Source organism: Leptonotus elevatus, chromosome 3, assembly GCF_054856555.1.
Source record: "Leptonotus elevatus isolate MCC_2025b chromosome 3, RoL_Lele_1.0, whole genome shotgun sequence".
NCBI classification, from domain to species: Eukaryota; Metazoa; Chordata; class Actinopteri; order Syngnathiformes; family Syngnathidae; genus Leptonotus; species Leptonotus elevatus.
Window position 1 is genome coordinate 16,066,201 of NC_141241.1, and position 144,179 is coordinate 16,210,379.

The window sequence follows — 144,179 nt, forward strand, 5'->3', positions numbered from 1 at the left end:
CGAAAGATAAAGTAACCACCGGTATGCAATGTTTACGTTTTTATATATAAAAAAAAAAACGTAATCATCGGTTTGGTGATTTGCTGGTGGGGGGCTCATTATGCACGGGTGCGTTTCATTTGATTTACAGTAAGCGTTTTCAGGCCCAAGTGCCTTGCTGTCGTTTGAGACACTTCTCGTAAAATGTATTGCAAGTAAAGTTTAATAAAAAAACTGTACCTAAGTCAAAGTTGAAAAACGAACTTTTCTTGAATTGTACTAAAAAGTTAAATACAACCAAACTGTACTTGGGCAGTGATTCTTTTTCTCCTCCTCATTCCAATCCAGCAGTTTTAAAAGAAGTTCCAGTACAATTGAGTTTTGTTGGTTTTGAGATTTTTCTCGTTTTCCTTCTAATTTTCGGAATGTTTTGCCTTGTCACTTGCAGTAAAAAAAGAAAGAAAGAAAACGTTGACGGGTACACACCATCCTACTTTCGGTTCCAGGCGGCCTGTAGTTCCCGTTCCACGTGAGCCTGTTCTGGATAAGTGGTCTAGAAACAAGATGGATTTATTTCCTTTCAAAATGAGAGCGACAACTCAATTTGTGCAACTTACATCACACTTCCACCCCCTGTGACTCACTTGATGGACAGATGGAAACTATTTCAACATAATTACAGCAAGCATTACAATCATTTAAATGACATCATCTTTGGGAGAAGGCTTTGGTGATTATTTTTGCTAACGCTCCAGAAACGGACAATCCTCTGAACTTTACGAAATTGTCAAGCATATCGCGTGTGATGGCGTGTTTCAAGTTGCGTCGTTCCGGGTAGCAGTTGCGGCCTCCGTGCGGGGTCGCTTTGATGGCCGTCTTGGCAGCAGACGTGTCAAGATCCCATTTTATGACGACATTCATAGCTGCAATGTCACCATCTCATTGACGTCCCCGAGGTACGCAGCAGTCATTCCACGAATGAATTTGGCACGCCGCGGAGCGCCGATGGATCACGGCGCTTAAGTCTTTTCCTCCCAAAGTTGCATCTGAAGCCAAATCGAACCTATTGAGCCGATTGGGGGGGGTTAGCACAAAATGGCTAGCATAGATCATTTTTCTGACCATAGGCTAATGGCTGCTGAATGATACTTATCAAGCTCTGTAAGTGCTCCTTCCAATAAATACATATTGTGGGTCATTTTTACCGGGATTCAAGCACTTAACCTTGGAATCAATCCAAGATACGGCTTCAATCATTCAATAGATTGTCTATCCCATAATGGCGCGACCAGTCTTTAAGGATAGCACTTCTTAATGCAAACGATGCTTTATGTGACGGCTTCAATTTGAGGTGTTAGTGACCTATCTATCACGTGGGCGCACTCATGGCAAGACATCGCTGTCCTTTTCATGCCCAAAGGTTCTGCTTTTATGTATAGCGACACTCTTATTACTTCCTTATATCGAGGGCAGCTCAGACGAGCGAAAAGTAAAATGTCCAAAACCGGGCTTGTTTCTGTTTCTCCAAGCTTCAGCGCCAACTAACAAAGGACTCGAGACGTTGACGTATGGAAGTTGATTATGATCATGTGGTTCTTAGTACGAGAGCGGCTCTTATTTCCCCACCAACACTTGACCCTGACCCTGCCTGACACAATTATGTTTGAAGGTTTTCATAACAAAACACTGTACAACATGTTGGCGGAATCATGTGCGGTGCCAGGAACAAAGCTCGTTTTGATTTGACCGGCAATGCCAACGTCGAGTAATGGCAACTGTTGACGCAAGTCAGCACGGACTGTTGAATCTTTCAGGACAGACGATGAAGGCGTTATTAGACAACAAAATAGCTCAAATCAAACTTTTGGTGTGTGTAATTTTTCATACTTCACTTTTCATATCATACTTTTTAGACCTTTCTCCCTTTCTGTAAAATTGTTGAAATTTTGGGCAATGTATGGACATATGGTAATTTTTTTGCTTCTCTTCCATTTTTGGACATTTTATGGCAATTTTTTTTTACATTTGTTCGGCCTTTTTTTGTTCTCAAATTGTTGGCCAGTTTTGTAGACATTTTATGGTAATTTTGGGGATTTCTTCTTTCGCTTATGAACATTTTATGTTTACTCTTTGAATGTTTTCTACTATGCCCTTTTTATTCAATTCTCTGGCAATTTCAAGAAAGTTTTAATCAAATTTTCAGCTTTTTCCTCTTCCTTTTTGGACATTTTTTTTTAAAGTTTTTTTTTTAAAACCTTTCACCGACTTTTCGCCTCTCTTTTTCTGACAACCTAAACATTTGGACTCTGACATTTTTTGAATATTTAATTATTCACTTTTTAAATAATATTTCATCTAAAATAAATAAATAAATACATATTTGAAAAATAGATATATTTATTTCTCCTATTTTTTTTTTTAGAGATCTACAAGGGAGCGAGAGGAGAGGGACTAAAGAGCCAAATATGGTTCCAGAGCCACAGGTTGCAGACCCCTGGTCTCGAGGTTCTTGGTTTGAACGTCAGGGAAAATCTCCCTTCTATGCGGCGTTTACACATTCATGGGTTTTCTCCCACGTGCCTAAAGCATGAAAAATCCTGTTTCATGAAGAGAGAATATTGGAAATGGAAGCAAGGTACTCGGTGCTTTTTGTTTTTTGATGGTTTTGGAGGCTTTGCTCCCTTTTTTTGTGAGCCTGTCGCGACATATTACGCAAAGCGGTTTTGATGTGTGAGAAAGCCGTAAGTGGGATGGCTGATATTGTCTCTTAAATGTAGCTTCCTTTTCTCGGAAAGTCTAGGCACTTCTTCTGTCTCATAATTTCCACCTTTCTGAAGAAGCTCTTTGATTCAATTTTGCTAGCTTATGAGTATACTTAATTTTTTTTATTTATTATTATTATTATTTTTTTACTACTCACTGCATCACATGAGCTAGACAAGCAGTTTGACAAGTACAGAGGTACATCCGGATGCACCTGAGTTTCAAAATCAAACTTTTTTTTTGACTGTCTGAAAACGTTTTGTTCAGTCTCTCTGTGAGGCCAAGTACCAAACCCTCAAACCGGCACTGAGTCCCGGCCAGGTGGTCGGCACTGAGCTAAAGGACGTGGTCCTGGTGTCGCAAAAGTAGTCACGGATTGAAAATAAAAGCATACAATATGCAAATTAGCACGAGCTTCATGCTGCAATCCAATTCAGTGTGTGGCGCCTGTCATACAGATACGAAGAATAGACAACTTCTACTACTACTCAGCAAGTGGTTGTAATATTACTCATTGTTCATTAGAGTCTTGTTATATATCTACACGTGTTGTTCCATTTTTGTTCAAATATCTATTGTTTGTAGTGTTCTAAAACCACAACTAACGATGCTAACCTTTAGCATGCCAATGTTAATTTTCATTATGCATTACCATTCAGTTAGTGGGGGACGCTCTTAATTAAGGCAACATAGTTTGGTTGTTTTAAATATACATATAATTATCTTTGTTTTATGTTTAGTTTGATAGCACAAAAGCCATTTTTATTCCTGGACATTTCAAAAGAAGCATGAGCCTCGAGCCTTTATTTTAGTGTCTTATAATTGGTTTTGACTTTGTTAGTGCTTTATTGTGTTTAAACTATGTCAGTTGCCACTCTTTCAGCTGCGGTTGTTTCAAAGTGTTCTATAAATAAAATGGAGTAGTTGAGAATTGGGTATTACAGTGATTCGTTTTGAATCAGCAACAGCATGAATTAGCATTTTCAGCTTCTAGGGAAGTAACTAAATATAAATACAAATAGAAATAAGCAACAAACATTCAAGGTTGATTTGATACATGATGTTGCCTCTTTTATCTCAAATAATTGAATATACTAGAATTGGAGCAGCCAATGTATCATTTAGAATTCAAGCCCAAGTAATGACGCACAGACCAACAATTCATTTTTTTTATTTTTTTTTTACTGAAAACAAAAATATGGTCATTTTATAATTTTATAGCATATGGTTGTATAAACATAACATCGATGGACATCAATGACGATCAGTTACATAACATTTCAAATACATCTAGCCCTCTTTTAGCAGGTGAGAGTAAAAGGTTTTAAAGAGGTTCAAATCAAAGTCAAAGGCGGTCATACAGTGTTAAGTCAAATTAAAACAAAGACAATTAGAAATCAATTCGGAATTAACATTTCCTCCATTCATAACCGAGGCTGATGACATCATCAGAGGTCTTGAAACCAGGGCATTGCATATGCTTGCATATGTTCGAGTGAAAAGCGACGACGCGTGAGGTTTGATGGCACTGCCTCCAACACAACACAAGCGTTATTGAAATGTTTGATTGCAAGTGTGGCGACGGAGTCTGGCAGCAGCTTCAATACACTCAAGTGGGAGGTGTAGGTGGGGATAAGGATGTGGCGCTTGGAGGTTATTGGCTTTTGCCCCATTGTCTTTTGTGAGTGCTTTAGTGGAGTTAGTGGAGGAGGTAAAAGGGGTGCTTCAGTGGTTGTCCGGTGCACACACTCAGGTCAGCTGGAAGTCACCACTGGCCGACGGTCCGAGGGGTGCGAGGGGGTGAGGGCAGTCAGGGGGGGGGGGGGGGGGGGAGCGGTCACAGCCTGTAGTCACCATGGAGATCTTGAGGGTTTGTCACCCATCGGTACTGAGGAAGATGCTACCTCCTCTTCCAAAAAACGAGAGAATGCTTTAAGAGTTCTTGGCGACCATCTTTATGGTGATGGTCTTCACCTCTGAGTACTCCCTTAAGCCACTCTCTCCCCTGAAATGCACAACAGCAAACATTAGCACTGAGATGCTAATCATGTCTTCCATTCTCAGGAGCTTTTTGATGGCTTTTTAATCAAATAACACTATTACAATCTGAAAAGTACAGTAGATACTTCTAATACACATCCCTACGTGTTGGAGTCGCAAAGGTCGCCACGGGGCTTTCCAGTTTTCCACTTGTGATAAGAGGCGCTATGCTAGCCACCGACTAGCATGCGAGCTAGCTATTGTATATGAATGGAGATTTTATGATTGTATTATTGTTATTGTTTTGTCATTGTTGTCATTTTTCAGCCCTTGAGAATGAAATCTTGATCCTCTGTATGTTTCAAACATTGCGGATTACAAATAAAATACCACACTCTACCATAAAACCCAGTTTGGGTTTAGGCGACTTTAACAGTTGCGGCAGACCATCACGGAGGGATTTATGATTAATGCTAAGTGTGTTGCTGTACACTGATTTAGCTACGCCCCAAAAATAAGGAAAACTAAAGAGTAGAAAACAGTTTAAACGCTATGTCTCCTAATATGCACATTTTCAGTAATAATCATCAACCATTTATATGGACTGAATTGACATCACATCAGCAGGTGGCAGTACAGAGCAAAATGGCCGCCCACTGAGATGGATAACAACTGGTGGATTTTTCTGCTTAATTCATATTCCACTAACGTAATATTAATCAAAATAGTGTGTTTGGATTAGTTGGAGCACATACTGCAAAGAAAATGTTTGGCCTGACTTCCACCTAAATCTCATTTTGGTGTTATCATCACAGCAAAAAGATAATCTAAGCAAAACGTTTTTAGTTGTAGTGTGATATCAAGACTTTTTTTTAAATGTAAGATTATGTGATAATTTGTAGCACTCAACTAAAACATTTTAAACAAAAAATTGTGTAAGATCTCATAATATGCACTCATGTACAAATCATGTACATAAAAAAACATTGAAAATATAGTGTGTTATCAACATAAATAATAAAAAATAAATAAATAAAAATGCTGTGCTAGCTTACAACTTTTTTGATATTGGCCATATCTAATCATACTACAATGGTATCTTCATTTATGAGTTTAATTTAAGATGTTGGGCGGGTTGTTTTGTTTTTTGTTGTCGATGGCTCGTAATTTTGAAAACTTGTAATTCTGTGCACTTGTGTGATAAGGTGTCACTGTATTCGAATTCACCAGGCCAAATTTTGCACACCCCGACATATGACACTCGGATCTTACGAATGGCTTGCGATCAACTCATTTGCTCAGCGACTCAAGAATACGTCATTGGCCTTCATTTGATCGCTTTATATTTATGGCCTCAAATATTTACTGTTATTATGACTCGACTACTGCGTTAGCATAGAATGGTGATAGGGTTTGTTCTGACATCCAAATCCGGTTCTCATTTATTTCGTAGTGTTTTGTAGATTTTTGTCCAATTCGATTTGAGCCTCTACGTGTTGACATCACAATGTAAACTGCCCAAGATTTTCAAAATCGGTATTGCTGGTCCATGGAATTAAAAACGGTTTAATTTGTTCATGTTTTTGTCATGTTACTAGATTAATATTGCTTTGGAACTGCTCCAGATCACATTTCATACTGTTTTATTATTATTATTATTTTTAAATATTAATGGCTTCAGTAATTAATATTAAAGTATTAAAAGGTAGAATTAATTAGTCTACACTGTAGGCCCAAGATCCAGATTCACCGCCCGCCACCATTATATGTTGATGTTATGGCAGTGCATGATATGATTTTTTTTTTCACATTTTGCTCGGTGACTAACTGCAAAAGACTCTTGGCATAGGAATATCGTCATATCCTCTCTAAACAAATCCCTAAAGTCAATATTAGTGATGTTGTGGTTCATTGTGTACACTCAGTGGACAAGTTATACTCACAATTCACGTCCATTGCCAGACATTTTATATCCTCCAAATGGACACTGTGTGCTGAGAGCGTTGAAGCAGTTTATCCTGAAGAGTACACAAAATATTCATTATTACTCTTGTGCGTGGAATTTTTGGCCGAAGCAGAATATCAGAGCAGCGTTCATGAAGATGGATGTAGGAACATATCATCACCAGCGCCATTGCTATTTTAGCCACCCTCTGGATTTGATAACATAATCCCATTAGTTTTTAGCAAACACAGCTGAAAGCAGTCAGTTGCATAATTGGGAGTTGCTTAACTTCAGCCATCTGGGGTCGACAACGTGGAATTATTCAATGCAGGAGAAATTCAAAAGCGGAATAAAGACTTCATTTGGAGGAGATGTCACAAATTGGTGCTAGTTTATTGCGGACATTTTAATTCAATGCGAGACGAAGCTGAACCCATTGCAACCCATTGTGGGCAGTCATGGTTAAAATCTGACAATTTGTTAGTAACAGTAAAAAATATATTACATCCTGTCCAGATTAGTTTCATGCATCCCATCTTTACCATCCGCACAGCCTCGCCGGGCATCCACGGCAATCACGCCTTACCACGCCCAATCCTGTTCGGTGGTCAGAACGCGGCTGCCGTGGCCGACGGGAACATATTGTAAATGTAGCTTAAGCTATGGTAGGATTGCAGTGAAAATATCTGGCTCATGTTGAATGTTAGTTAGAAAACTCCGTGAGCCAGAGCCAAAACTCAACAATTTGGGGTGAAATCAAGAAGTAACATTTTATAGCCATTTCATTACAAATAATGACATTAAAGTGTCAATTTATATACTGTAAACAATTTTGTTGTAGTTGCGTGTCGTACTCCCCTGGCGCGTTTTACATCTACAACATCTACGCTGCGGGGTAGAAAATGAAAACAAAACAGGAAAGGAAATGATAGTGAAATGGCAAATGGCCAGCGTACAGTTAGCGAGGGCCACGTGTGCAGGAGAGGAGCGAAGGAGTGGAAGAGGAAATGAAACTCACCAGACAGTGCCAGCCTGCATGGCCGTGGAAATGGTCATGGCTTTGTTGATGTCGCTCGTGAATACCGCCGCGGCCAAACCGTAGTCCGTGTTGTTGGCTCGCTCGATCGCTTCCTCCATCGTTTTGAACTTCATGATCTGCTGAACTGGTCCAAAAATCTGCAAAGCATTTCAAAAACATACACATGGCTCACTCAGAGGTTTTAATGGTGATTGACTGAATTGTTACCTCCGCCAAGGCGGTTATGTTTTCATCACAGATTGGTTGTCTGGTAGTGAGAATGAACAACTACTTTTCCATGAAACTCATTGGAGATTGGGGCATGGGCCAATGAAGAACTCGTTCACCTTTTTTTTATTACTCTCATTAAAACATTTGGAACATACTCCTTTTTAAAAAAAAAAAAAACAACAACATTTGACTTTGCCTTTATTTGTTTGACTGTTTTGCGTTTATTATTATTTGTATTATTATTTTATCATAATATTCTTTTGTTATAAGAAATAGATATGCAATGTTGAATGGGACCAAAATGCATTCCACCGCGCATTCCAATTTTTTTTTCTTTCTTTTTGTTTCTTTTCTTTTTTTCTTTTTTTTTATTACAAAAATCAGGGTCTGGTGATAAGAACAGCTGAAATAATATTTGTTTTAACTAATTTTGTCAAAATTGAAGACATTATTGGCTCGTGTTGAAATATGAACCAAACTGTGAACTAAGAACTATGTATTGCGGTTACTTTGCATTTTCTTCATCATCTTCATTTGTGTCTGTGTTATTGTTGTTGCATATTATTATTTTTATTTTATTATTTTTATATTTTTTAAAAGAAAGAAGTAGATCACATTTTATCCCACTTCCTGTCCCTTCAACTACAGTGCTGAGCTGTGTCTGGAATTTTAGCTCGCTGGTCAGGCTCTGCGTTCCCAAACATAGTTGTGGCGCGGGTTCGACCCCCCCCCCCCCCCCTCCCCGGCGATATTTTTTTTTGATATATATATATATATATATATATATATATTATTTTTATTTTTTTTAATAGTTGCTGAAGGGGTCGGTAAAGTCTCTAAACATAGTAAAACCATCGCTAAGTTGCCAACATTGCAATAAAATAAAATAAAATAATATAATATATAAAATAAAAAAAGTCGTAGCTCTTGCTTGCTACCTCACTTATACTAGCGTTCCCCCTTGTACACTTTTATTTAAGCACAGCACATTTTACGTTTTACTGTGAGGCCCGGCCAGAGACTGTGGGTGGGCCGCATTTGGACCCCAGGCTGTACTTAGCCCAGATCTGTTGACTAAACCGTGTAATATGTGGAAATTAATGAGTACAATTTTCAATGTAAAAAAAGACTTACTCAAATGTATCCAACCTAACTATTTTCACTCATTATTTATTTTTATAAAAAAACCATCCAGAATTTCAATCTTAAGGTGACATCATGCAGCACGGCTCCCGCAGAGTAAGGGAAGAAGTGTAGTTTTACAACACTTCACTCATAGAGAAAGACAATTGTACCGATTTGTCCCCCTTTCCCCAAAAATGAAATTGACCATCATTAGACATTTAAGGTTTCTGTTAGTACCTCTTCTCTGGCAATGCGCATGTCGTCCCTCACGTTGGAGAACACCGTGGGCTCAATGAAGAAGCCCTTCCCGCCCAGAGCTTTGCCTCCACACTCCAGTTTTGCGCCTTCACTGATTCCACTCTCAACGAACTCCAGCACGCGATTCTGATGCTCCCGACTGATCTGTTAACAGAGGACACACGCAATCAAAGAGGCGTGAGTGTGATTTTCAAAAAAGATACAAGCCCCAATCCCCCCCCCAAAAAAAAAAAGAGTTTGCACTCTCACCTGTGGACCCTGCTCCGCGGTGGGATCAAACGGGCAGCCTACCGTCCTCCTCTTGGCTCGCTCCACGCTCCTGCGGACAAACTCCTCATAGATGGGCTCCTCTACGAAGATGCGCGAGCCTGCGGTGCAACACTGGCCCGCGTTGAAGAACGCGCCCTGGTGGGCTTGTTCAACAGCCAGATCCACTGAGGAAGGAGCGGGTCATCAATTTAAAGGTCATTCAAAGCTTGATTAACACACTCTAAAAACAGTTGGGTCAAAAATAACCCAATTATGGGTCAAAAATGGATTGATTCGCTGTTTTAACGCCTCGCCTCGCACAGTTTGTTTGGTGATTTTGTACAAAACGTCAAGAAATGGGTATTAGTGTAAAACAACTAAATATTGGTCAGATCCTTTACCTGGGTAAAAAAAAATTGGATCATTTTGTATAAAACAACCCAGAAAGTTGGGTCCATTTTTTGATCCATATTTGGGTTATGTTTGACCCAACTGTTTTTGGAGGCCCACCAAGATGGAAAAACGAATGTAAGAGAAATCGTCACGTCTGCAAGACCTTCAAAATTCTTGTCTGCGTATGACAACTGAGAGACAAGACCCTGCTGTTCCGCACAAAGGGTTAACAGACCTCCGTGATTTATGGGTCTCGGCCAAAGCACCCGACTGAGCCTAGGTCTACTTTCTTGATTTACAGACCTCGGGGAGTCCCTCTCGCGGCTGTTGAAAGCATTTTAACGCCTCGCCTCGCACAGTTTGTTGAGCCACTTCAAATCTATCTGAAAATCATACATCCAACATCATCCGATGTTTGGGTTCGCACACCTTGCGCACATTTCTATGGATTAAGGGTCCAGAGAATACAACGCATGGGTGTTAAGAAAGGTAAGGAATGGAGCAAAAATATTTGGGGTTGTTATTTTCTAGAAGGACGTAAGATTTGATGTTGATTTGGACTCAAAGGGCAACGAGAGAAAATGTCTCTGAATTGTATCTAAAAAATTCATTGTTGTTGCCACTGTCACTTCACACTCGCCCTACAATGCACAAGTGAGGAAAACGTCACTCGTAAACTTACAGTCGGCATCTGCAAATATGATGTTTGGATTCTTGCCTCCCAGCTCCAGCGTCACCCTCTTCAGGTTAGTCTTCCCAGCTGCTTCCTGGATCAGTTTTCCAACCTAAAGGGAAACACAATATATAAGTTTACTCATAGTGACGCAGGCCCAATGCCTCCTCACTAAATCAAGTGGAGTCCTTACATTCCTTCAGTAGTGCAGTCTTCCAGCAGCACTATGAGTTGTGGAGGTAGTAACGAAAAGATTTGTGAGGAGGGAGGAAGCGTGAAAGTATTGTGTGGGTGGCTGGTTGTCAACTCGCCAAAAGAGAGAAGTGAGCTAGTGCTCATGTATCAGTCGGGAAGTTTACTTTGTAAGTATTTAGGTATACTACTTTTGAATGCATAATACTGTCATCTATTTCATCAGCAATGGAACTTGAAAGCACTTTAGGAAGAGCAAGTCAATCACGTTGGGGTGGTCTCTTAATCTGGAGAAACAGTCCCTGGCCACTTCATTAGGTATACTTGTTGGTTCTATACCACTGTTGGTTCTAATTCAGCTGTTATTTGAAAAAACAACCTGACAAAAAAAAAAAGAGAAAAAGATTCATTTCTAAATAATTCATATGTTTGAAGGTAATTGCCGAAAACATGCCTAGGCTAAAGACTTGAGAACAAAGTAGTACTGAATTGTTGAGATTGCGTTAAACTCTTTAAAATTTCAGTTGTCCGGATTCTGTGGGTGTGACTGAAATGAATCCCAGCAATCCTGCACAATTGCGAATTACTAAGTAATAACTTTACTTGACCCTTTCCTATGGCTACAGTATACAGTTAGCTAACAAGCTATTCCTCCAACCAACAAAAAAACATATTTTCTGAAATGTTATGTGTTTTGTGTTATTCGTCAACAGTGTTTCTGTTGTGTGGACTTATGCATGGCGCACGGAGCGTGGTAGTGGCGAATTGGATGGCCCCGTCGCCGGTCTACCAGCCGGCTCGAGCTTGCTAGCAGCTAGCTAGCCTCCAACACTGAAAAATAAATCTTCCCTGAAATGTAATGAGTTCTTTGTTATTAAGTTACTATGTCTATGTTGTGTGGCCCCACACCCACTAGCTAGCCTGCTAGCTAGCCCGCGCACTGTCAGCTGGACCCTCCCATTTCACCACCATTTTGTTACGTGTGCCACGAATGGGTCCACACAACAAAGGCACTTTAGGAAAAGTTAACAAGCTAAGCTAGCAGTCTAGTGAACTAGCGAGCGGACAACGGGCTCAACCATTACGTCACTTCCTCACTTGAGTCTACATAACAGAGACACTTGACGGAAAGAGCATTGTTGTCTTTGTGAAGGCAGATTTATTGTCCTTAGAACGCGACAGTGTGTATTTCCTCTGGCAAGTGAAGTAAAAGCAAACTGTTATTTTATCCAAGAAAGACATTCTCTCAGTATGGTTCCTCAACAGTCAGGTGTGCGTTGTTGGCGCTGCACCACAAGTTTAATCAGACAGCACAACATTTGCCTTGGATTCATTTGTCTTTGATCAGCGTAGTGGCTGACTAAGGGGAAGCGAGCGTGTCCGCAACGAGAGGTAAACACAGCATGCTGAGCTGCCAGATTCCCCCACAAGGAGTCACAGCGTCACGTGAGTCGCCGCAGGGGAGTCCAACCCAAATCCACCTGCAGCCACACGTAACCCAGCACCAAACTGCACTCGGCGAGGAGATGCTCCTCTACCTGCGATATCCCGCTACTACATTTGCGGTGACTCACTGTCTGGGCATGGGCAGCTTCTGACAGCACTGGCTCTTTTCCACACTAATTGACTCCAGATCACACAAAACATCAGGGAAACTTGGAGGGGGAAAAAACACGCTGGCCACTCACAAGGGAAATGTTCAATCAAGATGAGATGATTAACAACAAAAAATATGTTTGTCTTATTACGTGTAGGTGCCTTGATGCAAGATTGCGTGAGAGGGAAAACAGTTTGTACAACATCTTTTCATTAACGTCTATTTCTGTAGAACTTGTTGGACATGGATTTGGCCCTTAGTTTTCCCATCCATCCTGGCGGGCTTTGGGCAAGAGGTGGGGTACAAACAAGATTCACGTGCACATTCACAACTGTCGACAGCTGCCTGACAAAACACCGCAGACGAAGGCTGGAGCCCAGAGTCCAACCCCGAGGGCTTGTATATGAATGTGGGTTCCATCGATACACCCGAGTACCTTGGGAAAAACCACCTGGCTTGAAGAACTCACCTTTATTTGATCAAAGTCATGAGATAAAATCGTTTCGCCTTCTCACCAAGGCATCCGTCACTTCCCTAACGATCCTCGATACGCTGCTCTTATCTACCTACAGTATCTCCAACAAGCTTTACATTCGTGTCCTCTGTCGGTTGTTGCAGTTGACCTTCCAGTGGATCGCACAGGAAAACAATCGATGCCTTCCCGAAATGGTAGCGGATACGAAACTCTTCATCAGAATAATCATCAATGTCAAAGTCAAGCCCATGATAGACTTTCTCTTTCCTGCGCTGAGCTAGCATGAACGCAGCATTAGCCACAAAACTCCATCTTGAGAGTTAACCACACTTTAACTTCAAGTTAGCAGCCTTTTGAAGTTAACCAAGTTTTGAACAACAAGCTAACGTGCCGTTGAAGTTAATAGTCGGTTAAAAAATAACTGAGTTTTGAACAACCAAGCAGGTCATATTGAAGATTTAAGGTAGGCTATCCCTCTGCTTTTGTAACCGCTGCTTTTAGCTCCTTGTGATCTTGACGTGGGGGCTTATTATAGGGCAGCTAACTACACATACCTGTGCGTACCCCTGGAGTCAAAACAGACCGTATAGACTGTATATTCCAAACAGGTCACAGCTCATTTGACAAAAAGGAGCTTGTGAAATACAGGCTGGCAACATTCAACCATTCACTCTGCTTTTGGTTTACGGTAAAAGCTTTTATCGTCGAGGTTAGCACACAGTTGGCGCTATCAGATATGTATTAATGGTCTGCAGGAGAGGAATCTGCTGAGTTGCCAAAGAATGCAGTTGGATCCATCCGCTAACATGGCATGCACTGTACTTGATCATTTCACTTGTGAACAGTTTCCCTGTCATGTAAATACAATAGTGTGTGGATGTCATGTGGAGGGTTAACAGAGGAGGACCCGTGTCTTAGACAGATGTATTTGTATACTCTTGACAGAGCAAATATGTGCACATGTGCAAGATAAAATCAGAGATGTCTGCCAAAAGGAATAATGACCATTTATATAAGACTCCATTTGTTTGTCATTTAGGCTCAAAAGCCGGCACAATGTCTTCTAATTAGCCAGCACGCTTCTCTGTGTTGCACATGTTGGTCACTGTGTCACCATCAGCTGGATTTCCACATCCAAACGTACCTCTGTCGAGCCTGTGAACGCCACTTTGTCGATGCCCATGTGCGAAGCGATCGCCGCTCCCGCCGTTGGCCCGAATCCCGGCAAAATATTGACGACTCCCGGTGGAAAGCCGGCCTGTCAAAACAATATGAGAGGAAACAAGCCTTAGCGGAGATGACAGCAGAGCCAAGTAAAACCACAGGCAGTGCGGGAGAATCCGGACCCAACCCAACCTCCCTACCAGCACAAAACGTCAAACGAGAGGAAGGACACAGACAGATAGTCTCCAGATTTGCAGGATGAGATAAACCAGGATAATATTGTTCTAATCTCATCAGCATACTTGTGATCTGTATTCAAGTGAACACGCTAATCCTGTGTGGATGACATTTACTTGTTTCTTTTCCCATTTTTGCTTGATTCTATTTCCGAGCTTTGCTGCCTTGTCACTACCTAAGTTGGATCGCCACGCAAATTTGTTCATGCCAAAAGTTGAAAATCAAATTGATAAGAATTGCCGTTCTGGTTTTGTGGCGGATACTGCTTCTCGATTCGATTCATTATCAATTACCAGTGGGTGAGAGAATGAAATAAAACCAATGATAAATGATATGATTGATGTCATTATCATTATGTTTGTCATTGTATGATATGATAATGCAGATGTTTCTGCATAGTGCTGTACGATATAGACTCTATATATCAATATATACCGGTAGGCAATTTTATGTCAAGATAATGATATATACAGTATTACAATATAGTATGTTTCTTTAAAATTACATGAAATTAATAAAACAAAATTGTGATAATTTCATTTATTTTGAAAAATTGTACAATACACTATAATGCAAAATAAAATATTATCAAATTAATTGATAGAAGAATCAATTCTAAAAATATTTCATACAGACCTACATTCTAAAAACTGTTGGGTCAAAAAGGGACCGACCAAACCTGGGTCAAAATGAAAAACCCTCAAATACAATCCCCCAAATTGGCTTGTTTTGTGGGTTATTTATTACACTTAGGTCAAAATGTATAATCCACAAACCAACCCGATTTTTGTTGTTGGGTTGTTTTGTGGGTTATTTATTAATTTACTTGTATACCTACACTCTAAAACCAGTTGGGTGAATAAATAAAAATAAGAATTGGATCAAAAACGGCCCAGAACAACTTTTTGGGTTAGTCCTTTAAGCCAAAAAGTTGGGTCAAAATGAAAAACCCAACAATCCTATCCCAATTTTGGGGGGTTATTTCACGCAAAACAACCCAATTTTGTGGGTTTGTAACAACCCAATGTTGGGCAGTTGTTTTGTAACAACCCAATTTAGTTTTTTGTGTGTCTGTGCAAAATAACCCAGAAAAGTTGGGCCAAATTGATCCAAGTAGTCCATCGGTCCATTTTTTACACAAATTGGGTAATTTTTTGACCCAACTGTTTTGAGAGCGTCGATTTTTAATTCCGTCATGGTCCAAATTGACCTGAATCAGGTGTGTTACCTCCTTGACGAGAGCCGCCATGTAGAGGCAAGTGAGCGGCGTCTGCTCGGCAGGTTTGAGGACGACCGTGTTTCCACATGCCAGCGCCGGCCCCAGCTTCCACGCCGTCATCAACAGAGGGAAGTTCCACTATGCGTGACACACACACACAGGAAAAAGATCTCATGCATTCGAATGAGGCACAGGGTGGTCACAGGTCAAGCACATAAGTCATCGCTCTCTAGTCATTTACTCTCACTTTCAGTCTGTCTAAACATAAGTCAAGTAAGAAAATGGCGCATTGTGATGAACACGTGAAGACACCTGACTCGAATTTAAAAAACACAAATATTTGGCAATGGTGTCACTGGAACTTTTGTTAAACATTAGTATTCGTCTGGTTGTTTATTATAATGAGAGAAGTAACAGGTTCAACCGCTGCTCATTTAGCCTCAAGACAGTATATTAACACTTTGTTTTTAATATTTAATATCCTTGTTAAATTATTTTTTATGTTTAAAAAGCAACAATATCAGCGGCTGTTAATCCAACCTCAAGTCATGTTATAGTTGTGTTGTTGACTTTATTCAAATAAAGTCTGAATGCATTTGTCATTAATTGTTGTTTATTGTTTGTTCATTTTTGATCCATTATTAATTTGACCCATTATTAATTTGACCTGATGCCCTTTGGAAATTTCACCTGCAGTGACGAGTAAACAGGTACAGTGGTACCTCGGAGTTTTGAACATAATTCGTTCCTGCGTTCAAAGTCCGAATTGTTCAACCTCCAAAACATTTTTTTCCCATAGAAAATAATGTAAACGCAATGAATCCGTTCCCAAGCTCCAAAAACAGAAAATTCCTATTTTAATTTCTATTTTTTTGCATTGTTTAGTAGCATTAAGCTAAGTGGACTTCACAGCAAACATCACCAGGGCGTGGCAATAAAAAGCCTGAAGCCACTTTTTGGGTAATCTGTTCAAAATTTGCTGCTTCTTGTGAAGAGTTGAATGATGTCAAGTTTGCACTTGCAAATCAAGGCAAATGAGCCACCGAATGTCTGCTCCTATCTCGAAAAACTCCCACACTCAAGTCACCACTCTCACTTGTTTAAAATTAAAAGTCCATTTGCATGATGATGGCTGTCACTTGCGCACGTTATACTCACAGGGATAATTTGTCCACAAACTCCAATGGGCTCATATCTGGTAAACGTCAGATATTCTCCATCTGGGAAGGAACACGTGCACACACACACACAGACACACACACACACACACACAAGGAGAAAACACGTTTATTCAACTCTGGTTTTGGTTTCAATGAGTGCAACATGTGAAAACGGTCATCCCGCGCTGCCCCTTCACGCTCGTTCGTAAGCGAATCCACCCACAACACTCCCGCTTCCTCTTACCCCTGTGAGAGATTACGTTGCGAACAGCACAAGGCATGTGTGTAACTGTTTTAAGGTCATGGACATGGTGTCATGCTGGAAAGGCTTTCTCATTCCTCTTGCATGACTTGAGGGTGTGCCACTCTCGGAAAAAAACAATTGATTTGGGAAAGTGTGTGTCCAAATGTTGTAATACAGCCCTCAGCTGACACCTTGCCTCAATATACATTTGGACGGGAATGATCAATGGCGAGCATGGTTGAAATCATGGGAAAATAGCAGGAGACAACCCAAAACATGCTGTTGTTGTTTGGAGAATAAGCAATTGGACGCGTGCTGGTTGCTTGACTTCATTTTGGGAGATTAGAGCGTAATATGTACCGACAAATGTGCTGAGTTTAAGGGCGACGCCCATTGGTTTCGCACTGTCCGCGTTGATCAACGTAACGTTGGCAGAAGCCTCAATACTCCTTGTTGATGGTTGCGTCTGGCTCCTCGTGCCGACAGATGTCCAAATACGAGCACTTGGATCATTCAGGCAGCGGGAATAGCCTCGTCTGTTTTCTCTGGAAGTCTACGAGAGGAATAACGATTCAACCCAAGGCCTGGGAAAGCGTTCACTCTGGTTGGTTTGGCAGCCGAGTACAAGAGAAGCTTTGAGAGGGACAATACGGCGGTATCGGCAGGTTTCCCATGTCCTTTCTTATTCTTTTTTTTTTTTTTTTTTTTGCCGCCTGTTGATACAGACGGCCAACTTTCCCCTTTTACACCCCCGCACTCATCCCATTCACCGGCATGAGAGGGGCAACACTTGCGGCAGTCTCCTCAGGACAATAAATGTTTGCCTTCGCATTGATTCCTACTTTGATAGCTCACTTAAGGGCTGAATGATTTTGGAAAATGATCTCATTCATTCCAATACATCCGCAGCAAAAATGTGAGTTAAAATTTCAGTGTTACATTTTGGGGAGTTGAAAGCGGCCATTTTGCCACTTACTGTGCTCAGGTCTCAGGTAACAACCAATCACAGCTCAGCATCAGAAAACAGGTGAGTTGTGATTGGTCGTTGCCTGAGCCCTGAACAACTGTGACGTCATGTTCAGTCGACAGCAAGTGGCAAAATGGCCGCCCCAGAAGATTGATTAAAAACGGCTGGATTTTGCTTCATAATTCACATTCCACAAATGTAATATTAATCAGAATGTCATGTTCAGACTAGGTCACATACTATATTATTGTCAAGAAATGTTTAACGTTGACTTCCTCTTTAAATTGTGTGTAAAGCTGGTGTTATTTAAGAGTCGTAGACTAAGACTGGAGAGATGTAATTTAGCTCCGCCTTCTCCTGTTTGAGAGAGATGAGTCTGCGCCATTTTCTTTCTCCTCGCTTGTCACAGGAAACATAACTGACATTCGAACAAAAGGAATTTGGGCACAAAGTCACTCACAGAAGCGACTTCCCAGAAAAACTGGACTGTTACATTTGTGTCTTAAAATTTTTTGGGCTTCCTGGGTTATAGCACTGAATCATAGATGCTAACTAGCATTAGCACTAAGCTAGTAGACTATGTGGTTGTTTTAAATGCATAATGTGTAATGTTTTTGTTTTATATTTAGTTTGACAGTAAACCTGAAATAGGAGTGGCATTAAACAGCCAAGTTCACAAGTCAAAAAAAAATTGACGTACGATGTCTCATGTCTCAAAACAATCGTAAATTGAGTCACTCGTATCTCAAGGCACTAATTAAGGCTACAGGTGGATACACCGGTTTGTCCCTACTGCAATTTGGTAGAAGAGCATTTAATTGATCTGCCTGTCATAGCTAACTGAACAAATATATATGGGTTGTTATTGAATAATAATTTTCCTGAGAAATTATGTGAAATTGAATAATATCCCGCTGCATTTCTTTTCAATTCAATTACAGTTTATCGCTTAAAAAGTTCCATGACTGGTGTCACAAAAGATAAATTTGAAAGACCAAAGTACAGTGAATGGAAATAAAATGTAGCTTGTATTTGAAATATATCTTATGGGACACAAGTCCTGGAACTTTTCTGACACCCCATGTATGTCATCGGTTCATCAATAAACAGAGTGAGGTACAATTTTCGGCACTTGTTGACAATGCGAATGTTGTATAAACACAAAACGTGATCCCAAGTTCCAAATTAAACCGTGAACTGTCAAATGCGTGTAATAAATCAAGTTGTCCCAGTGGGATCAAATCAACTGTAATTTATTTTTCCCCTTCTACTTTTATTATTGTTAAATGCCAAAGGACACTTCGATGACACTTATATCTTGTTCTCATAATAATTGGACACATTCTGGGGACTCCGGATATGATAACTGACTCGTCTAATGGTCGTATCATCGTTTATTGTGCATTGTCATAGGTCCACTTTGTATTTACCCATCGGAATGGAAGTGCCGTGGATCTTGTCTGCGTATCCAGCAAAGTATCTCAAGGTCTTAATGGTCCCTTGAAGGTCCACAAACAGAGTGGGCAGAAAAGGCTTCCCACTGTTGAGTGACTCAATAGTCTGTGGAGAGATGGAGGGAGGATGGGGCACTTTGAGAAATATGTTGCATAACCGTGTGCTCCTCACATATAAGTCCATACCGCTCGGCTTTTTTTGCACTCACCCCTGGTTGAAATGTGAAGCTAAGATAATACGACATTTCAAATACAGCCTCTAAGTTACAGTTATATGTTTCCCTACCGGGCAAAGACGTTTGATTTGTTTTTGCTTGACACAGAAGTGAGTCAAAAATGCTTTTTTAACAGGCATGAAAAAGCGTTTAATAACAAGGAAAACATCATAAAGAGAAACAGACAGTGGGCCGAGAATAACGGATCAACTCTAGTTTCATTGCAGTATGAACATTGAAGACCACATTTTTTTTTTTCATGAAACGAATAAATAAAAAGTTCCCTTACAGTCAGATAAATGCTGTCTCTCTCCACCAGATCAGCCAGTTTGGCAAGCAGTCGTCCCCGCTCGGACGCGTCCATCCTTCGCCACACAGACCCCAACGAAAAGGCCAGACGAGCTGCCTGCACTGCTTTATCAACATCGGCCTGAGATTGGGATGGAGGAAACAAATTGATGATTTCAACAATAGAAACTCTTCACTCTTCAATAACCCCCAAAAATATATTGATATTTATAATGAATAACCTCATCTGCTTCTTGGACGTCGCAGATCTGCTCCCCAGTCGCTGGGTTGAATGCTGGAAAGACCTTCCCACTGACAGAGTCCTGCCACTCATTGTTGATAAAAATCTGGAAGGGAAAAAAAAAAAAGATTTTAGAAGGGAAAAAAAAAAGATTTTAGAATGTGTGTCAAAGGTTAGTTGTTATAGTTGTCCCATCCTGAAAACTCTTCTTATTTGAGTTTGCGATTTTAAGAAACAACTGCAGAATAATATAGTCGTCTCACAATTACCATCTAATCTAATCCAATCAAATGGATTTGTAAAGCACATTTTAAAATAACAGGATTGGCCAAAGTGATGTACAATTCATATAAAACACACCGGCTATAAAATTGGTTAATATTATATAATATATTATGACCAGAGAGATTTATTTCCAGACCTCAGTGGACAGAGCAAAATATTATTGAGGGAGGTAGGATGTAGCAAGACCATTCAGAGCTTTACAGATGAAAGGTACAATTTTATAATGTATTGTTAAAATTGTATTGTGGCCGCCGCCGCCATGTCGTAAAAATGCAGTATGTACAGTAAGTAATGTTAATTTTATCCGCCCTTTTAAAATTTGGTCTCAGTTTTAGTCAGTTTCAATCACGCTTTGTTAGTTTTTATCATAGTTAGTCAACCTCATCCCGTTTTTATTTAGTCCTTTTTTAGTCGACTATAAATCGAGCATTTGTGTCTTTGTTTTAGTCCAAGAAAACATAGTCTAGTTTTAGTCAACAAGAACTGTCAATGTTTTTGTCTAGCTTTCGTCAGGACAATTATTTTGCTTCTTTTTTTTGGGGTGGGGGGGGGGTGTGGAGGTCAGCAGATAATGTTAAACATTTCGGATTGCTTAAACTATTTGACATAAAATTTCCTCTCATCTTTTCAATGAAAAACAACTTGACAGGAATTACAGTGTATCAACAAGTTGCTACTAATGGCTCCATGCTACGAGTCAGTAAGCTAGCTAGCATTAATTAGCGGTCAGATGAACATTATTGTTGGAAAGTTATAGCGGCCCGTTGGACTAATGTTACGTCGACTCATAACTATAGGCCTAATTGACTTTATTTTTTATTTATTTTTACCTTTCACCGTGAATTCTCCTTCTGTCTGTCCCATGTGTTTGCGCATGTTGCACTTGCTAGCTGCAGATTTGAAAGGGGGTGTGTCACTACAGATTAGCAGAGACCTTTTTTTTCCCGTCTCGTACATGTGAACTAAAATGTCCATACATTTTTGTACAGTTTTTACGAAGTGAAGTACATTTTCGTCTCATCTTCATTAGTTGACGAAAATGCTTACTGAATTAGTCCCAGTTATTAATTATTAATGAGTTAGTCTAGTCTAGTTTTAGTCCGCTGAAAAATGTGTTAACAAAAATATTTTTGTTCAGTTTTTGTTAACGAAATTAACACTAATGTACACTATAGCACACATTACAAAAATACTTAACCATATTCACGATTTCATATGTACCAATAGACAAAATAGCGAAACTTTTGGTAAAAATTTCCCGAGTGTCATGCACCCCACCGGGTCAATTCAAGTGAATGAGAACAAGCCCCATCTTCCAAAATATACACTTTCCTCTTTAGAGGTGCCGCACACTGCATGATGTCAATTAAGGAGCACGCAGGTTGCCATAGAAACAGAATGTGGTCTACAATAAGGACAAAAATGCGAATATATTGAAAGATGGGACTCATGGGCTTTCATTCCACGGACGTGCGCGCCGCTTGTGCACATTTTTACCACGTGCAAAAGTAACTTCATCCACAGATACATATGAAATCGTAAATATGGTGAAGTTAAAAAAAATATAGGCCCCAGAATGGAACCTTGGGGCACTCCATGTAGAGAAGCAGATGACTGAAATTCACCAAGAGAAATATAAAAACTTCTTTCGGACATGTAAAACCGGAACCACTAGTCGTAGTTGTCATCATAATGTGTGAGTGTTACACATTACAAGTAAAGTTTTTATGGCAGCATGTTGGCTGCAGGATGTAGCATGATTTTGCACATCCAGACTCTTGCGTAAAGGATGTGGGAGAATCTCTGGAAATGTTGCCTGAGAATTCCTGCGTGTCCACCATGACTCTCATGGGAGTACTCCACCATCCAGACAAAAGGGGTGGGTGTGTGGAGAATGGGGCACAAATAAATCCCTATCACACACCAGACGCCCATCCATCCACCCCCCCCTCCCCCTCCACCAGCACACGTTTCACAACATCACTGCTCGTTTACGAGATCATAAAACACGTGCCGCACTTGGTCTCTGTGATGCGTTAAAGCAAGCCTTGCGTTAAACAACCGCCTGGGATTCCGTACATGGCATATGATATGCTGCCTTTATAGGCATCACCTAAAACGCATCCCAGGAATCAAATCCCTGCTCAACGCTAAAGACCTACATCAAATGAAGGCATGAAGGCTGTGATGTGAAATACCCCCCCCCCCCCCCTCCAAAAAAAGTTAATAAATAAAAAACTCTTGTTATGTTTAGATCCATTAGGAAGAGTGTTTTTAATGGTTGTCAGTCTCTGATAGATGGAGTGCAAGGAGAACATCTGCTGGCTCCGGTCGTGTATACACTCTCTTCCTGCCCTTCTCCTTGTTTTCCTACAAGATCGCGTTGATCTGAAGGTGCTTGGAGGAAAGGTTATTTGAATACTAAAAATGCTTAGGAACGTCTTGATGGAACCTTCAGCATAGTTTACTCTTGGACAACAGGTAGAAAAAGGAAAGATGTTACCCATAACAAACTAATTAACAGAATGTGAAGATCAGTGTTGCTACAGTTACTACAGCTGGGTTAAAAATAAATAAAAATCGAATAATCGATATCGAATCGGTTTTCCTTTTGGAGCCCGATATTGACTCATAAAACCATGAATCAATTATTTTAATTTCTCCTTTTTGCATACATTTTTAAGAAAATTAATATTTTTTTTGTATCTTACTGTTTTCTTGAAATGTATTGTTCATATGAATTTAAAATAATTTTCTTACATTTATGCAAGTCCTGACTTACTGATTTTTAAAAATTTATATTTACAATTATTGAATTTGAATTACGAAAATATTTTAATCTTACCCTTGCTGATGTCAATGTCTGTGTAACGTATAACACGTTACTTTTATTAACAAACTAAATAATTTAACCAGTTACTGCCTCTGCAAAATTGAGAGAAACTTTGTTTAATTTGTCACTTTTTTACTCGCGACTGCCACATCTGGCCCAAAGCGTAACTGCAGCATATGTGTCAGGCTTGTTCATGGCACATTGTTTGTGCACATGACTTCAAATGCCCCTCCCCAAAGAAACTGTAGAGTGTGCAGGGTCCGCACGCTATACTATAAAGGGAAGATAAAAGCTGATAGGTGCAGTCAGAGTAAAACAGTCAGGGCTCTTTGTACTTTTTGGGGCATTCGTGGACCATGCATGATGTAGAAAAAGCTTTAATATTACCTTTTTTAAACAGCACAATGCACCTTTAATTTGGAATTGAGTATTTGTGGAGTTTTTATCATGTCCTTGACATTTAAGAAGAATAGATGTTCCATAATAAATCGAAATCGGATTGAAGTGAATCGGATCGAATCGAATCAGGAAAAATTTAAATTGAATCGAATTGAACACTTGTGAATTGAAATCAAATCGATTGAGGAAATTAGAATTGATACCCAGCCCTAACAGTTACCTCGAAAAAGTAATTTAGTTACTTTTCTGATTACTTGCTATAAAAGTAACTTAGTTACTTCACTGATTACTTGCTTAGACTACGAGTTACTTTTATAGTTACATTTAGCAGATACCGACAAACCCTGCTTAACATAAAAATGACACTTTGTTTTGCCACTTAATTAGAAGTGTGTTTTTAAACAGTGATATTTAACAACACAATTTGTTTTCATCAAAAAATTTAATAAAGAGAGCAACCTTTTTGCCCTCCAATTATTTTAATTAAAAAGTCTTCCTAGATTTCACATAACAAAAATACTTTTTTTTTTTATAATTTCTAAAATAAACGCAGCCTTACTTGACATATTTAACTATGAATGTTGTAATGATGAAACCTAACATTTATTATGTACATTGTTTATGAATATAACATTGTTTACATAATACATAATAGATATAATGCATGCGATCCTTTTTTTTCTTTGTGGCTTAATGTTATTGAATATAACACTGATGACTGAACAGAGTGTGCAGCAAACCTTAATATTTTAGTTTTAGCAAAAAACTCTCCTTCCTTTCACACACAAGTCTCAATGCGCTGAAACTGATGATGTCACTCCGTCGGAGTGAATGTTAATTTGAATACCCCCGCAATGCATTTCATTTAGAGTAACGCGTTACAGAATCGACAGCAATCAGCAATACTTGCCATCGTGTGATGACATCGATTAGGAAAACGTGGAGTATAATTATTATTATTATTATTTTTATATCATCTTGCCTCGGCCCGATGACGAGATGAGAAGTTGAGAAAAGGTGATATCAAGGGTAGGAGATGTGACTTTCTGAAGAGAAGATAATGTTGTTGTCCTATAGCAGCAACGTAACCCAAATGTGTACATAAAGCCGGGAAACTAATGTGGAATAATAACAGTGAATATTGGTATGAGGAAAAAAACGCTATGCCATAAATGAATTGAAAAAAGAGTAAGTAGGTGGATTTTCTGGAATGTATCCCCCACGCCCCGCGATAAACGGGAGTTCACTGTAACATGCTAAAGATTCTTTCAAGTCAGAAGTAATGCCTTCCTCTCATTCGTCTCGTGTCATTCAGACCATGAAGGTGTTCGGTAACAGCGCGTACCACCTCACAGAATCATACGTTACCGAACCCTTGCTCTCGGGCGCCTTTGTTCCGTTGACCCTGGCACACAGGCCAGTGAGGCTTGTCTCAACCAGTCAAGTATTCTCAGGCGCCTTCCATCAGAGGCCACCTTTTAATCTGCCGCTCATTAAGAGCACTTCATAAAATTGTCAGGAACGATAAGTAGCAGCGGGGCCAGCTACAAAAACACAAAGTCCCGTAGAGCACTGAATTAGTTTTTGAATTTATAGGCTCCACTGAAGTGGGGAGTCCTAAATCAGCCGAGCCCCCCTGACAGCCTGAACAGTCCCGGCAAGAATGCAGACGGTGGGTAGCTTTGTGCGTGGCGTAACCCCTCTCACAAGGCGCTGCTAAAAGGAGAAGCGCGAGAGGAGCGGAGCGGGCCGCCATCTAAATCACGCTAAGAAAAGGACACGTTTGGCTCGGCCCTTCTTCGGCCTCGGACTGGCGTTAAGACTTTTGTCTGGTTCCATTGAAGGGCTTGATTGAGATGACAGCGCCGCCGAGTAAATCAACTCTCGAGGTTTACGAAAATTGCTTTTAGGATCATTTGGAAGAAGGGCAAAGAGCGCAAGAGTGAGAAAACAAGAGCAAGGGCGCACATTTTCAAATGACAAATTGTGTTTTCTTTCCCATCCCCTGCCGGGTCGCCGCCGTGCATTCACATGATGCCTCCACGTTGGGGAAAAACAATTCTCACACTCGCTTTACCTTCATATAAAACCTCTGGAAATCTCACATACTACCAGTAGTGGTGTTGCTTCAATCCAGATGTTAAGTATAACGGATCTTGTGATTACATGAGTGATCCTAAAATATTTTTGCTGACATTTATTTTTAAGCCACAACATTCCCCCCCCCCCCCCAAGAAATTCAAATGTCGTTTGCAAACGTATTCAAGCTGTTTCATCTTCTATTTTTCTTCTTACTTGTGGTTATGTAAGAATACTCACACGGCACTCGAGCTCCGTACAGTAAGCAAGTGATTTTAGAACTGTTTTTGTAGCCTCCTAACGCTACTGTTTACTGTAATAACTGTGACTTTACTGCTGTGTTAGCATAAGTTAGCGATAAAGGTCAAAGGTGGCTTCCAGCCTAGGTACAAAACTGAGCTACAAAATTTCTTAAGAATAAAACTTTAATAAGTTGATCAAACAATTTGTAGAGAAGTATTCATTTGGTATACTAAACATGAGGAAAATGTTAGCTTCTATGCTAGCAACTAACGATAAGCTAGTGAGCAGTGCTCAGAAAGCCAAGATTCGCTAGTCAAAGCATACAAAAACACAATATATAGTAAGCTATTGAAATTGTTTTATTTGTGCGGTCAAACAAATAAAAATGCACCGTTCTGAGACTTAATAATTGATACTGGCAGGCCATGTCTCATAGATATAGAATATTATTTTGTACATGCAGTGCATATCGCCTTCTTTTAATACACTGGCGTTCAGATTTTATATTTATTTTTTTGTCAGAGGACTACATGCTACAGAGGATAATCTATTACCGGTAAAGATTATCTAAAATAATCTAAACAATGCACTACCTAGTGCGAGTCGACGGCATGTTGGTGACCCCTGCATGTTTATGATGTTGGACCTTGGCACGAAGCACGCAGTGAAACAAATGATTTTTGCTTCGGAAACGCTGAATTGCTTTGATGTAATGAATAGAAATGTTGCACTTTTAGTTTGAATATTTGTTCGTATGGAGAAAAGCTCTATTAAAACCAATTATTTGTAGTCAACTAGTTCATCGTAGAAGTTCAAGTGGTCATGGGTGGGATCACGTGGCTGTCACAACTGTCACACTTTTTGGGCACCTGCGCACACACACACACTCACACATAATTGCCCAAGTCATTAAAACAATAAATAAATAAAAATTGGGGTAGAAACAGCCCACAACAGATTCAACAAACAAGAAGAGTCCAGTTACCTCCATTCAACCTTTGCGGAGTATCATGACTGACTGCTAATTTAGGCAAACATAAATAAATAAAAAACACAACTTTTAGTTTAGTTAAGTTGCTAAAAAAAGCAGGTCTTGAATGACCCCCAGACCGTAGTTTGGACACCACTGTTCTAATGATTAGAAAGCAATGCTGAAGATTACAGATGATTTATTATGACAGCCATTACTTAAAGTAAGATTTTACTCCTAAAATGTGAATTACTGCATGGAAAGGAGCAGCTTACAGAGGCCACAAGCCAACTACAAACAATAAAAAAATAAAAAATAAAAACTCCCTCACATCTCTCCAAAGGCTTTCAATCACCATTCGGACCGTGGGAGTCATAAAAGATCATTTAAAAAAAATGTACACAATCATGTTTAAAAGTATTTTTGGCACGTTGTGTGATTCAAATACTAATTCATTCACTTAAATGCCGTACGCTTGTTTAGTTTGGCACATCGCGCGGCGGCAAATAACGTCATTCAATTCTGAAACGCCACCTCTGAGCGTGTTCGTGTATTTAATATTAACAACTTGCGTCGTGTGTGCGTTGGTGGGGTAATTTGTTTTTACGAGTGGGTGGGAAGAATTAAGAAAAAGTGAAAATAAGCTGAAGCAGCCAGCGAAACATCTGTTGGGCTGCGAACTCTCAGCAGCTCACAGAAGAAGAAGAAAAATGCAGCGGTACACGCTTTTTGTCAGTTTTTTTTTTTTTTTTTAAATGAGCACGCTAGAATGGAGGTAAAGTGAGTCAAGACGCCAAGACTCCACAGTCTTATACTAACTAGAGCACCTGCGAGACTGGTCTGTGCAGGAAGTTTCATATCCTCCTCGGTCACGTGACCTCCATTTCCTCTCTGCTTAGTGGATCGTTTGCTCATAATTACTGCCGTTACACGAGAGCGTGTTCTGCCAGCGCAGACGATGCCATCCGGCGCTGGCAGCTTTGGCAAAGAACGAGCCCGCTGTCACAGACTGGGCGTCTTTGTCCGGACTCTGTGTGTCTGTCTGTGGAGTTCCAGCTTGGTAGGAGAAAACACGTTTGACAGTTGACACAAGTAAAGTCTTCCATGTGAAAAGATTGTACCTGTAGATTTTTTTTTTTCTCATCCAGGTTATGATAATCCGGAAAGGTTGATTTGAGGCAACAAGATCAAGTCCAATTAAAAGGAAATGCCATGAAGCCATGTGACTTGGCCACCGGGGGGCAGTATAATAGATTCACACGGACACAAAAGAAGAGTTTCACAACTATTATAAGTGACTCAGTAAGCTACAGTAATATTCGTCATTCTTCATGGAGGATAAAAAGTATATGCCTGTGGGTATTTTTAGGATGTCTGTGTGCATGAGTTGTTTCGTCGTTTGTGCCCTTGCTTGAATTGTTACAACACAGCCACGTAGATGCTATTCGTTAGCCATTCTTTAGCCATTTCCATTTATTTGTAAGAAATAAATACAATAAAGCAATAAATACATCACATGTAATTCTCTTTAGTCTGTTTAGTTTGAAAGTATAACAGCATAATGCTAGGTTTGTTAGCCAGTCTATGGTGTTTTCCTTTGTATGTTAGCATTAAGCTAGTGGTATTGTGTAAGACAAAGTTCATTTGCTTGGATTAAATACACATATGTTTAATTGTTTTTGTTTTATGTTTAGTTTAAGTAAACTTTAACTAGGAGGGGCAATAAACTGCTCAAAGTCTCTTTTTTCTTTCTTTCCAGAGTTTAACGGCCAAACTGTTGCTTGTTGTGAAGTGAGTTAGCACCATACAACTTTCATATCTCAAATTTTGCTCTCAACTCAATACAAAAAAATATATTATAATAATAAATGATGCAAAGGTTGCTTCAAGGCAAGGGCTGAACAAATTTTTGAAATTGCGTTTTTTTCCTCCCCCAATATTGCGATTTACAGTACATACAGTAGTGAATTAGATTACAACAATAACGCAAACAAATCTGTAATTACTGCATCACTTTAACTTTTCATGCTTCATGAAACAATGTGTAAACGTATTATTCACTATATAATAACCTAGACACTATATAAATAAATAAAAATACACATCTATTTAAATAATGCCTACCGACCGACCGAAATTGCGGCCTTTGTGATTTGAAAATTGCATTCTACTACATTGCCATGTCGATTCGAATTTGATTAATTGGATTCAATCAATTGCTCATTCCTACTTCCGGCTGATATTAGTTTTTTTGCATGTGAGATTCGATAGCTCTATCGACATCATTCCTGAAGAAAGAAATATTTAAATATGTTGTTCTACACATGGGATCAGCGGGTGGGGTGGTGGGGGAGGGAAAGCAATCATTTCACGTTGAAGACATGTGATGCTTTCCAACAGACAAATAAACATCTTGAAAAGCGCTTGTGTCTCGTGCTCGCCGGGGGGAAGGAACCGATTCCAGCAGATTTATGAAGCCCAGTGTTTTTCCTAAGCACACCTAGAGGATTTACACATTCGCTGTCAGGAGGCCTGCAGAAGCGGCGGCCTTATAGGAAGTGAACGGAGCAGCCTCCCTGTCACTCGCCTTCCCCTCCGACGTGATTAAGAGACCGGGGACGTCATGTTGACATGTGTACGCTACCACCAAAATTTACACTGGCTCACACAAGTGGGCATTTCACACCAATGGACATCTAAATGACGCTGAGCACTTAAACCGTCACAATCGAGGAGACATGCTTTAGACTTGAGATGTGGCCGTGTGTGCGTGTGCGTGAACATGGAGATTGTGTAAGGCAAGCGGGAGGGAGGGAAGACGGGGGGGGGGGGGGGGGGGGGGGGGGATATTCTCGCTGTGCTGCTTGTGATAAATCATTGAGTTGCACAGTATCCCCTAACTTGCTCTGTGTTTGATCTTGATGGCAGTAAGATGGTGGTTTTGAAGTGGAAAAAGTCCAGAACTGCAGGTCAGGCTCTGGCGAAGCAGGGCCACGCACCCACACGGTGAAGCGGCCTCATAATTTACACCCCGGCGGACAGCGCCGAGCATCATGGAGCCCCTCCCGAACCCCCAGTCTGTACTATCTCAATCAGTGACAGATTGATGGAGGCCCTTCTTCATCCCAAGTGAGTGCGTGTGCGTGTGTGTGTGTGTGTGTGTGTGTGTGTGTGTGTGGGTGTGTGTGTGTGTGTGTGTGTGTGTGTGTGTGTGTGTGTGTGTGTACAAACACACACCCTGCATGGGCAGCTAGGTCGCGCAGCGCAGGTTCCTATGGTGAACGCGCTCTCGCTATTTATCACTGTTGAACAGATGAACAGATCTGGAACATAATGGAACTCGATTCTCTATCCTACATTAAATTCGCTTTGAAAAGAAAGTAGGCATTAAATTGCCTATTTGTCAACAGTGGGCAGTTTAATTGCTCTTCACATGCTCATTACGATATAAATCCTAATTTGGATCACTACAGAAACTCATACATATTCTTTGATTTCTCCTTATCATGATGCACGCTTTTGGGAAATGAAGGAAAATGTCAACATCAATCATCATGGCCCATCAACCTCTCCACAAAGTTTCTGTTCATTTTATTTATTTTTTTGTATGTGAGTAAGTACGAGTCACTAATAAAGTCATTGATAATAACGGTAATTCTTAGTATTTACACAATAATCCGTAAATGATGATTATGTACAGACTAATTGATGACAACATTCAAATGCGGTTATGGGCTAAAAATGAGGCTAATGTTTTATTCCTAAAAAGCATCTATTATTGTAAGCTCTTGTAACTTTATGCAAAGTTGGAACATTAACCTATGCTTAAATATAGAAAAAGAAAAAAAATGTGTATTTAAAGTGGTACTCAACGTTTTTGCTGATAAACTATATTTACAGGCGTACTGTCTACAATGCGGTCTACATTTTCTGGTTATTATTTTGATATTTCCGCGCATGCTTGTTGAAAGCTTGAACGTGGGGCAAAACCCGTCTGTGTGGCGCCACCACCAGGTATGAACTGGGATAAACACAATTTGGCTGTTTGCCCTCTCATTGGACGAGCACGGACGACCAACGTCACTTCCGTGAAACGGATGTCGTCGCGCTGCAACCCAATGGCTCAGTCTCGCACACGCGAGTTGGAGTTGAAATAGAAGCGTTTTGTCAACATCTTTATTTCGATTTTTAGGTTAGTGATTTATTAGCATAGCATTTGCTTAGTTTAACGTTCAAATACTGTATGAGTGAGGGGTGGAGCAAGACTTTTGCTGGGGGGGTGAGTTATACTTTAAATAATCATTCAAATCAGCATAATTGCCTCAGTAAATGATTCTCATAGTGTGGTGTGAGTGCTCCCTCTAGGGGTACACGAAAGGATCACTGAATCTGATTTATAAAAAAAAAATGAAACTTTAAAACATGAAATCAAATGAAACACTAAAATACAATGCAGAACTCTTTTTTTTTTTAGCTTCTCAAGCACAGTACATTTTTAAAGCACTGTTCACTTTTTAGTACAATAAATGTGCATTTAATTATTAAGTGTTTTAATTTTTCTTTGAATAACAAAATATTTTTCTTCTATTATGTACACTAAAAATTATATATAGTTTTAATAATTGAAGATATTTATTTATTTATCTATTTTTTTATTTTCCATTCATTTGCTACATTTAAGTGCAGTGTTAATATTCAGACCTTGCATAATGTTACTGTGTCTTACAATGATGAATATAATTTTTAGGAACCAAACTTATTTGTTAACCACCTAAGAGTATTATTATCGTATTTAATGTTCGTCATTATGGTAATATATAGCTAAATCGCCTACTTGGTGTAAAACGTTTGACAAACACTAGGCTAAGTCACTTTTAACTTATTGTCACAATAATGTCAATGTGCTTGCTAAAATATTGATTTTTTTATTATTATTTTTTTTATGTCTGCGTAGATTCTCAGTCATCCAGGTCATTAGAATTGAGGTAAATTAACTCTCTTGTTTGCCATTTCTTATTTATTTATTTATTTATTTATTTATTTATGTATTTAAGCAATTATTATATTCGGCTAACCATGTATTACATGCATCCATCCATCCATTTTCGTGACCGTTTATTCCTCACAAGGGTCGCGGGGGTGCTGGAGCCTATCCCAGCTGCCCTCCGGCAGTAGGCGGGGTAATGTATTACATAAAGAAGGAAAAAAAATACTTACAGTACATGTTTTAAAATAGAGTACTTAAAGATTAGATATCAACTTAATGTACTTAAAAGTGAAATACAACTGAACTGTGCAGAAGGAAAACATTCTTGAAAAATTACACAAATGTACAGTACTGAATGTTTAATCAGTTTTAAAGATTTGTATGTATTACTAACCTGAATGTTACAATTTGTTTTGAATGTTTTCACTAGAGAATACCAACGGACAACTTGCACCATACATTGACAAACACTGATATTGACTAAAAACAGAAGCACTGTGTTTCTATTTGTTTCTATTTCTAATTGTATCTCATTGACAACTTCACCCCCCCCCCCCCCAAAAAAAAAACAAGATCGCCCAAAGACAACAACATCCCCCCGGCATTCTTTAATTATTCCTACAACGAGGGTCTCCTCCTTTCTTTTGCCAGAAAAAGCATCAGTATCATCTATCACGGCCGACTTTATTTATGGCTTCCGTCGTGGTCCCGACAACCTTTAAAGTGTTTGTGTCTTGTAAGCCAGCTGTTGGAACCTTCATGCTATGGAAATGTGGGGGGGCGGGAGAGGGGGAGACGCGATGACCAAAAAGTACGCCGCCATTGATTTATTGATTTATTTTTTTTGCTGGTCAGTCAAAAAGACGATCGTTGGATGTTTTTTCTTCATAAAGACTGCAATCAGGCGTTACGAGCGCGTTTCTGAGAGCACAGTTCGCGACTGGGTGAAAAGGACAAGGAATAAAACGTCAATGGCCGTAAGCCGCCTATCATCGCTAACGATACTGTATCAGCTCGATGTGAGATGTTTCCAGGGTCACTCAGATGTCATTGTTGCATTGCACTGCATTGTTTGTGCAACGGCTGGGCGAGGCAATGACTGTGACACTGAACGTATCATTGCGGATTTCGAGGACATTTTGTGACATTTCAAATCATCCGCGCATAAAATGCCGAAACATGCACATGTTTAAAATCGTAGTTGTCCTGAGAGAAAAAGTAACGAGCTGTATTAAAAGGGATTCTTGAATATAATTTTAATTGCAAAATAATTCTAGAGCACCCAGTAAAAAAAAAAAAATCCTATTGTCTTTCCCTCTTAATGACCTACTTCCATGTAAAATATAACATACAATAATTTTGTGGATAGGACTTACTCCTGTTTTTTTTCTCTAGTATATTAATTTTAGATAGTTGTAACTATGCTCTGAAGTTGTGTCTTGAAACCCTTTTATGAAAACCTTTTTAGCCATTAAAGGGAAGCCAAAAAAAAGTGAACTGCATGACTCAGCATACATTACATCATCAAGCTAATTGCACTGACCTTGTGTCGACCGACGATAAGTAGGTCCTTGCTTCTATTCTTCATATTTTGTCATTGTTGTGAACCATAAACCAAGTCAACATTGTTAGCCATATTATCAGAAAAATACATTAACATAAAACGTTGTCGTTTAATTATTTAGCTACATTTTGTTCTGATCAGTTAGCATAGTAGCTTACAGCTAGCATGTACTAGCAACACTGTTAATGTCATTGGAGCACTCAAATTAAATTTAACTTTATTTAATTCTAAACTATTTATTTAGCAATATTTTATAGCTACTGTTGTGCCAAACACAACAAAATGATATGACAAAAAATATCTTATGAAAAAGTGTACTGGTACTGCTGAGCAAGGCAAATCAATTTATATGATCATTTATCACTCGTTTTTCTTAAAATATGACCAAAAATGCTCAAATAAATGCTCCATGCTTCAAAAATGTTGGTGCCTAAATTTGTCCTCCAATCCTGAAAGACGTCGGGTTGTATAAATAAATATAAATCTTTGGGAGGCATATACGCGTCTGCATCGCGGGCCGGTGAGCCACAACGCTCCCTCCCAGTCAGCGGGGTGGACAACAGGAGAGCCCACGCCAGGGGTGCCCATAAATCAGGACCCTTGTGCCCCCCGTGTCCACCAAACCATCCGGGACTGAATGATCTAAATTCCTTGGGGTTAATTCACCAAGTCGTTCCCAAACATTTCCTCCTGTACGAGGGAATGGAAGAACAGCCCAGGGCCGACACACACACACACACACACACACACACACACACACACACACACACACACACACACACACACACACACACACACACACACACACACACACACACACACACACACACACACACACACACACACACGCGCACACAACATCCTCTCTGCAGTGCGGCGGCGGCGTGACCTTTGCACTTGTGGCACCGAGGTATGTGTTAAGACAGCAATTATGGAACTGAATGGACTTACGCCACACTATCATCCAACGCTGCCCTTTAATCTTGCTATCATAAAAAATAAAAATAAACACTTGTTACCAACTGTGGTGGGAAGTAATAACTAAGTACAAAGTAGAAATACCTCATTATTGTACTTAGTAGATTTTTCAGGGGGTCTGCACTTTACTTGGATACTTCAACTCCATAGAATTTTTACTCCATACTTTGGCGAAATAAGCTACAAGTAGTTACTTTTTTCAACCTTAACAGATAAAAGAAGATACGCCATAAAAATAATATACATATAGTTAATTGCCTATGTCACTTATTGTAATATCAATAAAAATTGCAATGAACTTGCTAAAAGGTAGAAACGAGACTTTCTTGTTTTCCAAATTTTTTTAAAAATGCCTTTGGCAACTATGTTCTTAGGCTAATGATAGAACATCTAAAAGTTTACGAGTAACACACTTTTTGAAGCAAATTACAAACTGAATTTGTATTTTTCACAGGTGAGCAATAATAATTCAATTTGTTCTTTTTTGTTTTTTTGTTTTACCAGAAAACGGCTATTATGCTAGTAAAATAATGAAATACAAATATGGTATGTTTTGGTATTTTTTCCAGTTATTGTAATTAGCTAATTTAGCATTTTTGTTACTCATTTCACTATGTCAGCAAAACTATGACGACACGTCGTTTTGATCACACAAAAGTCGAATCACCGCTAGCTAGCGCTTAACAACGTGACATGTAGCACTTTTTTTTTTAAATCAGATCATTATTTTCATGATGTCAAGATTTCAAAAATAGTTTTGTATATAATTGACAGTAAAGTTTCATTTCTGCTCTTCTAATGGAGTAGGCTACATTTCAGTCTGTTCTTTTCTTAACTTGAGGAAAGTATGTTGAATCAGTACTTTTTTCTTACGCAAATATCTGTACTTCTACTTAAGTAGAGTGCGAGTACTTTTGCCACCTCTGGTTCCCGAAACAAACAGTTCGGTAGTCTCTTCTTGGTTGCAAGCTTAAACGGCAAACACAAACTCATTTACTAAAGTGTGTTGGAGATAATGATGATATTTGAAGAATATCGTTAGCTAAATAGCATAATCACAATATTAGCTAAAATACCATTGTGGTTTACGCAATTATGCTATTAAGCTAACAATATATTGCTTTATTGACAACTATGCTATTGTGTTTTTTTGTTTTCCAAAAACTTTCAAAAATGACTTTGGCAATTATACTGTATATGTACTTGAAGGTGGGAATGACTTCTTTAGCTGCTAGCCACGGCGTTGACAAAATATCGAATCACTCAGCGCAAATATGCAATAGAGTTTAAGCGAACATTCTTTTGGCGGTGGTGCAGCCCAAGTTGCTTCACAACTCAAATCAACAACTTGGCGTGACTCCTTTCTCCAGCTGTTTCTGCATCTCTGTCCTCCTCCCACATCCAGAAACATTTGCGATATCGCCCCGCGCTCCAGTGAAATCTTTTGTCGCTCTATCATTAGCATTTGGCTGTCAGCTTTCTTGTGAGCGGGAAGACCACACATGCAAAGGCTTCACTTTCACCTTTCCCCACTGATGCTTCAAATGATTGACAGCAATCTTAGTTACCTGAAATGAACATGTTACGAGCCAGTGATCAGCGTAAACACACGCGCTGCTTCTACTGCTGAGAAACTCTACCATCATTGTGGACTTTTGTTGCTAGTAATTCAAAATCTGACATTTTAATGGGGGTTTTGGATTATTACCTCACCAAGGCTTTCAAAAGCTTTTGTTTTCAGCTCAACTGTTCTTTATGAGCATGTAATGCGGAAAAAGGGAATACACTGAAGGTGCACGCTCTAAATACAAGATGTCACAATTTTACTTTTGTAAAGATAATAATGGGCGGGCTTGTCAGAGAGGTTTTAATTCTACTGTTATAAGTTTTTCAAAGTTTTTGAGTTAGTGCATTTTGCACGGTATAATTACATGAAATTTATTTTCTCAATTTTAAGATGTGCATCTTGTTTAACCCTCACTTTAAAATAAACAATTGCAATAAATAATAACTGCAGCAACATACTAAGAACTGTTTGTAACAAAATTAGTTCACCAAAATATTAGAGGCAGCTCTCAGTTCTACACAACAGCGTACTAAAACACAATAAAATATTGTGATCAATTAATAGGTCCAAACTTAGCTGGCTGTTAAATGTTTAATACTTTGAATCTCTAAAACTTTTTATTGATGTTGTGGAGTGCAAAAATATGGCAACTTTTATTGATATGCAAACACATTTTAGCGCTTAGTGCATTAAAATATTTGAAAAAGCTAAATATGTTCATTTTTAACACAATTTTAGTTTTCCACATCGAGTGTATTGCTTTTTTTGGGTTGGTTTTAATTGATGTGCAGCTTTTATGTGTTTGTTTTTATACAATAATAAACTTTTTACTCATCCAATGTGCACTTAACATCAAAACCAAGCTTTTACTCGGCAAAATGTGAACTAATTCAAACTTCCACCCTCTCTTTTTTTTTTTTTTTGAAGTGCGCTAGCCAAATTGCAGCGCACTGGTGTCGCGCGTGAGCGACGCAAGGTGGACCGACTGACCTTGGTGTACTTGATCTCCGGGTTGGGCACCGGCGTGGGCATGAGATGCAAGGATGCCATGAGAGCTGCCGGGTCGCTCTTCACCTCCCCGGGCATGTGGATCTCACTAGAAGTCATCGCGGCGTCGCTTCTCGCGTGTCTTTTTTCGTCCCCCCACGGCCGAGCGAGCGAGTAAGTAAGTAAGTAAGTGAACGCTGCTGTGGACTTTGGGCTTTTCCTTTCGTGGGTTTATAGCCAGGTGTCAGCCGAGGCTCGCTTTCATTGGGCCGACAACAGAAGGGCTGGCCTTTCTTTTTCCTCCACTTTTTTTTTTTGCAAGCTAACTCTCCACTCCACACTAGTCCATGCATTTACATAAAGTTAAGGAGGAGGAAGACGCACCACACCCACTCGTCGGTGATTCACTTCTCATCACTTCACTTTCCATACCGTTTGCGCTAAAATTCCACGGAATTAGCGTTTTCTTCTTCTTTCTTTCGCTTCCCCCCCCGTGCGTGCATTTTTAATCTCCCACTTCCACGCGCACTTTCGACACCTTCATTGTGTGCTACTATTTCCTTAGTGACACGGGGGTGCCAAACGACCACCGACCTCCCTAAAATGTCATGTAAATGACCACTACACTACACTACTACTATAGTATTTACTCCTGCAGGTGATAATCTCCCACACGTAGCGCCTCCATCCAGCCTCGCAATAAACATACACAAATAGCGCCTCTCACCCAAAAAAAAAAAAAAGACTCTACTTCTACTAATACCACATTACTTTTACCACCTTTTATATTACTCTGTGGGTGGAGTAGCCAGTAAACCAGTAAGAATACTGCTACTTTAAAAGACTCAAGTAAAAGTTAACAAGAAAAAAAAAAGGCTTCCAAATAATGACTTGAGTACAGTAACTAAGAATTTGGTGAAAAACTACTTAAATACCATTAAGTTTCAGTTGTTGTTGTTTTTTTAAATCTCAAATAGACAAAATGTCAAATATAGGAATAATGTGTAACTTATATTTTACTTGCATTTTAACCACAACAATAAAAGCTAATAAAGGCAAATTCAGCCACAAGAAATGCACTTACATTTAATTTTCTTTGTTTACACTTGTGAAACTCACAATAGACTCACCAAGTACATGTTACTTAAAGAGACACTGTAGATTTTTTTTAATTTTTCAATGTTCCTTCGTTTTAAACCCCCACTATTAATTTTAATAATTTGGCCAAAAAAAATCACTTTTTAAAAATATAATCATCGGACTACTAATCGCTATTTATATTACACTGGTTGAGCCTCACCTTACGGAAGGCTGAGATGTTTTTCCACCATCTTTCTGCTACGGATATCTTAGCGAACGTGGCAACTGGTAAAAGCCTTGTGAAGTGTTGTCTCTCTGAGGCACCGTAGTGCGCATGCATGCAGGTAGTTGCAATGTATTAGTTCACCCCTAGATGGCGAAATATTCTACACACTGTCCCTTTAATGTAGCAATCTTAGCAATGGGTTGTCTCAAATTCAAAGTGGACTTCTTGTAGGATGAATTGTCAACAGCCAATAAAGTTATTTCAAGATAAAAATACAAGTAGTCAGAAAGTAGCATATAAGTATGTAAGTATGTTGCATTAAAACTACTGTTGAGAAAATTTTTAAAAATAACGGACTAAGCACGAAGGAAATTTGGTTTTCGTCCATTAGTGTAATCATTACTAACCGGGTCAAGCACTGATGGACCTCTCTGTCCGTCACTGACGGTCGTCCATTTTGTTGATGAATGAAGAACTGACAGAATGCCCACATTTGTGGTGACGAAGTAATGACTGAAGCGTGATTAAAACAGAATGACGCACTGATAACCACATATACAATTCCAGACACGACTCAACACTAATTCGGCCAATTGACAATCAACTCGTTTCTGCCATTACTGGTGACGCCATTCTTGTTTTCAGCTCCTCTGACAAAAATGCACTTTTCTTCTTCCACATTTAGATATAACATACAGGGGAATTTGATTTGAAGATTTCCATGCAGTATTTCTGTCTTTATTGCAGGCACGGCGGGATAACTCATCTTAGCTTGCTTCTTTATATCAACATACATCACCTCATTTTGAGGTATTTGAGGACACGCTGACAAAGTTACATCCAATTTGTACGATACTGACGAGAATACGAGATGACCACATTTTTTTATCATACCATATTTATTGTTGATAATAGCCTGCTTTGTTCTCCAAGACGGCGTTTTCGTTTTGCCCATACCTTTCCTGCTGTTTGCCTGACTTTTTTCTCGCAGTACCCAGAGGAGATGTCGCTCGAGGGTCGTAGTTGCCGTCCTGGGCGCCTGTCGTCTGTTGCTCGTGAAAGTGTGGGCGTCTGCTAGCCGAATAGCTTGTGAAGTTGGTGCCTCTTCTTTAAAATTCGGTCAACATTTAAGGAAGACGTGACTCTTTAAGGTCTCGGCTTCATTGTTTTTGGTTAAAATAGTGATCACGGGGCATTGTATTGTTTTGAGTGTGAAACAATGGGTCATTTTTGCCCACTTAGTGACGTTTTTAAAATATCATAACTTCCTTAATTCTTTTCATATTTACTTTCTTTTTTTTTTACACCATTTTGTTCAGTCTTTCAGTGTGACATTGTTTTTGCTGGTAATAATAATAATAATAATAATAATAATAATACAATTTAAATAATAATATTTTAGCCTACTTAAACTACAACTATAGGCTAGCCTTACTACTACCATTACTTGAGTGCCACTGAGAGAAGACACGTGCATGTGTAAACTTTCATAAGTTCTCGCAGATGACGAACGTCTGAGGATGAAGATGATGATAATGAAGATGAAATGCCCCAAAGGAGGCTTGTTGTCCATCAGCACATGAGAACCTTTTTTCTTCTTCATCACACCAAGCAAGAGTGTGTATACGCGCGTGTGCGCGTGCGCGCGGCAAACTTCAAAGAAAAAGCATGCATCCACTCAGTGGCAACGATGAATGCATTGCAAACGCAAGCGTCCTCAACCCTGTCGCCTGAGCGCTTCACAAAGCCAAGCGATCGGAAAGCGGCAGTAGGCGGACGGGGGTGACAAAAACGCAGCCGGCACTGCTAAACGTATTCATGGAGCTCCCTCTGTTGGATGGACGCGGCCTTCGACGAGGAAACCTTTTTTCCCCCACCGTCTCACCAAGGAAACGACATCGTCACTAACGCGATACGTTAAAATGGAGCAAAAACAATTCTGACAATGCATACAATGAAAATAAAATACAATTAGGTATGCATGTATTTTTTGGGTTTAAAAAAATTGACAAAATAAAGATTTGAATTTGGAGATTCATCGTCATAAGAGATGCAATGAAACACTACTATTAGTTTCACACAGAGCAAAGAAATAGTGGAAGAAAATACAAATAAAACATGGCTACATTCCTTTCCATAAATAGTTCCCACGATGAATGAGTTGAAGATTTTGAAGTTGGAATTGTTTGAATCAGTTAAAAAAAAATGTGGAAAGATGAGGTAAATATCGCTGGCATCAGGACGAAGCCTCGTAAGTCATCTTTTTTTTTTTTTAAATCTATACCTTTGGTCAGTCCACATGTGGGTGTCATTTTTACCAATTATTGACCAGTCAAAAGTGTTGAAAATAGCTTGCTGCCTTTGAAGATGCAATGTTGCCATTGTTGGCCTGATTCCAGCAATATGTAAAATAACAATTGATTTGGGAATTTTACCATAAAAAAAATGGGAATTGATGGCATGTGATAGTTCCCAAGATGTCCCGAATGAGCTAAAAAGATTGAAGTTGGAACCAGTTAAGAAATGTGGACAAAGGCACTAAATAATCCTATGTAAAATGTCTCCTAAATTTGTGAATGTGGGTAAAAATGTGGAATGTTGGAAATACGGCAATTATTGTAATGTGGAAAATAGTTCTCAAGATGTTCTAAATGAGCTAAACAGTTTTAATTTGGAATGATAACGTTGAGGAATTTCCTCGCACTTTCTCAAAATTTGGAGACAAAATGGACCATTTTAGGGGCAGTCAAATCTCTATTCTCATTTGTTGACACCCATGTCACTCACCACACCAGGCCCTACTTTTTGAAGCCATTCACACTCAAAGTGACAGATACTATAGAACGGCGAGAATAATGTTGTGTTTACAGTAATAATGTCAAATTAATTTTGCCCGATTAATTGATGGGATTATAAGTAGCATAATCAATTCTAAAATCATTAGGTATAGCTTTCTAAAATAAAAATAAAAATCAATTGCTGCACCCTAAGCAGGCTTTTAGTTCAGTTGTAGTGAACTATTAGGTTAAATGCATGTGCATTTAATCTTTGTTAATTTTTAAATATTTATTGAGGGATAATTTCTAACTTCAACTTTTATGTGCATGTACTTTGTAACATTTACTGTAAGTATTATTATTTTTGTATTCCCATATTTAAGCACAGTGCCACTGCTAATGTTTAAACAAGGCATAATTGGCTTGCATTAATATTAAATACACTTTAAGGAGAAAATAACAATGTAGGGGGGTTTTCACCCACTTTGGCTGCCGTTGTTGGTCCTGATGGTGGTGTTTGGTATGGTGTCAAAAGGAGCCCCACTAGCGGTGGCAAAGGGAGGTGCATCCCGCCGGGCCTCTGGCATGGAGTGGGAGGCGGCAACCTGCAGCGAGCATCGTCGCTTCTCGTCTCGCCTTCTCGTTATGTGTTTATTGTGTGGAAGGAGCACATAACGGGACGAGGGGAAAATGGAGAGTGAGTGCCGGAGGAAGTGGAAGGCGAGATTTGCCCTGAGGCGAGACATCTTGAAGGAGTTCCTGGCGGAGTTTCTGGGGATATTTGTCCTGATAGTGAGTAGCTGTCCCGTCTGCCTGCGTGCACCTGTCATTCAACTTAAACCGCCGCTTTAAGGCTACTAATTAGGTGTCTCTCTTCCTCTCCTGGGACTCTGTTGTCTGTCACATACATGTCTCTATTAAGACACATTGCGCACTTTGATGTGGAACAAGTTCTGCAGCATCACACTTTTTTTAAATTACATTTCGTATGTTTGTGAGACACCCCCCCCCCCCCCCACACACATATTTTCACCTCCACCTGTCAGCACCTAAGTTCAATGACTGTGACCCATTAGTGCAGCCTTTTTATGTGTGGATGACTGCTCTCCCTTTGTTTTGTCCAAACTAAGTGGGGGGATTCTTTATTTTGCTCGGACAAATTGTGGCTGGCAGTTGGCGGCTGTTGTTAGACAAGGGGCTAGTGTTAAGGCTGCCTATAATTGGAACGGTGGAGGGAAAAAACAATGAGCAGCTTCTCGTACCCTGTGTGTCTCGCAGCTCTTTGGATGCGGTTCAGTGGCCCAGGCTGTCCTGAGCAAGGGGGCTCTGGGGGAGCCCCTGTCCATCCACCTTGGCTTCACTCTGGGACTTATGATGGCCGCCTACATTGCAGGCGGGGTTTCAGGTAAAAGCACCTGGACATGAAGTTTGCATTCACATCCTGAATAGGTGATGGAGGAAGCAAATGGCTGCTGCTAACGGCCATAAAAACCTACTAATGTTAAAGTGACATAGCGTGCCCCCTCCATAAAAAGAAGACAATTTAAAATATATATATAACTGGGGAACTACATGTCCTGATCGATCTCATCGGCTGTCTGAGACATCATTGACATGCAGGTTTTTCAAATGTGACGCAGTTATTCTGAGCCTTTTTCCAACCACTGTGCTGCATGCGGCACACAGTGAAATGATCCCATTTCACTTAATTTGTCTAAAAAATATTATTTATTTAATATAAATATTGTATCTTTGTTCACCTCTCTATGCCAGTGACGTACGGTAACAAGCAATAAATGCTCTTCTATCTGATGGCAAAAGGTACAATTAAACTGTGGAGGGTTTCCCAAAAGTCACTTTTCTATTTTGTTTAGAAAAACTCTCAAGTCTAAACTGTCAAATGAGGATGGCTTCAGGTCTGTCCGAACGATACATATAATTATTTTTATTTTTTTTAAACAGGGGGAAAAAGCAATCGTATCGAGACTTTTGGGATACCCGGACATTTTTGGTAGTGTGCGGTGAGATATATTTATATTGTAATTATAACATTTTATTTATTTATTTATTTATTTTCACTCTTTAAAAAAACATTATTTATTAAAATGTACTTTGTTCTTGAACTTTTGAAAATAATAATAATAAATAAATACAAATATTTACAACATACGCTGTATTCTCTGATGAGCATTGTACCCCCCCCCCCCCCCACACACACACACACACCCAAAAAATCGGATCCATTCCACAACTGGATTATATCAGAATGTATGTACAATTACAGATTTCTTATCCTGATATTTAAAATATAAAAAAACAAAGTAGCCCTCCTTCAAAATGATATCAAAATATTATGAAATCTAAGATCTTAGAGCTCCCTGTGGGTTTGCAGAACATCAATAATGAGTGTCATTAAATTTTAAACTGTAGTTAGACTGAATGTGAAAGGTTTTATTGTGATGGCTTGATCAATGCTCGTCATTTCCTTCACTCAGAATCAATAAAGCTTCAATTGAAGCAAGGAGAAGACGTTATGGCTTGCAATACATGTTTGGATTGCTACTTTCAAAAGTTAATCACACATCAAAAATTTCATAATCATTTGTTCCTCCCCATAGCTAAAAATGCCTAACAAAATATTTGAAATGAATCATGAATACCGCAGTGACAGTTGATAGATACAAGGCACAGGTAAAGCGTAATAATCACAGAATGGCAAATAATGTTAAACATTTGCCTTATTAGAGTTGTAGGTGACAATTTGGACCCTTCACCACTCAATCACATGGTATTTGTAGGCCATGTAGTGACAGACAACCATTCACACTCACATTTACATCATCACTGAGTGGAAGTAAAGCGAGTGAACCACTAAACCCGTGCTGACGTACAGTTTTTATAACAATGAATAATGCTAATTAGCACGTGACAACATTTTGGATATAACTCTTGTATTGGCTTTGATAGCTTGCTAGCTAGCTAGCTAGCTATGGATGGATGGATTAGAAACATCCTACAGCATCCATGTACAGTTAATTCATTATTTCATAGTATCACTTTGCCATTTTGCACATCTCTTTCTTGCTATTATTACTCTATTCATCTTTGTAGCTATTTCAGCATTTGTTGTTGATCGCCATTACCTTACTATTAAACACTTCATATATCTAATAACTCTCTAAACGTTGTACATTTGTGTTCATGTCCAAAATGTATAGTGTATTTTTTTTTTTTGTATTACTACAAAAGTGACTCCAACTGTGAGTGACAAATTTCTTGTGTTGGCCCGAAAGCATTCTGATTGGGATTCTGATGTAGCGGATGTAGAAGCCGGTGTAAGTGGTCCACACCCAACACCTTTAGTTGACTGAAAAATGTTTCGCTGTCTCGTTGCTCACTCCGTGGTTAATGAGAGTAGTAGTGGTAAGGCTTGAGAGGACAAGGAGGTTAATATATGGAGAGATTCTGCTGCATGACTGGGCCATTGGGCCCCGGGGTCCACAGCACAGTGGGATGCATCTGTGGGACGACATGTCTGAAGATGATCATAGTATTGGACTAATGAGCTTTACTGGGGCATGGGTCTCCAGAGAGGAAGGTAGGAGGGTGGGGGGTGGGGGGGGGGGGGGGTCAGGTGTGACGAGGCTGCCTTTCAAGGCTTCCCTGGCGGGGAGGCCCCCGTCGCCGAAGAAAACACAATTGTCTCCTCTTTGTAGTCCCCCATTTTGGACGACGGCGGAGCGCAAGTGTGACACATCCTGGCCACTCTAATGACCCGCGCTCTACGTGTGCCTTAAGCCGCTTCAGCCAGATTATGTCACATGCAATTGGGCCCGCCGCTTCTGGCTGCTTTGTCGCGCCCAGTGTTTGTGAACAGGATGGGGAGACGAACAATGGCCGCATGGTTGATACCCCCCAGCGGTGTCACCACAGAGAGGTCAAAACGAAGATCCCAGAGTGTTAAATAAATGAGCCCACACTGTCAGCGCAGGCCCACAACATTTGGATGGAATGTTGCTCACTCGGCCCCTCAGCAAGCTGTTTGGCCATACTGTTCTCTTCCGTCCTTCGGCCTTTTGCATGCTTGTATCATTCGACTTCCCTCGACTGTTGGGCGTGTTAGCAAAATGTTTCCACATCTCACTCTGCATTTTTTCTTAATAAGCTGCGGACACGCAAAGGTAGATGCACAGACTGCTGCATGAAACCGATCCACTTCTTGGACCTTTTTTTTTGGGGGGGGGGGGGGTGAATAACCCAACATGTGTGCTGTTTTGTACAAAACTACCCAGAAAATTAACCAAGTAATGGGTCAGTCCTTTTTCTTACTAAATTGGGTTATTTATTTATTTATTACTAAATTGGGTTATTTTTGACCCAGCAGTTTTAAAGGGGAAGTCACCCCATACACCCCCCCCCCCAACATATTTTTTTTGACAATAACATGCTCTATGCAGCCCCATTTGGTTAAATGTGGTATTCTGGTTAACATTGCGTTAGGGGAATATAAATTAAGCAATAAAATCCAGCTTTAGAAAACAGGTGAACTGTGATTGGTTGTTGCCTGAGCCCTGAGCAATTTGCATGTCATCTTCCGTCGACAGCAAGTGGCAAAATGGCCGCCCCCTTAGATGGATTAAAAACGGCTGGATTTTGCTTCAAAACTCATATTCCACAAATGTAATCAGAATGACATGTTTAGACTAATGAGGTCACATTTGACATATTATTAACAATAAATGTTTGAGGTTGACTTCCACTTTAACACAAACACAAATCAACACTTAATTGAGCTTCTCCTAACAAATGTTATAATGTACTGAAATTGACTATTTATGCTACAAAATGGTAGCAAATGACTACTTTGTCTAAATGAAGCTGCTCAACTCACTTCAACAGTTCATGGCACTAAGATCCCGCCAGATGGCGCCAGCCGCCAACAAGTACTGATTTTTCTTTGGCCTCAGCACGAAAACAGTGACAAACAGAGGATCAATTAAAGGGAGAGTGTGTAAAAATTAATTGCCGTCTAGTGGTGAACTAATAGAATGCAACAACTTAAGTTTGAAGCGCGTGCATTTGAAAGCACACGCACTATGATGCCTTAGAGAGACAATACTTTGCAAGCCTGCCACCAATTACTATGTTTGCTGATTTAGTTTCCTTCCGGTATCTGTAGCAGAAAGATGGCGGCGACACATGTCAGCCTCCTGTAACGTCAGGCGCAACCAGTGTAATAAGATTTGTGATTATGAAACCTACAATTATATATATTTTTTAAAATGTACGTTGATGTGATATAATTTAAATTAATATATATATTTTTTTTATGAATAAACTGTGAAAAATCCAACATTTCTACACACTGTCCTCTTTAAAGAATAAATCCGCAAATGACAGACAGGGAATATGTGAGGGTTCACTTTGTAACCCCTTTCTGGACAGAGCAATGATTGTGTGCTTTGCGGTTGTGTTGCTGCAGGAGCCCACGTGAACCCGGCCGTCACGCTGGCCATGGTGATGCTGGGAAAGACATCCTGGAAGAAGTTTCCCGTCTACGTGGCCGCACAGTTTTTGGGGGCCTTTGCCGGGGCCTGCTGCGTCTATTTGTTGAATTATGGTGAGTGAAAGGGTCCCAACACCCACGCAAGGTACAGTGGAACTTCTTCAGAACCACATCTGGTGTGTTCATATTTGGAAACAATTCTTACCGGAAAAAAAAAATTATTATTTTAAAATAATTATATAATTAAAAAATAAATAAAAAAACAACTGTGCTTGCTTAAAAATTGTGTGTTGGACTATTTTTGAGTGAAAACATTTACTTGGGCAATTATGCTAATAAAATATTGATATCCTTCTGGAATTATTGTTCCAGTTCCTATGAGTGATTCTCTCCCTGAAATTTGCATTTTGCTGCTGTTTCAAGCAGCTCTTTTACTTTATGTGCTACTCTCATAGATGCTTTAATGGAATACAGCAACGGAGAATTTATTATTATCGGAGAGAACGCCACAGCTGGAATATTTGCATCTTATCCTGCAAAACATCTCTCGACGCTCAATGGATTCCTTGACCAGGTAATAAATTCAAAACATGCTATGTAGAATATATATATATATATATATATATATTTATTTATTTATTAAATTTTTGCTCTTTGCTCTTGCTTTCCAGTTGGAATTATTGATGATGACAAGTGCAAACATCGTTACGCAATACTGTATGTGGAAGCTACTAGAGCATGCAAAGATGCTTGAGCGCATACATACTGTGCGCTCATGGGTATAAATGTTAACGCTGATGTGACTTGTTTGCTGATGAGTGAACAATTGCGCACAAAGCTGAAAATAGACATTGCGTGTCTTGGTAGTACAGTATACAGTATGTGTAGGTTGCAACATTAAAGACCATAAAGGAGGATTTTTTTTTTTACCATATTGTCATTCTGTTTTCTGGGTTTTAATGTAAACAAACATCTGTTTGTCTAGTTTAAAGCTGCTGCATAAAGCCATAAAGCAGGGTAAAGGGGAAGCCATGTTGTAAACTTAAACCAAACAACAAAGGGTGATCACAATTTAAAAGCATCCTCTTAAAAGTGTCAGTTGTGTGTTGTTGTGACGGGTCGGCCTCCTGTGTGCTTTGTCAGGTGGCGGGAAGTGCTGCGTTGATCCTGTGCATCCTGGCCATAACGGACTCGCGGAACATCGGCGCCCCCAAAGGCATGGAGCCTCTGTGCATCGGCCTGATCATCCTGGCCATCGCCGTGTCCATGGGCTTGAACTGCGGCTATCCCATCAACCCTGCACGAGACCTCAGCCCGCGACTCTTCACCGCCGTGGCCGGATGGGGATGGGACGTCTTCAGGTCATTTGATTTCACCCACACATAAAAGAAAAGGGATTTTTTTTTTTATGTATTTGTTGTGTGTTTAGAAATTTGGGCTCATAAATAATCAGATGCAATTAGCACAGGTGCGATGCAGTGTTGTGGCCCTGGCTCGCTGCTTGATGACACTCCCACAATCAGGCTTGGGGAGTGACTGAATACATGAGCCGCCGTAACGTAATCAGATTGCAAATTTTTTTTTAACTGTATTCCATTACAGTTACAGGAAAAAACATGTAATTAGATTGCAGGTAAAAAATTTTTTTAATAGGGATTACTTCGAGGGATTAAAATTTTTATGATGAGAGAGAGTGAGAAAGAGGGTGAGAGAGACAGAGAGACAGAGCGCGCATGCACGCCCGCGCGAGTGGGACCGGACGAACTGACTAGTCGTGTCCTCCACACGTGGGCGGTTTGAAAAAGGTTCACGGACGGGAGGAGGAAATGGCGACCGGTATTCACTGGAACTTACTCGGAGCGAAAGTTTGAGCTGAGAGTCCAGCGGCATGCTACGCGCTGTAGCTTCTTGCTAGCTAGCCCGCTAGCCTACAACCATAATGTGAGTTACACCTTCCAAACAAATCTTCTATCTATCTATCTATCTATCTATCTATCTATCTATCTATCTATCTATCTATCTATCTATCTATCTATCTATCTATCTATCTATCTATCTATCTATCTATCTATCTATCTATCTATCTATCTATCTATCTATCTATCTATCTATCTATCCATCCATCCATCCATCCATCCATCCATCCATCCATCCATCCATCCATCCATCTATCTATCTATCTGTGAGGTGTGGTTTCTTTCAGTGGCAGTTCGAAAACAGCATATGGCCTTCAATCAATCAATCAATCAATCAATAGCCTACATGCTTTTTAATTACACAAGGATTTTTGCTATTTGTAGGCTGCCCGGGTCCCTATCACCCGCAAATATCAGGGGCACATTGTATATAATATATATTGTGGTGATATTTATTTTTATTTTGTCTTCATGAGCATACTCAATATTGGAGTAATCCAAAAGTAATCCAGTTACGTTACTTGTAACTGTAATGGATTCCATTTTAAAAGTAACACTCCCAACCCTGCCCACAATGCATTATTGCACATCACCTCATGAATAGCAAAATTCACAGCCGCCGCATCGCTTCCACTCAGACTCTCTTTGTTATTAATATTTCAAAAAGCACGTGTGTATTTTGTGCACTTTCAAACCTTACTGTGGTTGTCAGGAGAACAGAGAGCATTTGGCTTCCAGTGATATGAAATATTCAGTGATTTGTATCTCTGAAATGATGCCAAAGAGTCTTGACCCGGCATTTAGACATAACTTCAAACTCCTGTTCTCCGCTAAACGGTTTTGAGAAAATGCTCCCTGCACCGTTATACTAAATACTAAAAGCCAACATTTCGTAATACCCTAAAATATTTTCTCTTTCTGATCATATTGATCAGATAGCGAAGCCTCCTGGCCACACAGTTAGCGGTAAGCTTGAATTCCAGCTCAGACCATGTCCGTGGAAAGTTGGAGCGCGTTCATCTGGACTCGTTTAATGGACGACATGTTGGTGTGTCAGTCGCACCAGACTTTCTGAAACCCTGCTGGCAACTTGCCACAGAGGTGCTTTGAACGGCCAATGATAACGTAGCGTAAACGCTCTCCGGGTCATGTTGCGTCGTCATCTAAAATGAAGTCTGTATTGTTTTGATTTGACAAATGAGAAATATTGACACCCAATTTTTATTCAACATTTATGAGGATAAACACTTGAACAGCTGGATGGATAATGTGAAGGCCATGATGCAAGGCTGACTTCCATGTTAATCACCATATGGCTTCAAAAATATGTGCGCACACATGCACATATAAGCTCTTACTTCTACCTCCTGTTGAACATCTGCACATTTAATCTTAATCCATCCATTTTCTGCCATTTCGCCGGGGTTGGGTCACAAGGGCAGAAGCTTACGCAAGCCAGAGCTGCTCCCACATGCCCGAGCCACCTCGTTTGGCTCTCCTCCAATGCAGAGGAGCAGCGGCTGTACTCGGTGCTCTTTCCCGGATGACTCGTGAAAATATTCTCCAATTATTGCAAAAAGAGGAGAAGATATGGACGTTTTTTAATTTGTCCACTCCTCCCATGGTCTGCAACCCTAATAACACGGTCTCCCTACATTTCTGTCACGGGCGTGACAGTGGCAAGATTATCATAGGAAACGGAAACTAAGGAAATAACAAACTGAAATTGCAAAATAAATAAATAAATGTATTCAGTAAAATCCAATAAAACTGATTTAAAAAAATAATAATAATTTCAAAGCTAACTACTTGAGACTAGATTTTACATTTTAAAAAATTACTAAAATTCCCAATAATTACAGGTAAAGTGTCAATTAATTTTATACATGTGTTTATTTTAAGTACGGGAATCATTTCGGTATTACTGTACCATCGTATAGAAGAAGGAAGTTCCAACAGTTGTTTGGGAATTGTAATTTACTTGACTTTATTACACAATATTTATTGTGACTCTTTTTTTAAATGTTGCAATTCCACACATACATACATACATTTTCTTAACCGCTTATTCCTCACAAGGGGTGCTGGAGCCCATCCCAGCTGCCTTTGGGCAGTAGGCGGTAGGTACACCCTCAACTGGTTGTCAGCCAATCCATCTATTACAAAAAAATTAAACTAATCCTAAAGATTCCAAAACTAAACTAAAACAAAGCATTTTAGAAAAGTAAAAAATAACAAACCCACTATAAAAAGTAAGTAAAACGAAATACATTTAAAATGCAATTATTACAAATAAAATCTAACTGTGATAAAAAAAATCCAATACAATTACGACCCTGCACAGTGGATGTCTTCCACACTTGATCGTGTAGTTTTGCTCAGTCTGTGATTTTGTTTTGATAAACCACAATACAAATTGTGCCTTTTCTTGAGGAGTCGACATTTTTTAAAAGTTTATTGTCATCTCTCACCGTTTACTTTTTGTTGTCTCACTGTATTGTGGATATTTTTTTTGTATTATACAAATCGAATTTTATATCAGAGATTTTTTTTTTGCTATACCAAATATAAATAAACAAACAAGAAAGCAAAAACAACAGACCCCTTTGGGGATTGACCACTGGTGTAGATTTGTGTGAAAAAAAAAAAAAAAACGAAATTTGGACATCAGAGGTTTACGTCCAACAGTGACAATTCTTTCTTTTTTTTCAAATTGTAAAAACCCAAACAACAACAACATATAGACACAAAAACAGTATTATAAAAGGTGCTTTACATCAGCAAAAGGAATGTGACGTTCCTGCTGAATAGATCAGAAGTTACTCTTTATTGAATACTTCCCCCCTACTAAATATATACTTCCTCTTACTCAAGTAATTATTCATAGCACTACTTTTTACTTTTACTTGACTCATGTTGCTATGGACACCCTAAATATTTCATTCAGAAATATTTTCCCATCACATACTTGTGTGTAAATTGTGTGCTGACTGTGACAAAGTCACCTTAAATGAGGCGGCACATAAGTGGATAATCCAGTGGCATGCCGCCTGCCTACAGCGTTGGACTTCCTGGAAGTCTCCAGGAGGGGACGAGACAGCCGCTTGTTCACTTCTCTTTTTCTTTTTTTTTCTTAAATAAACCTTTCACTTCGCTGTGCTACAATGCTCAAGACTAATCGCTCACTTAAAAAGTCAGCCAGAGTGACAATGAGGACACATGCAGCAGCAGACACAGAGCTGCTTATTAGAAGACTTTACGTTAATCAGGGATAAAGACGGGACGCTTACCTGAGCCAGTCCATCCTGACATCAACATCAACGCGGCGCAAGAGTGGAATGGTTTCGTCAGCGATCACATGAATTGCGTATTGTTATCAAATGTATAGCGGGTCCATAAAGTCGCTTTACAATTGAACACATTTATTACAAATTGAATTAATAGTCAAAGCTGTGAAGTTTTTATTTTTTTATTTTATTTTTTTAAATTAATCTTGGCACCAAGATGCTATAAAATGGTGGCATTGTTTTTATATTGGTCACTATTTTTGTCTGATAAAAACAAGTTACAGTGGATAGCTTCCCCCAAAAATATGAATACATGCATAAGATGAATTTTGGCGTATCGAAACGTAATTGTGTTTTCTTTCTGTCAGGGCCGGAGGTTGCTGGTGGTGGATCCCTGTGTTCGGACCCATGGTCGGCGGCGCAGTGGGAGCCGCTATTTACTTCCTTTTCATCGAGCTGCATCATGCCGAGCCTAAACCGCAGGAAGAAAACAACGGCCAGCAAAAGTATGAAATCGTAACTTTGTCGTAGAACCACATGAAATAAACGCCTCCTTATCAAGTCGAAGAAGTGTATGAGTTCTCACGGCCAATCAATGAAGAAAGGCCAATTAGGGATGAAGAAAACAGCATTATTTTATAAAATAATTTGCTATACTGTACTCTTGTATCATTATTATTTTTTTTTATTATTATTTAAAAAGTTGAAAAGTCCCTTCAACTCCTATGTTGTGGTTGAATTGTTAAATGACAATTGACAGCATTTCAAGGCATTTACTACAAAGGAAAATGTTTATTTAAAACAACATAAAATGTATTAAATATTTGTTTTTGTTTTTATCACTGTAGTTATCAGTAAATCTTAGATAACTTAGTTATTTGTTTTAGCAAAACTGAGCATAGATCAGGCTATTATTTTAATATTGTCCTTGCACGTGATCCATGTATGTATTTATAAAGGGTGCATTTGATCGATGTATTCTTCGGAGTATTTACACAATGAGATCAATTCATTTTCTTTTAAACAGCATGATCATTAAATATACTCTACTTACTGTAGCTATTGCAAACCTAAATATGTAGATTTGGTCATGCGAGGTGCAGTCAGTGGAACTTCCACACAATCCATTCCCATGTTGGCCCACAAGTTGTGCAAATTTTAATACTGGAGGAAATAATGCAGTCACATTATTTTGTCCAGTTATAAAAAAAAAAGTGTACAGGCGAAGTTTTCAAGTACAATTGTTGCCTACTAATTTTAAATATACACACACGTAGATGCAAACACGGTGGAGCTAACCTTCTATTTTCTTCTATATTATGTTGTTTTTTTTTCAAGTTTCTTCCATGGTTTATTATAGGCATGGAGCCCGCCCAGAATCGTACGCACAACCTCTGAACTGTGAGGCATGACATTTTAACCAGTAGCCCACAGTGAAGCTAATCACTGTAAAATAAAAAATAAAATAAAGTAAAAGTATGAACCCAGTGGCATTTTATAGTCATTGCTGGATCTGATTAAGACAAGTTGTGATAATTAATTGTTGTTGATTTTTATTTTTATTTTTATTAATGTGGGATAAACCCCTTGAGATGCAACATCTCGTTTGCAAGGGGGTCCCACACAAAAAAAATACAACAAAGCAATCTATAATGACACACCACACAAAAAGATAAAACCATATAAAAGAAAAGAAAAAAGAAAAGAAAAAAAACTAATAAACAAATAGAATACAATAACACTTAATTAATTAATTGTATTGATCATGTTCTACTGAGAATTCAGAGACTGTGATATGGAGGTTCCACTGTATTGCATTATGGTAATTAAGGTTTCAACAGTATTCACTCCCCCTTTTTTTTATGTTCAAAGCTGTGTCAGTAGTTGGAGTTGTTTTTCTTTCATTATTATTATTATTATTGTTGTTATCATTATTATTATTATTAGAAACTCCCGCCTTAAACGATTCTATGCATGTCCCTTCTTTTTGTACTCAAGCACCCTCAAGCTACGAAGTCAAGCCGACACCTAAATGTTGTGTGATATATTGTTTACCGTGTCAATAAAAAGCCTGTAATTCCGTAATCGTTTACGTGTATGTAAGAAGTATTTAACACATGTATATTGTATGTATTGACTTAACAGTATATGGTCATGAATTCCCACATGAAGGTGTTTTTATTTGTTGAGGAGAGTTGACATGTACGTATAAAGTTATTGTATGCGTATACGAGTACAGTGATCGCCAACAAAACGGAAGCAAACAAAAATAGACTGACTTGCCATTAAAGCTCTTTTGCTGATCCCTGCTGACAATAATAATGTGATAGTCCTAATGGAGATCGAAACAATTCTCATTGATGTGGAGCAATGATGGAAGAGCAGCATTATTTATTAACTTGTGCACTTAATGGATATTTAAATAAAGGATCAAGTTTTAAAGTTCATATTTAATGACTATCTCACAGTAATGGTGTTGTAGTGATTTTCCACAGGAGGTTAAAAGCTTGCCTTTTCCTTTTGGCACACCAAAAATGTTGATGCATTTTGATGCTATGTATCGACTGAAACTGACATCAAAGTGCCCTCGGGCTCGCATTGCGATATTCATGTGACCAAACCCAGAAAATAGGTGACCCATGACCTTGCAACACAATCCTAAATTCACTTTGATATCAATTTCAGTCAATATGTAACATCAAAATACACCTTTGACCACGTAATATTAAAAGTTGTTTTTTGTTCTTAATGTTGAAACAACACTTTATTCTTGTAATTGTTTTGTGTTTTATTCTTGTAAAATTGTTCTCCAAACAAACAAATGTGTTCCCCTTATTAATTCTTTATCCTCACAACATTTTCTGAATTTTTTTGCCATAAGAATACAAATATTGTTTTCATCATGAGTTTCTCACTAATAAAAATGAAAATACAACTTTATTATTACGATAATAAACTCATAATCTTATAACGTACAGCAAAAGAAAAGAAAAAACAATATGTTAAAACCATTTTGGGCACTTTCCCTTGTGCCAGTGATTCCTTTGTACCGTATGTACTGTATGAAAAAGGGCCTCCGCACCGTTCCATCGATGTATTGATGAATGCATTAAACAGCAGTGGTCTTAAGACAGAACCTTGAGGAACTCCTTTAAGAAAAGCAACAAAGTAGGTAGTACAACTGCATCCATTTCAGGACATTAACAGATACTTTAAAATGTGTCAATCAAAAATGCCTTGACAGCCTTTGGCACTATTAGTCGAACCAGGAAGTTAAGATGTTTCCTGATGCACAGTTCATTTGTATATAGTGCTATTATATAAAGCTTATATAAGATGGATGAAGAGTGCGTCCCAAGAGTGCATCCTCAGCTCATCTAATAGTAACGACCTGACACTATAACAGCTATTACAGTATGTATGAGCTGACCTTCACTATCCTTTCTTGATATTTGCTGAACATCATTTCAAGTCAACGCAAGCAGTTGTGTTGACGTGACGTCACTGAATAGACCGCATCAACATCGGAAATGACCTTTTCCTTGACCTTTTGACATTTGGATCCATGTCCACTTGATTTTGGCACCCTGGTGTGCAAAAAGGGGGACGAGTCAATAACTGCGAAAAGGACAACCTCATACCTCAGTTGTTTCACCTGTTTGATCCACATTTCCTGTCCAGCCAATCAGCACAGGCCCAGTGCCCCTGATCCAAATGCATGAGAAGTATATATATATATATATATATATATATATATATATATATATATATATATATATATATATATATATGTATTTATATACTTCTCATACTTTTCGTCCACATGATCATGACTTCTTTTTTTTTATCACTTTGAAAATCAAAGGAAATGAATTTCTTTTGTTATGCATTTGAACATGAACCAAGCCACTAATCGAATACGCATTGCCATTCTTGCCTGTGCTGAAAATATGATGAAGAGTTCTGATCAGCTCAAAGCGATAATAAGTCATCAGAATCGTTTTGTTTTGATTTCACCACTGTGTTCCTATTTCAGTAATACAGCTCGTCTGTTATGTCTGATCCTTTTAGTGCTAAATCACTTGAAACGAGCATTAGCGCAAATATAGCAATATAGCATTAGCACAAATGCTAGCGCTATAGCGACATGAGGTATTTTTTTTTCTTAGTTTCAATATGTTGTACGTGACCTTGAGTGTCTTGAAAGGCGCCTATAAATTAAATGAAGTATTATTATTGCAATACAGTCTATAGTATTATACTTTTAGTGCCATTTTGTTTGGTTGTGCCTTGGCTCAAAATCAGTTGGTATACGATTTGCATAACATATCTAATCGATTTTAGCATGTTAAACAGGAGGTGAAGAGTGTAAAAACAAATTTTCTCTGATTTAGTGGCACCTCTTGTGATTCTTGAAGGGAAAACTAGAGGCGTCTAATTGAGGTTTTATGTTCTTGTTGTTCAAGTCGATGAGACAGCAAGTATTTTTTTTCTACATCTTTTATAGCGGAGGCCATTATTTGGGGATTTGTGGGATAAAAGTGAGATCACATTGCAGTGGCTGACTTTTGGCATCTTTGTCATTAAAAAACATTCAACTCATTAAAGAGGCAAGCATGAATTGACCACAAACTATTAAGCAATAAAATGAAACATTTTGCTGGATGTGGATCAGTTATGCTTGTGGTTAAAAAAAATAAATTAAAAAAAGATACACAAAATAGGGGAAGGAAAAGTCTGGCCAAGTTCCACTGAATGGGACTTGTTGACAAGTACGAAAGAGGTCTTCACAACCTGGGAAGCCGTTCAAGCATTTATTAGGCCGCACTAGTACAATTACTAGCATATTATTTATTCCACTACTAATGTCACGTTTGGCCTATTAGTATGCAATTAAGCCTTACTGAGCTAAGAGTAGGGTCTAGTAGGCTACTAGTACCTTAAAAAAAAAAGCCTACTAGTTGGGCCTAGTAGTGTTAGTGTATATCACTTAAGTTTACTAGTAAAGTTTAATTGTGTACTAGTAGGACAAAAGTGGCGCAAGTTGTAGAAAAATGTGACCAGTAAGACAGTTGTTCTACTAGTGCACTGAATTGTCTTGTTTGTGACAAAGACAGCTTTTTGAAAAGTTTGTGTACAGTACTAGTGCATAAATGCTCAAGCAGCTTTCCAGCTTCATACGATATCCTTGATATGCAGCTTAACTCATTAACTGCCATTGACGCCTATAGACGTCAAAAATTCATTTGAACAATTTCTATCAGTTTAACATTTGTTTCCACTTTTGTTAACAAAGGTATGAAAACATAGAAGAAAATGAATTGCATATTTAGAACAGATGTAAAAAAAATTATTGATCATGAGTTAACTAGTGAAGTCATGCGATTAATTACAATTTAAAAAAATTAATCACCTGACGCTCCTAATTTTTAATAATCTTTTCTTTTCTTTTTTAAATTGTGAGTTAACTAGTAAAGTCATGTGATTAATTACAATTTTAAAAAATTAATAGTCTCCCGACGCCCCTAATTTTTAAATAATATTTTCTTTAAAAAAAAAAAGATTTAAAAAAGAAAAAAAAATATTAAAAATTAGGGGCGTCAGGCGATAAAAATTTGTTGCATGACTTCACTAGTTAACTCACGATTTTATATCAGTTCTGAATATACAATTAAAACAATTCTAGGTTTTCATACTCTTGTTAACAAAAGTGGAAAAATTGTTAAACTAATAGAAATAGTTCAAATGAATTTTTGACGTCTATAGCCGTCAATGGCAGTGAATGAGTTAAGGTCCAAGTAGGGGAGACCGGGGCTAGTTGTATCACGGGTAAGTTGTCACATTGCAATTTTCTCGTCCACCAGAGGACGCAACGAAAAAGTGTAATACTAGTTTTCTTCTTCAGGGTTTGTGTACTGTCTGAGATGAGAATAGCAAATTGTGAGCTGAGATGAGTGTCAGTGATCTGTTTTGCACAACCCAAAGTAAAAAAAAATCATACTTCATATATTTTGAAACAGGCGTCGTACACAGACAAATTCTAGCAGCAAATCATGTGGACTCGTTAGAGGAGAGATTCAGGCATATTGTCATCCCTCTGTCACTGCTCTGTTTTAAGATTTAATCTAGAGCAAGAATTAGCCAACATGGGGCCATATTTTGGAGCAACTTGTCTCAGTTATTTTGGGGTTTGTTGTCACATATGCAAAGAATGGGCCAATGAAAAATGCACCTCTGGCAACTCGGTTTACATATGCCAGCATTGCCCTTCACATGATGAGTCTGATGAGTGAGGAAATTAGTTTGCTAGGTTTTGTTTCATTGTTTAAAAATTGATTTTTCAGTTGTTGAATAGGAACTACAAAATGCCCACTTGTCAGGACTGGTTTAAGTTTCATGATGAACCATCCATCAATCCATTGACCGAAATGCTTTATTTTTTTTTAATTCAATGTAATCTCAAATTTCCAGGGAAGCAAAACAGGCATTTGAAGGCTGAGAGCTGTGACCTACATGCCAGCAGTTCCTACGACTTTAATCTAGTTCATAATATTTTATGTTTAACTCAATGACTATAGTACATTTTCAAGATCAATGACAATTTCTTTAACTGTTAAAAAAAACAAGCAGAAGATGGATAATTTTGTCCTTGTTTTATTTTATTAGTAGCAAAATCCAGTGTGACATCTTACCCCATATAGCGTGACAACATGTCACATGTTCACTCCCTCTATTCGATGGCTTATATCTCTGCACTGACACAAAGTACGAAAATGATACAAATACAAACAATATACCTAAGACTTTGGTCTTTCATCTGGTATACATTTTGTTTATATATGATGTATTGATTCCGAGAACTAGATAAAAGTATAAAAAGTGATACAACTAGCCATGGTCTCCCCTACTAGTAATTGTCAAAGTCCAAGTACTGGTAATTGTCCTTACTAGTAGGACAACTACGTGTTACTTGTGTGGCGTCGTTAAAATTTGCGTGCGACTAGTGAAAAAATTATTGTAGATAGCATCCAAGTGTCAACCAGCGCACAGTTTTGCCTCACAAGTGACACGTCTTACTAGTGTGCATAAATGTCATACACACAAAAACACACAAAAAAACAAATTGTCTAAGAATCACTGAATTAAATGTTCAAACTGTGCATAATGTTACAGGACAGTGGCTTATTTTATTTATTTTAATCCAGTTTAATAGATTGGTTTAGTACAGTCAGCAGGGGTTTTTTTTTTTTACTTTGCTGTACGCTAGCATTTGTGAGAACAAAAGGCGCACTCATGCTTCAAACAGCTTTCCATATGCAATTGGGCTGCTTTCACATAATTCCATCAATATTACTATAGCATACTGTTTGGGATATTACTTGTAACTATTCACCTGAGAGCAGCCTTGCTGTGTTACTCACAGCAAAGCGAGTGTATGTATTTTCTCCCCGAGATGTGCGATGTGTGGCCCCGTGAAGACGACAGAGCCCCCCACGTCAGCACCTCGATCTTCCGGCTGTTGGTGGCGGGGGAGGACACCTGCACGCTGGAGCCGGCGGCCTCTCGTCCTCCATCATCATCACTCACGGGTGGTCGGTAAGGTCACGCTGCCGGGCCGGCTCGCTGTGAAGCGTGACGGGGAACGACTCACTGCCGCTACACCTGCGAAGTTTAATGAGGCTCGTTCAAAAAGATCGCAATGCTGACTTTGGATCGGATTATTCATTTAACCGCTGTAGCTTTATTATCGTGCTTGTAGTTCTGAGAGTCTGTAATAATTTGTGGCTCTCATTTAATGCCTAAATTTGGAGGGTAAGCAGTTCTGAAAGTAAATAGATGGATGGATTGTTATGATAACCGCACTATTGGAAACAAGATGAAGTTCAGTTCTGCACGACTGTAAACTGCAATCAAAGCAATAAACAGGCCCATAGAGCACACATATTTGGGGGAAAGTGCTCAAGCAAGCAAGCAAAAAAATAAAAAATAAAAGAGGGCACAAATAAAAAAAATTTAAGTACATTATTTAAACAATTTTATATTATAGGATTACTATTATTATTATTAAAGTATTAATTTATAAAATTGTATATTATTATTATTATTATTATATTCATCACTCTTTTTTCTTTTCAAGTTATATTCCAAGTATTTTGCATGACTTTCACAGTAAAAGAGTACAGCACTATACTGTCAAATGCACTCGCATCAATTGACTATAATTTCACGTCTGTGATATTACAATGCATTGTAAAAGCACAACTGTATACTGTGACTTCACAGCTGCTACAGGCCTCGTGATATAACAGGATTTTTTTGATTGCAGAATGTTACTGTAAAATCACAGTTAAGTGCTGCAAAATGCAAGGATGCTGTAGTTTATACAGGTATTCATTGGGATCTTACAGGGGAACTTAATTTCCAAGAAATTACTGTAAAATAATACTGCTTAATTATTGTGAAATGCTGGTATTTTTTTTACAGTGTAGGCAGTGGTTATGCTTATTAGGAATGGGCAAATGAAGCTTCATGAAAAACTTGTGCTCTTAGTTTATAGATGTAGTAGAAATGCAATCACTTTCCATTGCACTACCTTTATCTTGAAACCAAGAGCACCATCTACAGAAGTAAAATATAATAAGCGCTTCATGAAGCACTTGTAATATTTTTTTACTCCTCTAGATGGCGCTCTTGGTTTAAAAAAAACCACGAAATAATTACTGGTACGTTTCATAGAGAAAACATGAAGTTTGTGCAGCACGATTCTGGGTGACCTTTGACTTTTACACGGGTCTGGACCGGAATCCATCGGGCAGCTGAAGGCACGTCGGCCATCGACAATGCCAGGTTGGCGGACGCCATTCACAGCGATGCCTCAGCGTGGGCATCAAGCAAGCTGTGGCTCATTATGACCTCCATCCCAAAGGGGGCGACTTCCAACCGGGATGCCACCTACATCTACCAGCACGCCTAGCAGAACGGACTCGATAAGACTGAACACCGGACCCATCAAAACGTTGACTACACCAGATGACATCTACACTAATCTCTCACTCACTCAACTACACGCTCACACTCACACAGTGGCACAAAAAAGTCAGGCTTCTGATAGAAAGAAAAACAATGTCCTGAAAAGCCTACTAGAACATTTATTTGGGGCAGAGATTAAAATGTGTGCTGTCTCCCGTTTAACATAAATTTGAATATGATTGATTCATTCTGGACACAACCTCATCCAAGTTATAAGAGGGTGTGCACACTTGTGCAGGCGCACTATTTACTGTTTTACATAACCTCTTAATTTAAAAAATATATATATTATAATAATGATGGGGGGAAGGGTCTTCTTTTTTTTATATCACAAAATCTGTCATTTCAACCTGGGTGTGTAGACTTTTTCTAGCCGCTACACTGTATATAATAAAGAATGAGTTTTTAGGCTTCTTACGAGAACAATACGGCAAGCTTGTTGTACTCTTTTTTTATTTCCCAAATGAAATATCTTCATGTGCTGGTGTCTATGTGCAAAGGCAAACGTCAGTGAGAGAGGAAGCGCCGTGTCGCATCCTCCTCTGTTGCTCTGTCATAACATTGTTTTTTCTTAATTGGTGCCGCCACCTCAAAAAGAGATTTGAGGAGCCTGGATGCGCTGAGCCCGTTCATCTTTGCTGCTGTTGACAGATTCTCCTTATGTGCGTTGGAGCAGATGAATTTAATTCTCTCCAGCTGAGCGCGAGTGGCTCGCCGATTCATGCTGTTTTGGTGCCTCTCGATACAAAAAAAAAAAAAGAAGGAAAAAAAAAAGCATCCACATGAAATGACGGCGAGCGTCACATTAAAGTATCTGTCAAGTTCAGCACTTAATTAGCAACATGTCCCTTTCCTTCCTGCGCTCGCACCGGCCGTCAGAGGCGAGCTGCCTCCAGGCAACGCAGTCACGTGACGACTTGAAAGAGGATGTGACAACGTGAACGTGTGACAGGTGTCAACAATTATGTCCAACGACGTGCATCTTGACGTTGTTATGAAAGCCATTCATATAGCTTATCAGCGCCCAAGCCAGCTGCGATCACTACTTTCAGCTGTGCTGCCTTGAGATATGAATTTACAGTAATACGTTCCATCACTCATGCACAATTCAAAACAAGTCAACTCTTTTTTTTCCCCCCAGTTAAAATGAATGACTAATGTCATTTATCCCTTCAAACCTACACCACTTAAGAACAGAAAAGAAAAAAAAGGCAGGCTGTTTTATTTTAAAGAGACACAGATTATCACTGTCTACATTTTGTTTCTGTATTTGTGTTGAAGTATCCATTGTTTATTATTATTGTATTTATTTATGTTGCATAGCTGCTACATGCTACTCGTAGGCCCTTACAGCATACTCTTGAGTTAGCATGAAGCTAGCAAATTGTATGTGGTTGTTATATTTAGTTTGAGAATGAGTTTACGTTGATGGTTGTGGTGGCCGTGGTAATAAACGGCTTGACGTTTCTTTTTCAAAGTTTTGTTCACTATCTGTCAAACTGCTGCTTGTTGAAGTGAGTTGAGTTACAGCCACTACCAATATTTGATTGTAGTAAAAACGACGACGACAACAACAAAAGGCCTGGCGTTGGCTTATATCTTTGGGTCTCTTGGTAAAAATAAATAAATAAAAACAGGATCTAAAACGCACTATAACCTTTACAGGGGAACTTAAAATGATCTCTAAAATTCTAAATTCATGTCTAACGGTTTTAAGGTATTTTATTGAAGGTCCAGACTCCAGAGGGAACTAATATGCAACAATAATGCATTATTGTGGAATTTCTACGCCACCTAGTGGATGATCTTTCTCTTGGTTTAAATATTTACACTATTACATGCCTGTGTGCCTTTTCCCTCTCCCAGGACGTCTTTTTGTGCCATGACAAATGACGGACAGCATGTGGAAATCACAAGTTAACGTGTTTGTGCACTGTCAAGAGCCAGCAGCACAATGAGGCACCTCAATCTGCTCGACGGACTGGCGTTCTCATTGGGCTAGCTCCATATCAGGATGAGGACCTCAATTCAAAGATCGGGAAGGTCTCTTCTTTGCATGTGGCAGAGAAACAGGAATGTTATAGTTGCTAAGCATCACAACTTAATTTCCTGACTATATGGTCATATGGAGTCCTAAATTAGGCCGTCTTTGTAAAATTTCTGGCATTTGGGAGAGAAACTGTTGAAAATTTGCCATATCAGCAGGTGCAACTCAAAGATTAGCGACATTTTGTTCACAACTCCAGGGATCTAAATGCATGAAAAAAAATGTCAAAGGCCAACAATAAAGTGAATCAAACTTTCAGTATTTGAATTAAAAAAAAAATTGGGGGGGGGGGGGGGGAACTAAAACAATGTTCACTTGTACACCTGCATTTGTTTGCATCAGTAGCTAGCTATGCTGGGGGGGGGGGGGGGGGGTCAGACTTGACAGCCTTTTTATTTTACTTTTAGAAATAGCCTTGTTTGACAATTACTACTCTACAAAATGTTCACATTGTTCACAAAGTTTGTGTGTGGTTTTTTTTAGTTTATTTTAAAGAAGTTTATAGGTTTCAACTCCACCCTCAGAGGGTTAATGCATTTCAAGTAGTTCAGAGAATACAAAGAAAACAGCAAAACATGTAAGAGCATTAAGCTAACAGTACAAAAACCAAAAGGGACAATAAAATTAGGCAGGTAGTGCTGCAATTGTCACCACTTTTGTTTTTCGCTCAGACAAACTCCAGTGTAGAAACACACATTTACAAAAAGCTTGAAACATGTTCACATACAAATGGCTTAAGCATAGTACCTATAAAAATCCAGCAACATAAAATTGCAATTTTCCCCACATACGCGTCTGTATGAGTCTGTATCCATTTAATGGAAAACATAAAAAGGCACTTTTGAGTGAAGAGGCTTCTGCGTAGTCAAAGTGCTCAGTCACAATCCACACACAACAACCAACTGCAGTGCACTGACACAATTTAACTGGCACTTGCACTTCCTCCATCCAGCATGATACATTAAACAAACTCAAAATGTCTGTGGTCTCTCATAGGCACATTTTTGCTGAATGCGGTAAACAAAGCAAAGATCACGCATTGATAAATGGAAGCAATCACATTCTTAAGGCTTCACAAAGTTTGTAGTATTTGCATGTGGAAAAGTGGAAAGGTTTTGATTTGGAATTGCATGCCACTATTGTGGCACAAAGTGTTTTGCAGAATGTTTAGGTCAGGCATGACAAATAAAGGTCATCTAACCTTGATGCAGACAGACACAAAGACGTTTTATCCACCTCTATAGCGCTCATCTAACATTCGAAACGCACAACCTGTCTGGCTATGAGTGGAAGACTTAAGACTCGCCTCGTGCAATTTTCATTTTTGTATTTTAAAAATACCAGACAACTCAGATTTTATTTCTGGGTTTAAGTTACATAACGCAACAGTAATTCTAAGTGTGGCACTACTAGTGGTACTTGTACAATACATTTGAATTGCACCTATAAAAACTGATTTTTATTGAACTTGTGTGTAATACATTTTAATTGAATTATTTTGGTAGTTCTTGTTAGTGGCTTACAATATTTATTTATTTTAGCTGAGGAATTGGGCAGTCCTTGTGTAATTACACATACACCACAGTAGGTGGCAGTGGCGCGCTCCTTTATTTCAGGCAAACTGATGCACTTCTATTTTTTTCTGACACTTTTTTTTTGCTCTAAGTTGATCTAGATTTGTTTTTTGGTTTTCTTTCATGTTAATCATAATGCACAGGTGTACTTACAATTTTATAGACGATAATAATATTTATAGTTACCACGGAAAGTTGGGGCATGAAATGTGTTCTTCCCAGGAGGGGCGCAACAGAAAATTGAACTGTACTTCTGTGAATCTTTTTGTGACCGTCTTGTGAAAAGCTAGGGGAAGTAGAAAACTTTTCTGTGCAAGTTAATTTTATTATATTATTAGTGTACGTTATAGCCTGCGCACCCCACCAGTCTCACGCCCAAATTTCAAAGTTCCTTGTTTGATCTACAAAGCAACAATCTAAAACATCATTATAGCAAAACATTTCGTTGCTTTCATCTTTGGCAATGATGGGGTTATTTTTCATCTGTCCTGACCATTAAAAGGCAAAAAAGCTGCACAATCTGTTTTGGTGCTAACGAAGTGTGCGAGGAGCGCGATGCATTATGGGTAACTTTTTTGGCTACCAAACTGTATTCAAAATGAGTGGAAAGCAATAAAGAACGCTATGAAAAACTAATAATAAAAATTCCAAAACGATTAACCCTGGTCAGATGTAAATATCGCAATTTCAGTGTCAAACCAAAATATATCAGCCGACACCAAAAATAATGGTTGGCCTCTCTGTTCCAATACTTCTGGAGGGGCGTATAGAAAAACGTGTACAATCACATGGAAATATAAAAATGATATGTTTGAAAAGTGTGATTGGCAGCAACAAGACATCTCAGGGTTGATTGGCAGTAAAATGCTGCGTTTCACTTGCAGTCCTACTGCGGACTCGTTAAGAAAAAAGTTTTTTTTTTTTTTTAAAAACAAAACAAAAAAAAACAATCACATTAAGAACACATTAAAGATCTTTTCCATAGGAAGGCTAAGGTAAGCTTGGTTATCACAGCACACAGGCCTCCAGTGAGCTTGTTTGGCCTTGCATTCGCGCCATACGCTTGTATTTGGTTGCGCCTCTTACAGGAACTCCTTGGGAGTGAAGAACTTCCTGTGTAAGCACTAGAAAAAATCTCAGGGCCTCAGCTGACCCATTTGGTAGTCCTGTGCTCTGCCATGGCGATGCTGCCGCGGCGCGTACCTCTGCTCGCGGGCCCGCTGCTGCTGCCTTCTCCCTAAGGTACCTAGAAGGGGCAACAATGGCTCAGTTCAGTTGCAGTGGCTAAATGGTTTCCATCAAATTTACCACATAAAGCGTAATCAAGCTTCTTTTTACACACTTTAAATTGATTACTATACGTTAAAAGTCCTTGCTGATTGGTCACAGGGAAGGTTAAGATGGCATTATGAATATACGCTTTCTTTCAAAAGCTCTTTTCAGCACCTAACAACATACCCAATCTTGATTGCCACATTAGAAAAATGTCATGTCACACCAATATCTCACTATTCACTGGGAATTGGGACCGGATGTGACTGCAAATAGCAAAAATCCACAAATAATTGACACTTTTTTATAATTGCTATCAAAGAAAAACAAAAATCTGAAAGAAATACAATTAAGTAGAGGATCAGGTAAAAAAAAAAAAACACGAATAAGCCACAAATAAAAGGACAGGGTCCAAAAAAGAATCTGTGATTATCTGTGAACATGAGTCCACTTGTCATGACAATTAGTAAAGATTCGTGCTTTGTGTGCGCATCTTGGCCACCAGGAGGCAGTAAAATACATATAATGCACATAGAGCACAAGTAGGCTACTTTATAATTGTATTTGTTGGTTACGCATTTTTGTAATGTATAAATAGGTACCTAGGCGCAATTATTTTTTTCCCCCCAACGGATCTAATATTTACTCTCCTAAATAAAAGCTACGTACATTGTCTGTACAGGTATTTCTCCATCGCAAGATCTCTATTAGGCATGGGTTGATATTAGCTTCTGACGGTATGATAAACATGAGGAAAAAAGCGCGGCATCACAGCATTAAAATTACTCATGTAAAATGACCCTTTTTCAAATATTTGGGTAAAAAGAAAAAATAAATTCCATTGACCACAATCTATTTAATATAGAATATTTGGTGCAGAAGAAACATGTATCATGTAAACTAAATATATAAAATGTAACCATCGTGTGCTTTAATTCTTAGTAAATCACTGGTGAGCTAATTTTAGAACAAACCCTTGTGCTGTCCTTGAGGTTAACTAGCACCCGGTGGCACTTTTACTTTTTTAAACTTTTTTTTTTAGGATAATGCACATTAACCAGAGCAAAAAGGAATATGTCTGTAGTGTGTTACGTCTGGCTCCCTCCCTCTTTGTCCATGAAACTCGTCTCTGCTCAATGAAAAGGAGAAAAACAAGTTAATTGGAGACAATTAACTTCAAAGAGGCAGCTGCTTACTCAGTGACCAGCAGTATTAGCGGTTATTGAAAACTTGACTTGAAAAACAAACAAAATGGTAATCAGCCAATTCACCAGAGATCTTGCATTGGAGAGATACAGACTCGGTATGCTCGTCTCGCTGTCAATTCTGGCAAATTAAACATACCGTGTGCTTGTTGTTGGAAGTTCCTGGTGAGCGTATCAGATGTTCGCACATTCAATAAACAAATGAAATCGATTAAATCGTACAAAAAATAGCATCGAAAAAGATAGCTTACATGGTCGTGCTGGCTAGCATTAGCGCTACTTGGCAACCATTAGCGCTACTGTTTACCGTTTAAACAATTTTCAAAAGCCGTTGTCGGTACCAGATGTGATCAGGCTGCCAGATTGTATCGGGGTGTCGCCTACCGAGGACGTCACGCTACAGGATTGGCTGGGAAATATCCGGTTGACGTAAAAACAAGCAGGATACTTTAAGATTGAAGAAATAATCAAATAAATTGAAGCGCTTTCACGCTTGCCGATGACATCAATCAGCACAACGAAAAGCGCAAGTTAGATGTGATCACTTTGGTTTGGTTTCTTTAGCTGTTCCCAAATCACAATACATCACAAAAACTGTTTTAATGATAACAATCTAAACTGACATGTAACATCTCAGTAAATTAATGTATGTATTTATTATTTATTAGAACTATTTTATTATTCAATATATTTTGCGTTAATATTCTTAGGTTTGTTTACGTTTTTACAATTTCAGTCCATACATTTTGTCATTTCAATTACATCTTTAAAGCTACTGAACTTAGAATGTTCAATTTCGAATCGTTACTGCCACCTGCTGATGAAAAATGCAGGTGGTGGGGTGGGGGGGGGGGGGGTCAATTCTGTCAATTTTAATCATCCAACTAGAAAAATTCCCGCGGAAATTTTGAATGGGCCTGCTAACTCTTTTCAATGAGCTGAACAGTTTAAACTTTCAACCATTGAAATCGCTCAAGAAATGTGGAAGTTAACCAAAATCAACAGTATGTTACTGCCCCTTTAAGAAACATGCACATTCACGCACACACATTTGATTTTAAGTAACATTTCAATGAGCTGAACAGTTTAAAATTTCAACCATTGAAATCGCTCAAGAAATGTAAAAGTTAACCATAATCAAGATCAAATAAAGTATCTTACTGTCCCTTTAAGAAATATGCACATTCACGCACACACATTTGATTTTAACCAACATTTCAATGAGCTGAACAGTTTAAAATTCAAACCATTGAAATCGGTCAAGAAATGTGGAATCTACCATAATTAACAGTATCTCACTGCCCCTTTACAAAACATGCACATTCACGCACACACATTTGATTTTAAGTTGTGAGGAGACGTCACGCACCAACACTCCATTGATTTGTATAGGATTACGCTCACCTCAAACAAAAGCCTCTCGCGACTTAACGGTTGAAGATGCAGATTCCAGAAATGGCTCGTTAGAACGGCAAGGGTTTGGGGAACGCGAGCATGTTCTCAGTTTTTTAATCGGATGAAAAATGACCAAATGAGAGCAGGTTGAAAACTTATGATTGATCGAAAATGAAGAGGCAAAAACGGCGAAAATTACATGGAGGAGATAGGCGCCAAAGTCCGACTTCTCCTCGCTTAAAGTGAAAATAAAGGTACTAAATGACACCGTAGCCAAATAAAACTTAGTTCTTCAGAAAGCAGAGGCTTGTGGCTACAAAATGTGCGAATTTGATGTCTAGTGAGCAAAGATTGTGGCCATGGTGACGAGTTGAAGTGAAACTTTTGGAAATAGATTTTTTGGTTCCCGTCACTGAAGCCTTAATTAGTCACACTCTAAATAGGCGACTTTTCCCCTTTGCTCACTGTCTTTGAACCCGCACAGGGGGGAGAGCTTTCATTCCTTAAATTTTTTTTTGACACTGAGCTAAAGATGACAAAAATTCCAACAAAATGAGCTAATTTTCATATCGGTCGGTTAACGTATGCGCGCGCAGCGTGTCTTTGAAAAAGGTGCTTGATTGGAGTTGATCTCTTTCGGATTCCCATTCATTCCTATGGGACTTTATTTGGGAGTTTTTTGGGAATAGCGTCGCCATGGTAACTGGGAATTCTTATAAAAATAATAGCGCAGCGAGTCAGATCGAGCCGCATCGTTTGATACCTCTTTTGTCCCGGTGCGATCTACGGTTCGGGCCCTATTTTTGCGGAAAAGTCGCTGGAAGATAATATAAAAATAATATTAAACACTTTTCTAGGGTGGATAGTAATATGTGCCTGCTTGCTCCGCAAGCAGCAGCTTCGCTGCTGCTTGCTCCGCTTAGCAGGCCCATAACAAGGCTGCAGTTACCTGGCAGTGGCTTTGGAGGCGGTAGTTTGGGGTTGCTGCTGGGGGTGTGGACGCTGCAGACCTTGATGAAAGCAGCCATTAACAAAATAAGAGCGATCCCCATCAAAAGCACGGCCCACCAGTGATCCTGCAAGACAGCCACATATGGAAGGAACAAAATCAAACACACAGTATGATACATTTAGAGATATCCATATCAGACACTCGCCACTATCCACTCCGCAATGGTCTCATAGATTTCTGCATTGAATATGGCCTTCTTGAGCCTCGACAGAGGCCCGTCAGCATCCACCAGACGACACTTCCTGAAAACGTCGCAGTAGCCCTTGAAGTCGTTGCACGGCGAGCCGGGCTGCAGATTGATGATCTTTCCGTTGAAGAACGTGGCCCATTTCTCCGAGGCCGAGCTTCGGCATGTGCTCGGGTTCACTGAGGGCAGAAAGAGGATTTGTTTTCTGAATATCCACATCCTTAAAGCTTTCAAATCTAAAGACCGTCTTTCTGGCTATTGACTCACTTTTTTCCATGCAGCACACATGACACAGTTCACTCGCCTCATCCTTTTCGTCCTCTATAACACATGTGCATTCTTCGAGGTCGTGCTTCTCACAAATGGAACCCGAACACACCTGCTCCAAATAAGTGGATAGAAGATGCCTAACTTAAATCAATGTAGTCCAACTATAAAGTGAAATTGAAGGTCACATACCCCGTTGATGCACACTTGTGTGTCCTCGTGGCAAGCAGTGTAGTTGTCCCTTGGTTGGGAAGTGGGACACTGGGCAGAGGTTCCGCCGCACGCGCCCTCAAGAGCACACTCGGACTCCGTCCTGCACCTTGTAAGTGTGTTCTTAAAAGAGCATTCCTCAGTGCAGCATGGGCCTTGGCTCGGACTGCAGGAAAATATTTTTATACAGACATGGCTTTGCATTTGCTCTCAAAGTACAAATTAGGAATTAGTACAAATTAGGAATTCAAACCCTGATCCACTACCAGCTGTGTAGACTTCCCGGTCATATTTTGGATTTTGCATTATAGTTTTTACTTCCTGTTGATTTTTTTTTTTTTTAATTCAGTTGTGCTTTAGTTTTAAGAACAAGTTCGTGATTTTTGTATTATTGTTTTTTTCTTTCAAAAATGCTTCATTTTAGTTTAGTTTTTGTTGGATCTCTATGGAGTCTTTGTTAAGTGGAATTATTTTTTATTTTTTTACTAATTGTGCAATTTTTGTGTATGGAAACTAAAATTCTCAAACAATTGACTTTTTCTATACGGATGTACAGAAACACTGAAATATATTTAAAGTGTACTCTGAAAGCTCATTTGTGATATTAATTAAGATAAAAACAAAGGACATTTTTGCTATAATTCTAGTTAGTTTTATTTCGTTTTCAATGTCACATAATTTTGTTCAGCTTTTGAAAAGTATATTCATTTTTATTTTATTTCAGTACAAAAATGTTTACAATGTTAAAGTTTTAGTTATTTCCTTAGTTTAAGTTAATAAGTTTAACCCAGTCCATCACTACTCACGGGAAAAAGGACCGAGCCTTGCAGGCAAGCAAAAATCTACAAATAACTTCCTATAGATTCCACAGGATGACAAAGCACTACTTTTTATTAGGAATATACAGAGGTTCACTATAGTTTGATAATAGTTTCACCTGTAATGATTACCAAAGTAGAAGAACACAAATGACATTTTTCTCTGAATCAAAATGGACGTCAGTGTGCATGCTAGTTATTTTGTAACTTTTTCACAATTTGTAGCATCTTATACATACTATATTTAGGGATGGGTGAGTACCAATACCAGGTAGCCTCATGGCTGTTTTATCATCAGGAACAGAAAAAAAAGGAAAAAAAACTGCCATTAATTTCATGCAATTTTAAGGGAAAATGCTATATTGGGATATGAAGTAAAGTTATTTCAAATGATCTGTTTATTGGTGGGAAAATATATGTATCAAAAGTACTAATGATATCGGTACTTGGTATGAGTGTTCGAGGGGTATCGAACATCACGAACTATATTTAAGCGCTTGGTGGAAACCGTGCGTGATCACAACTGACCTGCAGATCTTTCCAGGTTGAAGTTTACACTTTTTGTCCTCATCTTCATTGGCGTTAAAACAGCATGGGTCTGTACATTGATCACTGTAGCCGCAGTCACACTCTTCTCCCTTTTCCACAATTCCGTTGCCACAGATAGGTTCTCCTGACACTGCACAGACACAACACAATGAAAAGCAAATCCCAACAAGAGATTGACAAAAATAACGGCATGCATGTGAAATATGGTTTTTCGATGGGTAGGTGTGGAAGAGTTCGGGTTTGTAAGCCTCTGACCGCTTTTGAGTAGAAAGATAAAGATTAGAGGGTGACCTGCTTTTTCCATCGACTACGAAAAATGCAAACATGTTGTTGTCGTATTTACATGTATTGTATAAACAGTACATGTCGGCGTATGAATGAGTGACAAACACCATGTAAAAAAGCCAGATGTTCACTTGGGCCCTGCGGTGAGTCAACTTTGCTCTCGGCGCATTTCAAAAGCCATTCTGCAGTCTACAGTTGTTTTATGAGGTGTCGCAAAGTCAGTTTTGCTTGACTGTTGCTTTACCCACAAAAATTGTTTTTCCACTTGTATGTCAATGACAAGTGTTGGTGAAACCAGCCTACAGTGCGTTGCAAAAGTACATTACAACATCCCAAAAAAAAAAAAAAAAAGGACTGAATTTTATTAGACCAAGTTGGATTTAACAACCTTGTCCCTCACTTGTTTGAAGAGTTTCTTGGTCTTCGTGGTAGTTTTGGGCTAGGGTGTCTTTTGCTTAGGTGTTGCAGTCTGGGGTCTTTCAGGTGCACATTGTATTTACGGATAACTCGTGACTTATTGCATACAGGTGGACTACATTTTAATAATAATTCAGTTTCAAACAATCTAACTTCTGAAAGTAATTGCTTGGACGGTTGCACCAGTGCCTTTTACAGGCTTCATAACAATGGTGGTAAATACATATACACAAGTAAAAAAAAATTGTTTATTTCAACAAAAAGGAGAAGAGATAACCATTTCACATTTTCTGCCCCCTTTTTACAGGAGATATTTACATTTCACATTTAAATTTCCCTTTTAGTGTCTATTTAAATAAATTTACCAGGAGCAGAGTGACTAAATCTTACATTTTCTACCCTTTTATAGAAAATATTTACATTTCACATTTAAATGTAGTTTTTTAGCAACTCTATTTGAATACACTTCAGAAGTTAATCCACCAAATAAACTCAGATTTAAATTGGAGTTTGTGATGTAACAAAAACTCAGGGGGTGTGAATACTTTTGCAATGCACTTTCTTTGGGTAATTTGGGCCCAATATTCTGTAGGTCTTGGAAGATGAGTCAAAATGTTCTAAAGCGTTATGTTCGGAAGACGACGGGTAGTGAATGAGTTACGTGGTCAGAGAGTGGCAAGGAAGGGCATAATTATGTCTACAATGCAATTGATAAGCAGTAAAAGTAGGGAATTTACCAACAAAACAGTCATCCTTTTTCGCTGCCAGAACGGCACTCATATTGCCAATGCTGCACGATGAAAACTTGTTATTGTTGATCTTGTCTCCTGAGGTGGCTCGTGCATACATAATATAATTGCCCATCTCCTTCAGGGCTTGATTGGAAGACGCTCCGGGGGTGCAATGGAGCCCAGAGTCATGCTGCCAATATACACGTATCGTGTTGCTGGTTACAATGCCAAACGATAATGTCACAAGTGCCAGCGGCTTGAGTGTTTGGTGTGTTTGCGCTTACGGGAGAGCCAAAGCTGTGTCCGACCTCATGGGCGAAGGTGACGTGCGACACCTTGGGCGGTACGTGCGAGGCGTAGTTCTGCACGGTGACAATGCCAGTGTTCAGGGACTTCCTCTTCCCATCAGCGTACAGTCTGTTTTTCTCACAGATGCCTCCTGAGCTTCCTGTGTTCAGAGCAACAAGGACAGATTATGCTACTGCACACAGAGGTCAATTTCCAGTCATGGTTAGCATTAGCAAATCAAGCTCTGCAGCAGTAGGTCGAAAAAAACATTCAGGAACCATTTTTGTTCAAACTCACCGATACATGAAAATTTGCTCAGTAACTAGATGTGAGATAACTTCCTAATTCTAAAGATTAACACAGGACATTCCTATCATCCACATTGCCTGTATGTGACCAACCTGAGGGCGCGGCGACCCAAGCCAAGCCGAGGACGCCTTCGTCAAAGTCCCTGTCAGTGAAGACGTAGGCCAGGCAGTAGTCATCGTGGTTCTGTTCAGAGTTGATCTCCAAGAACTTCTCCACTCCGATGTTAGCAAAACGAAAAGGATTGTCGCTCTGATCATTTGTGGTGTTTATCTGAGAGGTGAGGTCATTAATGAGGACAGAAATGATTCTTATACAATCATCACACTTGTGTTGCACAGGAGCATAAGCATGTCAAGTATGTTAGTCAACACATAAGTGCTATTAATCCCTAGAGCCTCAACGCATTGTCCAACTCACCCTGATCCTTTTAACCATGAAGCCGATATTTCGGATGCCATTGAAGTCTGTGATTTGGTAAATGGAGTTTATTGCCTGAACGTGGCTGGAGATCTGTGATCAAAAGTTAAGGTTTAAGATTAACGGTCAAGCAAATAGGGCATTATAAAGACAACATATTTCCCTGTTGTCTATGTGATAATAATACCTGTGCAATGACAGCTTCTCGAGAGCCATAGTAGTTGTAGAAAAGGTGGTCGGCCTGAATAAAGAGCTGGCAGGTGTTTCTAACGTCCGCTGCTGCTCTCTTTTGTCTTAAAATGACAGGGCCGTAGTCTCTCTCGTCTACCACATCACTATTCGCACTCTTATCAAATGAACATTGGAGACAATTTATTATTATTTTTTTTTTTAGAAAACACGCACAAAATATATATTTGCAGAGGTATAAAATACATGAGTGGTCGTGTGAGGCTGCTTGGAGAGGATTTTTAGTTAATCACGTATGACATGAGGCGACACATAAGCACTGTTGGCCCTTACTTTGACAGGCGGTTCGACCGCAGATGCCTGGTGCTTCCTCATCCTTTCAAACACGGAGTGATCAGCACAGCCTCCTTCAGAGCCATATTTATGAGGATACGCTGGTAAATAGCCAGAAAACATGGTCATGAATGGTGCGCTGGGAGAAGTCCATCAGTGCAAATCTGAAATCAAAAGCTTTTAACCACTAATATATATTATACATATAAATCTGTCACTCCGGATGTGATACTGTGCCTCTGTACAAATACAGTACAGTACCTGTAAAATGGTCTGATACTGTGTGCACCAATAGATCAACATTTCCCGCGTAGGAGTCATGTTTGCCGCCAATGTGTTTTTTAACACTATTTCATAAAAATAAAAAAAAGGGAAGATATAATTGCAATTATCGAATATCATTACTCCTTATCAGCAAGTACTGAAATAACAGTACTTGGTCTGGAAAATAAATATACATTTATTTTTTAATTGCTTGTATACAAAGTGCCCAAAATAGAATAAAGCTATGGCTAGCTGGCGACTTTCAAAAATATGTCTGCAAGCAAGCCTCAGTTCAGAATTTGCCCGATTCCAAAAATGTGGCTAATTTACATCATACAAACTTAAAACCCAGTTCCATTAAGCTAAGTCACGAGACATTTCTACAAATCCAAAATAGTTATTTGGCCTGACTGCAATTTGAAAGTCCAATGGTGCCTTGTACAAGTTTAATTTGTACCGTGACCACGCCAAATCATCTTTCCCCATTGAAATGAATGAAAATGCCATTAATCCATTTGAGCACTCCATAAAACTGCACTAAAAATGTGTTTGCTTTCTAAAACAAAACAAACAGTACTAACATAACTAAACAGGAAAGACAGTTTTTCATCATGACTTCATGTTTTCACTTTAGTATATGCATACGTATACTGTGTACAAAAAGGCAACTGCTCAGTAAGCTGCTGTAGTATTAGTCGTTTCTCCCACAGGATAAAAAAGACATGCCCATGATTGTTATATTATCCGTTTTACATGTGTTGCTGCACCATCCAAGCTCATTTTGTGAGCCTATCTATGATGTCTTGCATTTTGTGTTAGCGTTAAGCTAAGTTCAGACAAAGTTATGTAGCGTTTGGTTAACTACGTAACGTGAAATGCTTTTTATGTTTTGTTTGGTTTGCACAGGCAGGGCAAGCTAAAATGTTTTGCTTAGCACAAGGCAAAAAAAAGGGGGGTGGGGGTGGGGGGGTGTCTCACATCTTTAAAGTCGTAAGTCAGGAGACTCGTAGCTCAAGGTACCACTGTACATTCACAGTCTGCGTACATTCCTGCGTTTATGCCTGTGCACAGCAGATTATTCATCGGTTAGCTATCAGGCTGCCCTGAGGCAGGGCGGGGCCCGTCACTCATTGCTTGTCTGCTCGCTGCAATCCATTGGGTTGATTTTAATTTGAGTGAGTATTTTTGTCATATCCACTTATTTGTTGTTTGACCTCTACTTTGTTTTTCTTTGTGTAGCTTGTAACATGTTGTTTATGTATATAGTGGAATTAAATCCTTAAAACATCTCCCAGGGTAGCTTTTAGCATCAACACAACACAATCAATTCAGTCAAAACGGGCATATAAAGTACTTACTGATGTCATCCTCATGATAAATGATGGAGTGAAATGTTGCATTCTTTCCCCTCAAGTATCGTTCTGAGGGTTCAACATAATATATTCCCTGCTGGGTTTTAATAAAGCCTTCGAATCGCCCGTTGATCACAGATCCATGGCTCAGTGTTCCATCTTCACCTGAAATACGAGGGATAAAAAAAAAATGAAGCAGAGTTACGATAACGTGAGCTCAATGTTGCCATTTTCACAAATATTCTCTTATTTGCTCCGCGGTTTATTATTTTGCAAATCTTAGATTACATGACGATAAATATTGTAAGGGAAGACCCTGAACAAGGAGAGAATGTATTTGTCTCGATCTGTTCCGTCCTGTCTCAGACACACACACAAAAACCTGAGAAACAGGATATTGTGTTCATTTGAACTCTGCAGACACACAGCAGGGGCCCCAAAACGGGAAGCCATCGAAAACAGACAGCGTATGTGCTTGCATGTTGTGTTGTGAAAAAAAAGAGACCTACCCAACAGTTTACCACTATAGATATGCGACATGTCAATTGGTCCCTCCTCTCCTGACACATCCACGACAACATCCGTGGAAAACATTGAGGTGTCCCTCTTCATGTGCAGATTGAAATGCCTAAAAATGGAATACAAGTATTATGTGTAGTTAGAAGAAATAACATTATCATACACGGTACACATCCGCCATTTTCAATAGAGACCAAGCGGCTACCGCTGCCATGAGTTGCCAAAATCCACCAACTACTTACGCCCCTCTAAAATGGGTTTAAAAATGTAGAATGGCACAAGATGGCAGCAAAGCACTTCTAAGTGGAGAGGATCATAAAACACCTACGCCATTTATCTAGCAGGTACGCAATAACATGAACTGTTACATAAACGACTGTATTTAGTAGTGAAATTATCCAACACAAACAAACCACCTTCAAATGACCTTCATCGATAGTATTGACAATTCCAAGCTTACCTCACAAATCAAAATGGCGGTCAACTCGGTGAAAGGAAGCTCTCCGTCCATTGAAAAGCATAGAACTTGGAACGCTATAATTTGATTTTGTGAGGAATATTTTAATTTCAAAATGTGATGAAATGTTGTTTGACTATTATAACAATCTGCCTGGTTTGTATTTTAGTCACAGGCAAAAGCAATACAATACGCTGTTTGTTTACACTGTATAAAGGAACATACAGTAAAACTGAGAATTACATGTGTATTTAAAACAAATCTAGCGTTACCTTAGTAAAGCCTGCTTAGCTTAATGCTAACAAACAATGCAAAAACGCCATTGACAGGCTCATGGTTAGGATCGATAGTTGCGGGGTTTTTTTAACCCAAATATAACAACAGCGACAAGCACATATTCTTTACCCTCTACAAAAAAAAGGATTAATAATACAACATCTAATGGAGTCAGTAAAGGAAGAACTACTACTTTGACGTTTGTGTCTGCATGACTGCTTAATGAGTGCGTGGCGTGGCGTATCTTGTGAGAATAACCACATGCACATAGTCAAGAGTTCAGCTTTCATAATCCTCTCTTTCAAATCACATCCCACCACATCACATGAAGTTGCACATGAGCTATGGACTTGCTCAAACCTGAGGCACTGCAATGAATAGTGCTCACATTCCTTACTAAACACTATGGTAGCGGATTAACAACATTGATATCAATACAATGATTTAATTTAGTATGTCTGTGTCTATACAGCGGCTTTTGAGGTTTGTGCCACTAGAAAGAGAAGTGAGAAATCAGTAGAAACACAAAACAAAACTAAGTACAGAATGACTAACAAGGCACTCCTTCTGAAATTCATTTTCTATAATGGGTATTAGCGTGAGGGATTTCTCGTCCTGTTCCAAAATTAAATATTGATGGCATGCTGCCCAATCCTGGAAGGTTCCCATACTTAAGAACTGAACAAGAGAATTTGAACAAAGACATGTTAACAATTCAGAAGCTGCATTCACCTTGGACAAACAGATTTAGTGGTCTCTTCCCGCCTTATCAGTCACCTCAAAAGTCCAAAGATATTTAACAGCTTTTTAACAAGGGGAAGATCTACTTCATTGAAAAGCTTCACATTCTGATCAAGTCCTGATTGACCTACCTATAGATTATTTTAATACTAAGAGAGAAAAGTGTGTATGAATTTATATTGCAGAAAATGTGCATGCGCACAAGCAGCTAACTGCAAAATTATTCAGACATGGGACTCTGAAACCACATCATGTGACAGTCAAACAGCCCAGAAAGCAGAGCAATTCAGAAAGCCTCCTCCGTACATGTCTCCACAAACTAAATGAGAATGTTTGACATGCCCTCCTCTCTGAAAGTATTGATTCAATAAGCACTTAATAGAACACAACAAGCAGTCAAACATACAAACATAAAGCACTCTCAGGGAGCATGAAGAAGACACAAACGCTCAACTAACCACATGGGCCAACTAGAGCTGGACTCAAGAGCCTCTGATGTCACCAGGCCACTAATGACAGATAACATTACAATTTAAGAAAAATAATGTGGTACAGCTTTGTGATAAAGTGCTTTTTTCCCCGCCTTTAAAAGTTAAGTCAGTGGTCACAAGTGTTTTTGTTTTGTTTTTTTTACAAACAACCCTCTGTGATGGCATACATCCTTGAGAGCTTTAAGTAATTAGAAAGAAAATGACACTTTTTGACTATTACAGTACAGGCTTGTATGACCATACTACTTCTGTTTCTGTCTACTTCAAAAATGACATCATCGGAAAAGTTGCGCAGAACGATGCTGTGATTGTCTCCTACCCAAAAAAGCGGCACTCGCTAGCTGTGTGCACCAACATTTGTGTGCACCAACTGTGACAGGAAGGAGCACAATTGAACAGGAAATTCATCTGTTTTGGAGAAGTAGATAACCTTCTATGGACCGGGTGAAAAGTAAAGTAAAGGGTATTTGCTCAATGCTGCAAAGGGTTAACTATCCAGACAATTACATTTATATAATATACCTCACTAAGCATGAAAAGTGGTCATAAAAAGTCTACACACCCCTGTTCAAATGCCAGGTTTTGTTGATATAATATCACAACTTCTTCCACAACTGTTATGGCAACCTGTGAAGTTCAGGTACATCAGCGCAGACCTCTACCATGGCATATGGATAATGATTCTGCCATTCCATAAAAAAAATAGGCATGAATTATTATACTACCGTGATTGATTAATAGATCATTAATGTTCCCCACAGTCGATCCAGGACATTTTGTGGAATAGCCATCCGTAGTGAAAAAATACAAGTGAAAAAATAAACAAGACAACCCAGTTCAACCACATTTTTGTGTTATCTTGAGGCAAGGTAATTAACCAGTGACAAATAACTTAACTGGCATATTTATTATATAACTACCTGGTCAGCAATTGAACAATGTCATGTTTGGGTTCTGTTTTTCCTTGTGTGTCTCCCTTGGTCTTGTTAAGTGTAATCCTGCCCTTCCTCGTGTCAACCAATCAGTGCCCTCAGCCACTTGTGTCTTGCCCCAGGTGTGTCTTGTTGTGTCATTAGTGTGTGTGCGTGTATTTAGTCTCAAAAAAAATTCAACAACATAAAAAAATAATTGAGCAGATATAAACATAATTCCAAAAGCATTTCAGGCCTTACGCCTGTGGCATTCAGACAAACACAAGTTTGTTATTTTAAACCTTCAATATAAAAACAAACAAAAGTCGCATCTGCGTGTATATAACTATATATGTATATTTATTTACCTTCAACACTGAAGCGCATATAATAACCTCGGGGAATCGAGTGATGATTATTCGTTGTCCATTCCGTTACAAAGCCGTCCAAATTTTCAACATCCTCATTGTCTACAAACATATTTAACAATATGTCACTGTCGACTGGTTACACTAATTCCTCCTGCGCCGTCGTCAAACGCGTCATTTAATTCATAACTCCCGCGAATCTGCGTAAGCCATAAATGCTCAAATACAATTCCAGGACATGCTTCGAGGCCCACGTCACCCGCTCGTGTATATTCAGATGCATTTCATCGGCTAAAACACCAAGAATCGGTCAAAAACAAAACAAAATGACTTATCCGCTCTCCCGGGTTCAAAGAGAGAAGAGCGCAGGAGCGCTCCCGGCCTTAATGGGTTAATTTAACTAAGTAGATGGTTTAAATACAGTCACACTATTCAGAAAGACACACAATGTCTGTGGGCCTAAGAGAAAATACGATGGCTGTGTGCGTGTTCTTCAACTGACCTGCCGTGGGAATGGAAGTTCAGGTGCAGGGTTTCGTCTTGAGGTATGAGTGCCCTCTTGGCTCTCTGGTGCCTCTTGTGTAGGGCGTCGGTATCGTAGGACAAACCCTCATAATGGGCAATGTATTTGTTCAAAGGTCTTCGCAACAGAGCTGCAACAAAATACAAAGGATGTAAAAACGGACACACTAAAGGAACATATACATAAATTAAAAAAATCAATTATCTGCTCCCTTACAGGAGCGTAGTCCGTGGCTTCCGGATGTTTTTCTTTTTCATCTGAGAAATCGGGCCTATGCTTGTGGCAAACTGCCAGACTTCAGCTTGTGTCTCCCCCCTTGTAAGTGTAATTTTGTTGCTCTGTACTGGTAACGCATATAACAATAAATTGGATAGGATTCAGTTTCATTACATTTTTCACTGATATTGTGTTGGGTAGTTTGACTGCCATTTTACGATTGCCATTTTATGCTTATCAGCCAATGGCATGAAACATTCAGCATTTTACAGAAATACGTGATAGCCAGGGGGAGTTAACAAGTACACAGCTGTTCTAATTGTAAAGAGACTCGGGTTCTTAGGAACTACGTTCTGAGGAAGACTGCATACGTTACAGCTTTGCCTTAAGAATGCCGCTGCTGCTACCTTAACACTAATGCTAATGGATTTAAACACAACCATCTCCAGGAGTGATCAAATGGGTGTTAAAAATTCAAGAAACAATCCAGCGAACAGCGGTTCCGGACTAAAATACAGACAATACATCAAAAGTGAAATGACCTGTGACTTTACTGTCACTGGACAAAAGTTAAAAGAAAACACTCAAACGAAGACACTAGTTGTCTGAGCACCTTTGGCGTATCCACTTGACAAAATCATCACCGCCAGTATACCACATTTTGCTAACATTTGATAACTTGCTAACATCTATGATTAAAAGACAGTGGCCAAAAACATCCATAGTCCAAAAAGAAGCCACTGTGCTATTTCTGTTGGAGGATAACGCAGTATGTTGCTAGGTGTAGTACAATCAGTCAGTGGTCGTGCATGCTTAACAGGCTTGTTGAGTTTACACACATAATAATAATCCTATCGGCATTCATATTGACCAGGTCATTGTTCTTTGTTCTGTCTTCTAGAACAACAAAGTGGTCCATTTAAACCTCAAAGATCACGCTATGCAGCACATCAGGTGATTTGAGGATTTTGGTTCCGATAGTCAAGCGATTGCAGCGATTGGATATTTTTTGATTCCGATCTTTCTACCATTATCCAATCAACATTTTGCATATTAGACAACAAAATGTGCAAGTGATGCGCAGGTATTAATATTGCCCATTTGGGTTAACCATCTTCACATTTCACAGTCTATAATAATATGGATGCACCTTGTTGTTTCTCTTGAGAAATGAAACGGAAGAGTAACCATATCAACATGAATCGTAAAGGCCAAGAAACTCCACCTTGCCGTGTTGCTTAGTTTGTTGCTTCACTGAAAGGCTTACATGTAGCCAGGCCCTGACAGGCAGAGGCTGCTACAGGCTCGTAGCAACTTGTCACAAAAAAAAAAAAGGCATTCACACAATCGGATTCCTCTGCCTTTCCTGAAGCAATAAGAAGCTAAGTGAGAAGTTACAACAAAACACTGAGAACGCTATAAGCGGTGCTTTTAATTAATGAGGATATTTTTGGTCAGATTTAAAACAAAACTGCCAGCAAGGTTCTCCGAGACTAATAAGGAATGAGAGTTTTCTAACCGTGTCTCCGACGTGAAGCTCGTGTGCGTTTACAACATCCTAGCACAGCTACAACAACATTTCTTTTTAAATAGTTGCCCTGAAAGAGGAACACTTTTTTTTATAAACATGATTTATTTTGCTTATATTGTTTTGAAATTACAACCCCAAACTGACAGGGGATATCAACCGAGCCCTGTTGTGATTATTATTATTATTTTTAAATCGGACAAGGCTGTGGCCTGACTGAAAGATGCTGCGCTAATGATGTTGTTGAGAGCAGGCCATCATTAACAGTGTTACGATGATGCGACTATCACTGTTGTTGTGCCAATAGGCATCCGGACGTTGACATCTACCGTCCCAAAATGGGCGTTAGCGCAGCCATTTTGGCAGCATAGAAAACGCGTCTGCCACTTTGAGTAAACGACAAATGCCACACATTTAATAATGATTGACAACTGTTGTGGACCAGCTGCCACAATAAGCAGATCTCTATTCTCTAACCAATTGAATGGAGAAACCGCACGAATACTATTTTTAGACCGCAAGGCCACGTGACTTCAGCAGCTTGAACCGGAAGGAGGTCAACAAGAAGCCGGTTTGTTGACAAGCCATGTTAGTAGTGCTCGTTTTGTTCTTGTTTATCTCCGGGGGAAAAAACATGCAGAGTAAACACAGCTGTTAGGGAACTTGCAGAAACAACTCCAGACACTACGACCGTCCGCATATGTAGGATGTATTCTTTATTCGTTTCCCGAAACCAAAAATTCAGAGGGATAAATGTGAATGGGGATCAACATGTGCGGACGTCCAAAAGAGCAGTTTAACGCCTAGCGAAGTGAAGCCTTTCACCTTCATATGTAGTAAACATTTTGTTGGGAGCCATGCATGCACGCTCCTACGATGATAATCATGCCCGTCCCGAAGAGGTAAGCGATTGTCTTTATTTATTTTTTTGCGTTTGGTTACAATTAAAAATTTTAATCGTCTGACTCCTTTCTTTTCTTCTTTTTTTTTATTAGAGGAATCAGGCGATTAAATGTTTTAATTGTAATTAATCACATGACTTCACTAGTTAACTCACGATTAATCACAAATTTTATATCTGTATTAAATATACAGTAAAAAAAATTCTAGGTTTTCATACTCTTAACAAAAGTGGGGAAAAAAGTGAAACTAATAAATAGTTCAAATGAAATTTTGACGTCTATAGCCGTCAATGGAAGTGAATGAGTTAATTAAGTGTGGTGACGTGTATCGTGCGCTACCCGATTAGCTCCTCCCCTTTCTTCCTTGACTCCAAATGCTATGGTATTTTTGCGCTGTGCATGGCTTTGCTCTGAGCACTGTAGGTGGTTTACTGTACATAACTACATATCGCTGATATTGTGGAGTTAATAAAATGGGATTTCAAACAAAGCTGTTGAACTCCACTCAACACTGTACTGATCTTTCACAATGAGTCATCTTGCTTGCTCATTTTACTGAGAAAGCAGCACTTCAAGTTCTGCATTTAAAAGGGTTAGGGTTAGGTCACAGGGAATAAACATTCAATTATGTTATGGTCGTAGTTCCAGAGAACAAAACATTCAGGTTGAAAAAGCACAACGGTGGAGGTTTGATGTTAAAGGTGCTTTGTGGAGTTTGTAATTTTTTTTTTTTTACTCGCGACTGCCACCCTCTGGCTTAAAGTGTAACTACAACCACTGTGTCAAGATCATGCATGGTGCGCGTGCAAGTATTTGTGCTCGAATAAACATTTATTCAGTTTTCCTAAAGTTTGGCCTGTGCGCGAAGGTGGCCTCTTGTTTTTTTATGTTTTTTCAGTTTCCATCCCAATTGTGTCGGACGCTACCACTGCAGGAGCGAGCATGATGTTACCCCTTCCCACCCCCAAGTAACTGTGGAGCCCACTGAAGAGAAGATACAAGCTCATAGGCGCAGTCACAGTTAAAAAGTCAGGGCTCTTTGTACTCATCTGGGCATTGGTGGAGTATGCATGATGAGAAGCTTTGATTTGATAATTTTAATCTCCGCAATGCGACTTTAAATGACTTATTTTACAACACATTTTTTGACAAGTCAAAAATATATCATTAACACCTATACATACTTTTTAAGGTGGAAAAACCTTGTAATACTGTCTTAACGAAACGGGAAAAATTTGCATTGTTATGTAAAAGTATTTAATATTTGTTTTAGCTTTTGTATAAACTCCTTGTATACAGTTATACCTAATGAATGAAGTACAGTACCTATTTAGAGGACTATGCTGACATTAGGCCTCATTTACAGTAAACTCATGTCAAAGTATTTCTAGACGTGATGACTGCCAACATTTTGTTTCCTTTTTTGTCTCGAGTGATTTATTTGCATGAGAAACAGTAGCTATTTAGAAAGCTTCTCACCACCAATTATATCATCTGAGCATACACAGTAACAGCTACATACATTCGTATTAGCCTCCTAGTATGAAAACCAAATGAATCCATATCCTCGATATCAAACTTAAGGTCCATGTACTAGTACGCTGTTGGTCTTCATTAGTGAGACAATTCAACACACTAATAGATTGATTAGGGGGTATTACAACTTTATTTGCTAGTCATTTGAAATTAAAAGTAATTTGAGCATTTATTCGTTATCCTTCATCCATTTTCTGAACCGCTTAGTCTCACTAGGGTCACAAGTGTGCTGGTCTGCTGGAGCCTATCCCAGCGTTCAATGGGAAAGAGGTGGGGTACACCCTGAACTGGTCGCAAGCCAATAGGGGGGGAAATGCTCAAACGACAAACAGCTAACAATTAATCTGTTGGAGCTTTGATATTAATGCCCGTGTACTAGTACAGTCCTTGTCCTCACTAGTATGACACTAATTGACATATGTGCTCTACTAGAACTACTAATCTTGATACTGTAACTAAGACACAGTTATATTAATACACTGAATTGTCTTATCAGGACAAACCACGTACTAGTACAGGTACATGTGCTAAGATAGATAACTATTATTTAATAAATATTTGTTTGTGTGTGTGGGGACAAGGGGGGCTGTAGGATATCAATAAAGAGTAGATACAAACAAATGCTCATATTATTCATACAGTTCTGAACAACCCGAGAGTTTGTTGCAAAACTTACCTGCGCTGTGGTGAATGAAGCAAAAAGTGAGAAGCAATTTCATCAATATCATATTGAACTACCCTTTAGGTAAAACCAAAAAAGGAAGAACAATTTTAAAAACTTTTTAGGCGAGGTTGAAAGGAGTTTGGCTGAATTTTTAGTTGTGTCGAAATAGTGGCGCTTCCTAGTTCTGCGGCTCCTCCTCAGCCTGGGTGACACCTCTGCGTTCCACTGGCAGTCGACGTCACGCGTACAACGGCCCCGTCTCCCTCGATAGTCAAATTAAAGCCCGACGTACGTGGAAAAAAGACGCCGAAAATGTCACGTTAACGCCGAAAACGTTTTTTGTTTGAGGCGTGAAATAACAAACACGCACCGAAGCTGTGTACGCATATCGTTTTGTGTACATGTATATGTACTTCCGCAAATCCTGACTTCCGGGTTTGACAAGTTTGGAAGGTGGATAGCAGGGACCTCCCAATGTGAATAAATTCAAATTGCAATTATTGATTTATTGGTTGTATTTACTACTACTTCTATTATGATGTTCATTTAAAGTAATAATTACACAGTGGCCTTCAAGAAAGTGTTGGGGTAGGAGTAAGTTTTTTTTGTTTGTTTTTTTGCTCGATTTTGCTTCGGTAAAATGCACAAAACAACTCAAACGTGTAATTTTCCAACATTTTTTTCTGATAAAAACAACAAAACAACTTTGATCTAATAACATCTGAACAGTGAGAGAACAGTAGTGACCAATGTAAAGTAAAGTACACTCAGATCAGTGCATAATAATAATGCAGGAAATGCTGACTCCCAGCGTCTCTAAGTATTTACTGCATCTAATCAGGGCGTTGATTTAAAATGAATTGTTCATATTTTGAAACCCGTTTGAGCTTTTTTCGCTGTACTACTTGTGTGCCAAATTGTAGTACAGACACCACAAAGAATAAAGATTTCAAAGTAACTCGATCCTTTACATGGAACGTGGCAGAAATCTTACTCCAGCTCATCCTTGACCTGAGTGAGAATTCGCTTTATGGAAAATGGAGAGATGGACTATAAAAAAAAGAACAGCTACTGTATGTCAAACCCTGTCATTGTGTTGTTGTCATTGTGCACATTTCAGCCTACAAGAACTCCCAACACATCAAACTTAAGAAAACACATTGAGTTTTCTATGTGTTTGCCTGGTGAGTGTGAGCCTATTGTGTACAAATGTAAACAAACTTTTAAGTTAATTTAGGACAATTTCTTGTAACGGCATTTGTCTTAATTTTCCATTTCATAAAGATTTACGTTATTGTTTTAGTGAAAGGGATATTGTTATTATAGATTGATATTATTGGCAATATCTTAAATTGCACAATCAATCTTATGTAATTTTGTATTTAATGTTTATTGCTCTGATTAAAAAATAATAATAAATCATCAGTTACACAGCAAGTAGATTTTTCCCTGATTACTCAAGCAATACTGAGGACACGGTTTTGCTTACTTGAGTCAACTTGTTCTTTAAGGTGCTCAATGTAGAAAATGTAGGTTTGAATTGCTACTGCCACGCGTGTGTTGAATCAAACATTCACATTGTTAGAACACAAATTGCAACAAGGAAAATGAAGAACACATTAAAAAAATAGCGTCAAGGAAAGTAACAACATAAGGCACAATCAATTTTCAATTCAAGTCAGCTAAAGATTGTCAATGTACAAACCCAATTCCCCAAAAGTTGGGACACTATACAAATTGTGAATAAAAACTGAATGCAATTATGTGGAAGTGCCACATTTTTATATTTTATTCAGAATAGAACATAGAGAACAGGTCAAAAGTTTAAACTGAGAAAATGTACCATTTTAAGGGAAAACTATGTTGATTTTAAATTCCATGGTGTCAACAAATCTCTAAAAAGTTGGGACAAGGCCATTTTCACCACTGGGAGGCATCCCCTCTTCTTCTTACAGCAGTCTGAAAACGTCTGGGGATGAGGAGACAAGTTTCTCAAGTTTACAAATAGGAATGCTGTCCCATTCTTGTCTAACACGCGTCTCTCTAACTGTTCAACTGTCTTAGGCTATCTTTGTTCCGCCTTCCCCTTTATGATGCGCCAAATGTGCTCTAGAAGTGAAAAAAGCGGACTGCAGGCTGGCCATTTCAATACCCAGACGGATCCTTTTCCTACGCAGCCATGATGTTGTGATCGGTGCTGCCTGCGGTCTGGCATTATCGTGTTGAGAAATGCAAGATCTTCTGTGAAAGTGATGATGCCTGGATGGGAGCAGATGTCGTTCTCCAATCGGAATATACCTTTTTGCATTGACTACGCCTTTCCAGATGTGGAAGCTGCCCATGTCACACGCACGCATGCAACCCTATACCATCACAGATGCAGGCTTATAAACTGAGTGCTGATAACAACTTGGGTTGTCCTTGTCCTCTTTAGTCAGTATGATATAGTGCCCCAGTTTTCCACAAAGAACTTGGAATTGTGATTGGTCTGACCACAAAACAGGTTTCCACTTTGTCACACTCCATTTTAAAGAACCCTTGGCCCAGAGAAACGTATTGCCGAGCCCTTTCTGTGATTTCCCTTACAGTAAGCATTCCTGTTTGCGGTGCAGTGCCGTTTAAGGGCATCCAGTAGGATTTTTCGGCCTTGACCCTTACACACAGAGATTGTTCCAGATTCTCTGAAACTTTGGATGATGTTATGCACTGTAGATGATGATTACTTCAACCTTTTTGCCATTTTTCACTGGTAAACACCTTTCTGATATTTCTCCACTATTTTTCTGCGCAACATTGGAGGAATTGGTAATTGTCTACCCATCTTCGCTTCTGAGAGACACTGCCACTCCGAGAAGCTCTTTTTATACTCCAATCAAGTTGCCAATGGACCTCATTAGTGGTAACTGGTCTTCGAGATGTTTTTTTTTATAACTGCAATTGACTTTTTCAGCCTCTAACCTGTCCCAATTTTTTTTTAGATTTGTTGGCACCATGAAATTTACAATCAACATATTTTTCCCTTAAAATGATAAATTTTCTCAGTTTAAACTTTTGACCTGTCATCTATGTTCTATTCTGAACACAATATTGAAATTTGGCACTTCCACATAATTGCATTCACATTTTATTCACAATTTGTAGTGTCCCAACTTTTTTTTTATTGGGTTTTTGTTTTTGTTTAGTTTTTTTTGGGTCAAATACAAGGTATTAGTAAGAAAATGGATGGACGGATGGATGAATGGATAGTGTAAAATTGGAAGGTATTTGGAAATTTTTATTTTATGAAAATTTGCCAAATAATAGCATAAGACTGATGCCAAAGGATAAAACCTTGTCACCATGCTATACAAAATTTGTAATTTTATCTTTTAGATCAATTGCAATATGTCCAGACACACATATTTTTCCAAAATCCCTCCAAATTTTTGATGACAATTTTTTTTTAGAATTGTTTCTGATTCATTCCCACAAAAGGTGCATTTATCATCTATGTTAGTAAACCCTGGAAAGTGAATTATTGCAAGGGTAAATGTAGTATTTTAGAAATTGTACACTCCTTTCTCACGTAGACAATGCGCACATGAAGTCACATCCGCACACAGGGTATGAAATTCGAACCCAAATCCAGTCTGAAAACTATTGAGGTTGCAGGATTGTGAACAGGTGTTAATCTGCTAATTAAGGGTGTAAAAAAACGACAACAAAAAACAAAAGCTTGGTTCCTGCTCCATTCTCTACTTTCTCCCTAAATAAGACGGCCACATCTTCCTTCTCCCTGAAGACTGCCACCGCCATGACTTGGGTCACGCAGTCTCTCTACCCCTCTGATAGTGATCTTCATCACATATTGCTGCTAATAATAATAATAATCATCATCATCATACACAAAGGCAAAAATGCCAGGTGTAAATGTTATAGGCACACCCACCCCTCTTGAAGGATTTCTTCTCATTATTTTACATATGCGTATAGCATATAATTATAAATTATTATTATAATAATAAATAATAATAACTAGCTATCACAAAGTCAGGTTGCAGAGACTTTGATCATTTTCTGATGGTGAGCAACAAGAATCAATCATGCAATAGATAAGGATTAAAGTACTTCACAATTGTATCATTAATAGAAAAGTGTTAACAAATTGCATAAAGAAATGCATGACCTGCTAGGTCTAAAATTTCAGCATTTTTCCACTGTACAACCAGTCGTGCTGCTAGATTCTGCCTCGGCAGCATCTTAGATATCTCAAATGTGTTGTGGATAGGAAAATGCAAAAGTGAATTAGACATCATGAGGAACACAAATCAGAAATTTTAATTCAGACGGCTTCTCGCACAAATATCCGAGGGTCTTCAAACGCAGCACCACCTGACACTGCTGCGTCTCGAGCGCCCCCTAGTCAGCTTGAAAAATTATCATTCTGATGACGTCACCGGTAGAGTTGTCATGGCGTCTTTTGGACCGAATCTGCTGCTGCAATTTAGCTAGAATCTGTCGACAGTCGAAATGGAGAAAAATGCAGACGTGCATCGAGACGTCGTCGGGAGCGACACCATCAGGGCGGACACCGGCGACGGTCCTGCCGCGGGAGGCGGGAAAGGAGCGGTGGAGAAATGCACAAATAGTGAGGCTCGTCTTGGTACTTTGCTGGATAAGGATAGCTGTAATAACAGCACCGCTGAGGAGCCTAGCACCCTTCACGCCAGCCCCGGTGCGGGCAGGTGTGATTTAGCGGAGGTCCTGGAAGTCCTGGTCGGACAGGAGGTGAGGAAGAACGCCGAGTCGAGCGGCTCGCGGTCGGAGGAGCAGCAGATCAGTAACGGGATGGAGTCGGATCCAGATAAGGAGGGTGGTGCCTCAAAGTTAGTAAACAACCAAACCGACGGGCCGTCCTCAGGTGTGGACGAGAAGGAAAGGAGCGAGCCCACCAATCTTGCCAAACCCACCCATCTGTGCCCCGGCAGGACGATCCCAGAGGACCTGAGCGCCCCGCACGCCTTATCCGAGGGGCTGGCGAGCGGCAGCGACCCGGACCCGGACGCCAGCCTCGGCGGGTGCGAGTCCCGCAGCCTGGACTCATTAGACGAGTCCTTCTCCAAGCTCAACTCGTGCCCCAGTTCGGACTTGAACAGTGAGGGTCTGGAGGAGCTAGGGTTGGCCCTGGCCTTGCAGGGCGAGTTCGGCCTGGATGGCACCAAGGCGACGTGCGCCAAGGACCGAGCGGCCGGCCAGTCCATCTACCACATCAAGTGGATCAAGTGGAGGGAGGAGAACACGCCGATCATCACCCAGAACGAGAATGGCCCCTGTCCGCTGCTGGCCATAATGAACGTGCTTCTGCTTGCCTGGAAGGTAAAACAAGCACCTAGAGGTCTTAATTCCTAAGAAGAATATTCCGTTTTAAAAGCTATTTTGACGTAGGCTAGACGTTCGTTCAGGGTCAAGTTGAGTTGGAGAAAGGCAGACTACTCCCTGCATTGGTCAAATGTCAACCACAGGGCAAACATTCATGCACATTCCCAACGTCACTGTCACTGAACCCATATGGCCTGGCCTGAACAGAAGTCAGGCAAATGTAGCATTACGACACCATCAGTGACTGTGTTGTATAAGATCTAGTTTATTATTGTCAACCACTGTACACTGCACTTAAATAGAGGAAAACGCTGCACATAAAAGTTAAATACAAAATGCACTGCAATACAAACACTTCTAAACACAAAGATGTTGTGTTTACATGTTAAATACAACTGCACTTACAGTATAGGAAAGTAACACACTTCTAAAATGTTGATTCAATTAAAATGTACGCCACATTAAAGTTAAATAAAATAAAAATAAAATAAACCTAGCAAACATTTCTAAATGTGAATGTATTGTATTTAAAATGTCAACATAACTTAACTGTTCTTAACAAATATATTATAAGGATGGATGAATGGATTTGCAAAAAAATAAAAAATTGAAACCACTGTAGTAACATTATGCACAGTTTGAGCTGGCACCCATTGTTTAAAAACATATTGAAATAGTCTATTTTGCATTACATTCTTGCAGCACATCACCAAACAAAAATGCTACCCAAAAAAAAAAAAATTGGTAAAAGGAAAAATTACTGTCCCATCTAGTGGAAGAGCATTTCATGGTTCTGCCTGTCACAAACATAGATATATGAACAAAGATGCATTATTTGTAAATGAATAATTGTCATAGCTCACCCGCAAGTGCGTAATGAAGACAAAAATGAATGGATGAATATGTTAAACCTTATCTCTGCTGTACCCTACATAGTCGTGCTTTATGAATCTCTCTGTCACAGGTTAAGATGCCTCCGATGATGGAGATTATTACAGCCGAGCAACTGATGGAGTATCTTGGTGAGTGTTACTGTTTCAGCATTTAATTGGCATTATTATTTAAAATATTATTTATTATTTATTTATTAATCGGGCATTGTCGTTTATGTCGAACATGGCCTGGATTTTTGTGGTGTTTGACTTCTGGTAGAACACATCAGAATCACAATCATCTTTATTGGCTAAGTAGTTGGCGCCACTCTAGTAACATTTATTAAAAAAAAATAAAATAAAATTTAAACCACAATAACAAAATGTACGGTTCCGTATATTGATGGATTGACTTTACTGTGTCCTAGCATATGATAGTGAAAGACCAAGGCCTCTTTTGATGTCAGGCTTTGCATGTTCTCTGCTCTAAATTCAGGCTATTGGCTGATTGAAGAGTTTGGATTGCCAGTAGGTGTGAATGAGAAGTCACACTTACATTCACACTAATGGCAAATCCAGTGCTGTTTGTTTATTTGCGCACTAACACTGACTGGCGACCAGTTTTCTCATGCAGTAACAGTCATGCTTCAAATTTTGTCTAAAATAAACATATGTAGCATGAAATGTAGCATTTCTTTGATGGTCAATTTACAATTACTGTGACATTGATGCTAATTTTCATTAGTCTGTCTATCCCATTTCACATTGTTAGCATTAATTTAAGTTAGCACTAGCAGGCTTTTGCTAGATAAAATGATACGGTTTGGTTGAACATTTTGGTGTAGTAGCCTACCACATTTTGCCGCATTAAGCTAGCAGGCTACCATTAGAATGATATGATCAATGCTAATTTTCAAGTTTCGCGTTATATGTTAGCATTAAGATAGCAGGTTATTGTTAGAATTATTTGGTTTGGTCAAACATTTTGGTGTTCTAATATACAATACTCTTGTAATTCTCAAAATGCTTTTGTTTTATGTTTCAAGCAAGCCCGGTTTGCCTCTTACTTGAAGTGAGCAGAGCGCTAAAAGTATTACAAGTTTCATGTTTTTTTAAATTGGTCTCTCCATATCATGGCTTTTCACCCATCACAGGTGGGTCTGAAGCTGGTTCACTGTATACTACATTGCTAATTTAATGTTAATATTTTGTGAGACTGGAGATGTTCTGCCACATTGTTTGTATGACAATACGGTGAGTTTTCTAATCTCAGCACAATCTGTCGTCCTAGGGCGACAGATGATTCAGAGGGTGGTGGGCGTCACTTAGCAGCTTGTGGTGCATTGAGCTGTCAGTTGGGAGACCAAAGCTCACTTTTGCCTCATGTTGAGTTGAAAATAAGTCGATTTTGACGGATATGTCTGTGTGAGTCAGTTCACAATAATCCGTAAAGGTTAAATCGAGGTGACTGGATTTTTCTTGTTTGTTGAGAATGTTTTGACCTTTATTTTTCAAGTTGCCTCAATTCAACCTTTGTGGGTTACTTTTAGATGAGTGTCTTTCTCCTGGTACGGCGCAGTTGATGACTCACTTCTCAATAATCATCTTTTCTTCTTTTTTTTGACAAATCAAAACATAACAAATAAGAAACCAATAAAAAACAACTACTGTAATTCTGTCAGAATGTCTGCCTGACAAAAAGTGTTTTTAACTCATAAAAAAATACAAATACAAATAAATAAAAAAGGAAGCTCTCTGCACAAAAGGAAGTGCATTCCACAATTTAGGTGCAATGGATAACAAGGCTCTATCAGCTTTAGTTTTTAATTTCGTGTGAGGGACATTATGTGAAAGGCACACAGCAAAAACAAACAATCAAAACTAAACTAAAGAAAAAACACAACACAGACTTTTCAGTATGACAGCCATGATGGTGGGCTTCAGTTAAGAACCAAATTGATCTTAATTGCTTTTCTCTCCTTAGTCTCTCCCTTGATCTTTAAACATTTCAGAACCAACGTGCGTCTCGGCGAAGAAAAATAATGTCTCTCTCGTCCCAAATGAGCCACATTTTATGTTGGAATCCGATGAGAAATGGTGACGCTTTCCCATTCTGTTCAAACATTCCCAAGAGTGTGAGCGCTTGACAACTAGCTGACAACAATAGCACATTCATGGCCATGGTGCGAATATTTTACTTTCCATCAGATTTACAAATCATCAAGTGGAAATACAGTAGCTGAATCTTTTTGCGGGGGAAGAAGCCAAGCTACACAGTTAGGTCAAAAGAACTCTCAAAGAGCAACAGCATGGACGGTGGGGACTCGATGATGGCCGTGCTTATACTTTGGAAACGACTGACAGGGGCTCATTTGCTATCACATTGCTTGGGAACTCTTTAGAGCTTGGTTTTCAAAATCAGGCTTGTGAGCCTTAACTTGGGGGTCTGCAAAATATTCAATATGTTATCATGTCGTATCATTTTTGAAAAGACTGGCATGGCAATAAAACATACTAAACCAATTAGTCCTCCCTACCTTAGCTCTAAGCCAATTAAAAGTTCTCATATGATCCCTATTTTTTCTCACGAAAATCAAATGTTATTGATCCTACGGCCCAACACCTTACACATAAAAAAATGACAATGAAATTACCTGACAGGTGTTAGCTCTGTGTTATTTCCCCTTTTGGGATTTACCCTTCAAAATGCGAGAAACGTCACATTGATAGCACAGAGTCTGTTCTCTTCTTCGTTGCCGCTACCCTCAAGTTCCTGTCGGCCGATTTGATTGCGACCAACATTGGCGAAAGCTTCCTCATAGAATTCATGGACCTGATCGCTAATGCCAATCTCACTGACAAATTTCATACAATAAGCAACCATATATTAAGGAGAAATCATGGGAGCTGATGTTTTGAGAACGTATGTGACAACGTACATACCTAAGTACATTAATTCCTGGTCTATAAGGCGCACCCGACTATAAGCCGCACTAGCTAAATTTGGGGAATACTCAAGTTTGTTACACATATAAGCCGCACCCGACTGTAGGTATTTTAATGTTATGGCATCGGGTTCCCGCTACCTTCTTTTTTATGAGGCCGCAAATTGTCTCGCTCCCGTTCTGTCTCTCCTACTGTATTTGGGCTCACTTGGTTTGCTTTGCTTTGCCTGACTCTTTTTGCGCTTCCCTTATAGTGCGCCCCCTTGTGATCTGCTGTATAAGCCGCACCTTTGTATTAGCTGCAGGGTTGAATGCAAGTGAAAAAAGTAGCGGCTTATAGTCCAGAAATTACTATAAAATGCGTATGGCAGGCAGTTAGCAGTCTCTGAAATAGAACCTTCAGATGAGCTTTATGTACAAGTCGTTTGGTTTTGCAGGGTTAGGAAATTCAACATGGAACGATGCAGTCTGCGAGTAGGCGCTATGATTGTCTTGGCAATACTGAGCAGTCTTTATGTGCCCCTGCAGGAGACTACATCCTGGAAACCAAACCTAAAGAGATTTCTGAGGCCCAGCGGCTAAATTATGAACAGGTAAGTCCTAACTACAATATCTACCAGATCAATGCACCGCATTACAAATGATTGTGCCATTATTAATAACGTACGCTCACTGGCAATCCTTGGCACGTCAGCTTCACAGTACTGACTACTGAGGTTCTGGGTTTGAGTCTCCCACATTCCAATACATGTGTTTGGGTCATTGAAGACAGGTGTAAGTGTGCTCTGCGATTGGCTGGCGACCAATCCAGGGTGTATCCTGCCTTGAATTTAGCAACAGCTTCATCAATATGGTTGTAGTTTGCAATGGCTGAGCGCTCCATCATGCTGACAGCTCGCTACAAAAGCAAAACGTTTTACTGTAATGTCATCCAAAAAATGTAAGAGGAAGTTTTTTTACTGCAAACATTTACGCAAAGTTGATTGCAAACCTCATAAAAGTGAAGCTTAGTACTCTTTCTCCACCGCTCCGTGTTACATAAGATGCGTCTTGTGAACAACGGAGGTCAGGATTGTGTGATGTCGTTCAATGGCGGCGAATGCTTAGAAACGCACGACCGGGTTCAGCCTCAGGCTATTACTGCGGTTCGCTTTGTGTGTTTTTGCGTGTGCGGTTGACCATGCGAGGCACTCGGATCGGAGATGGAGCTGCACTTCCTCTGCTTCCTCCCATCTCCTGTGGCCTGCCTACGTTGCGGCCTGTCCTTGCTCCAGCAGCACATCTGTGGATGATTTGAAGCCACGTTTGAAAGGAGAGGAGACATTTTTGGCAGCGCGCTCGCTGATGCTCAGTTGCTCAGTGGCACCGGCTTTCTAAATTTAAGCGGGGCTGAAACGCAACTTCTTAAATAAATCAGCGGCGTCTTCAGGGAGGGGCGCGGGTTTTGCGTTGCACGGTAATTATGGCAGTCTAATCCGAGACTGAGACTCTGGCCTGGGAGCTCTAATGCATGTGGGTGTCCGTCCGTGCGCCACTTGTTTTGTTGCAGACAACAGTGGGCGGTACTGGAAGCTCAGGTCGAGAGTGTGAAGAATCGTTTGTTCTTTCCATTTTTATTTGGGAGTCAAAAATGAAATAAGAGACCGGGCCGGCCCGTGAATAGCGGAAATCTGTGAATTTCTGTTAGTGGTGTTTCCCATTATATGTTAGCTTTAAGCTAGTGGATTTTGTGATTATATGATTTAGTTGAACATTTTCGTGTTTTGTTGTGTGTCAGTTTTATAGTAAACTTCAGCTGGGAGTATAACTTAATAGCAAGGAATACAAATTTTTGTTAGCCCATTTATGGTGTTTCCCATTACAGTATATATTAGAATTAAGCTAGTGGATGTTGTGATTATATGGTTTTGTTGAACATTTTTGTGTATCATATTTACAGTAATAGCAAGGAATACTAATTCCTGTTAGCCCATGTATGGTGTTTCCCGTTATATATTAGCATTAAGCTAGTGGAAGTATTGTGATTATGTGGTTTAGTTGAACATTTTCGTGTTTTGTTTTGTTTGTCAGTTTTATAGGAAACTTCAGCAGGGAGTATAGTAGCAAGGAATACTAATTTATGTTAGCCCATGTATGGTGTTTCCCCTTAAATGTTAGCATTAAACTAGTGGATTTTGTGATTATATGGTTTAGTTGAACATGTTTGTGTTTTGTTTTGTGTGTCAGTTTTATAGTAAACTTCAGCAGGGAGTGTAACTTAATAGCAAGGAATACTAATTTATGTTAGCCCATTTATGGTGTTTCCCGCTATATGTTAGCATTAAGCTAGTGTATGTTGTGATTATATGGTTTAGTTGAACAGTTTCGTGTTTTGTTTTGTGTGTCACTTTTATAGAAAACTTCAGCAAGGAGTGTAACTTAATAGCAAGGAATACTAATTTCTGTTAGTCCATTAATGGTGTTTCCCATTATATGATAGCATTAAGCTAGTGGATGTTGTGATTATATGGTTTAGTTGAACATTTTTGTGTTTTGTTTTGTGTATCAGTTTTACAGTAATAGCTAGGAATACTAATTCCTGTTAGCCCATTTATGGTGTTTCCCGCTATATGTTAGCATTAAGCTAGTGGATGTTGTGATTATATGGTTTAGTTGAACATTTTTGTGTTTTGTTTTGTGTCACTTTTATAGAAAACTTCAGCAAGGAATGTAACTTAATAGCAAGGAATACTAATTTCTGTTAGTCCATTAAGGGTGTTTCCCATTATATGTTAGCATTAAGCGCTGACTCCCATCGCTCAATTCACTTCTATATTTATAAAGCTCTTTCAAACAACCACCGCTGTTTTCTTAAGATGGACCCCAGGGGCAACAGATACAATGAAAACAGCAAAAGCCCCAAAATTGAACCCTGTGGAACACCATACATGCAAATTCATATTGTGCATATTTGTCCGACCACTTGGCGTTTTTTGCTTGACATAGTTAGCATGAAGGAATTGCAATAATAAAGAATTGATCACAAGACATACCATCGTAATAGCCACAAGTCGACCACTGAGCGCACCAAATTCCCTGTAGCACAGATGTAATGTAGTGTGTTCCCCTGTTGCCAATGATGCTACAGGTCACCTGACCAATTAAGCATTAAAATCAAATTCAGTCGAGTGGCCCATTTTTTCATTTTGTGTTTTTGGTCTAAGCCTAAAATTGAATCTGACGACTACGGTAAATGAATTGTGAACGTGTGCCCTGCACACTGCATTCAGAAAGGATTTTTGTTTTCATTGCCTGTTGGATTGAACCGTTTACACCAGGAGTTCACAACAGTTCTATTTTTACATTCACGTTCATACGTCATTTGTCACACGAGTGTATGAGGATTAAAATAGCAGTCGCTGCTCTTTAGCGGTTGTTAAATATTTACTCAGAGGAGCTATGTAAGTGAAGAGTCCGGTGTTGCTATGTGTATTTGTCTCAGTGGAGCTGAGTGAGTTGCGCCGTTGCAAGGCAAATGTCTCATCGTAAACCTAATTTTAACGACGTCTCCTTTGTTTTAATACCTTACCCAGAAGTACTTGTTCGAACCACAGCACACTAGAAATTCATGAACATGAAGGGCCGCAATTTATCCCAAAGGGCTTCTTCCAGTTGTGCCATTAAAGTTGTTCAAGCAAACAACTAGTTTCCAGTAGTAGGATCAGCTCAGACACAGTCGTTCTATTCAATTAACGTGCCCTACTAGTGCGCTAAACTGTCTTACTAGGACAAAGAATAGGGGCAAACTATTTAGAATTTTTTTTTTATTGCATATTTTTCCCTTAAGATTGCGATTTTATATGCAAATATTTGTAGTATTTTTTTTAACAAACAATAAATTCATCTGGATTACAATAAACAACATTAAAGTTTTGGTCTGCGGTTAAGCCTTCGCTAAAATAAAAGGCAAACGAGCCATCAATGAATATATAAGATAGTTTATTCATTTCAATTAGAGTTGTGACTTCACTAAACACTTTGACTTTAAGCGTTCACAACAACTTCACAAAATTCTACCAAACAATTGTGGTGTAAACAAAAGTCAATTAGTCGTTAATCAGATTACAGCAATAATGCAAATAATTCAAGAATGGTGCATTTTCATGCAAAACTATTCGAATCGGTTCGATTCAGTGGGATTCCGATTTGATTCGATGTAGCTTTTGTCCTGCCAAATAATTCAAGCGAATTCAATTCAATTTGATTGATTTTAGGTCAATCAAAACCGGTTTTCATTTAACACCTAAAATAAAGCCTACCATCTGGCCGAAATGAGCCAGTTTAGTTTTTTTCAAAACTGAAGCCTTTGCAATTTCAAAATTGCATTCTACAATTTTAATTTGATTAAATGTTCAACCCTAATATAGACCTTACGCTGAATATGAATCCATACATGTTGTGCAGCCACATTGTACTGTACAGTAATACTATTTACATGCCAGCCCCTCATGCTTTTGACCAATTCCGTGTGAAACATTAGCCCAACCCTTTCAGTTCAAGCCCGTTGTGTTGCTAATGACCTCCTGTAGCTGGGACCCATCGCCAGCCCAGATGAGTGCGAGTGATGCGGCGCTAATCGCATCATCTGATGGCGCTACTGCTCAATGCTTATCTGCTGGATGGACCAGATGTGGTCCATTACAAAGCTTCGGCTAATCCCGACGTCTGTGAAGATTGCCAGTGTCCTAATCTGCACACTCTCAAATGTGTCGAACCGGGGATTTACCCCTCAACACTGCGCATCAAGCATCAAAAGCGTGAAGACGCTCTCGGGCAGTGGTGCTCATCGACACTGTAAACAATGTTGCGCTAGAGCTGGGCGATACGGCGTTAAAATAAAATCTGATTTGATTTCCAAAGGTAATCGACTTTTCCTCTTTGCGTAAAGTCAATAATATTACTAAAACAGGTTTTGATGTATTTTTCCAAAGTTTTTTCCCCCATATTAAGATTTTTTTTATTTTTTATTCTGTCATATTCACGTTAACTTATTTAGCGACGAGAAGAGCAAAACAGGAAACACCGCTCACTTTCCTTTTTTTTCTTTGGTCCTTCCTCGGGTCTCCTGACGGCGGTGTTCGGTTTAGGTGAACGGTATGGGATTTTTTAATAGGTTTTTGGTGAACTAATGAATACACACACACTCACACGCACGCACACATGCACATACACATACTCACCCACATACAAAATAAATTAAAAAAAAATAAAAAAAAAAATATATATATATATATTAAAAAAAAGGAGCAATGATGATGACATCATCACAAAATTACGAATGAACAATACTGAACTCTTAAAAAATTTTTTTTAAACAAAATAAAAACAAATTTAAAAAAAGGAAACACCACTGTATGATACAGTACAGTTCTAAAACACTTCATGGGACAGTCAGTAATCTCTAGCGCCATCTAGTGATGAACTGATAATTCATTCTTTAAAAAAAATAAAAACTTTTTATGTCAAGACTCAATAGTATGCAAAAAATATGTTGTATCACATAAACTTTTTTTTTTATCTATAATCGTCGGTCTTGTAATCACTATTACATGGGTGTAGTCTCACTTTACTCGTGCTGCCATGTTTCGCCGACATCTTCCTGCTATGGAACTTCGATAATGTAATTAGCCTGGGTGGTGCTTGCATCGCCGCGCTTACCTTCCACAACTGAGACCTTGCCAGTGGGTTGTCACTGACTCTCGGGATTCGGGCCGTCGCTTGTACGGCAACTTCTGCTTTGCTCTCGTAAAGCTTTTACTACCTGTAGCTTTTCTTTTCTTCTTACTAGCTCCTCCCGCTAGCCATTCTTGTTAGCCGCTCCGACTAACTCCCGCTTGCCGCTCCTGTTAGCTACTCCGGCTAATTCCGGCATGCTCGGTCTTTCGGCGTCGCTCGCAGGGTTTCACGACAGCTGCCAAGTCGCTGTCGCTGTCGCTGTCGCTGTCGCTGTCGCTGTCGCTCACGCAAAATAAGAATTGGTGGTATGCTAGCGAAATGTGCTTCTAAATGCTACTCTTTGACCGCTACACGGCGCTAAGGACTACACACTACACTTAAACATTTTGTTACCTCTCTTATACTAAGCATGATTATCTTTTTAAGGGAAGAATGTTTGGTTTCACTCTTGTATCTGATTCAGTGGAGTGTATCTGCTTACCTTGTTTCCTTCCAGTAGCGTAATGAAAATATTGAAGCGCTCAGATGTCATTGTCATAAACGGGCTCAGCTGCAGGGCTTATCTTGAGTCCAGACTTTAATGGCAGCGTGGCTTGCAGCCAGCTGGGAGACGCTTTGGGGCTGAACGCAAGAATGGGTCCGACTCGGATTCATCGGGTTCTCAGGTGTGTGGGCGCCCCGGCGCTCGTTCCACATAACTCCTACATAGCGAGGCGTTTGCGTGAGTAACAAGGCAATGAAACGTCGACGGTTAGGGCTCACCTTTTCGAAATCATGGATGCTTTTTAAATAGGTAGAAATGTGTTCATTCAATGCGTTTTTACTCCTAACGAGTACAAAAACTTTCGATTTTCACAAAACATTGCGTGCTTTCTCTTTTTGAATCTTTCAAGCAGTTCAATGTCAGCCATTTTGTTGTGCAGTGAGTTTCTACAAGACTTTTTAGTACGCACGTTCTTAGCATCATAAAGTGCTTTGTTTTTCTATGATTTCCTATTTTACACAGATGGAACATGCCGGCATTACACTAAGATAAGCCAGTAATCAAATCATTTGATTGATGTCTTATTAGCATGTCTCTTTCCTTCTTTTGGCTTCAATTTTCTCCACTGATCATCCTGTTGATTGCATGGCTCAATGGCCCAGCAGCCTTCATTAGGCAGCTGCTGGACTGCATTATCATGTCAGATGTATGTCATTAAAGGGCGCTTACGCATGCATGGTCAAAGCGGACAGACCCGAAGAAGGGAGGCGGTGCTATGGTTAGAAGCAGTAACAGTCAAGCAGCTAATGGTTTCTTGTAAAGGTAGAAAAATCAATGGGCTGCTATGCTGACAGTGTGCAGGCTAGAAGCAGTACACCAGTCGCACTGGATGCTATTTATGGCTGTGTCAAAACACATGTTTGTTTTCATCACTTTATGTTTATTAACAGGATTACAGTAATCCCCTAGGCTATTTATGAATTAAATTGACATGATTTTAATCTGTTTTAGGATAATGTATGTTTACTGTGTAAACTTTTTTTTTTTTTTTTTTTTTTTTTTTTCTTTTAAGAGCTCAGTATTGTTCATTCGGAAATGTCATCATCATTGCTCTTTTTTTTTTATTTTTATTATTTTTTTTTTTTTTTAAATATTTATATATATATATATATACACATATATACATACATATATACATATATACATACATACATACATTTTTTTTTTTTTTTTTTTGTGTGTGTGGGTGAGTATGTGTGTGTGCGTGCGTGCGTGCGTGTGTTTGTTAGCTCACCAGAAAACCTATTAGAAAAAAAAATCTTATACCGTTCACCTAAATCGAACACCAGGAGACCCGAGGGGACCGAAGAAAACCAAGGAAGGTGAAATCCAGCACCGACCAGACACCCCCCACCAGAACTCCTCCCCAGCCCAAGAAACATCCAGACCCCAACAAATCCAAAAAACATAAAGTCAGGGAGGCCTCAAGAGACCAACGGAGAGACCGAGAAAAGGAAGGAAGGACAGACGAAGCCGCGTGAGATCCGAGACACCAGCCTCCACCGATTCAATAACCTGAGGAGGAAACAGATTGTGTCTGAGTTTCGGTAGTTTACTGTGTAAACTATTAACCCCTTATCATTCTTGTCATTTTTTGCCGAGAACGGCTAAAAAAAAATGTCAAAAATGTTTCGCAATTTTTCACTATTTGCTGTATGACTGTATCCCTTTTTCTGTACGCAACAATATTGCACAGACACCCACATGTGTGCCCAACTTTGTGTCAGCAAACTCTACACGGTCATTTGCTGACACCCACGTCACTCACCAGGCCAGGCTCTGGCTTTGAAAGCCAGATACTACAACAGAACGCCTCACCTGCAGTTTTGTGTGGGGCTCGACTGATGTGGATTTTTTAAGGCCGATGTCGAGTCTGATATTTGGCCTAATAAAATTCTGATTACCAATTAAGCAGCTGAATTATTTACGAAATATATGATTAATAAAATAACTTCTAAAAAGTTACCTTTTTTTTATGGGGGGTGGGAGGCGTGTTTGAATGTCATTATATTTGTCTTATGTTGTAATGTATATATATTTTTAAATCGGAAAACATTTAAAAGAGTTCTCCTGAATCGGCTGGAAAATTAATTGATTATTCCCTGGTATTGTATTTAATAATGCAAATAAATAATATTACAATCAATTATTATTAGAGCTGTCAAACAATACATTTTTAAAATCAGATTAATCCCATTTTAGAATTTTTATTTATCACGATTAATCGTTAAGGCTTTTTTTTTATCAACATTTTTTGCCCGCCAAATTGAAAGTGCTCCTGCGTTATTTTTTTCGACATTTAATGTTTGAGGACGTCTTGAAAACCTTTTTATCCACTGCACGCACTCATCCTCGTCTTTTTTTAATCAGTTAATTCCCGGTTGGAAGAGGGGAAAGAGCCCCTGGGCGCCCGGCGTGCCCCCGGTTGGAAGAGGGGAAAGAGGACCGCGGACAGCGGACCCGCGGACACAGGAGCCCCACGGAGCCCCCGCGGAGCCCCCGCGGACCGCCTACTTGCATAATTTAAAATGGGAAAAAATGACCCCAATAGTTTGACATGAACAAACATTCTGAATGTCATACGCAAACATTTATTAAATGTTTTACTTTAATGCATGTCATTATGTTTATTGGTCAAACACAACCTAAGCTACATTTAACGTAACCATCCGCTCGCTGTCAGCTGAAGAATCATCTGGGGTCAAAATTAATAGTATGATTAATCTGCGTTTTTAATTTTAAAAAAAATAATTAGTTAAGGCTTTATATAAAATAACATATTACTTAATCAGTCGATGAGATTATCAGTAGAACACTCAATTCTGCGAATATTCCATGAATGGATAGTTGAACATCCCCCTATCTGTTCTCTTTTTTTCTCCTCCTAGAACATGAGCGACGCCATGGCAGTGTTACACAAGCTACAGACGGGCCTGGATGTGAATGTGAAGTTCACAGGCGTGCGAGTTTTCGAGTACACCCCAGAATGTATTGTGTTCGATCTGCTGGACATCCCCCTCTACCACGGCTGGCTGGTGGACCCCCAGGTATGGCTTGGCCTTTCACAGCACTGAAAAATGAGCTAGATTTGACAATAGACAATTGCGGTACTTTATCCTAGGCAGGTAGGGTGCATGTTTCAACGCTGCATTTTTTTCTCATGACTAACGGTAGCTTTGTGAGTTGGTGCCGCCTGCATCATTTCTTGGCGAGTGTTCTTTCCCCACTGTGCCTATCTTTATTTGCAGATGTGCGACATTGTCAAGGCAGTGGGCAACTGCAGCTACAACCAGCTGGTGGAGAAGATAATATCCTGTAAACAGTCAGACAACAGCGAGCTGGCAGGCGAAGGTCAGTACGTCTCTCCCTGGGCTCTCTCCTTGTGCTCCTCCCCCGCTTGTCTTACACTCAAACACATTACAAGTTATTTGCCCCAATTGGTTGCAGTCCACAAACTGGCTGAAATGAAAAAATCATAATATGAAGATGTCGCAGTGTTGTAACCTTTTAAGCAAAAGGCTATTTCGACTCAAACAGTGAAGCAAAATATGAAGCAATGAGGGGTGTCAAAATGAGTGCGTTCATTTTGAGTTAAGTTAAAGTTCCTTTAACGCCACTCTTCTTCTTCTTTTTACATGCGATTAATGCCCGCCCCTTACTTGGAAAGCCTGTGCTGGAATTCCAGTTGCATGTCAAAACTGAGCAGTAATACATTTAATAATAATGCATATATTTGTGGAGACTAGGCTCAAGTTGTAATTTACAATTTTAAAAATGTGCAGAATTACTTCATGTTAGACAGTTCTTAATATGAAAAGAAAAATGCACTGAGCTGTCGCCAACGTCTTACAAATGCAATTATGCCATCTAGTGGCAGAAAAATGACCTCAACACAAATCAATACCACACTCGTTTTTTTACAGTACAATACATCTTTTTAATTTTAACTAAATTTTATGAATTATTATGAAATTACTGTATAAATGACAAAAAGATGCAGCCATGTTTCTATTAAACTCATTCACTGCCATTAATTCATTTAAACTATTTTTATTAGTTTAACATTTTTCTCCACTTTTGTTAACAAGAGCATGAAAAACTAGATTTTTTTGGGGGGACATTTAGAATAGTTAACTTGTGAAATCATGCAATTAATTACAATTAAACATTTTAATCCCCTGACGTCCTGAAGTTTTGATAATGTTTTCTTTTTTTAATCTTTTTTTTATTATTAATTAGTGAAACCATGCGATTAATTACAATTAAAAAAATTAATCGCCTGACGCCCCTCATTTTTAATAATCTTTTCTTTTTTTTATCTTTTCTTTAAAAAACAAATTAACTAGTGAAGTCATGCGATTAAATACAATTAAAAATTGTAATTGCCTGACGTCCCTAATTTAAAATAAATATTATTTTTTTAAAGAAAACTAATTTTTTTTAAAGAAAGGAAAAGATTGTTAAAAATGTTATTACAATTAAAAAAATTAATCGCCTGACGCCCCTCATTTTTAATAATCTTTTCTTTTTTTAATCTTTTCTTTAAAAAACAAATTAACTAGTGAAGTCATGCGATTAAATACAATAAAAAATTGTAATTGCCTGACGTCCCTAATTAAAAAAAAAATCTTTTTTTTAAAGAAAACAATTTTTTTTAAAGAAAGGAAAAGATTGTTAAAATTTTTATTACAGTTAAAAAAAATAATCGCCTGACGCCCCTCATTTTTAATAATCTTTTCTTTTTTTTATCTTTTCTTTAAAAAACAAATTAACTAGTGAAGTCATGCGATTAAATACAATTAAAAATTGTAATTGTCTGACGTCCCTAATTTAAAAAAATATATTTTTTTTTAAAGAAAACAAATTTTTTTTAAAGAAAGGAAAAGATAGATATACCGGTTCTAAATGTACAATAAAAAAATAGTAGGTTTTCATACTCTTGTTAACAAAAGTGGAAAAAAATGTTTAAACTTATAGAAATAGTTCAAATGAATTTTTGACATCGATAGCCATCAATGGCAGTGAATGAGTTAAAAAAAATTCCACTTTTATGTTAACAAGAGTATTAAAAATATTTTATTGTACATTTAGAACAGATATAAAAATTGCGATTAATCGTGAGTTAATTGAGGTCATGCGATTAATTACGTCAACATTTTTAATTGCCTGACACCTCTAGTAGCAATATAACAATACAACCGTATATTCTTTCAAATAATGCTTTACCACCATCTTGTGGTATGTAATTGGGTAACACTATATTTCACTTATTGCTTCACAAATACAAAACAACGCTGAAGCAGACCTAATGCATTACATCAGTCCACTGAAAGGCACGTTACACTACAGTGCATATTGCTAATGGGCTCACCACTGCAAACCCACTCGACACGAACCGCCAGCCAAGTGCAGATCAAAGCGAGACGCGCATGTGGCGAGTCGGCGACACACCGGTGACCCACTTAACACAAGTCATGCTTCCCTCGACGGCACGCTTCAACTTGGACACGCAATATTTGGCCACTCAACACCGGCCTTCGAGAGCAGCTGTCTCACCTTTCTCATTGGCTACTCCTGTGCAATATCAACTTGAGAGGTATTAGTTTAATTTAGTTCATTATTGTGCTTGTAGGATAGCACAAAAATAGCACTCGATATTGTTATCCTTTAAAAAACTGTTTGCTATAATTCAATGGAAATTGTGTTGCTCCTTCTTGTGTGCAACTTGGCCACCTGGGGGCAGTAAAAAACAGACATCGGGTGTACTGCATGGAGCTAGTCTCAACTCTTCAGTAATATTAGTCGTTCTTTGCAGAGGATAAAGAATATATATACTAGGGGTGTCTCATGATACAGCGCTAGCATCTTGCAAGTCAAAAAAAAAAAGCTGAAGACAGTGATTTTTTTTTTTTAATTACTTTAATATAATGGATTCTTACTTTGGGTCAACCGTGAGCCCGCCTTCTAAAAAGTCAGTCCACTTTTTGCATAATCCTGCTAGCAAATGAACAAACCTCAACCAAAAGCTAACCTTCTTAGCACAGCTAAAAATAAACATATTTTGAAACAAATTCCTCCCTGACAGTGTCAATCAAAACTGAGCCTTACTCACAGATTTAATTACTGCAGGCGGTGCTGCAGGTTTTTCAGAAAAGCTTTCCAGATTGTGGCTCGTGTTGATGAGTAAGGAGGGTGTTGTGATTGTAGATGTACGGCAGATTAAAGGCATGCTTCAACTTTGCCACCAATTGTAATCTTATTTCTGTGTGTGTGTGTGTGTGTGTGTGTGTGTGTGTGTGTGTGTGTGTGTGTGTGTGTGTGTGTGTGTGTGTGTGTGTGTGTGTGTGTGTGTGTGTGTGTGTGTGTGTGTGTGTGTGTGTGTGTGTGTGTGTGTGTGTGTGTGTGTGTGTGTGTGTGTGTGTGTGTGTGTGTGTGTGTGTGTGTGTGTGTGTGTGTGTGTGGCAGGCATTGTGGCCGAGCAGTTCTTGAGCAGCACGGCCACTCAGCTGACGTACCACGGCCTGTGTGAGCTCACGTCCACCGTGCAGGAGGGAGAACTTTGCGTCTTTTTCAGGAATAACCACTTCAGCACCATGATTAAATACAAGGTAAAACGTGTGAAAAACGGACTGGCATTCATCATCGATGTCGGGAAAGATGATTGTTCCGTGCTATGTAAATATACCCTCAGCAGAGTATTCACAATGCTTCACTTTGTCAACATTTTGTTATGTGAAAGCTTTGTTCCAAAATGGACTAGATTCTTTTTTTTTTCTCTCAAAATTCTACACACAACACTCCATGATGATGTGAAAAAGATGTTACTAAATACAAATGTATTACCCCCACCCATCCCCCAAAAAACATAAAAAAATCACATAAAATGCCATTTCTGGAGAAATTGCGTGTGAAGGCTGAATGAAAACCTGTGGAATAGATGGAAGAGCTCGTGGCGTGAAATGGTGGAATATATTGAAATTGGAATGAAGTGAATCGGATGAAAAATGTGGAAGTAAATGGGAAATGTAGAATATCCCTTTAAGAATGAATGGGGAAAAATAGGGTACACAATCGGAAATTGTGGGTAAGGCGTGAATATTTGGAATAAGAAAAATACACCCTAGAATGGCGGGAATTTTTGGAATATGTTAAAATTGGAATGAGGAGTATCGGATGAATTATGTGGAAGAAGATAGATGCCGAAAAAGTGGGAAGTTTAAAGTATAGCAATAACATATGCAGCCTTCACACAATTACAGTGAATACAAAAAGTCTACACATCCCTGTTCAAATGCCAGATTTTTGTGATAAAAAAAAATGACATCAAGATAAACCATTTCAAAATGTTTTCACCATTAATGTAACCCTTAGTAAAGGTGGAGGGAATCACGAACTGTTCCAAATAGCAATCAAAAACTTTAGGCTTCTGTTAGAAAGCACACAAAAAAAAAAGGCAAGAAAAGACTACTAGAACATCTGAGCTTTATTTGGGGTTATTCAGAGGCACTTGATTTTAGTTGATCACATGAGTTTCAGTGTGATTGGTCAATTCTGAAAACAGTCCAATGCTGAGTTATAAGAAGTGTGCAAAACTCTTTTAAAAAGTTTAGCTATTTTAAAAAGGGGTCAAATTGGCTCAGTTTTTTTGTCTTAATAATGGCCTTTAACCTCCCAAAAAAGGCATCAAATTCTTGCCAATTTTTCTCTCTGTTGTCAAGTTAAATTATAAAGGACAAAGTATTTGTAAAACAGTTAAGTTCTGCCTGTAATAGATATCTTTATTGTTGTACATGTAAGAAGTTTTTTTTTATTCATTACTACTTTTTTATTTTTTTTAATTAAATGTCTGTTTAGTCATTTATCAGAATTCTATTCTGCCAAATATCGGAATCGGGCAAAAAAAAAAAATCGGTCAGGTACTACTTCTTGCTACACTGAATGTGTATATATATATATAATTTTTTTTTAACTAAATGTTTTAAAAAAATAAAACAATCCATAAGTCCTAAATATAAATAAGATAAATGCATGAAAGTAGTCTTTAAAAAAAATCTGTGATATAATCAAGGATAAAATCGCCATATAGCTGGTGAATACTATGTATGAAAAAATACCATTGCCCTTAAAACCATACGTTGTGGGTCAAATTTACCAATTTGGAAAATCTAAAGGAAAAAAACAACTTTGTATTGTTAGATTAGGCCTCTTAATGATTATATAGACTAGATATGATGGCCTTCATTTTTTTAAACATAAAAAAAAAAATCTTATTTTTTTCTTTGTTGAAACTCCTCTAGTCTTCACAGCGTAGCTGTCACTGCTGTGAATATGATTTTTAATTATTATTATTTTTTAAACTGTATTTTTACATGTAACTGCTCATTACAATTATAAATCAATGTGATTCTACAAAGCTCAGCTGCTTGCAGCTGCTTGGCTGTATTATCAGCACAGCTGGACCAGACTTTTCCTGTTATATGCAAGAGGGGAAGTGACTTCTTTGTACTGTGTTTTCACTTCTTCACTATCACACACGCTGGCATTGCCAATGCAGGAAAAACTTTTGTGCGTCACCTTCATGACCCCATGCCCTCCAAAAAGAAAATGCGTAGCTAGTGCCTCAGCTCAATGAACAGGCGAAACATTTTCAGATGACTGCTTCACTTTATTCTTAGAGAGAGAGAACTAGTTTCTCCCGGAGGCCCCAAAAGCGCGTGTGACATCAACTTGAAAATGGTTTGCTAATAAAGAGTGTATCATTGAAAAATGTGGAAGAACTCTGAGTATCTCAAGTCATCTTTTCCCATTAGAACGAATGGTAATGCCATTAATCTGTTCCAACCTTCCTAACTGTTTATATTGTCTGTGTTGCTATTTAGCAATTAGCATTAAGCTAGTGGACTGAAATGCTAAGCTATGTGTTTTTTGTTTTTTTTAAAGTACACAAGGTGTAATCTCATTGTTTTGTGTTTTGCGTGAGACTAAGCTTCAACTGGGAGAGAGCTTGAAGCCTTTTTGGGGGGTGGCTGGGGGGGTTATTGTGAAGTGAGTTGAGTTCACTGGTACTATACAATGCTCAAATCTCAAGTACAAGCCAGCATGTCAAAGACAAAAACAAAACAAAAACACCAAACGACGGCTCGTATCTCAAAAAGTCCCAAACTAAGTCACTTGTATCTCAAGGCACCACTGTATTTATTTACTGTGTGTGTGTTTATCTCCAGGGTCAGCTATACTTACTGGTGACCGATCAAGGCTTCCTGACAGAAGAGAAGGTGGTGTGGGAGAGTCTTCACAACGTGGACGGAGATGGCAACTTCTGCGATTCCGAATTCCGGTTGAGGCCCCCGTCGGACCCGGAGACCGTGTACCGAGGACAGCAGGATCAGATAGACCAGGTCTGAGCACTGACGCAGGCAAGGCTAGCACAACCGGCATTTTACTCCTCACGCAACCAGGATGTCCTTGTTACGCCATAAAAAAAGAAAATAAAAGTTTTTTCCTTTTTATTTATTAGGGGTGGGAATCTTTGAATGTCTCGCGATTTGATTCAGATATTTGGATGTGCGATTCGATTCAGAATCGATTTTCGATTAAGAACGATTTTTGCTTCAAAATGATTTGATTGACAATGATTTTTGCTTCAATCTATAGTTGTGCAAGGAATCGTAATGATCTACTCCAGTCTGACTCGCTAATGCTAATTAGCGCGCTACTCGCGGCACTTTTATCACCCAAAAGAACGGCTCCACACTGCAAAAAAAAAACTTTTAGTGGAATAACTTGATTGTGACTTTTTCCTTCTACTCTCTAATGTGGCTACAACTTAACAGTGTATTAGACCGTGTGGAACCACACTGCCCCTCACTGGCTAAACCGGGTACAACATGAACAGCGCTCCAAATAAAGGCACACACAGACAAAGGCAAGACAGTATAAAATAATTTAAATCAAATCGATTTTGGGACATTTAAAATCGATTCTGAATCGTACTAAATGAGAATCGCTTTTTTTGGGCACACCCCTATTATTTATATACTTAGAATACCCCAAATTATTATAGTTAGTTTGACTAAATTCACACAAAATGAACTCTTTATTGTGAGGCAGACATGCTAACCACTAGCACACGGTCCTGCCTGAAAAATAGAAATGTACAGTAGCTGCCATTTCCCAAATTCAAGTGCACGCTTGTCAAAAATAGTCAATAATAGATGAGCCATAATTGCCGCCCCCCTCCATAGTCCTATACCGCACCCCTAAAAATTCTCTCCCACAATGTACCAAAGCTTCTCAGTGGCCCCTTAATTATTCATCAGGCTTTTGTCTCCTCTGCAATTTTGCTGGTTTCACAGCCATCTGTTGAAAAGCACAACTTGCTGACAAATTCTCCACTCAGACAATAGCTCAGGCAGACTTTATAGATGACTTGTTTACTCAGACGGGCCTGGTTTGAGGGTGGGAAATCCATTTCTGAAGGTATAATCAACACCTTTTAGATTAGAGAACGCACTAATGAGACCCATGGTGCAATCGGCTTGTTTGCACCAAGAGGGAAGAGAATATATCGTATATCAAACGCCAAGTACGGCTACGCCATCTAATGAGATTTAAACAAGAGCTATATAGCTGCATTGTGCGTATAGTTTTGATTGGAGTTTGTGGGGAACTGCACTGCATCATAGTGAGAGCTGCTTAAATTGAACCCTTAGTCACTGGTTCTCAAACCCTTTACAAAAAACTTCATGGACCACCATGCCCAACAAGTAGATACAGCAGTAGTACCTAAATATGTTTAAAAACAATTTATTAAGATTAAATACTATTGCACCGGAATTGTAACAGAACTATGCCTAAAAAAAATAATTATTATTATTGCACAGCGGTGATTTTAGATATGAATTTAATTTATTCTGTGACCATCCTAGAATATCCAAACTTGCATCTCAAATCATCTTTCCCATTTGAAATGAATAGAAATGCTCTTAATCCATTTTTCTTTTCGACAAGAAGAATAGCTATCTTGCCAATGGAAATACATGGGGACGGTCAAACCCAATCAATAAACTGCAGTCATCTTAGTTGTTTTTTGCTGATGCTAACTATATGAAACTTAATAAATCTTTGAAAACAAAGTTTTGTACTTAAAGTCAACCTTAAACATTTCTTGGCAATAATATGTTATATGTAACCTCACTAGTCTAAACATGACAATCTGATTAATATTACATTTGTGAAATATGAGTCATGCAACAAAATCCAGCCATTTTAATCCATCTCAGGGCGGCCATTTTGCCACTTGCTGTTGACTGAAGATGACATCACAGTAGTTGACCAATCACAGCTCACCTGTTTTCTGAAGATGAGTTGTGATTGGTTGTTACCGGAAACCTGAGCAACTGTGACGTCATTTTCACCCGACAGGAAGTGGCAAAATGGCCGATGGATAAAAAACTGGATTTTGCTGCTTAAATCATATTCTACTAGAACATATTATCGTCAAAAAATGTTTTGGCCGTTGACTTCCCTTTTAACTCATTCACTGCCATAAATTTATAAAAAATAAAGATTATTAAAAAATTAGGGGCAAGAGGCGATTAAAATTTTTAATTGTAATTAATCGCATGACTTCACTAGTTAACTCACGATTAATCACAAATTTTATATCGGTTTTAAATGTGCGATAAAAAAATTCTAGGTTTTCATACTCTTGTTAACAAAAGTGGGAACATTTTTTTAAATATAAATAGTTCAAATGAAATGTTGACGTTTATAGCCGTCAATGGCAGTGAATGAATTTTAAAAAGAAAAGATAAAAAATTTGGGGCGTCAGGCGATTAAAGTTTTTAATCGTAATTAATCGCATGACTTTAATAGTTAACTCGCGATTAATCACAAATGTTATATCTTGTCTAAATGTACCCCCAAAAAAATCTAGGTTTTCATACTCTTGTTAACAAAAGTGGAAAAAAAAGTTAAACTAATAGAAATAGTTCAAATGAATTTTTGACGTCTATAGCCGTCAATGGCAGTGAATGAGTTAAAACTAAACACAGCAAAACTGTACTTAAATTTTTTTTTTTTAAAAAGTACTGTACTGGATTAAAAACAAATATATATATATATAAGCCACCGAATACCATTTGTCCTGACTGGTCTCACATGTCGTATTTGAACCTCATCCTCGTGCGCGTCAGGACTACCTGATGGCGCTGTCGCTGCAGCAGGAGCAGCAGAGCCAGGACCTCCAGTGGGAGCAGCTCCCCGCCATCAGCGACCTGGAGCTAGCTAAAAAGCTGCAGGAGGAGGAGGACCGCCGAGCATCGCAGTACTACCAGGAACAGGAGCAAGAGCAGGCGGCAGCACAAGCGGCACAGGCGCAGGTGTGTGTGTGTGTGTGTGTGTGTGGGGTGTGTGTGTGTGTGTGTGTGTGTGTGTGTGTGTTCTTATTCTGTTAAAGGAATGGCAACCGTCGGAGCTGGTTTATTTTATCTGCTGCCATCCAGTGGAAGAGCCAGGAATGACTCTGACACTGACATCTGCCTACCCGTGTGGTCACGTGCGTGTTGCAGGCTCAGCAGGAGGCCGCAGAGGGAGACGAGGCAGACAGAGGGGCAGCGGGAGCCGGCGCTCCAGTAGGTGGCGCCGGGACGGTCGCGGCGCCCGCCGCCGCCGCCGCCGGCCAGGCCATGGCCAGCCCGGGAAAGCAGTCGTCGAGTGGCGAGCGAAAGGCCAAGAAGGAAGCCAAGGATAAAGACAAATGTGTCATTTTGTAACGTCGAGCAAGCGTGCGGAAAGTTGTTTGAGCAGTTAGTCCGTATGCTTCATATCCAACTTCAGGCTCCTTGCACTAGTACACTAATTATCCTCACCAGTGAGACAATTCCGTGCACTTCAAGAACGTTTTTGGTGTTACTAGTGCCACTTTCAGCCTACTAGTACACAATTAAACCTTGCTAGTAAACTAATCTACAGCACTGGTAACACTACTAGGCCCAACGAGTAGCCCAACATGTGCCATGTTTTAGTCACCTTCTTGGACACTAGTAGCACCAAAATGCCCACTGATAGTTTTGCCAGATGCAGTCCTACTAGTGCACAGAAATATCACACAGTAGTGGAGAAAAACTACTTGTAAGACCAAGTAGTCCTAGTAGTGCAACCTAGGGGTTCTAGTAGTATGAAGGATAACAAGTATTCGATATCCATGATAGTGTTGCTAGTGAAGCGCAAAATGCTAACTAGTAGAATATAGTGTCACTCCTAGTACTAGTAGCATGTTAACTAGTGCATAATTTTGGCTCACTAGTTACATGTAATTGTCCTACCAAAGTTGTCGTGCTGACTACAAAGAGTGCACTAGTACAGTTAAATCTTTAATAAATAGAGAGAATTTAGAGCATTGGGAGGACGATTAAGGCGCACTAGTACAACATAATATTTTTCAACTAGTAGTATCTCTGCTGGCCTATTAGTACGACTTAACGATAGGTATCAAACAGCTTTGATATATTTTATATTGTTTCCAGTCCATGTACTAGTAGGACACCTAGATGCTACTAGTAAAGCTAAACTAGTGAAGCACAAGTAAAATGTGATCATGTCAATAGTTGTACTAGTAGCCAAACAGCTTGCCATAAGGCCATTTGAGCATCTTACCCGCGAAGCCAAAAAGCGCACTAGTAACTGGACCTTGAATATGAAGGATATGCACGAGAAACGCTCAATGGCTTTGCCGTACGTGCGCCTTTGAGCGCGTGTGCGTGTTTTTGGCGTCCAGCGAGGGAAGGAGACGCACGAGGAAGACGCTCACGAAGAGGATTTGCTTCCCAAACCACTGGTGCCTGCTAGCCTCCATCCTCAGCGGACCGCAACCCCCAACAAAACGGGATCTTTTGACCGAGTCAGCCAAACTTTGTTACCAGTTGCACACTGTACTCTATTGGTCACGCTGGCTCACTTTTTTTAGCGCAAGACATCATCGTCATCGTCATCGTCATCGTCATCATCATCTCCGCTCACTCTTTTTCTCCTTAACACGAAACCTTTTGACTTATTTTTTGGGTTGTGTTACACAACAAAGTTCATCTGCTTTATGTAAGAACGTTGTTGATGGCAACTTTTTCTTTATGTCGCCAATTTGATCTGGAATTAAAAGCTGTGGAATGCTGCTTATTCCAGCTGAACTCATTCACTGCCATTGACGGCTATAGACGTCCAAAAATCATTTGAACTATTTCTATTAGTTTAACATTTTTCCAAATTTTGTTAACAAGAGTATGAATACCTAGAAAGTTTTTTTTATTGTATTAGAACAGATATAACATTTGTGATTAATCGTGAGTTAACTGGTGAAGTCATGCGATTAATTACGATTAAAAATGGTAATCGCCAAACGCCCCTAATTTTTAATAATCTTTTCTTTAAAAAAAAAAGATTATTAAAAATTGGGAAAAAATATTACAATTATTTATTTATTTATTTTTTAAAGAAAATATTATTAAAAAATTAGGGGTGTCAGGTTATTAAATGTTTTAATCGTAATTAATCGCATGACTTCACTAGTTAACTCACGATTAATCAAAAAATGTATATCTGTTCTAAATATACAAAAAAAAAATCTAGGTTTTCATACTCTTGTTAACAAAAGTGGAAAAAATGTTAAACTAATAGAAATAGTTTAAATGAATTCATGACGTCTATAGCCGCCAATGGCAGTGAATGAGTTATGGTCAGTGTACAAGGTCTTAACAATTTAGACAAACAATCTAATTTTGCACCCTCAATAATGCATCCCCCCGCCCCCACTCCGCCCCCCTTTCATTACTAGCGTCACTTTTTGGTCTACTTGTATGCAATTGAAAACATGACACGACTGCTGCACTAGTAACACTACTAGTAGGTATGTGTTATGCACTAGTAGCATCCTGGAACCTACTAGTAGCACCAAACTACTAGCCACTAGTATTGCCTCACTAGTAACCTGTAGATGTCCTACTAGTGTGCATAAATGTCATACAGCAGTGAGGGGAAACAAAAAAGTGTGTACGAGTTGACATCTGTGCACTTTGAGTACTTCGAGTGAATTGCTCGATATTATGTCATAGAATTTTACAAAGTCAGAGCATTTATTTATTATCCTTTATTTTCATCTTAAGGTCTATGTACTAGTACGTTTTTTTTTTTTTGGTCCTCATTAGTAAGATCATTTAAGATGGATATCAAGAATATTGAATAAATGCTCAAACGACTTTCCAATGGATTCGTCTCCACTAAGGACTAATGGGCCACGTGGGAAATAATTTAAAAATCAAAAATTGCAATATTAGAAATCATAGAATTGCCACCAAAAAAATGGCAAAGAAAGGAGTCAATAGGTACAAAAGATGCTTATTTATACAAATGAAGAATAACGTGAATAGTTTGCCTGAAGAAATTTTTTTTTTTTTCTTGTAACATTACCACTTTATTTGTGCGACATCACGTTGTTCATGCAATTTTACTTTTTTTCTTTTCTTCTTGTGACACACTTTCACGCTTGTAACGCCTCCATTTTTATTCACGCATTTTTCACGACTTCATTCTTAGAACATTGCGACTACTTTTTTCACTTGACTTTTTACAACGACATCCTTGTGCTATCTCACCTTGCTAGTGTAAAAATGTTGTAAGATTATGACTCTATTCTTGTCACAGTACAACTTTATTCTCGTTATTTTAATTATTACTTTTTTGTCTTGTTAAATTATTCACTTTATTCTTGGAACAATATGACTTTATGGCAACATTTTAATGCTTGTGTAGTTCCAATTTCTCATGAAATTATTATATTCTGGTAACATTTAAATTTTAACTCATTCACTGCCATTGACGGCTATAGATGTCAAAAATTATTTTTAACCATTTCTAGGAGTTTAACATTTTTTCCACTTTTGTTAAGAGTATGAAAACCTAAGAAAAAAATGCTTATTGTACATTTAGAACAGGTAAAAAATGTGTGATTAATTGTGAGTTAACTCGCCTGATGCGATTAGAAAAAGAAAAGATTATTAAAAATGAGGGGTGTCAGGCGATTAAAAATGTTAATTGTAATTAATCGCATGACTTCACTAGTTAACTCACGATTAATCACACATTTTATGTCTGTTCTAAATAAATCAACAACAAAAAAAGTTAAACTGATAGAAATAGTGCAAATGAATTTTTGACGTCTATAGCCGTCAATGGCAGTGAATGAGTTAATATTCTCAGAATTGTTTTCATTGTTTTTTTTTCAATTCTCCTGTTAGTCTGTTTTGAAAATACAGTAACACGCCCACGCGCTTTAGTGTGCCCACTGAAAAGGTTGTGATGCCGTAGCGGTGTAAACATTGTCCGTCACAGTTTGGCCTTACTGGAGTGTGTGCGTTGCTGCGGTCTGCTCCCTTTGAATGTGTGTGAAGTATTCAGCCAGTTTGGAAATACGACCAAACGTTTGACACAACACTAGTTCCGGACTTTTTCCCCATGGTGTGTTTTTTCTAAATGTTTGTGCGGCAAAACTGGAGGGGATGTTGGTGACTGAATGAACACTTTCTATTGTCCCATTATTGTGTCAAGGAGAAGGAGAAGTAGAATGCTGTAACCTATCACATACATGTATGGAAAGCTCGTTTAGCATTTAGCAGAATGACTCGTGGTAGCATTACAGTACTAGTAGCATTCAGATACACACAACTAGTGCACAGTTTTGCCTCACTAGTAGTAACATTTCTAGTATGTCAGAGCTGCCCTACAAGGGCAAAAAAAAATGTTACAGGTAAAGGTTCGGCGCACTAGTAAAACGACTGGTTTTACTAGTGCACAGAATTGTCCTACCAGTGAGGACAAAGAGTATACTAGTTAGTACATGGACCCCAAGCTGGATATCGAATAACTACTCATGTGACATTGTAAAATTATTCTAGTGATTATCCAACACTATTAGTACTCGTAGCACACAGATGCCAACTAGTGCACAGCTTTGCCTTACTAGTATCATGAAGTCGTCCTATAACTATGCCAAAGTTGTCCTACTAGTTTGCAAAAATGTTATACAGTAGTGGAAAGAAGTTACTAGTCACTGCATCTGGGTATTCATCTTAAAATCCATGTACTAGTATACTCTTTGTCCTCACTAGCTGGACAATTTAGCTCACTAGTAAAATGACTAAGGAGCACGAGTAGGACACATGTCTCTAACTGTGACATTGCTGTCAAATTATTGGATACTTTTAGTGATGTAAAAGTGCTAATGAGCATTTTGGTGCTACTAGTATGGTCCATGACTCATGCCTACTTAGTTTGTACTAGTAGTTTACTTACATGTGCACTAGTTAACACAAGTAGTGGAAATACCTTACGAGAAGTGATGGACAAATGAAGATTCATGAAGCACTTGTGATATTTTTGGGCTCCTATCGTTGATTCTCTTGAGTTAAAAATGTACTGTAGTGGAAATGTAATCAATTTCCATTGCACTAGCCTTTTATCTTTAAACCAAGAGTACCATCTAGAGGAGTTTAAAAAAATAATAATAATCAAGTGTTTCATAACTGGACGTGAAGGATATCGAAGAAATGCTGAAACCGCTTCCCATACAGATGCGCTTGGCGTGCAGGACAGTGTACATATTTGTGAAAAGCAACTGCAAGAGGACGCTCCTGAGACTTTTTTTTTTCTATCGAAACATTCCAGTCGGATGCCTTGACTTAAGAAGAGGGAGACAGGTGGGGGAGGGGCGGGGAAACGCCTCTCCAGTTTTTGTTGTTGTTGTTTTGTTTTTTAAATGTACAAGGCGCCTTACGACGTTTTCTAGGACAAATCCAGGCGTCCGAGCAGTGTGAGACAATCCGCCAACATCGCAACTACTCAGGCCTTTTTTTGTGAAGAAGGGACATCCTGTTCTCGCTCTTTTGCCAGCTTTGTATGGGCGCACTTCCTCGGGCCTGCAGTCACATGTTGAACTATTGACGCGCACGCGCGCGGACGCACGATGGAGGACGCTTGATTCGTACTCTTCACACCAAAACTAAAGTTGCGCTTGCATGCGGACTACCTATTTAAAAAAAAAAAAGTACAGTGAACCCCTGCTTGTTGTGAGAAGAGCTTCATGTATGCCTTTGCAGTTTGCCACCATTTTGATGCCAATGAACTATGTTGAAGTGAGTTGATGAGCTTCATGTAGGGAAAAGTATTGCTTTGCTGCCATCTTGTGGCACCTCGGTGCCAATGAACTACATTGAAGTGAGTTGAGAAGCTTCATGCGGTGCTCTGCTGGCATCTTTGTCCCAAGGAACTATGTTGAAGAACATCACGTAGTGCTTTTCCACCCATCTTGTAGCATCTTGATGCCAAGGAACTATGTTGAAGTGAGTTGAGGAGCTTCGTGATTTTGTGGCATCTTTTGGGAGGACGTCAATTATTCACAAATGAAATAGCGGGGGTTCACTGTAAACGAAAATAAGCCTCCTTTCAACGGCGTTCAGCATCATTTCCAGTGATTATAAAGTCATCTTCCCTCTGTAGACACTCATATCTAAAAAATAATAATAATAAAATAAAAAGATGACGAGAATAAAAATGACAAAATACACGTATAACTCAGTTGAAAAACAATATTGTGGATAAATGTATTTCACAGGAGAGTGCAGACTTTGTATAATTCTTCTATTAATCAACTAAGAGACCATTTGAGGGGGCTGTTTGACATTATAATGCTGGTGACACATTTTGATAATGATATGATATGATGGTAGATGCATTGGATGAGTGAGCAGAGCCTTTTCCCCCTTCCCATCCCAGTCATTATCCCCAGAATTTCCATTGTAATCATAAGTTAGTTGGTGGAAAGTACATATTACGTGTCAACGTGTTTTCTCGTTTGACTTGTATAAAAAAAAAAAAAAAGAAGTCAATCCTGTAAAATGTGTATTTCGACACGTTGGAAACTAATAATAGTAGTGGTTGTCATTTGGTTTTTGATATGCACTAACAGCAAAGCAACATACCTCATTTTGTATGGATCATAATTGTGCAAAGGGCACTCTTGGGTACCTTTTAGAGAAAAAAAAAAAAAGACTACTGGCCAAAAGAGTTATCGAAACTTGGTAGCAATCTTAAGCCAGCTGAACTCTTATTAATTTATTAACATACAAAAAGGGCTGTTTTAATGTGGCTGTTGACAACTATTGCAAATTGCTATGTTCATGTTAGTTTAAACACACTTCCAGGGGAGCCGCAGCTTCGTGTTGACAGAAAATGCTCCAATGTTCTCATTTCCATTCTTTCCATTTCCTGTCGGACCCCTTCTGATTTTTTTGCAGCAGACACACTTGTCAACAAAGGACTCATTTGTGTGCTAATTTCATCTATTTACATAAATGACCAAATAATGTATGTAGCCTTTCACATTGCAGTCACATTATGTATATGGTGATAAATATATATATTTAACTAAATGCCTTATAGACGAGGGACATTCAACCTGATTAGAATTGCCAATAAAAGACCAATCATTACTTTGTTTTCCTGTCATCATTTGAAATGGAAAAATGACAACTAACTTATTTGTGAGTGGGTTTGCATTTAACCGATATCCAGCTAAGACTAGTACTAGTACATTCTTTGTCCACACCAGAGATGGGGAATCCAGGTCCAGAGAGTTTTTTTGTTTGTTTTCACTCACAAACAAACATGGGTCTCCCAGGCGGGGAGGCGCACCCACGCCAACCTGCATCGAATACAAGTGACGCTTCCACTCCGCCTCCTGGAGCCCCCTCCTAAATAAAATAAAAATAATTGCGACCTCAGTCTGCCTGGCGCGTGAACCAAATGAGTCTCCAATGTGACACGCATGCGCAAAAGTGACGTCACTTACAATTTGGTTTACGGAAGTAGTTATGGCTGCAGGAACTCGCGCTTGTGTAGAGTTGTTCTTTTACAGTCGAAGTCAGCATTTATATGAAAATCTCACTTTCATTTCGCTGCTTGTTTTTTTCATCTCCATCATCCGCCATGACTCGTGAAGTCGCTTCTCGTGACTGACACCGTTCTATTTGTTCGAATCTAGCACTTCACTAGTAATGACGTAAACTTCTGCAGTTTTGCCAAACTAGTAAATCAATAGTAACAACTGACAGTTGTCACACTAGTGCAAACGAACATTAGTTTACGAGAAAGATAGTTAGAGCTCTTACCAAAGATAAAATAGAATGCATTATTATCAGATTCAAAAACTCATTAAACGATGAATATAACATGTTTGAATGTTTTATTTCATTCACATGAGCATAAACTGACAGTTGGGAAAAGGTATGCATATATGCTAAATTACATCTTGTAATAATTCTTGAATTAATCTATAACTCTAGAATTTTACAAAACATACTACCAATTATGACAGCATTTTTTGTGCTACATGCTAGAAATATTTTAAGCGGGAGGAGGGGGGTGGGGCATGAACAGCCTTCATTAGAATAAGAAAACATCAAAATAAATGACAACTGGAGGCAAATATTAACATGTTACAAAGAAATACAATCTCCTAAATACAACTCCAACTTGTGCACAAAGCGGAAAATGTCAGAAAAACCCTACGATGAATTATTTTATACAAAAGGATTGTTCACCCCACCAATGTGGTTTGCGCCACCTAAAAGACTTGTCCTAAAAAAAAAAAATGCATCAGAGGGTCCTCAGTTTGTATTGGTTCCGTGCGGTCGACGTTAGAACTGTCGCGTCCCTTTGAACGGCTTAAAGCCGCCCGTGTTGCCACTGCTGGAAACTGAGCTGCTGGTGATTTGGACGATGCGACTCATTCCAGATGAGTGACTGGGGTGGAGAAGTAGAAGAAAAAAAAACTGTCAAGAATATTCGCCGTTCTGATTTTTTGCATAAATTATTTTAAACAATGCCCACCCAGAAGGTGGCGACATCAGGCTGCCGCGAGTGTTGTTCACCCTGCGGTTGTCGGAGAAGCCTCCGCCGCCGCCCTGCGAAGATGAGCTACCGTGCCACTCCCTCCTCATGCCCTGCTCCCTGCTATGACACTGCACCACCACACGGCGGCCCGAGTTGAAGGACTGCACGGGTAAAAAGAAAACCAATTGAGCGATTATTCCATACACTTGAGATCCAATTTAAGGGGCATTTACTAGTACGCTCATTGTCTTTACCAGCAAGACAATTCAGTGCACTAGTAGACCAACTGCATCTTTTAATCTGTTATTTCTTTTCACCTACTAGTATGCAATTAAACCTTAATACAAGTAAATGTTCTGCAACAACACTACTAGGCGCAACTAGTAGGAAAGCATCACACACTAGTATAGTAGCCACTTGGACTCTACCAAGTAGTACTACTAGTTGAGCTGCAGGGATAATTTTTTTTTCTTTTTAGAATAGAGTATTCTACCAATTGTCAAATTGATTAATCAAGTTGTCCTACTAATGTGGTGAAACACGACAGTAGCGCAATTTAGAGAATATTTGAGCATTTTTGCGATCTAGCTAAAGGGCCACATACTGTACTAGTAGACACTTTCTCCTCATGGGCCAGATAACTTTGGCATACAGGTAACGTCTTACTAGTGAGGCAAAACTGCGCTACTTGACAGCTATATGCTAGTCATGACAAAATTCAACTAGTTTACATCTATTATATCACTAGTAGTGCTAGTAGCACATAGATGCACGGTAAAAAAAAAATATGCAGAAATGTTATCCAGTAACAAGTCTTAGCTTACTAGTACATTGCCCTTAAGCTGAATATCAAGAATATGGAATACATACTAAAAGGGCTTGCCATAGGAAGAGTTGAGGGGACAGGTTAAGAAGATGGTAAGCAGACCTGGTCATTCATCACCATGGCTCTTCCTCCATCCCGATCATTAAAGGATCCTCTTCCTCGGCTTGCTGAAGAACCTCCTCTAAGTGCGGAACCAGGCCCGTCTCGGCCCGTTCGCTCTGTACGAATTCGCATGGGTCCGCTGTGTAAACCACAACAACGCAGCAGCAAATAAGCTCAAGTCATGCAAGACGAACGCGAGGGTGACAAATGTGGGGAAGGTTACCGTAGCTCTCCCTTGTTGGCATTCATGTTGCCCTCGTTTTTCCAGCCGTGGCCTCCGTCCCTGGGGGAGCGCGATTGGGACATAACGGATATCCTGGTTCCCATCGGACGATTGTGCATCTGGACGGGTCGCCTTTCGTCTCGATCCCTGCGGTCGGTGTCGGTGCGCGGAGGCGGCGGCTCAATCCGGCGCGCCGCTGCAAAGTTCTTGGGGTACCGCTCGAAGTTGGCGCCCTCTCGCTGAGGAGAGGGACGACTTTTCTTTGCTTCCGGCTCGCCCTCGAACCGGTTGCGTCTGTAAAAAGAGGACAGATGATGTGTAGGTGTTAGCTCAGATTAGCACAGTTATTGTCTGCGCTTTTCAGTTACTGCCCTTTGTTCCTCATCAGCATTCCGCTGCCGCTGGTATATATATTAATGCTAGCGGAAATCGGGCTAGCCAATGCTACCTACATGAGGCTAACCTCAATGAATGTGCCTTTATACAGTCAAGCGTGCACCGGTTGCGTTTGTGTCTTGCATCATCACAATGTCCGGTCTGTCGGTCCAAATCCAAAAATGCACTTTTTGGGCCATGTCTGTTCAGTGACTTAATGGCCCGGCAGAGAAGCGCACGATTACTGAGCCACTATTTAAATCAAACCCTGTGTTGCATCATGCTAACAATTCTCAATACAGACACTACCCTAGTTACAACCAGTTGACTTAGGAACATTCGGACGCGTTTTGAATTTTTTTTTTACAACTTACGAATGACCTCAAACAACTTGTTGGCAAGTACGGCAGCGTCTGTACTTTTGATATTTGATTGATTTGCTCATACTTTGTACAGTTTTAATGCCATTCAGGACTCATGCAAACCTGTCAAACGTGTTGTTCTGTTCTACATCCTGTGGGAAGCGGCCCCTTTGGCGGGGGTTGAAGTTGGAGAAGCGGTTCTGCGGCCGGTTGAAGTTGCCGCCTTGGTTAAGACGGGCATCAGGCCCATCAGCCGGAATCTTCTTGTTGACGTTCCAGTATGTATTATCTCTCCGACTGAAATGTGAAACACATTTTGGTTGTACTCTCTTTGCCTTAAGCATCATTTTAAAGCATAAAACTTATGCTTTAGCCTGGAACAAATTAACTTGTAACTATTTCAATTGGGTGATTTTGAAAGTTGGACAACTCAAAAGTCATGAAGTGACATGTAACTGATTCCAGCATAAAGTCGATATGACAATGCATAAAAAAAAAAAAGAGAGTACAAACCCATGTTCCACATCACGGCCTCTCTTAAGGTTTCTCTTTTCTTGCTCATAGCGGAGGTGCTCCTGCTGCCGTCTGAGTTCTTGTTGGCGTGCCATGTGTTCTGCCTCTTTCCGCCGCTCCTGAAACACACACACACACACACTTCAGGAAAAAATAGTTCCAAAAATCATCCTGACCACAATTGCTTTTACACTAATTCTTCACGGGCTGTTGACTTTGTACGTACTTGCTCTATTCGGATTCTCTCCCTTTCGAGCTTCTCCCTCTCAAAGCGCTCCCTCTCCAGCTTTTGCCTTTCCATCTCCAGTCTCTGGCGTTCACGGAAGAGGTTCTCACGCTCTTCGCACTCCCGCTCGCGGCGCGCCTGTTCCACCATTTCCCGATGCCTAAATAATCAGTATGGACAATCCGATTTAGCACTGAAACCAACACAAATTCAAATAATGTGTGACGGAAGTTCCTGCTTGTAGATTGATAAGTTAAGAGCCAGAAAGCAAGTAGCCAGTCAATAAAGTGCTCGACATTTCCTTCTTTACCAAAAAAGTGTTGAGGCAAATGAACTACACCTACTCCAACATTTATGTAAATTTTTATGCATGTACCTGCGCATCTCTGTGGCTCTACAATTGCGCTCCATCCGTTCACGCATACTCTGCTCCTTTATCTTGGCAAAAGGAACAAAGCCACCCTCCTTATTGGCAAACCGCTGTTTGTTTTTAATCATCTCCAGCTGCAGAGGAAATGGTAACATTTACATTGATGATGAACCAGACTGTTGAATATCAGGCAACAATTAGGAAATAACATGTAAATAAACCTCTTCAGGGGGTATCAGCCACTTTGGGCGTCTTTGCATGGGCATGTGAACAAAAGGCTGGAACAAACCAAACAGAAATCAATTGTACAACAAAGGGCAAATGCACCAAAAACGAATGTGAGTCGCTGTTTTACCTTGTCAAAATATCTTGTTTTCCTAAAAGGTCTTGCTTTGAAAACATTTAACTTTCCTTTGTTATGATCTCCCTCTTCCATATCGCCTGGACTCTTTGACCCTGAACATAAAACAAAACAACAATACATCTCATCTGCTCAACTGAGTGAAATATAACAACAACAACAACAACAACAACACCTACGTCCACATGATCTGTCATCTCTCTTTGAAGAACCTTGGGGAGAATTTGACGTACCAGAATCACATTTGCCACCTTTGGCGTCCTTGGATAAATCTTTGTCCTTGTCCCCAGATTTGTCATCTTTTTTGTAAGGTTGCTGGGATCTATGCGGAAGCAGATCACATTTAAGTCGTTACAACGAGAAGGCAGTCCTTTTACCATTTTATTCTCACTCACTTGTTAGACAACTTTGTCCCTGTGGAACTGCGCTTTTCATTTGACTTGCTGGTAGTTGCTTTGTCATCCAATTCGGTCTTTGACGATTCTTTTTTGAAGGGGTAATTTTTGGCCTGGGGGGAAAAAAACATACATACGGCACGTTAAAGGAATGTATCGATAACACTTAAGATTGACACTTAATCCCCGAGACAGAATAAAAGTAATGGTTGCAATTTTGATGCAAATGCTTTTTTAAATAAATATTAAATGGGTTTTAATTAGTTCAAAAATATAACACACAAATACATTTAATAAACAGTGTTGACACAAGTTCCGTACACACAAATAAACTATTAAAATTCATAATATAAAACTGTTTTTACAGCATAGAAAGTATAGATGCTTGTGAGTATTGTTATATCTTATATCTAGATAAGTGTACGTTGCTGCGGTTTAAACTGCCAACTTGATGCTACTATTTGTTAGCTCGTCCATAGAGTCCTGCATTATGTGCTAAGATTGGCGGGCTATTGCAAGACAAATCTGTGTTTGCTGAAATGAAATTTGCAACGTGTAATTCTCTTTTTTGTGTTAGTTTTACTGTAAACTTCAACCGGGAGAGTAAATACACTCTTTTTGAAGAACTGTTCGCTATCAGTTTAGCTGCAAACTGCACACTTGTTGCATACTTAAATGTATAGCATATGACAAGCTGGCAAAGTATTAGCTGTTGCGGTAGCCGAGTATTATTAGACGTACGTGTGCAGACGTATAGTATCGGCAGCAATGGATTCCTCAAAGAAAAGCCTATTCATATTCAGAGGTTTACTTCACTTACGCATTCAACATATATTTGCTGTCCATCAAGCTCAGTGCAGTCCAGTTGAGAGATGCAACGTGTGACCTCTGCACTGGAAGACATGGTAACCAGGCCATAACACTTCGAACCAGGACTACGGGCATTTGTTAGGACCTTGGCACTTAAAACCTGTCAAGCAACACATAAGAGATTTTGATTTCAACCGTAAAAGGCGGAAAATAAAAAGACAACACAAAATTACCATGCCATATTTGCCAAAGAGGTTCTTCAGATCCGCTGCTTTGGTGTTGAAGGACAAGCCGCTAACCCAAATGTTATGAGAAGAGCTGATGTTGCTGCCGACAACTGTTTTTCCACAACAAATAAAGCAAGGGTAGGGTATTTAAAAAAGCTGTCAAAATAAATTAAGATTTCCAACAGGCCTTACCCTTATCATCCTTCCCAGTTTTTCCATCTCTGTCTCGTGAAGAGCTACAAAGCAAATGTTGCCACAACAAACACCAAATGAGCTTCAGCAAATAAAATATTAATGTGAAGTGACAAGGATACATCTTTTTTGGGGGGGTGGGGGGCAAAGACATTTAGTACTTTTCTGAAAGAAAAACCATCCTGTGAACAAGGTGTAGATGTGGCTTTGTCTCGAAAGGCTTCAGAGCTTTTCCAGTGGTGCTGGGTCAGGATGTCAGCCAATTAATTCCCTTGACCAAACAACTCTTCGGGTGGTTTGTGGACCTTCTCAGCGAACATAAAAGGTGCCATCAAGGGAACTAATGCTCTTTCTTATTAATACTCTTCAGCCAAAAATGGGAAAGGCTTTAACAGCGCTGGAAGAGGCAAAGTAACAAAGTGGGCTTTTTCAACTCCTGGGTACTGATGCAATTTACCATGAGAGAAAAAAATAATAATCAGAGGGATCGGGATCATCTGCGAACACTTCCCTTATGGCAGAAAAAAAAAATCTTGACGCTCGCTACCCACAATGTTGCGCTGTTATAGAGGTGAACTTGATAGTAGTATCAAAGAACTGACATAGAAAGACAAACCTCTTTGCTTGACCAGATAACCCAGTAGACGAGGGGCCTTTCTTCCCAGAATCCTTTTCTTTATCTCCCGCTTCAGCTTTCTTTGTGGCCTCTCTGCCGTCCTTTGAGGGCTCGCCCCAGGCTCCGTCTTGCTGACCATCTTTGTCTTCCGTCTTCATGTCATCGTATGTGCTCATCTCAGCAGAGGCCTCAGGCTCATCGTTGCCCTTGTCGGCCTCTGAATCTGGAAGTTTCACATGTTTACCTGTGTCCAGAAGATCATCTCCATCAACATCTAAGGTGATGGCGTCTTCATTTTGGATCGACACAGACAGGTGATCGTCCTCGGCATCTTTCGAGGAATCCATGGCTTCAGCAGCCATCTCTTCTTCAGACTCTAAATCGGCATCTGCCTCCTCGTCGAATTGCGGCTCAGCTTCAAACTCGTCGTCGAATTGCGGCTCGGCTTCCAACTCGTCGTCGAATTGCGGCTCGGCTTCCAACTCGTCGTCGAATTGCGGCTCGGCTTCCAACTCGTCGTCGAATTGCGGCTCGGCTTCCAACTCGTCGTCGAATTGCGGCTCGGCTTCCAATTCGTCGTCAAAATGGGGCTCGGTTTCCAATTCGTCGTCGAAATGGGGCTCGGCATCCAACTCGTCGTCAACTTGCGGCTCGGCATCCGCCTCCTCGTCGAAATGGGGCTCGGCTTCCAACTCGTCGTCAACTTGCGGCTCGCCATCCGCCTCGTCGTCAACTTGCGGTTGCTCGGTATCTGCCTCGTCGACGACGCGCGGATTGGCACCCACCTCGGTCTCTTGCTTGGCATCCGTGTCAGCATCCACCACCTCGGGCTCTGAATTGGCCTCGGCGACCGTGGCTTCTGTATCCGGTTCAACCTCAGGTTCAGCAGTGGTCTGAGCCTCATGCTGAGAGAGGTTGTCGTCGTCGTCGCAGAGCGCAGGCTTTAAATTTTCGCGTGTACCATCATCTGTATCTGTTACATCTGAGGGATTTAATAAGGATACACATGGCAAAGACATTTAACATGGACATGTCACATGTTTGACCTAAAAGTAGAATAGAAAGCACATTTAGTGTTAGTGGTGATCGAGGGCGTAGACACCACAGGAAGACACAAAACACACAATCTTCGAGGACTCGGTATTCATCACTTGGTCACAAGGTCTCCAGTAAAGACAATTCATTGTGAATGTCTCATTCCAGTTGCAGCCCAAAGGTGGGAAAATTCTTTGTGGACTCTCGAATCAGAAATGGAGAGTAAAGTCTCAACCTCATTGAGCCTTTACTTTCATCAACTGCCGTGGTCAGTCCACAAATGGTCGCTGGCACATTGAACGGGGGGGGGGGGGGGGGGGGGGTTCCTGAAGTCCATCCTTTTGATGACCGTCTTGATGACTGTCCAACAACCAAACCAGTTTTTGCCGTTGTAGTACAAGCCCCGTTGATGTGTCGCAGCACTGCAGCATATGACACTTTGCTGTCGTTCACAGGAAAGCAACCTGTGCAGTTTAGATGGACAACTGCCTTAAAGACTTGACCAAGTCTTGTGACATTCCAAATGCCGATGCATTGTGAACTTTTGAAATGATGTACACCCGGGCTGTCTCTTGCAGCCATCACACTCGACTGCTTAGCAACAGTCCAATTGACTTCCATTCAGTTTACTTGGGCTGTCCATGATGACGTGTCCATGATGACATTCGTTAACGTCAAGAGGAACAGACGAATATCCTCCAAACAAATGATCCTCAAAGTCTTCGAATCGTTTTATTGTTCATCGGATCACATAATCAGAGGTTAGTGAGAATGCTGTCCGTTGCATCTTGTGACTCCAGCAACATGGCAGTTGCATTCCAGATCCATTAGAAGTACTGTAAAACCAACAGCAAACTTCCTACAAAGCTTTCGTGCAATGTCTTTCCAGTGCAAAATGTGGGACATATCTGTATTAAACAGGTCCATTTAGTGTGTAGTAACCTGGAAAATGAATCACTAGCAGATAAAAGAATCTGGTGTGCACAAGATGCTTTTTGCCACCACGTGGATGTGATTTGTACAGTATAAAATCCATATACATTATTGTGTCAGCATACATACCTTTCTCTGACTCATACTCTTCTGTTCCCTACAAAAGATTGCAAGTAAGCAATGAATTAACAAAAAACAAGAGAAAGGCAAAGGTCAGTCCCTTCAGGATTTAGCTAATTTGTGATCGCAGCTTGTAACGCAAAATCAAGAAAAACACGCAAAATCAAGAAAAACACGCAACTTTGTCCAAACACCGCAACAACTACATTTTAAACATGCACGTTTCATGTCAGTATTTGAGTTATTTCGCCCGAAATGGCTCAAAAGGCGCTCTATTGGAAAAAGCAGCGGTAGCTAAACTCAAGAAGAAGAAAGAACTCACGTCAAAGCTGAACTTACGAAAAAGAAAGCTACAACGTCACATCCCGTTTCAGACGTTAGCGAATGTCGACAGCAGAGGAACATGTGGAGCAGAGAAAATGCGAAGAATTTACCAACTAAAATTACGGCAAAGGGCCATGCAAGCCAATATCCGGACCTTTTGCATGAAAACGGGGGTAAATTATTTGATTACAAATGCAAAGTAATGATAGAATATTAAAAAAAGTCATCCATCGACAAGCATTTAATAAATGCAAAATACATGAAAATGTTGGAACAAAATATGCAGTCTAAGCAAATCACACTCACGGAGGCGGAGTCGAGGTCTTCCGAGAGTACCAAACGAATTAAGGTGAGAAACGAAGTTATATAAAATTTGCATGTGAATAAGCCTAAACCTGGACAATTTACTGATGTAAATTGACAAAGCATATAAAATGTTTTTCACAGAGATCAAACAGGAGCTGAAGATTTTGAGGAGAAAATCGCATAGCAGTTATGGCAATGAACATTGAATGTTATTTCTACTTTATTTGTTCTTTGTTGATGTTTTATTTTAGCCATGATAGCATTAAGCACTGCATATTTCAAAGTATTGGCATTTTTATTTATATATGTTGATTACAATGTGCATATGCACCTGTAAGAATATTTGCACTTTTAAATCTAAGAAATTATTTACACTTTTTCAAGTTATGTGAACTTGTTGTTTAATGATGAGCTTATTGGTTTGTATTTGTAAGATAAAAACTGTCCACACTTTAACGTGAAAATATGTTAAGTTATGTTTTGTTGAGAGAGTGTTTTCCCTATTTTCAATACAGAATATACGTATTTGGAAACATCTGTTGATTTTCCAAACACCTCTTGTAAACAAATGAGGTTTTGAGCAAAAACAAAACAAACTTATCTTAAGGAAAATTGACTGTAAAATCGGGCATTTTAGCAAGCAACAACCATATAAAATGCCTGTGAAATCCTAGAGGGACTGATGTGTGTGGGTTTGGTCAAGTATGTCATAAGATTTTTTCAGAAAACTGATTTCAATAGCATTAGTTCTCCTTTGCAGTGGCCTTTTCTCTTTTGTTTTTAATGTGTAAAACTATCTCACTTTTTGGACACTGTTATAAGCACTCTTTCCTCCTGGCTTGCCACCATCACATCAAACTATTTATACACGCAATGGCATTTGAGCATGAAGTAAGAGTAGCCCATGTGGAAAAAGTATCACTGCAAAGCATTGATGCAGACTTTGCTTAGACTCTTTTTGAAATATAATTATTTGAGTTATCCCCTTACTTGTTTTAGCTCTAACAGAAAAAAAAAAAAAAAAAGACCATGGCAACCAAATAGTATGTCACTTACCTTGGAAGGCATTTCATCTTCTGTGGTAGTGTCCAAGTCTGAATCAATTTTCCTTCCTGAAAAATTAATGCAGACGATCGAAACAGTCCACCTTCATTAAAAATCACAATGAGAGTACTACAAATGAGATTACCTTTGCCTTTTCCACTTTTGCGAGCAGATGTGGCTACTGGAGCTTGTTTTTCAACACTGTCGGAGTCTGCATTTTCACTCTCAATAGCCTTGAAGCACATAAGCAAATTAGTTAAACCCTGTCAATGTCAACCTAATAACACTTCAGAGAAAAAGTGGCTACACAAGTCATGTCAGAAATGCTGAAACCACCTTCAGAAATGTCCTATGTGCTTTTGAAAGAACAAATAATGAGAGATACATTTTCAAACCAAAACACCCTTAACGGTTGTGTCACAGACACTTTATATCTTTACTCTCATCACTGTCAAAAAAAACAACAATATGAAAACACCACTCAGTGCACAACTCGGCCCAGCGTTTGACCAATCAGATCCGTTCACGGCAAAATAATGCTAGCAAGAGAGTTGCCGGTCACGTAGTATATCTTTACACACACACACATATATATATATATATATATATATATATATATATATATATATATATATATATATATATATATATATATATATATATATATATATATATATATATATATATATATATATATATATATATATATTTAGTTGTTTACAATTTCTTGTCGCCAGTCGGAAGTTGTAAACGAGCAGTTTTGTTTCGCGTGTTTATTGTAAAATGTAACAATTACGCAGTTGAACAATGTAGTTTTAACTTTGTCTGACATTGCCCTAATGGCCGAAGATGGCACCGGGAGCCAGTTAATCTGGAAACCAGTTGAACCGTGCCACGGCAGCCTACACATCACGCAAAACAAATAAACGGTCAACCTACTGCAAACACTGTAAAATAGGAGATTCGCGCTCGGCTAGTAATTCCTTACTCCGGTCATTTACCAATCAAGAGCAGTTCACGGCAAAATAACCACTACCAAAAGCAAGACCTCGCCTCCTGCGCGTAAGACCATTGTTTCATGTAAAGGCTCAAAGTACAGAACAAAGACAACGCTTTCCTACGTTGGCGTTATTCGTCCTTCAATTTTAACGTAATGCAATTGTAATCTTCCACTTGGGTTTTCAACCATCGTTTCATTAAGCTACCATTGATCGCTACAGTTGTGCATATATTACGAATAGGAACAAACGTAGTAAATAAATTGCTTCACAACACGAGTTTTTTTGTTCATTCCGTAAAACATTGCCAGATTTTAATAAATGTTTAATCTCATCCGTTTGGTTCGCCTGCTTGAAGGTATGCTTTAAAGAGGCTAGCTCCCAGGCTAACAATTAGCTACACGCACCCCATTGCGTTGAACACACAATATTCGCTGTGTTTACCTGCTTCAATCTGGCGAGAAGCACACTCTTAATACCCGAAGTGTCCAAATTGCGTCGTTTGAGCTCAGATTTAAGGTCTACAACCCTTAATTCTGTTAATTTCTTCAACGCTGTGGAAATGGCAACCGACGCCATTTTACCGACCGCTTCTTTTTTTTCTAACGTGCGCAGATCTTCCCATAAGCAGCTTTTTCCTGTGCCCCCCCCCCCCCCCCCCCGTTGAACGCAACAGTGCCTCACGCTGGCATGGAGGACCAAGTCGATTTACATTACTTTCTACTGCATTCCGGTACTATGACATTTCATTTTCTGCACACTTGTGTAGGACAGCTTTAAAATAGCAATCAGACAACTACATGTACTGAGCAACCAGTAGTAAATCTCGAGATGAACCCGTAAAATTGTAAAACGTCACTTGTAGTACAAGTGGCACAAACATGTCAACTACTGCAGTTAACACGATGACAAATATGCTATTCAGCTAAATAATAACAATAATAATAATAATGACAATAACAATAATAACAACAACAAAATGCTTGCTCAGAATTTTTGTTTTTCGAAAAAGTTCAAAAATGTTTTATGCAGCTATGCCATTAACGATAACAACATCGAATAATTGCTCAAACAGCATGCCATAAAGCCATTACCGTTGTTCAATGTTGTACCAGTACACTCAATTGTTTTTCTATAGTGATCGAGGACAAAAAGCATTCTTGCCAGGGGGGTATTCCATCAATGCAGCAAGGCTCATGTAAAAAAAAAATAATAATAATAATAATAATACCCCGGCTTGAACAAGCACCATCTCCGAATTAAGCGCCAAATCACTAACCAAATCCATTCGTGTCTAATCAAGACTAAAGTAAGACAGGCTTGCATAGCCTGGCTTTGTGTGCGCTCCAGGGTAGATAAGAAGGCCTGGTGAGCTTGAGAGCAGTATTCTTCTCACAACAGAACAACATTTATTGATGGAGCTGTATGAGGAATTCAAGATAAAAATCGCAACAACGGTGCTATCAATAAGATGACGGAAATGCCATTGGCAAAAAGAAAAAAGAAAAAAAGTAGCCGACAGACTAAATGCATGTTAGACGTGTATTTCACATTAACCGTGTAATTATTTATCGATTTTATGTAAAGCACTTCAAATTGATCTACATATTCATTCTTCACTATTACATATTGCAGCAATCTGGGGTGGGCACTGATTGAGGGAATAGAGGGGGGATCCCAAACCCTAACCCATGTGGGTGGGAAGGCATTTTTTATGTGATTATATTGTTTTTACCTCATTTTATGTAGAGCACTTAATAATGTTGACAATAATTATATATTTTTTCTTGGAGTTAGTTGACGTGTGACTTCTATATGAATTAGTTTAATTAAAGCGATTGATTAGTGTGCTAAATTACATCTTATAATAAACTAAATGTGCATAAGTGTCATTAATAAAATACAATGCAGCAGGTTAGATCTGCAGCATAAATTTCCACGGTTACTGAGTGGGGATTTATATAACCCACCATGATGGAATGGAACTCTGATTAACATGAGCCGGGTTGATCAAAATAAAACAGGCTTTTCCTTAATCCGGTTTGATGGAATACCCCCAGGTTACAAAACGCATACTATGGATGTCAAAGTTATCGTAAGCATAATAGGCTGCCTAATCAAGGAATCAAATACAATTTATTTTAATGTACACAGCAGAAACAAAGTTCATACTATGCAATGGTTTGCGGAAAACAAGAATAAGATAAAAACATTTTAGTGAGCATTTGTGACAGTACGTTAAATATCCATCCAATTCCTGAACCACTTTATGATTTTAGTAATTATGCCATTTAGCTAACATAAATGAATGAGACTACCAATGTGCAAAAAAAAAAGAGTGGATGTTTTCCATCCATCCATTTTCGGAACCGCTTATTCCTCACGAAAATGTTCAAATATGTCTTGGGAAACTATGCTATTAGGCTATATGATGTTGAATAAATGTTCAAACACATTCCAATGAGACGAGGAGACCACGAAAGTTGCACCTCCTTTTACTCTCCACACAAAAATGATTTTGTGTTTCCCTACAGAGCAAGCAAGCAGCAAGCTGATCTGTTCTCCTTCAACACTTTCATCCCTTTTAAGTCTATCAACCCCCTTCTTTTAAGGTATAGGGTCAAGGTGACTGTCTCTCCCTACATTTTTTCATCATATCAAATCAATTAAAACAATATCACAGATTTCTGACAGTGCCATAGCCCTGGTGTAGCACCATCAGCTGCTCAACAGCAACTGTATGTAGCTACAAGGTTTGGTTCCTTATATTTAAGTGGAGTTTCATTTAAAAACCGTGCATATACTATATCAGTGGCTTTCAATATGAAATAAAATAAATATACTTTTTAGGAATAAAATATCTGCCTCATTTTATTATTTTTATTTTTTATTACTACACTAAGGCCTACTATTTTACTGTATTTTGATGTTGGGCATGATGGTGGCACTGAGAGCTATGTAAGTGGTATTTAATGTCATAATTAAATAATTATTAAACAAAATGAAATAAATAGCAGCTTTATTTCGAAGGTCGCTCCGTAGACCAAGTGTCGCTGTGACCACCAGTGGGCGCGCTGATATTGCAGACAGCTTGAGTCGCCACTGTATAAAACATCAATAACGGTCCTCAAAATCCCATTTAGTAATCCTGAGTACATGACAGCATTTCTTCAGTGTTTGTTCACAATAAATGATAACATTTAAATCGTAGGAAGACACATATATGGGGGTTGGGGTGGGGGTGGGGGGTGACGTTGTCGAGTTGTGTCAGGGCAACGAATCCAACTGTCGTAAAAGTGTCGCAAATACCGAAGTGCGATCTGGCGCCCCCGTGCGGCAATGAATACAAGCCCAGTATTGTAGCCAGTGAGAGCGAACAGACGACCTGCTGGGTAAACAACAGTGTCGACTCGAGAGGCAGGAATGGGAACTTCGTCGAGAGATAACAGTGAGATATTTCCATTTTATCTAACAGACACACTGTAGAGCTTTTGTTCTGTCCTTGTTGGTTTGAAACGATACGCTCGCGGGTCTAAATAGTAGTGTAAAATCGTCTATTTGCTTAGTGGAGTTGAGCTAGCCTTCACGTTAGCTTAGCACGTAGCCCTTCAGGGCCCATTGCTTTCGATGCCGCTTTTCAGCTCTCATCGGAACTGTTGTCAGTTTCACAATCCCAGCCATTAACAAATGCGACTTCTATGTAGGCCCGCCGAGTTACGGGTTGCGTGAACGTTGATATACATATGTCACGATCCAACGCCTGTCATAATTTTTTTTTTGCCGGGTTTTAACCTCCCCGTCGAACCGAAAGATGAGTTAGAAAATGAAACATGTATTTACGTACAATCTTTGTTGTCTTCTGCGTGCAATAGTCTGTGACAGGCTAAGTGGCTGCTAGCTCCCCCATCTAGTTTTGCCTCTTTTAACTAGTGTCGCAAATGATCATTCCAAGGAGGTGGCTAGTCCTGTTTCCTGCGTGAGCACAAGTTAATAGTGGTTTCGTCATCGTTTGTGGGAGATGTTCGGACAGCTAATAGTAATAGTAACTGTTAACCAACCGCCCTAGAAGCTGTTACTAACATTTGCACGTCTTTAGAAAATACAAGCGTTTAATTATTATTATTATTATTATTATTATTATTTTAACTAGGCCGATAGACCTAGTTACTGCTTTCGCAATCGCGCAGCTCGACTTATTTTACAGCTGCTTTTGAAAACATTTCCCTCTAGCATTAGCAGCCATGTTGGCCCTTATATCGTCATTTGATCTCAGGGAGGATACATCTTTATTCTTATATGAAGACAATGTGTCCTGTGATTTCTGATGCTGAAATGTACGCCATTTAGACAGCTTCTCCATTTGGTAGCTTAGACTCTCACAAACTAGACACTGTGGGCATTTGTTCGATATCCTGATAACCACCTTAAGGTCAGTGTTCTAGTACAGTCCAGTGGTACAACAGGGAATTAAACTATGCACCCCCCTTTTTTAAGTGTCAATGTGAAGGGAGTTTCAGTATATTTTGAATGGAGATTTTTTATTATTATTAATGATTGTATAATAGTTATTGTTTTGTGTACAATACTTTTGCAGCTCTTGCTTGAAAGCACTATATAAATAAAGTTAAAATCAAACAGTTTTATTTAATGAATTTGCTCAAATTGCCCTTAGTTACATGTTAAGTCACTGTAAAATGCAATTGACAGTTCCCTGTTGGCAAAATCCGTGGAAAACTCCAATGTTTAGGACTGCCATATTCAAGCAAACTGTACTGTATCGAGTCGACCGCTACCTAAAATGTCTTAATTTCCTAGAATGTGTACTGTGACATTCAACAGAGTTGTACAAATTGGTGAAAAAGAGCATGTAAAAATGTACTCAAATCTATTTTATTTTCAACTACATATCTCTATTCCCTCAGAAATGGTTTGAATGATGCTGCAATTCATGCTTGAATGTCATAACTAAGGCTGGGTTAAAAAAAAAAGAATAATCAATATTGAATCTGTTTTCCCTTTCGAGCATATCGATTCATTAAACCATGAATTGGTTATTTTAATCTTTCCCCCATAAATTCTTACAAAAATAGAATTGTAGAGGCCACATTTTTTTAATGTATCTTACTGTGTTCTTGAAATTTACTGTTCACATACAATTCAAAAGTATTTGGTTTCATTTATGAAAGACCTGACTTATTGCACTTTGACAATTCAGAATCTCTTTAATTCATACTTACAATTGTTGAATTAGAATTATGAAAATATTTTCATCTCATCCTTGATGATGTCAATTTTTGTGTAACACTTAAGTGATTATAACAGGTTACCTTCATTAATAAAAATAATTATTTAACAGTGAATTCCGCAAAATATAATTTGGAATTTAATATTTGTGGATTTTTTATCATATCTTTGATATTTAAGAAGAATTGATGTTCCCTAATTAATCCATATCGTATCGAAGTGAAGTGAATCCAGTTGAATCGTGAGAAAATCGAAATAGAATCGAACTGAACTCTTGTGAATCGAAATCGAATTGATTGAGGAAATTAGAATCGATACCCAGCCCTAGTCATAGCATTGGTGCAAGTCAGTTCTTGTCACGGTTGTCCTGGTTTTGGGTCAGACTGCAGGCATATCTGATTCCAATCGGATTTCTCCTCAAATCCGATTTTTAGGGCCGACTTTCCAGACTGTTTTTAGCATGTGCCAAAATCAGATCTGGCCCTGTTCAGACTGAGACACATTATTGACCCATCTTGAAAGGTTGCCATAGCAATGACGTAGAACGGAGGTGGCGCCCAGTGCGTGTCGTATTTGTGACGTTGTTTACCGCTCCGTACTTCCCGTTCCTCGCAAGCGCGTGAAGCGGTTCTATTTCTTTCTTTCCTTCTTTCTTTCTTTCTTATTATATGGCTACGGCTAATTCGCTATTTTCGGTTGCGCATGTGAAGAACTGATGGGGAAGCGAGACCGGCTTCAGCGCAAGTAACGTAAACTGTCACTGTATTTCCGGTTGAGCATGAGAGGAGCCGACTGGGCAGTGGAGGAGGCATTTGACTGCCGGGCAGCGAACCGATTGGCTATTGACAGCGCGGGCACATTGGGTTTTTGTACGCGTGTAATGACGTCATGGATTCTGTCAGGGCTCTACGCTAACTTTTGCATTGGTGTGACTGACTTTCCCGTCCAGCCTAGGAAAACTTGAAGAAACCCCATTTTGGCGAAATAAAGGAAGAAACTTTGATTTTAGAAGGGATACGAGATGACTAGGCTGCAGTGGATACAGAGCTTCTTGTGATTTGATGTTATGATACTCTACAGCAACTTTCTCATTGGCAGCTAGCTCTCAGGATGGGGGAGAAGCGGCATTAAAACAGGCAAAAATCCAGATGCCACGGAGTGAGTTGAACTAAATGCCAAAGTGTGGAAATGAGTCTTATGTCGTGATTTAAACACTCCTATCAAGATAGCCCCTGTCATTTCCATGCGTAAGGAATTCTATGATACTGGCGCCCGAATCGAGAATGCTCTAACCTGCTGACTTCTTTTTTAGCACTCCAAGTCACCAAAAGACCAGCATGTTGCTTTTGTCTCTGTTAATTCCATGTTTGTTATGATTTTATCATTAGGGTGGGGCATGGCCGTAGCTCCATAAAGCATCTAATGTTTCATGTCATATATTAATATCAAGCTCAAGCGCATCTTGACATACTTCCTGAATTTATCACCGATAATAAAACAGACCATCTCTAAATCTCAGTTATTGGCTCTCAGGATGAAGTCACTAATAGTAGGCTTTCAGCACAATGACTTTAACTGTCTTGTTTTTCTTTCTGGCTTTTGTAGATGTTGTGAGATGAAGTGGTTTGAAGCGTAGGAGCTGCACACTCCCTCTGTTAGCTCGGCGAGGACAGAGCTGCCACTATGAAGAGTGAGGTGCCGTCTGAGGCCTCCAGCAGACAGGAGCACTTGAAGGAGCCACTGGTGAACCCGGAGCCCATGGAGGCAGCTAAGAGCTTCCCTAGCAACATGGAGGTGATTGGAATGGCAGACAGCGAGTTTGCGACCCTGTGTTCCGAAACGAGGCATCGGACCTTGAGGGACGCGGCGGCTCACAAGGACTCGGAGCGAGGCCTCTCTGGACGTAGAAAAAGAAAGGTCCAACAAGCAGGACCGTCCGACTGTTCGCTTAAAGTCGGACATTTTAGTGAGACTTCTGTGGCCCCTCAGCGTCCCAGGGAAGAACTCTTGCATCAGTCTAGCGAGGATGAGCACAATCGTGAGTCCTCTTTTAGTGACTGTGCCTCGTCCCCTTCCTCCAGCTTACGATTCGGTGACTCAGACACACTGAGCTCTGAGGAGGACGTGGAAGCTGAACCAACAGGGGGCCAACAAAAAGTCCCTGCGCTCACAACAGGAGCTACTGGAGTTAGCCTTCGCCCCGTCGCGGGTCGAACGAGGCGGACCCGCTCGCACAAGTGGGTGCGGTCCGAGGCGGAGTCGGTGTTACTGAAGCGGCCGTGTTTGGGCAGTCGGCGAACTCTGCACAGGAAACGATTTGTGAAATCAGTTCCTGGGGGAGGGCAGCGTACGCAGAAGCAAAAGGAGCGACTACTACTGCAGAGGAAGAAACGAGAAGTGATTGCACGGCGAAAATATGCTTTGCTCAATAGCACAAGTAGTTCAAGTGAGGAGCTGAGCAGCGGCTCTTCGTCTCCGTCCTCGACCGAAGCGGAGGATGAGCTGTATGTGGATGTCAGCAGCACCAGCAGCCAGCCCAACAGTGCTGCAGTAGCCACAGGTAATTAGTGACCTTGATGCTCTACTTCTGTATTATTTCTCTGTGTTACACCGTCTGAGTATCTATTATGGTGTCCCCCCCCCCCCCCCAAATGGTTGCCACAGCTTTGATACATTGCACTGTTATCACTGCAGTGACCCGATCTATACTGAAGGCTTTCACAGTGTGTTGGAACTAGGAATGTGTATACTGATTAGGTTGCAAAGGGGTGGAAAATGTGCTCTCTCTCTCTCGCTCTCTCTATCTATCTATCTATCTATCTATCTATATATATAATTTTATATATATATATATATATATATATATATATATATATATATATATATATATATATATATATATAATTTCCATGGGAATTCAAATGGGGGTATTTTGAAAATATTCTAAAAAGTAGAACATTTCCATGGGAATTAACTGGCAATTGAAGGCAATTTAAATAAAACATATGTGGAAACATAAATATTTTGTTTTGTCTTAAGCAAAAAATATAAATTGAATTGAAATCAAATCAATCAAGGAAATCAGAATCGATACCCAGCCCTACTCTGGAGCGTCCGTGGCCAAGTGGTTAAAATTGTTACCTTCCACCGTGGGGCCTCGGTTTAAAACCATCCCTGGACACACGGCTGTGTCCTTGAGCAAGACACTGATGCACCAAACTGCTCCCCGTGCACTTCAGCAGCCCTCAGTGGGTTCCACTAACAGTGTGCGGTCGCTGTGATGGGTAAAATTTTGCGTACATGTCTGTACTATACATGACACCCCCAAAAAGATGATTTCTGCTTATTTGTACCTTTATGGATCTTAAAATAAAAAAGTGCTATCGAACAGCCCTAATTTCTGTCCACTGCATTTTAGCTTCTCTGCCAAGAATTAAAATTCTAATTGAACAGGTAGTAGAGTGTTTTTTTTATTGTGTATTGTAATATACATTACATCAACCTGACACTTTCATTAAGGAAACCCTTTTATGCAGTTTGTTATAAAGGATTATAACAGTGCTTGCAGGCATCATAATCTGTAATGTTGCCAAAATTAAGTGCAGTCCTGCATGAACTAATGCTTTTCAGTAGAAGTGATGCAACGTGAGGCAATATGCAGATGAACAGTTGAAGAAGCCAAAACCGGTTGTAGAACTTGCTTTTAATTAAAGCAGATTTTGAATCACAATTTAGAATGCTGCTGATGTGGTTCATTTTGGACTTCACTGCACAGTTAGAGATGATTTAGCCATTGTCTCGAACGAGTTAGCACATTACCCAGTCACATAACAAAGAATATGGGATTTTTGAGTTGCTCTATGATTTTTAAATGATTTAATTAGGAGCCTGTCCATTCAAGAATAGCAAAGGGGAATTTGAAATGTGATCATGTTGGCACAGTACTTTGCTGTTTTTTGCGGGGTGAAGTTATCAAGAAAGGGGTTGTTGGTGACCTTGCTCTGCAAGATGAATTCTCGCGACATTTGTGACTTCACAAACTCCCCGAGAATACACCTTGTACCGAGCTCGTTGATTTCTACCAATTTCGGACCAATCACAGAGTGACATTCTGTTTGGGGGCGGGTATGCAGCTGTGACAAAACCAGAAAGCGCAGACACCGTGGGAAACTAAAACAAACCTAACATGGACGAATGGATGCTGCAATTATTTCTGTTCTTGCAGAATTACTCATGGTTTCCTTGTTGAATGTTGAACAGCGGCGCTTCGTGCTTTTTTTTATCTGGTAAACATGTTCATGCATAACAAAAAGTGCACATGTAAGGCAAAATCTATACTCTGAAGAACTTGTGAGGCCTTTACATGGAAACGCGTGTCCAAGTTGGAAAAAGGTACTTCTTTATCGTAGGATGCCGTATATGAAGTTAGTCACCACTTTTGATCTGTTCTGCCGATCATCTACAAGCATTTGGTCATATTACATTGAAAGTATACTAAACCCACTAGGATTGGCTTTCGGTCGTTCAGCTTGCTTAGGCTTCAGCAAACAAAAGGGATATACTAAACCAAGTTCTTCTTTCAGATGGTACTTTTGATTTCCGTATCCATTGACACATTATGCCTTAATTGCGTGCATTAGTAATTCATTATTTTGTGTATTTTTAACATATATTGTTTTCATTTTTTGACCACATGTATGTACGGAAGCTACCTTCCAGTCTGTAAGATCAGTGTTTTTGTAATCACACGAACGCCTCACCAGAGTCCCAGTTAGTTGCGGAGGGTGCTAAGCAGCAGCGCTCGGGGGACAATCGGAATACAAATCCCATTTGGGGAATCATGAATTTGCTCACTATTGTACACAAAAACACAATTGCAGTGCCACACAATGTCACCTTGACTCTCTACTCGCATATATGGCTTTAAAATCAGTTTATTATTTGCGCATATAACCTGTTGGACAAGGCTAACTTCATCGACCGTTTTAGTATTCATAGTCACTTGTATCTTTACATCTGTCTTCATTTTCAGAAGCTCAAAAGAAGCTAACGTAATTGGAAGGAAATTAAGGGGATTTTTAAGTGACTGTAACATGTCAACACTCAGCACTTATGGTGAACACCTGAGAATGTAACTATACTATATTCTCTCTCATGGTGACTCAATATTTTTTGTTTTAGATGGAGATAGTATTAGTGACACACACACACAAAAAAAGCACTATCTAGTTAGTCATCTTAAAATGACGTCAGAGTAAATGCAGGACCTCAAAAATGATTTATCAAGCCAATTTTTACAATGTGTTTGAGATACAATGACCTGTTGCCCAAAGCTGCCATTTCCTTCACATGCATGTCATGTTGCTGTCCGTGTGCACAGGTGCTCTGGATGAAGACGTGGTAGTGATTGAGGCTACTCCAGCCCCGGCACCTCCTGTCCCTGCCAGTGAGGAGATCAACGTCACCTCGACAGACAGTGAGGTGGAGATCGTCACAGTTGGAGATGGTTTCAGGTAGGTTGCATTTTCTAACTCCGAAAATCCCTGCGTTTGTTTGAGCAGTGTTGACAAAACAGGTAGGTAGAGTGCAGTTTGCCTTCTTAGCCTGTCTAGTTATCTGTATAGGACAATTTAGAATGTTTGTAAACAGTAGGCGCCAGGATACTTCCAGGTGGCAGAAGGTGAGTGACTACCACTGACTTGAAGAGATCCAGCTGGCTCCTGTAGAGAGTTAAAAACAGTGTTGGCGATGAAACAATGTCAAATACTTGTGTTTGGGGTTGTGACTTGAGATAAAAATGACTAAATTATGAGTCATTCCTGCAAATTTTCATAAAGTGTTTTTTTTTGTGTGTGGAAAAACACATTGAAAGCATTTTTGATTTTGTTTTTTGAGGGTTGAGATTCTGGAACAAATTTATGTAATTCCCATTCATTTCAATGGAGAAAGATGATTTGAAATATGACTATTTTGAGTAACAAGTGTGGCCACGTGACAGATTGAACTCTGTGGGGCCTCGGCTGGTTTGGTTGAGATGTAGAGGGGGATAGAAGTTAGACCGGAGAGTGAAAACAGGATCAGGGGCTTGAGAAGCCAGGAGGGGGGACGCAAGAACAATGGGCACAAAACAGCCGTATCAACGTTAATAGTCCCATGATGTAAGCAGCAATGACGATGATACCAGTCTCTTCTGTTTGCTTCTGTTATCCCGCAAATCATTTTGATTCAGTGAAAGTGCGGAATCAAGTATTGCATAATTTTCCCATACTAATTGGTGATAAAGCAACTACATATCCCAATTGTCTGTAATTGGCCTACATATTCCCCAGAGAGCACGTCTTTCCTGTGAATACATGTCGTTCAGCCTGCTGGCAAAGCAATGCATTAAGAGAACATTCCAGTGTTTCAGCAGTACACAGTGGGACGTCCCGTCCGGATTGCAATGGGTTACGGCAAATAGCATACTCAATATTAATCAATGACAAACACACTGGATCGGCCCCTGTTCTTATGCTAAAGTTGAACTCAGGACATGCATGAACTTGTCACAAAATTGCTTGTCAGCTTGGCTGTGACTATAAAAACACAATGTTATCCTTGCGTATTTTACGGTTTCATTCAGAAACTAATGTACTTCATTCTAGAATTGGACACAGAAGGTGCAGTTGTATGGACAGCATTGGGTACATTTACATTTCTCTTATGCCGTTTTAAGTGTAAAATGTTTTTATGATCAAAACAAATTACTATGATAAACATAAATTTAATCTAACCTTTTTGTGACAGAAGGATGAATTAACAGTTGTTGTCCTTCCAAAACTAACCTGCCAAAGGGCGCATGTGAAAGATGAGCAGTCATGTGGCATTTAACAAAATGGCTGCAATTATCTCAATAAAATGTGCTGACATTATGCCTTAGCATGATCCTTCTTGGGTGTTCTGTTGTTTTATTGGTCGCTGAGGTTAGCATTTTTTGGCTCTGTGTTTGATTTCAAAGCGTTGACCCAAATTGTATGCCAACAGTATCTATTAACAGAGAAGCCGTCCTGGTTTGCCGCAAAGTTCTATTTCATATCATATCACTTGTTCATCCTTGCCAAGTTAGCCAACTCTGGTACTCTCCTGGGGTGGCAAAAAAACGGAGATAAAGCAAATCACTCTATTCATAT

General features: G+C 39.3%; 6 protein-coding genes across 10 annotated transcripts in view; 3 read left to right on the top strand and 3 right to left on the bottom strand.

Annotated features, from left to right (window-relative positions):
• Positions 1-3,897: 3,897 nt before the first annotated feature.
• Positions 3,898-37,484, bottom strand: aldh1a2 (aldehyde dehydrogenase 1 family, member A2). 2 transcript variants are annotated; one of them, XM_086071579.1, is made up of 13 exons: positions 36,963-37,484; positions 20,069-20,173; positions 19,828-19,968; positions 19,300-19,429; positions 16,657-16,718; positions 15,508-15,636; positions 14,023-14,136; positions 10,624-10,726; positions 9,549-9,733; positions 9,279-9,443; positions 7,686-7,843; positions 6,666-6,740; positions 3,898-4,747 (listed from the first exon to the last, which is right to left on the bottom strand). In XM_086071579.1, exons 1-13 carry the CDS (start codon positions 37,077-37,079, stop codon positions 4,675-4,677), a joined length of 1,557 nt encoding a protein of 518 aa, XP_085927705.1. In that variant the 5' UTR covers positions 37,080-37,484; the 3' UTR covers positions 3,898-4,674. The 2 variants fall into 2 exon arrangements, with proteins under 2 accessions (XP_085927705.1, XP_085927706.1); XM_086071580.1 differs by lacking the exon at positions 36,963-37,484 and adding an exon at positions 21,183-21,256.
• Positions 37,485-41,614: 4,130 nt separating this feature from the next.
• aqp9b (aquaporin 9b) lies at positions 41,615-54,198 on the top strand. Its single transcript, XM_086070899.1, has 6 exons — positions 41,615-41,834; positions 42,321-42,447; positions 46,525-46,662; positions 47,004-47,122; positions 47,692-47,909; positions 52,120-54,198. The coding sequence occupies exons 1-6, from the start codon at positions 41,733-41,735 to the stop codon at positions 52,280-52,282; spliced, it is 867 nt and encodes a 288-aa protein (XP_085927025.1). The 5' UTR covers positions 41,615-41,732; the 3' UTR covers positions 52,283-54,198.
• A 10,086-nt stretch (positions 54,199-64,284) lies between these two features.
• adam10a (ADAM metallopeptidase domain 10a) lies at positions 64,285-85,454 on the bottom strand. Its single transcript, XM_086071821.1, has 16 exons — positions 85,047-85,454; positions 80,168-80,318; positions 76,412-76,530; positions 75,909-76,067; positions 74,287-74,387; positions 73,952-74,110; positions 73,765-73,857; positions 73,440-73,617; positions 73,035-73,198; positions 72,757-72,940; positions 71,297-71,447; positions 69,933-70,116; positions 69,741-69,852; positions 69,432-69,652; positions 69,224-69,350; positions 64,285-65,648 (listed from the first exon to the last, which is right to left on the bottom strand). Exons 1-16 carry the CDS (start codon positions 85,096-85,098, stop codon positions 65,539-65,541), a joined length of 2,265 nt encoding a protein of 754 aa, XP_085927947.1. The 5' UTR covers positions 85,099-85,454; the 3' UTR covers positions 64,285-65,538.
• A 3,979-nt stretch (positions 85,455-89,433) lies between these two features.
• On the top strand, positions 89,434-114,859 carry mindy2 (MINDY lysine 48 deubiquitinase 2). The gene is made up of 9 exons (XM_086072020.1): positions 89,434-90,389; positions 91,357-91,414; positions 94,738-94,802; positions 103,357-103,515; positions 103,717-103,819; positions 106,934-107,076; positions 109,693-109,866; positions 112,666-112,851; positions 113,041-114,859. Exons 1-9 carry the CDS (start codon positions 89,544-89,546, stop codon positions 113,242-113,244), a joined length of 1,938 nt encoding a protein of 645 aa, XP_085928146.1. The 5' UTR covers positions 89,434-89,543; the 3' UTR covers positions 113,245-114,859.
• A 5,882-nt stretch (positions 114,860-120,741) lies between these two features.
• Positions 120,742-135,664, bottom strand: sltm (SAFB-like, transcription modulator). 3 transcript variants are annotated; one of them, XM_086070798.1, is made up of 20 exons: positions 135,611-135,664; positions 130,914-131,001; positions 130,781-130,836; positions 129,104-129,131; positions 127,007-127,988; positions 126,391-126,434; positions 126,205-126,308; positions 125,982-126,131; positions 125,162-125,274; positions 124,946-125,088; positions 124,761-124,861; positions 124,627-124,683; positions 124,412-124,539; positions 124,036-124,195; positions 123,810-123,928; positions 123,420-123,593; positions 122,560-122,853; positions 122,337-122,475; positions 121,406-121,569; positions 120,742-121,318 (listed from the first exon to the last, which is right to left on the bottom strand). In XM_086070798.1, exons 3-20 carry the CDS (start codon positions 130,790-130,792, stop codon positions 121,213-121,215), a joined length of 3,018 nt encoding a protein of 1,005 aa, XP_085926924.1. In that variant the 5' UTR covers positions 130,793-130,836; positions 130,914-131,001; positions 135,611-135,664; the 3' UTR covers positions 120,742-121,212. The 3 variants fall into 3 exon arrangements, with proteins under 3 accessions (XP_085926924.1, XP_085926923.1, XP_085926922.1); XM_086070797.1 differs by lacking the exon at positions 135,611-135,664 and adding an exon at positions 132,211-132,380 and having other exon boundaries at positions 125,000-125,088; XM_086070796.1 differs by lacking the exon at positions 135,611-135,664 and adding an exon at positions 132,211-132,380.
• The window catches only part of rnf111 (ring finger protein 111), a 21,891-nt gene continuing 12,839 nt past the window's right edge, over positions 135,128-144,179 (top strand). For both annotated transcript variants that reach the window (XM_086070799.1, XM_086070800.1), the window contains exons 1-3: positions 135,128-135,214; positions 138,616-139,570; positions 142,391-142,523. In XM_086070799.1, coding sequence (XP_085926925.1) covers positions 138,694-139,570; positions 142,391-142,523 — 1,010 coding nt within the window. In that variant the 5' untranslated portion in view covers positions 135,128-135,214; positions 138,616-138,693. The remainder of the gene's footprint in view (positions 135,215-138,615; positions 139,571-142,390; positions 142,524-144,179) is intronic.

Bases quoted from the DNA above. Each gene is read 5' to 3' on its own strand.
- aldh1a2 (XM_086071579.1), bottom strand. From the start codon at position 37,079: ATGACTTCTAGTGAGATCCACATGCCCGGGGAGGTGAAGAGCGACCCG. The intron at 19,430-19,827 runs GTAAGGGAACTT...ATCTCTCCACAG, and splicing joins GAGACAGCATTTATCTGACT to ACTATTGAGTCACTCAACAG. The intron at 6,741-7,685 runs GTGAGTTTCATT...TGTACTCTTCAG, and splicing joins ATGCAGGCTGGCACTGTCTG to GATAAACTGCTTCAACGCTC.
- aqp9b (XM_086070899.1), top strand. From the start codon at position 41,733: ATGGAGAGTGAGTGCCGGAGGAAGTGGAAGGCGAGATTTGCCCTGAGG. The intron at 46,663-47,003 runs GTGAGTGAAAGG...CTACTCTCATAG, and splicing joins CGTCTATTTGTTGAATTATG to ATGCTTTAATGGAATACAGC. The intron at 47,910-52,119 runs GTCATTTGATTT...TCTTTCTGTCAG, and splicing joins TGGGGATGGGACGTCTTCAG to GGCCGGAGGTTGCTGGTGGT.
- adam10a (XM_086071821.1), bottom strand. From the start codon at position 85,098: ATGATATTGATGAAATTGCTTCTCACTTTTTGCTTCATTCACCACAGC. The intron at 73,858-73,951 runs GTATTATTATCA...TTTTGATCACAG, and splicing joins GAGAAGCTGTCATTGCACAG to ATCTCCAGCCACGTTCAGGC. The intron at 71,448-72,756 runs GTAAATTCCCTA...GTGTCTGTGCAG, and splicing joins AAAGGATGACTGTTTTGTTG to TGTCAGGAGAACCTATCTGT.
- mindy2 (XM_086072020.1), top strand. From the start codon at position 89,544: ATGGAGAAAAATGCAGACGTGCATCGAGACGTCGTCGGGAGCGACACC. The intron at 90,390-91,356 runs GTAAAACAAGCA...TCTCTGTCACAG, and splicing joins TGCTTCTGCTTGCCTGGAAG to GTTAAGATGCCTCCGATGAT. The intron at 109,867-112,665 runs GTCTGAGCACTG...CGTGCGCGTCAG, and splicing joins AGCAGGATCAGATAGACCAG to GACTACCTGATGGCGCTGTC.
- sltm (XM_086070796.1), bottom strand. From the start codon at position 132,345: ATGGCGTCGGTTGCCATTTCCACAGCGTTGAAGAAATTAACAGAATTA. The intron at 130,837-130,913 runs GTAATCTCATTT...TTAATTTTTCAG, and splicing joins CAAAAGTGGAAAAGGCAAAG to GAAGGAAAATTGATTCAGAC. The intron at 125,275-125,981 runs GTAAGTGAAGTA...TTTTCCCCCCAG, and splicing joins AGCAAATATATGTTGAATGC to GCCAAAAATTACCCCTTCAA.